At 48.3% G+C, this 121,896-nt stretch overlaps 4 protein-coding genes across 5 annotated transcripts; 2 read left to right on the forward strand and 2 right to left on the reverse strand.

Moving 5' to 3' along the window:
* Positions 1 to 38,565: 38,565 nt before the first annotated feature.
* On the reverse strand, positions 38,566 to 46,353 carry LOC142915846 (gap junction gamma-1 protein-like). Its single transcript, XM_076061483.1, has 4 exons — positions 46,266 to 46,353; positions 41,397 to 41,731; positions 40,783 to 41,244; positions 38,566 to 39,332 (listed from the first exon to the last, which is right to left on the reverse strand). Exons 2-4 carry the CDS (start codon positions 41,696 to 41,698, stop codon positions 38,888 to 38,890), a joined length of 1,209 nt encoding a protein of 402 aa, XP_075917598.1. The 5' UTR covers positions 41,699 to 41,731; positions 46,266 to 46,353; the 3' UTR covers positions 38,566 to 38,887.
* Positions 46,354 to 60,823: 14,470 nt separating this feature from the next.
* On the forward strand, positions 60,824 to 76,323 carry LOC142915874 (neuronal cell adhesion molecule-like). The gene is made up of 14 exons (XM_076061507.1): positions 60,824 to 60,949; positions 61,990 to 62,148; positions 63,820 to 63,925; positions 64,105 to 64,337; positions 64,809 to 64,931; positions 65,658 to 65,825; positions 66,514 to 66,622; positions 67,435 to 67,637; positions 69,308 to 69,442; positions 69,949 to 70,092; positions 71,435 to 71,546; positions 73,757 to 73,923; positions 74,107 to 74,385; positions 74,888 to 76,323. Exons 2-14 carry the CDS (start codon positions 62,052 to 62,054, stop codon positions 75,151 to 75,153), a joined length of 2,142 nt encoding a protein of 713 aa, XP_075917622.1. The 5' UTR covers positions 60,824 to 60,949; positions 61,990 to 62,051; the 3' UTR covers positions 75,154 to 76,323.
* A 16,222-nt stretch (positions 76,324 to 92,545) lies between these two features.
* Positions 92,546 to 101,738, forward strand: LOC142915855 (cell division cycle protein 20 homolog). Its single transcript, XM_076061485.1, has 12 exons — positions 92,546 to 92,689; positions 93,298 to 93,617; positions 93,849 to 93,970; positions 94,400 to 94,496; positions 94,885 to 95,016; positions 96,344 to 96,453; positions 96,951 to 97,040; positions 97,411 to 97,505; positions 97,712 to 97,934; positions 99,126 to 99,284; positions 99,429 to 99,546; positions 100,297 to 101,738. Exons 2-12 carry the CDS (start codon positions 93,299 to 93,301, stop codon positions 100,476 to 100,478), a joined length of 1,647 nt encoding a protein of 548 aa, XP_075917600.1. The 5' UTR covers positions 92,546 to 92,689; position 93,298; the 3' UTR covers positions 100,479 to 101,738.
* Positions 101,739 to 102,119: 381 nt separating this feature from the next.
* LOC142915875 (gap junction beta-1 protein-like) lies at positions 102,120 to 109,881 on the reverse strand. 2 transcript variants are annotated; one of them, XM_076061508.1, is made up of 2 exons: positions 109,447 to 109,881; positions 102,120 to 105,052 (listed from the first exon to the last, which is right to left on the reverse strand). In XM_076061508.1, exon 2 carries the CDS (start codon positions 104,965 to 104,967, stop codon positions 104,278 to 104,280), a length of 690 nt encoding a protein of 229 aa, XP_075917623.1. In that variant the 5' UTR covers positions 104,968 to 105,052; positions 109,447 to 109,881; the 3' UTR covers positions 102,120 to 104,277. The 2 variants fall into 2 exon arrangements, with proteins under 2 accessions (XP_075917623.1, XP_075917624.1); XM_076061509.1 differs by lacking the exon at positions 109,447 to 109,881 and adding an exon at positions 107,820 to 107,884.
* Between the last annotated feature and the right edge of the window lie 12,015 nt (positions 109,882 to 121,896).

Raw genomic sequence — 121,896 nt, forward strand, 5'->3', positions numbered from 1 at the left:
TTTTCAAAATCTTCTCGCTGTGGATTTCACACCTGCTGAGGATTGCTTGTTTGTTTAGCAATCGCAACGTCGTGAGAATTTTATTGTTTTATTATTTTATTATTTCTCTTCTACGTGACTTTACCGAAAGCATCGAGTCAACGGTTTTTAGGAGTTTGTGAATGTTTGGCGGCATTGAGGGTCAACGCAATAGGTGGGCGGTCGGCTCCAAGGGCCTCAAAAAGACTCGCCAGTCGATTGATGAAAGGAGTTTTCCTGACACTATTGAAGGGCAAGGTGATGACGGAACTCTGGTTTGATTCTTTTCATCGAGTACCCCATAAGGGGAGCCCTTCAAGATACCGGCCATGAGGTCGCCACGTGCATCGGGGAGGGGAAGACTGCGGCCTTTTTTTGCGGGCGTCGAAATCTCCAATAACAATTGAGTCGTCGTTTGGTAAAAGTCGATATATATTGAACTCATAGTTGCGAGGGCAAGACCTCGTCGCCGAGATGTAGACGTTGATTACGGTGAGCGGGCCCAGACGGGATTTGATACGGTGATATCAGAATGAGGCATTGGGATTTTAATATCTTCAAATTGAATGCTGTCGTGGATGAGGTAAAGGGAGACCGCCACCGGCTGTTAGTCGGTCTCTCTTATGGAGGAAAGTGACATTTTGTAAGTCGGGGCGCGCGAGAAGTGGATTTTAATTTTGTTTCTTCGATGGCGGCTACGTCAATGGAGTTATCTTGTAGGAAGGTGCCGGAGTTCAAGAGATTTGTCGTTGACGCCGTCGATGTTTTGGTCGAAGGATTTTAAGGTCGTTTTTGTCGTGGATGTTTCGTGTTGTGGTTGTGCAAGGTGGAGTTGTTGGAGTGGACGATTCGCAGAACCGGCCGGAATTTGAGCTGGGGATGCGGGCTAAAGCAGCGCAGCGTTTGCGTTACGAAGCTTTGCAAACTGTCGCGTTGGATGGAATTTGCATTGACGTTCATGCCGCAGCCGCCACAAGGGAAAGACGGGGCCTGGATTAAAATCGACGTCCCCGGCAATAATGAGAAGCCAGCTCCAGCATGCGGGGAGGCCTGGGCTGGCTGGCGAAGTTGCCATGTTTCGATTTAAAGCTTTCGTGACTGCAAGGATTCATCTTCTTTGGTTCTTTCGGTAAAGTCGCGTAGAATGAGAATAAAATAATAAATTGATAAAATAAAATAAAACTTCGTGAGAATTTTATTGTGTAATTTTATTTTACCAAATTTATTATTTTATTCTCATTCTACGTGACTTTACCGCAAGAACCAAGGAAGAAGATGCCATCAGCAAGTGCTTTAGTAGCACTTGGGCCTCTCCACTTGGAACAAGCGACAACACCGCAGCGGTGGTTGTTGTCGAGCAGGTGGGTGGCCTAAACCCCTAAACCTTAACCGTGACGTAAACCCTTAAACCCTCCCCACCTCAACCACCACCCTCACCCCCCACCGCGTCACCTGCAGCAGGGCCCAGTCCTCGTTGACAAGCCACTGCGGCTGGTCGGCGGTGAGATCCGGCGGCGGCGGCCCCACACGGCCCGCGGCCGCCACGTCCTATTGTTATAGGTACATTGTTATTAAAGACAATGCATCCTATTGGTATGGTTACATTGTTATTAAAGACAATGCATCCTATTGTTATGGTTACATTGTTATTAAAGACAATGCATCATATTGTTATAGTTACATTGTTATTGAAGACAATGCATCCTAGTGTTATAGTTACAATGTTATTAAAGACAATGCATCCTATTGTTACAGTTACATTGTTATTAAAGACAATGCATCCTAGTGTTATAGTTACATTGTTATTAAAGACAATGCATTCTATTGTTATAGTTACATTGTTATTAAAGACAATGCATGCTGTTGTTATAGTTACATTGTTATTAAAGACAATGCATCATATTGTTATAGTTACATTGTTATTGAAGACAATGCATACCATTTTTACGGTTACATTGTTATTAAAGACAATGCATCATATCGTTATAGTTACATTGTTATTGAAGACAATGCATCATATTGTTATTATCAGAGCCATGTGTGTTTGCATGTTCACCCATTCACCCACCACTCACCCACGCACTCAGTCACCCCCCCTCGCCCCACTCTCCCCCCACTCTCCCCCCCCCACCCCCCCTCTCACCTTCTTCTCCTTAGCGATTCTCTCCGCCCTGAGCGCTGCCACCTGGACAGGTGACAGCGGCTTCTCGTAGCTGATACCACTGCAACAACGTCAACGACATCAACAACATCAACAACACCATCAATAACATCAACAACATCAAAAACACCATCAACAACATCAACACCATAAACAACACCATAAACAACACCATCAACACCACCATCAACACCATCAACACCATAAACAACACCATCAACACCATCATCATCAACAACACCATCAACACCATCAACACCATCACCATCATCACCATCATCACCATCAGCAGTACGGGGTGCTCACCTCTCCGACAGCACCGACACGTGCTTGGGATTCTTCTGGAAGAGATTTGTCCCCAACCTGAAAAGAGCGCAGCACACACACACACAGTCACACACATGCACAGACACACACGCACGCATGCAGACGCACATACATGCACAGACACACACACGCAGGCACGCAGACACACACATGCACAGACACACACACGCACACACATGCACAGACACACACATGCACGCAGACACACACACGCACACACATGCACACACATGCACAGACACACACACGCACGCACACGCACGCAGACACACACACATGCACAGACACACGCACGCAGACACACACACGCACACACATGCACACACATGCACAGACACACACACGCACGCACGCACGCAGACACACACATGCACAGACACACGCACGCACGCAGACACACACACACACGCAGACACACACACACACGCACGTAGACATACGCACACACGCACGCACGCACACGCGACGTCAGGGTGGGCGGGTGAGTGAGTGGATGAGTGGGTGGGTGAGTTTGTGGGTGAGTGGGCGAGTGAGTGGGTGAGTGAGTGGGTGAGTGGGTGGGTGGGTGAGTGAGTGAGTGGGTGGTTGAGTGGGTGGGTGGGTGAGTGAGTGGGTGAGTGAGTGGGTGAGTGAGTAGGTGAGTGAGTGGGTGGGTGGGTGAGTGAGTGAGTGGGCGGGTGAGTGAGTGGGTGATTGAGTGAGTGAGTGGGTGAGTGAGTGAGTGGGCGGGTGAGTAAGTGGGTGAGTGAGTGAGTGGGTGAGCGAGTGAGTGGGTGGGTGAGCGTGCGGGCACCCACACGGGTTTGAGTGACATCCTGCGCTTGGCAGCGCTGCTCAGCGCCAGCTCAAACTTGGCAGAGAAGAGCTCCGTCTGAGCCGTGTGCTCATCCTGCGCCAAGATCTGGCTGGTGCACAGCGGCTGCCTGCTCTTCGTCTACGGGGGGAGGGGGGGGAGGGAGGGGGAGGGAGGGAAGCAGTCAAATGATCATCATCACCACCACCATGAGACCCACTACAGCCATCATCATCGCCGCCACCACCATCACCACCACCACCATCACCATGAGACCCACTTAGCTCACCTGCTCACCCGCTCACTCGCCTCCTCACCCGCTCACCCGCGGCTCGCTCGCCCGCTCATCTACCCACCTCCTCGCCCGCCTGCCCACTCACCCACCCGCTCACCCCTCTCACCCACCCACCCATTCACCGACCCGCTCACCTGCTAACCAGCGGCTCGCTCACCAGCCACTCACCTTGTAGACGCCTTTGGTCTTCTGCTTCTTCTTGGGGTGGAAGTCGTGGAGGAGCTGGGGGAGACATTGAAGGCACGAAGACGATCAGCAGCTCACCACCACCGTCACCATGGTGATGGTGAGCTCACCACCACCATGGTGACAGTCAGCTCACCACCACCGTCACCATGGTGACAGTCAGCTCACCACCACCATGGTGACAGTCAGCTCACCATCACCGTCAGCTCACCATCACCATGGTGACAGTCAGCTCACCATCACCGTCAGCTCACCATCAGCATGGTGACAGTCAGCTCACCACCACCGTCACCATGGTGACAGTCAGCTCACCACCACCACCGTCACCACCATCACCATCACCATGGTGACAGTCAACTTACCATCACCGTCACCACCACCACCGTCACCATGGTGACAGACAGCTCACCATCACCATGGTGACAGTCACCACCACCGTCACCATGGTGACAGTCAGCTCACCATCACCGTCACCACCACCACCGTCACCATGGTGACAGTCAGCTCACAAACACCGTCACCACCACCACCACCACCACCGCAGTGACGGTGATGACGATGATGACGATGATGACGATGCCGATAATGCTGATGATGATGATTCTGCTGAAGCCGATGATGATGCTGATGATGAAGCTGATGATGATGCTGATGATTCTGATGATGATGCTGATGATTCTGCTGAAGCTGATGGTGTGAGAAACTCATAATCAACATCATTATTGTCACCATCGTCAGCGGCAGCATCACCACCACCCACTCACTCACCCACCCACTCACTCACTCACACACCCACTCACTCACCCACCCACCCACCTACTCACTCCCTCACCCACTCACTCACCCACCCACTCACTCACTCACTCACCCACCCACCCCCCACCCACCCGCTCACCAAACCACCCACCCATCCACGCCTCACTCACTCACCCACGCAGCCACCCACTCACCCACCCACCCACTCACCCATGAGTGGGTGAGTAGGTGGGTGGGTGAGTGGTTTGGTGGGTGAGTGGGTGAGTGAGTGGGTGGGTGGGTGAGTGGGTGAGTGGGTGGGTGAGTAGTTGGGTGGGTGAGTGGGTTTGTGAGTGAGTGGGTGGGTGGGTGAGTGGGTGGGTGAGTGGGTGGGTGAGTAGGTGGGTGGGTTGGTGGGTGAGTGGGTGGGTGAGTTGGTGGGTGAGTGGGTGGGTGGATGAGTGGGTGAGTAGGTGGGTGGGTGAGTGGGTAAGTGGGTGGGTGAGTGGCTGGATGAGTGGCTGGCTGGGTGAGTGGCTGGGTGAGTGGCTGGGTGAGTGGCTGGCTGGGTGAGTGGGTGGGTGAGTGGCTGGGTGAGTGGCAGGGTGAGTGGCTGGGTGAGCGGCTGGGTGAGTGGCTGGCTGAGTGGCTGGTTGAGTGAGTGGCTGGCTGAGTGAGCGGCTGTCACCCTGCAGCTGCAGCTGGTGCCGGGCACCACCACCACCGCTGCCCCCGGCGGTGGAGCAGATGAAATAATGGGCACGTTATTTTAATCCCCCCATCCCTCCACTCCTCTGTGCACACCGGCAATACAAGGGGATTAAGTTAGAAATGTGTGGTTTAAGATGTGGAGCAGAGATCTCAACAAAATCATAATGGTGCATGAATGAACAAATAAAAAAAAAATCGATTTTAATAAAGTATGTAATGATTGCCAGTCAGTAAGACATTCTGATTAAAATTATTAAAATTGTGTTTATTTTTACTTAACAAAGAATGCATTTATAATCACACTTACACTTCAGTCAATGAATTAGATGGACACAAGAGGGTATGTGTGTATGTTGAACGTATTTCGCATTGTACGTAACCAACCGTGCACATTGGAGGTGTGAGGTAGCAGTAGCGTTAAATGGTTTTTAACGCCAAACGGATGGATGGTTAGAAAAATGGGTTGCCATGAATAACAAAAAAAAATTTGAGCAAAAGTTGTGAATGCAACACTTCCAAAAAAGTTTTTTTTTTTTTAAAGATTAACACTTTCATTCTGTACTCTTTGGTTCTATTCGGTAAAGTCACGTAGGTAAAAAATTAAAACAAAAATCACGACGTTTCGGCCACAACACAAGCGGCCTTCATCAGCTGAAGGGACCAGACTGTCACCTGATGAAGGCCGCTTGTGTTGTGGCCTGAAACGTCGTGATTTTTGTTTAAATTTTTTTATCTACGTGACTTTACCGAATAGAACCAAAGAGCGTGGATCCTTGCAGTCACGAAAGCTTCAAATCGAGAACTTTAATTCTACCCTCTTTCGTAACTTTACGAGCACCATCCCCTCCGATGTAACATTATTGTTGTTCACGCTTCTTGACGCGGCGACGACAGTGGCCCACTTCGTGGGGCTGTCATTTGCGGTGGCCGGGGTCGCTTCTAAAACAGTGCTGCACAGCAACACACCGGGGCCTTGCCTGGTCAAATAAAAGGCAGTTTTAGTTTGTTTTAGTAGAACGCGGTGAACCCCGCGGTGAACCCCGCGGTGAACCCCGCGGTGGCCTCGTGTGCACGGTGGGCAGCTGCGGAGGAGGAGTTCACGTCGTCCCTCTTCCACTTCACTCACTCGCTGGTGACGGCCGAGCTGCTGTCCACCCACGCTGCAGGTGAGGCTCACTCACTCACCCACCCGCTCACCCACTCAACTACTCACTCGCCCACCCGCTCACCCACCCGCTCACCCACTCACTCGCCCACCCGCTCACCCACTCAACTACTCACTCACCCACCCGCTCACCCACCCACTCACCCACTTACAGTGAGGGAAAAAAGTATTTGATCCCCTGCTGATTAAGTACGTTTGCCCACTGACAAAAAAATGATCAGTCTATAATTGCAATGGTAGGTTTATTTGAACAGTGAGAGACAGAATAACACCAAAAAATCCAGAAAAACGCATGTCAAAAATGTTATAAATTGATTTGCATTTTAATGAAGGAAATAAGTATTTGACCCCCTCTCAATTAGAAAGATTTCTGGCTCCCAGGTGTCTTTTATACAGGTAACGAGCTGAGATTAGGAGCACACTCTTAAAGGGAGTGCTCCTAATCTCAGCTTGTTACCTGTATAAAAGACACCTGTCCACAGAAGCAATCAATCAATCAGATTCCAAACTCTCCACCATGGCCAAGACCAAAGAGCTCTCCAAGGATGTCAGGGACAAGATTGTAGACCTACACAAGGCTGGAATGGGCTACAAGACCATTTCCAAGCAGCTTGGTGAGAAGGTGACAACAGTTGGTGCGATTATTCGCAAATGGAAAAACACAAAAGAACTGTCAAACTCCCTCGGCCTGGGGCTCCATGGAAGATCTCACCTCGTGGAGTTTCAATGATCATGGGAACGGTGAGGAATCAGCCCAGAACTACACGGGAGGATCTTGTCAATGATCTCAAAGCAGCTGGGATCATAGTCACCAAGAAAACAATTGGTAACACATTACGCCGTGAAGGACTGAAATCCTGCAGCGCCCGCAAGGTCCCCCTGCTCAAGAAAGCACATATACATGCCCGTCTGAAGTTTGCCAATGAACATCTGAATGATTCAGAGGACAACTGGGTGAAAGTGTTGTGGTCAGATGAGACCAAAATGGAGCTCTTTGGCATCAACTCAACTCGCCGTGTTTGGAGGAGGAGGTGTGAGTGAGCCAGTGTGAGTGAGGAGGTGTGAGTGAGGGTGTGAGTGAGGAGGTGTGAGTGAGGGGGTGTGAGTGAGGAGGTGTGAGTGAGGGTGTAAGGAGGTGTGAGTGAGGGTGTGAGTGAGGAGGTGTGAGTGAGGGAGTGTGAGTGAGGGAGTGTGAGTGAGGAGATGTGAGTGAGGAGGTGTGAGTAAGGGAGTGTGAGGGGGTGTGAGTGAGGGAGTGTGAGGGGGTGTGAGTGAGGAGGTGTGAGTGAGGGAGTGTGAGTGAGGGGGTGTGAGTGAGAAGGTGTAAGTGAGGAGGTGTGAGTGAGGGAGTGTGAGGAGGTGTGAGTGAGGGAGTGTGAGTGAGGGAGTGTGAGTGAGGAGGTGTGAGTGAGGAGGTGTGAGTGTGAGTGAGTGAGTGAGGAGGTGTGAGTGAGTGAGTGAGGAGGTGTGAGTGTGAGTGAGGGGGTGTGACCGTGCGAGTTGCGATCGAGGGCCCCTCACCCAGGCCGTGCAGGAAGCTCCGTGAGTCTGCGTGCCTTCTCCGCCACGTCCACGCAGCGCCGCCAGCCACGCCAGCCACTCGGCCGACGCGGCCTTCGGCGCTCGCGAGTCCACGGGGCGGCGGCGTAGGCGGCGGTCGCGTTTGGGGCGCGTGCGGGTCGGCGTAGCGGCGAGCGGCGGCGGTCCAACGCACCGCGTCGACGAGGCCCCCCCCCGTGACCCGGGATCGATTCTCGCTCGCGGCCAACCTCGGTGACGACAGACGCGAACCGGTCCCGGGCCTCCCCTCGGCCGACTCTTAGAACGAGCGCCCCGGTGCGGTGCGTGGTAAACGTTTGCCTCGCGCGCCGTGCCGGTCTTCACGGCGCTCGCCCCAAAGGCCCGTCAACGCCACGGATGGGGTATTTGTCTTTGCGCACGTCACCGTACGTACACACGCGCGGATGTATTTGTAGCCGGGCAGTTGGAGGCGGTCGCCCTTTGACAACAACGGAGGGCGGAGGAGCGACGCTCACAACGACGAGCGGGAACGACGAGCGGAGCGAGAGGGGCGGCTAAAATGCAGCGAGTTTGGGTACGGTAGGCGGCACGCAGCTGGTGGTGCGTCTACCAATCACCTCAGTCAGTCAACCCACGGTACCACCTGGGTCTGTTCCGTGAGCTCCCGTCAGCGAGCCTTCGACACTTCACGCGTCCTCAACGTGCACCCGGCCTGGCGCAGGACGCGGTGGTGACATCGCCGCCGCTTGGTGGCGAACGGCGGCTGCTGTTGTTGTAGTGTTCGTGGCTGCGCAGGTGACCGAGTGTGTGTTTACAGTTGTGCGAATGTAGTCGTGGTTTCCCCCGGCGCATCGTCACCTCTGGCGGGTGCAGCACGTCCATCAGCTGCTTGGTATTCCGCTGAGCCATGAGCACGCGCTCACCCGCCGACGGACACCCTCCGCACGGCAGGCAGTCGCTCACCAGCAGGGCCTGCGTCCGCTCCTCACTCCCACACTCACCCCGGCCCGCTTCCTCTTGGAGCATTCCTGCACACAGCGGAGACGGTGAGCCAAGTCTAATGATATCGGTCTAAAATGTATGTGGCGGCGACGCTGCTGCATTGGCAGTGGTGTCACGAATAAAATTCAACATATTCGTCAAGAGGACTGTCACCTTAAAAAGAAAGGGTATATTTACTGGTGACGTTTCAGGCAATGGCCCTTCTTCACAGCACATAGAGAAAGCAGAGAAGTGGGGTTCCAATAGACGGTAAATTACTATACAGTATTTATTTAACAAGGTAAATCCCACCGAGCTGTAAAGCTCTTTTTCAGAAGCGACCTGGCCACAAATTATAGCTCAACAAAGTAGCTCATTCACGTGGAAATGTATAGCAGCCAAATACTCTAAACGCACGTTGATTATATAAATGTGGAGGGAAAGCCGGAGCCGGAGAAAAATCTACGCGACCACGGGGAGAGAGAGAGACACCGCAAACTCCAAATACACAGCAGGCGTCGTCAGGGACGGGATCGAACCCACGCCTTCCTGTACACCTAGCGAGGTAGTTAACATCTCACCACACAGAGAGAGACACCGCAAACTCCAAATACACAGCAGGCGTCGTCAGGGTCGGGATCTAACCCACGACTTTCTGTACACCTGGCGAGGTAGTTAACATCTCACCTCCGCAGTGCCCCTTCCAACATCACTCACTACCAATATTCGCAGCATTTCTCCCATCACCATTCACATCATCACGGCACTGCTCACAACATCAAGTCTTACACAATCACTCCCGTCACCTACTCCACTATCACTCGAACCATGACTCCCACCATCCCTCGCAACACTTACACCACCACATCATCATTTCCATATCATCGTCATGTACACCATTACACCACAACCATCACATTATCACTCACATCAATCCCCCCATTATCACACTCTCTCACACCCCTTATGCTGCATCACTCTCCCCACCCTCCACACACACGAACAACCCTCAAACTATCACACCCACACATCACAATCACCTCCACACCATCACCCCCCACCCTCCACACACACGAACAACACTCAAACTATCACACCCACACATCACAATCACCTCCACACCATCACCCCTCCACACACACGAACAACACTCAAACTATCACACACACATCACAATCACCTCCACACCATCACCACCTCCACTTCACCGTCACTCACCAACACCAACATCTACACCCGCAGCGCCGTCTTACGCCATCACCACCACGCGTTGTGATCATCTTCCACATCACTCATCATTTTACACGACATCACCAACATCGCCCTCCTCCTCCTCACCGCCTTTGTGCTGTTGGTCACACGTCCTCACGTATCCCCCTCACGTATCCCCTCACGTATCCCCTCGCGTATCCCCTCACATATCCCCCTCACGTATCCCCTCACGTATCCCCTCACGTATCCCCTCGCGTATCCCCTCACGTATCCCCCTCACGTATCCCCTCACGTATCCCCCTCACGTATCCCCTCACGTATCCCCCTCACGTATCCCCTCACGTATCCCCTCACGTATCCCTCACGTATCCCCTCGCGTATCCCCTCACGTATCCCCTCACGTATCCCCTCGCGTATCCCCTCGCATATCCCCTCACGTATCCCCTCACGTATCCCCCTCACGTATCCCCTCACGTATCCCCCCCACGTATCCCCTCACGTATCCCCTCACGTATCCCTCACGTATCCCCTCACGTATCCCCCTCACGTATCCCCTCACGTATCCCCTCACGTATCCCCTCACGTAGCCCCCTCACGTATCCCCTCACGTATCCTTCACGTATCCCCCTCACGTATCCCCTCACGTATCCCCTTCACGTATCCCCCTCACGTATCCCTCACGTATCCCCCTCACGTATCCCCCCCACGTATCCCCCTCACGTATCCCCCCCACGTATCCCCCTCACGTATCCCCTTCATGTATCCCCCCACGTATCCCCTTCATGTATCCCCTCACGTATCCCTCACGTATCCCCCTCACGTATCCCTCACATATCCCCTCACGTATCCCCTCACGTATCCCCCCCACGTATCCCTCTCACGTATCCCCCTCACGTATCCCCTCACGTATCCCTCACGTATCCCCCTCACGTATCCCCTCACGTATCCCCCTCATGTATCCCCTCACGTATCCCTCTCACGTATCCCCTCACGCATCCCCTCACGTATCCCCCTCATGTATCCCCTCACGTATCCCTCTCACGTATCCCCTCACGTATCCCCTCACGTATCCCCCTCGCGTATCCCCCCACGTATCCCCTCACGTATCCCTCACGTATCCCCTCACGTATCCCCTCACGTATCCCTCTCACGTATCCCCTCACGTATCCCCCTCATGTATCCCTCACGTACCCCTCCCTTCAGCCAGGTCACGCTGACCCTGACCCCGTCTCTCTGCTCGAGGTCGTCACCAATATTGAGCAATCCCCACCCCACCACCAGTGAACAACAACAACAAAACAAAATTAAAAAAACCCGAGTTAAGCTAAAATACGATAATCATGAGGTAAATTATGAGGTAAAGTGTTCATTAATTGTGTTAATTAATTACGCTGTACTATGTAGAGAACAATCGTGTCGAGGAGGAGTTTTTGCGCGGGTCGCTTTTGTTACCTCGCCTGCAAAATACAAACAGTAATCGATTCTTCGATTACTGCCATACAAAATTGGGAATCGTAAATTTTAATCTGATGCTATGGCTCGTCTCTGGAATCGTTTCACAGGACCTTTGCTGAGTCGATTACTTTGACTGCTACTGTGAAAACGGCCCTCAAGGCAAAAAATTCCTCCCCCAATAATGGCGGCAAATTACTCACCCAAGATGGCTGAAACTACTCACCCAACATGGCTGCAAACGCTCGTCCAAAACAGCGGAACCTACTTACCCAACATGGCGGCAACAGAGGCCGTAAGACGTCAAGAGTCACGTGCTTGCACGGCGGTGGAAATTCCACATTCATCTGGACGGGGATGAGCGTGGAGCATAGAGGGTGGAGCAGTGGTCGGTGGAACCCGCACCCCTCCCACGTCCACACAGAGAGAGAGAACTTAGAATTTGGTGATTGTGCTTTGGCAGTGACTTTTTATATACAACGAGGACTCCTCGACTTACGAACGAGTTTCATTCCAGAGGTCTCTGTTCGTAACTTTACTCCAAACGTGTTGTACGGCGTGTACACTAAACACGGGGAATGCGCTTTAAAAGTTGTATAATCTCCTGCAGATGTAGATGCCACTGGTTCTTTAAGTTCTGCAGATGTAGATGCCACTGGTTCTTTAAGTTCTGCAGATGTAGATGCCACTGGTTCTTTAAGTTCTGTAGATGTAGATGCCACTGGTTCTTCAAGTTCTGTAGATGTAGATGCCACTGGTTCTTTAAATTCTGCAGATGTAGATGCCACTGGTTCTTCAAGTTCTGTAGATGTAGATGCCACTGGTTCTTTAAATTCTGCAGATGTAGATGCCACTGGTTCTTCATGTTCTGCAGATGTAGATGCCACTGGTTCTTCAAGTTCTGTAGACGTAGATGCCACTGGTTCTTTAAATTCTGCAGATGTAGATGCCACTGGTTCTTCATGTTCTGCAGATGTAGATGCCACTGGTTCTTCAAGTTCTGTAGATGTAGATGCCACTGGTTCTTTAAATTCTGCAGATGTAAATGCCACTGGTTCTTCACGTTCTGCAGATGTAGATGCTACTGGTTCTTCACGTTCTGTAGATGTAGATGCCACTGGTTCTTCACGTTCTGTAGATGTAGATGCCACTGGTTTTTCAAGTTCTGCAGATATAGATGTCACTGGTTCTTCACGTTCTGCAGGTGTAGATGCCACTGGTTCTTCATGTTCTACAGATGTAGATGCCACTGGTTCTTCACGTTTTGCAGCTGTAGATGCCACTGGTTCTTCACGTTCTGTAGATGTAGATGCCACTGGTTCTTCACGTTCTGCAGATGTAGATGCTACTGGTTCTTCACGTTCTGCAGATGTAGATGCCACTAGTTACTTAAGTTTTGTAGATGTAGATGCCACTGGTTCTTCACGTTCTGCAGATGTAGATGCCACTGGTTCTTCACGTTCTACAGATGTAGATGCTACTGGTTCTTCACGTTCTGCAGATGTAGATGCCACTAGTTATTTAAGTTCTGCAGATGTAGATGCTACTGGTTCTTTACGTTCTGTAGATGTAGATGCCACTGGTTCTTCACGTTCTGTAGATGTAGATGCCACTGGTTCTTCACGTTCTGTAGATGTAGATGCCACTGGTTCTTCAAGTTCTGCAGATATAGATGTCACTGGTTCTTCACGTTCTGCAGGTGTAGATGCCACTGGTTCTTCACGTTCTACAGATGTAGATGCCACTGGTTCTTCACGTTCTGCAGCTGTAGATGCCACTGGTTCTTCACGTTCTGTAGATGTAGATGCCACTGGTTCTTCACGTTCTGCAGATGTAGATGCTACTGGTTCTTCACGTTCTGCAGATGTAGATGCCACTAGTTACTTAAGTTTTGTAGATGTAGATGCCACTGGTTCTTCACGTTCTGCAGATGTAGATGCCACTGGTTCTTCACGTTCTACAGATGTAGATGCTACTGGTTCTTCACGTTCTGCAGATGTAGATGCCACTAGTTATTTAAGTTCTGCAGATGTAGATGCCACTGGTTCTTCACGTTCTACAGATGTAGATGCCACTGGTTCTTCACGTTCTGTAGATGTAGATGCCACTGGTTATTTAAGTTTTGCAGATGTAGATGCCACTGGTTCTTCACATTCTGTAGATGTAGATGCCACTAGTTATTTAAGTTCTGCAGATGTAGATGCCACTGGTTCTTCACGTTCTGCAGATGTAGATGCCACTGGTTCTTCACGTTCTGTAGATGTAGATGCCACTGGTTCTTCATGTAGCATCTACATGACATACGGACAGGTTTTTCGCATCTCTGAAAGTCGAACGTTCGTAAGCAGAGGAGTCCCTGTATAAGGCGACGTTTCGGACAATGGCCTTCCTACACTGCACATAGGCCAGAGAGCGATGTATAAGGGTTGGAGACTGCTCATATAATTATATTTTATTTCAGTTCATTTTTGTGAAGGCAAATCGCTGTTGACTTCCAAAACAAAGTGGTACCCAATTTATCGACCCTCCCCCCACCTCCGCTGGAGGCAGAGGATGATGGGTTGAGCCAACCCCCCCAAGTCGGATTAAAAATTCGAAATCCTTCAACTCACTGGCAGCTGTGAACATTCTTGCTTGAGAGAGAACACCTGCGGTGTTGTGCATGGGGTCAATAATATCATCAGCCATGTATTTAGGATTCTTTCGCACCAATCCACTGCTGGATGAAGGCCTCCCTGAGCCACTGCCGGCATCTCAACCCAGCAGCGTCTACCCACGAAGCTATCCCATCGCTCCAGATCTAAATCAGAACACAGCTACCACGACTCCTTCATGGACTGCAAAACCTCGGCTTAACAAGCAGGCTGACGCGACCAATATAATCCATAGTACAGGGTTATTTTTTATGGGTGAGTGGGGGGGGTGGTAGATCGCGTAAATAGAGATGTGAAGTTAATACGGTTTATGTAAAGTTTGTTTACGTGACAAACCTTAGTAATTGGCTGTGTCGGGTGGTCAGTGGGTTTAACGACACATGTATATTTACACGATCTAACCCCCCAAAAACCACTCTGTATTATGCCTTCCTGTAGCGTCGTACACTTATATTGTATTTTATACTTGATCATACTTTATATTTAGCCTTTCGTTTAAAGTAATTATATCACCTTCATCACCACGATTCATGGACACGTGGCCCCGTTAGGTGTCCACTGCACATTCCATCATTTGTCATTTCCACTTTTCTCTCTCTCTGCTTTGTATTACGCTCAAGTAGTGCACCACATCACACTGACACCCAATCTCTTCCGCTGTCGTCAACCCATTCTCTGTTAGGTCCTTCCTCTGCTTAAAGCAATGGTCACAAATCCAAAGTTCGAGATATCGAATGTACGCATATCGAGGTGTTCACTTCAAAGCCTCACTCACGTGTCTCAAGACTCTTCCTGCCAAAGTTGTCCGCGGTAGGGAGAGCGATTTTGCTGTTGCTGCCGCTGCTGCTGCGTGTAATCCCGAATGAGTAATCGTCCGGTACTTTTTTTTAGCCACTGGGATATTTATTAAATCAATTCCAGTTTGCACTTGTGTTTGTGTTTAACTGCGGGAGGAGGAATGATGGAAAATCTAGAGGAAACAGATGCAGAACTGGGGGAGATAATCTACAAACGCCACAATCACTCTGCAGAACAGGAGGTCATACAAACTCCACTCACACTCACTCTGCAGAACAACAGGAGGTCATACAAACTCCACTCACTATCACTCTGCAGAACAGCAGGAGATCATACAAACTCCACTCACTCACTCTCACTCTGCAGAACAGGAGGAGGTCATACAAACTCCACTCACTCTCACTCTGCAGAACAGCAGGAGATCATACAAACTCCACTCACTATCACTCTGCAGAACAGCAGCAGATCATACAAACTCAACTCACTCTCAATCTGCAGAACAGCAGGAGATCATACAAACTCCACTCACTCACTCTCACTCTGCAGAACAGGAGGAGGTCATACAAACTCCACTCACTCTCACTCTGCAGAACAGCAGCAGATCATACAAACTCCACTCACTCTCACTCTGCAGAACAGGAGGAGGTCATACAAACTCCACTCACTCTGCAGAACAGCAGGAGATCATACAAACTCCACTCACTCACTCTCACTCTGCAGAACACGAGGAGGTCATACAAACTCCACTCACTCTCACTCTGCAGAACAGCAGCATATCATACAAACTCCACTCACTCACTCTCACTCTTCAGAGCAGGAGGAGGCCATACAAACTCCACTCACTCTGCAGAACAGCAGGAGATCATACAAACTCCACTCACTCACTCTCACTCTGCAGAACAGGAGGAGGTCATACAAACTCCACTCACTCTCACTCTGCAGAACAGCAGCAGATCATACAAACTCCACTCACTCTCACTCTGCAGAACAGCAGGAGATCATACAAACTCCACTCACTCTCACTCTGCAGAACAGGAGGAGGTCATACAAACTTCACTCACTCACTCTCACTCTGCAGAACAGGAGGAGGTCATACAAACTCCACTCCCTGCAGAACAGCAGGAGATCATACAAACACCACTCACTCACTCTCACTCTGCAGAACACGAGGAGGTCATACAAACTCCACTCACTCTCACTCTGCAGAACAGCAGCAGATCATACAAACTCCACTCACTCTCACTCTGCAGAACAGGAGGAGATCATACAAACTCCACTCACTCACTCTCACTCTGCAGAACAGGAGGAGGTCATACAAACTCCACTCACTCTCACTCTGCAGAACAGCAGCAGATCATACAAACTCCACTCACTCTCACTCTGCAGAACAGCAGCAGATCATACAAACTCCACTCACTCTCACTCTGCAGAACAGGAGGAGGTCATACAAACTCCACTCACTCTGCAGAACAGCAGGAGATCATACAAACTCCACTCACTCACTCTCACTCTGCAGAACACGAGGAGGTCATACATACTCCACTCACTCTCACTCTGCAGAACAGCTGCAGATCATACAAACTCCACTCACTCTCACTCTGCAGAACAGCAGGTCATAGAAACTCCACTCACTCTCACTCTGCAGAACAGCAGGAGATCATACAAACTCCACTCACTCTAACTCTGCAGAACAGGAGGAGATCATACAAACTCCACTCACTCTCACTCTGCAGAACAGGAGGAGGTTATACAAACTCCACTCACTCTCACTCTGCAGAACAGGAGGAGGTCATACAAACTCCACTCACTCTGCAGAACAGCAGGAGATCATACAAACTCCACTCACTCACTCTCACTCTGCAGAACACGAGGAGGTCATACAAACTCCACTCACTCTCACTCTGCAGAACAGGAGGAGGTCATACAAACTTCACTCACTCACTCTCACTCTGCAGAACAGGAGGAGGTCATACAAACTCCACTCCCTGCAGAACAGCAGGAGATCATACAAACACCACTCACTCACTCTCACTCTGCAGAACACGAGGAGGTCATACAAACTCCACTCACTCTCACTCTGCAGAACAGCAGCAGATCATACAAACTCCACTCACTCTCACTCTGCAGAACAGGAGGAGATCATACAAACTCCACTCACTCACTCTCACTCTGCAGAACAGGAGGAGGTCATACAAACTCCACTCACTCTCACTCTGCAGAACAGCAGCAGATCATACAAACTCCACTCACTCTCACTCTGCAGAACAGCAGCAGATCATACAAACTCCACTCACTCTCACTCTGCAGAACAGGAGGAGGTCATACAAACTCCACTCACTCTGCAGAACAGCAGGAGATCATACAAACTCCACTCACTCACTCTCACTCTGCAGAACACGAGGAGGTCATACATACTCCACTCACTCTCACTCTGCAGAACAGCAGCAGATCATACAAACTCCACTCACTCTCGCTCTGCAGAACAGCAGGTCATAGAAACTCCACTCACTCTCACTCTGCAGAACAGCAGGAGATCATACAAACTCCACTCACTCTCACTCTGCAGAACAGGAGGAGATCATACAAACTCCACTCACTCTCACTCTGCAGAACAGGAGGAGGTTATACAAACTCCACTCACTCTCACTCTGCAGAACAGGAGGAGTTCATACAAACTCCTGCTCATTCAGATATTAATTCAAAGCATTGCCACAATGGCTGAATAGAAATTAACAGAATAACTAACTAGATGTCAAAGTTGATCTGTGACATTAATAATGAATGGTTATGATCACTTACGGGGGGAACAGTGCCGTAGTAGTTAGAGTACCGCAGTTCAATTCCTTGCCACAGCTCAAATCAATAGTGAGTGACATCTGATCCGGTCCTGGGCACTTCCTTTCACAAACTTGCTCTGGCCAGCGTGGTGATACACGGCTAAAACCCCCATGACCGACAAGGCATCAGGGAGGAATCAATCCATCCATCCATAAGTAGACTGAGAATGGCCAACATGTTAATTTGATTCGAGCATTCATACGATTAGTCACAAGCCAAGTCTTCATTGGCATAGCTTCAGTGGAAATGCGAGAGAGAGAGAGAACCTATAGTATTTGCAAGTAGAGGGAACAAATCTTGCATAGTGTCCAATCTGTAGAACGGCACACGGTATTCAGGAAGGGATTCCATTTCAAACACTAACGCTCGTGACCCAGTGGCTGATGCCCTGACATGTAACTTGAGTAGCACATCTATTTAATAATCCTTTGATCTATCCGTATGTATACGTATGGTGGTTCAGAGAATATCACCGAAACCGCTCTGCCAATTTCAATACATGGGGAGTCCTAGGCTAGGCCTACGACATGCAGATCCTGCCCGAATGATTTAAATAATTATACAAGAATTACCACAGATTTTATAATTCGACTGATTCGTCGGCTTAATGGCCACGACGGAGGTCATCCGGACCTACCATATGCGATAGTCTGGCCTGTTGGTGTGACCCCCTTTCCGAAATCATACGTCCTCTCCCCATTGCGCTGTCAGCCCCCCCCCCCTCCCTCACAACTTGTAAAACTTGTAAAACGATGGCACCACCAGTGCCAGTTTGCACGGGTAACGACGCTGTGGCTGGCAAGCCTTGGCAAGGTGGCGCATCGCATACGCAACATCTACCCGCGTGCTGTGTTCACGTGCTGTGTGTCACGTGCTGTGTGTCACGTGCTGTGTTCACGTGCTGTGTTCACGTGCTGTGTTCACGCGCTGTGTGTCACGTGCTGTGTTCACGTGCTGTGTGTTCACGTGCTGTGTTCACGTGCTGTGTTCACACGCCGCTTGTGCACTGGATCTTTACAAAAATAGTTCTGGCCGCGCTGACAATTTCGGCAGGCTCCTCGAGAAGTTGCGACTCCCTGGCGAGCGTGCGTAAAAAACTGTCAGAAAATAAATAAGTGGACTTTTATTTCCACCCCCCTCCCCCCCCACCGTACTTTTTGGAAAATCTAACTTAGAATTGGCACGAGTCGTAAGCTGTTGTTTTGGTGTCAAATTTCTCGTGACAGCCGACACGGCAGCAACCAACTCGGGGGGGTGTTCGTGTGCCTGTGCCTCTGTGGCGATGGCTCAGTCAGCGAGCGGACACTTGCCTGCTCGGTTGGACTGGTCAATCATGGGCTGCACTATCCCGACGGCGAGCGTTGATGAACCTGCACAGAAACACAAACGGCAACGGCAAAAAACAACAACAGCAGCAACAACAACAGCAAGGGCGATGACGATGACGTGAGTTGAGACAGAGAAAGATGAATGAAGCAAATATTTTTTATTTGAAGCTTTCGTGACTGCAGTAATTCATATTCTTAGTTCTTTCGGTAAAGTCACGTTGAAGGGAAACAATAAAATAATAAAATATCTATAAAACAATAAAATGAATTCTCACGACGTTTCGACACGCGCAGCGATTTGGCAGTTTATTTAGAAGGACTAGTCCATCTATGTTCTGAAAAGAGGAGGGGGGAGACGGAAAATTTAATGTATGCTGTCTGAAAGCCACTGTAAGCGTGAAGAATCAATTAAGACCTGAAATGGTTTATCAAATAAGGTCTTAATTGATTGTTCACGCTTACAGTGGCTTTCAGACAGCATACATTAATTTTTTCGTCTCCCCCCTCCTCTTTTCAGAACATAGATGGACTAGTCCTTCTAAATAAACTGCCAAATCGCTGCGCGTGGCGCTGACGTTTTTTTTATAAATAAATACAACGTTTAAAAATAAATAAATTAATGCAAACCGACACACCTGATGACGACCGTTTGTGTTATGGCCGAAACGTCGTGATAATTTGTATTGTTTTATATATTTTTTATTATTTTATTGTTTCCCTTCAACGTGACTTTACCGAAAGAACTAAGAATATGAAGCAAATATTATGGTACGCAAAGGGTTGAGACTGGATAGTGTTTTAATGGGTCATCACGGAGCTGAGCATCGGTGTCAGTTCATTACGTTTTTGATCCAGCTGGCGATGATTGGGCAAAAACTTAGCCCCACTGTTGACCCAAGCAACTGAAGGGCGCACAGACCAAGTGCTTCGAACCGAACGTCGTGTGTTGTGGGCTACGTCGAGCCTGTTAGAAGCAGTACGGTACGCTGTTGTACTCTACTCCTATGTCCCCCGCCTCATAATACTCGCACGGATCGGCGTGGTAAAATGACCTCCACAACCCGCACGGCAAGGGGGAAGTCCTCATCCAGAAGTGGCCTGTGACAAGGGCTGTTCACGTTGTACGAAGAATGTTATAAAAATAAAACACGTTACGTTCCGAGATAACGGAAGAACGTTTTTGGTAATGGAATGTTAAATGAATACATAAACCAACAGTTTTCATGCCATTCCTCTATAGCATAACTCTGTACATCGATGCCTTCACCCCACGTTGCAACAGCATAAGTGCATAAACAGTGGGCCTTAAACATTGTCATGACCCATCATCATTTGTACGGCCCTGCAAACCACATTCTTCGCGTTACATTTGATCTTGGCACACCATATCAAAACAGCCATTCTGATGCCTAACATGATGCTTGTCATTGTGTTTATTTTATAGATTCTGGGGGGGGGGGGGGTGGGATGAAAATGCTCTTAAATAAAATTTTCACCGCCCCCCACCCTCCACAAATTTAGCTCAATCGCCTCTTCTTCTGAGTCTCCTTTCATTTTCTAACCGTTTCAAACACCGACAGTGCCGCGCTCACTTCACGTTCACGCGTGCGACGCAGCCGGTATTCGCCCGCACTTATCTCTGTGTCACACGCAGATTACCACGTAGGCCTACGATGCCACACCAGCGGGGCGTTGTTCTCAAGCCTTTTGCCATAATAGAGAGGGACGTTACGGGTCTGAAATAGGTAGGGCGTGAAAGAACAACAGGGAAATAACGTTGGTTGTGTGTCCACCTATTCCCCGTTGTGTCCATACATTCCTGGTTGTGTGTCCACCCGTTCCCCGGTTGTGTGTCCACCCATTCCCCGTTGTGTCCATCCAGTCTTCGTTGTGTGTCTATCCATTCCCAGTTGTGTGTCTATCCATTCCCAGTTGTGTCTATCCATTCCTTGTTGTGTGTCTATCCATTTCCCATTGTGTGTCTATCCATTCCCAGTTGTGTGTCTATCCATTCCCAGTTGTGTGTCTATCCATTCCCAGTTGTGTGTCTATCCATTTCCCGTTGTGTGTCTATCCATTCCCAGTTATGTGTCTATCCATTCCCAGTTGTGTGTCTATCCATTCCCAGTTGTGTGTCTATCCATTCCCAGTTGTGTGTCTATCCATTCCCAGTTGTGTGTCTATCCATTCCCAGTTGTGTGTCTATTCATTCCTCGTTGTGTGTCCATCCATTTCTTGTTGTGTGTCTATCCATTCCCAGTTGTGTGTCTATCCATTCCCAGTTGTGTGTCTATCCATTCCTTGTTGTGTGTCTATCCATTCCTAGTTGTGTGTCTATCCATTCCCAGTTGTGTGTCCATCCATTCCCAGTTGTGTGTCTATCCATTCCCAGTTGTGTGTCCATCCATTCCCCATTATGTGTCCATCCATTCCTGGTTGGGTGTCTATCCATTCCTTGTTGTGTGTCTGTCCATTCCCGGTTGTGTGTCTATCCATTCCCAGTTGTGTGTCCATCCATTCCCCATTATGTGTCCATCCATTCCTGGTTGTGTGTCTATCCATTCCTTGTTGTGTGTCTGTCCATTCCCAGTTGTGTGTCTATCCATTCCCAGTTGTGTGTCTATCCATTCCCAGTTGTGTGTCTATCCATTCCCAGTTGTGTGTCCATCCATTCCCCATTATGTGTCCATCCATTCCTGGTTGTCTGTCTATCCATTCCCGTTTCTCGACCTACTTCACCGCCAAACAACACAACGTGGCAACTGAACTCCCCTCCACACCGCAACCTCTTTCTCTCTCTCTCCCCACCACCACCACGAGCCTCATCCCTCTAATTCCCAGCTCCCCATCACTACATCCCCTCAGCCCCACCTCCCCATCACTACATCTCCCCAGCACCCCCCCCCCCCCCACAACTCACCCCCACAAATAGTACCGCAGCCGCTTTCTCCCATACAGCCAGACCTGCTGCAATGGGAACTCGTGGGGTTACCGCGAGGTCAGGCTGGGTGGCAGAGTAACCTTTCTCAATCCAGAAACGTTTCACTACAAGCTCTATCGGAGGCTGGCTTGGAGAATTTGCGATATTTAAGGCGGGCTTCGTGCCACAATATTTACTGCAAAGACGTCTCGAGGAATCATCTCTGGAATGGTTGTACGCACCAACCAGATTGATATTTTGATTTAAAGCTTTCGTGACTGCAGTAATTCGTATTCTTAGCTCTTTCGGTAAAGTCACGTTGAAGGGAAACAATAAAATAATAAAATATATATAAAACAATAAAAATTCTCACGACGTTTCGACCATAACACAAACGATCGTCACCTGATGACGTTTCGACCATAACACAAACGGTCGTCACCTGATGACGACCGTTTGTGTTATGGTCGAAACGTCGTGAGAATTTTTATTGTTTTATATATATTTTATTATTTATTGTTTCCCTTCAACATGACTTTACCGAAAGAGCTAAGAATACAGATTGCTATCATTCCAATTTATATCACCTCTGGCACACGGAATAGTGCGAAATGATAAAAATGCGTTGTGTATAAATGGTTTTCAAAATAAAATGTCTAATTCCAGAGATTTGACAGGGTGAACGACGGCGCGTTTGTTCTCATATTTGATCCATTTTTAAAGCGCAATATTACATTCTTTGGACAAGCAGTTCCACCGTATAAACCTGGGATAAAGTCAGAGGTAAATAATATCCTCTATCCCACCCCATCATTGTGGACTCTTCCAAGCTACAAGCAGTGCATCCGTCTTAATCATGATGCAGGGGCTTCGGTACACTGTTTATATTGAGGCAAATCAAAAGTACGGGGAGTTCTGAATCTCTGGCAATTGCATTTTCGAACAGTTTAACCCCTGTGTAGTATAATACAGCCAACTTATTCCGTTGGTTTATTATTATTTTTATTTTGCACACCGTTAAGACAACACACGAGAGCAGGATTGGAGTGCTTTTGGAAAACCGACAACGAAAAGCAACCGTAATCGACGCGTGTCCCCGAAGAAGAAACCATTCTATCGGCGAACGTTGCCCACTACAATGAAGGGCCCTGCCTCACGTGCCGGAGTGAGACGCGTTGCGGCGTCATCGCAACGACGACGGCACGGGGAAGAGACCTTCGTCTTCTTTGGTTCTTTCGGTAAAGTCGTGAGAATATTATTGTGTTATTTTATTTTATCAATTTATTATTTTATTCTCATTCTACGTGACTTTACCAAAAGAACCAAAGAAGATGAATCATTGCAGTCACGAAAGCTTTAAATCGAAATTTAAGAGACCTTCAACCCAGCGGTGGATAGACGCCAATGCGTAAACCGCGGCATCGACGGAGCAGGTTGTACGGTCACAGGTTAAATTTCGATTTAAAGCTTTCGTGACTGCAAGGATTCATCTTCTTTGGTTCTTTCGGTAAAGTCACCGCGTAGAATGAGAATAAAATAATAAATTGATAAAATAAAATAACACAGTAATATTCTCACGACGATGAAGGCCGCTTGTGTTGGTTTTATTATTTTATTCTCATTCTATGTGACTTTACCGAAGGTCACAGGTTACTCATCAAGCAGTCTTTTTTGTTTGCACTTTGACTGCTTGTGTTGTGTTTATTGCAGACACGATGCCTTGAATAAAGGTGTCAGTTTTTGTGCCAGTTAAAAGGGTAAAACCTGTTCCTAATGGCAGCGGCCTTTGCAAACAAAAGGGCATTTTGCTACTCTTTGCATGGCAACAAGTTGGGACGCGTCTGGCGGAGTGGGTTAAGTTTTTCTTTAAGCTGCGCCACCGTTCACGCTGCTGCGGGGTCAACTCTCGACCTCTGAACTTCTGAGTCGAAAAGCAGGCCCTTCATAAAACATCGCCATCGCGGCCCGTTCTCGGTTGTAGTTGATGCGGGAAGATCACCGAATCCGTTCAAGAGGCTTCTGACCCATCCTGCCGCATATCGAAGCCACCTATGGAGGCCCGCCACTTCCCCCACAATCCCCCTGGGTCTTTCCACACGGCGTCAGCCACAGAAAAAAACGAGGATTTGCTTCTGCAATTACAAACGGCATGCTCCAAAGTGCTGCCCCCCCCCCTTTTATATTGACTCGTGATGTGCAACTATGGAGCAATGGTTAGTTGGCACACTGTGTTATAAACCTGGCGATCCGAGTTCGATTCATAGCTATATCTGACGTCAGCGGTGGTCGGGTGATATATGAAACCAGTCTTGGACACGGCCCCCACTTCCTTCACCAACCCGCACTGCCCAGCGTGGTGAAGTATGTTCATGAACAACCACCCTCACGACCGAAACAGTCGTGGGCTGACACAGGTAAAAGATGAATTCGGATTAAGGCTCCGCTATTTGATGTGTCCACAAACGAGACAGACTCGATGAGCATTCGGCAATATTCCTCAGTTGGAGGTTGACCAGCAGCGACCGATTGCCGCTGTGATTGACAAAGAATGCGGTACATTTATTTTGGAGACCTTTCTCAACCCGCTGCTGGACGGAGACCTTCCCACTCTCGTGTTCCCTGCTACACTTACGAACGTGCCTCATCAGTGTTGTACCATGTAAATGCCAGAAGCGTAGACATCTCTGGGACACATGCATCCAATCCATCCACCTTCTTAAACCATTTTCACCGCTGAAGTGTACACCCTAACCTCCCCATACATTTCAGCTCCCTTCAAAGTTTTATTCACCAGAACCATAATCGCACAACGCTGCTATCCCAACGATGCAAGACACTGCTATTGCCGCCATATTGCAATTACCCAGACTGTTTTGCGCAGCTGTGATGCCACTCCACCAAGGATTTGCCAAATTTTGGCCACTGCCACTTACACACAAATTTGAAGCAGTGCTCTATCGACCGTTATTTTAAGACTGTCTACGCCCAAAGTGTACGGGTTAACCTTGAAAGAACATTGTTGGTTATGTTACCATTAAAGCTCCCACATTTCTAATTAAGTAAAAAGAGGCATGAAAAGCACATCAAAACATAAAAATTGAGCGTCTAAGAGTCCGTACGGGACCTATCAGCAATGCGGAACATTAATGGGCCCACCACGGAAGTCTTTGATGGAGTGTAAAGATGTTAACCTTTTGCCGAGAAATCTTTTGCGGGTCAACCTTGGCCAACAATCCCCGCAAATGCTGTTGCAAACATGAATTATCCTGGTTATTGGCACACACGCACGTAATCCGCAACGTAAAGTTCTCCTTATTTTAAATACGTTGCAATATTTACTCCCCGAAAAACAATTTGAGAGGATTTTTTTGCTAAGTTGGTTTGGGTTAATGAGTCAACTCCTGCTTGGCGCACTGAGCCGCTTCATGACCTCCACTTCCGCTTTGTAATGAGCGTAAGTACGTGGCTGGAACGCGTAAAAATATATATGATAATAATTACAAAAGAGTAACAAAAAAATGTAATTCAAAAAAATTCCAGGATTTGAAATTTAAACTTTTTCTGACCTTTTAAATATTCGTGCTCGAGCTAATTAGCACTGCCACGAAAAACCAAGATGACCGATTGGTGGGATTATAAGCTGTGTTGTAATAAGAGCGAACTTTTTCTCTACCCCCTCTTCTTCCACTCCACCCTTTTCAAACGAATTCAATGTCACTGCAGAAGCACTCGAAGCCTGTCTGCAAATAGTAATGGTACCGGGTTACTTTTGTACACAATGTTCCCGCTGTCACCTGCAGCGCAAACACACCTAATATAACTCCATGTTAATAGACACACGGTATGTAACTATGTTCGCAGTACGTAACTGCAGTGCGTTTGTATACACATACACAAACAGCGGGGGAAAAAAAACGCATCTGCGTAATCACTTACACGAGTTATTTTATTTTTTTACCATCAGAATTGACCCTGAATGCAGGTCAGCTGTAACAAAAAGGCAACCTGTGACCTGCACGGTTGGCATTATTTATTTACTTTAAAAAATGTTCTCTTTAAACATTCGGTGAGCGTGGAGGGAATGGTTTGGGTGGTGGTGTAAGAAATAGCGGTAGTTATTTCGCTCAGCGATGGAAATCGGCGCGAGCACCTTGGCGTTTCCGTGGCGGCATCAAAACCTCACCACTGTGATTTGTCAAAGTGATCCCGGCAGTCTGACTGCGGTTACCATGAAAATGTGCAAACGTGCGCCTCCGATCTGGGACGCAATGACTGCGATGCCGTGGGGAATTCGTGTTTAAAATTTGCAACATCAAACCCCTACTCTCCTCTCTTCCTAGCCCGCCCACCCCCACCTCCACCACAATTCCTTGACTCGCTATTCCCGTGCAAGCCCCCGCATAGCAAATTCCACCAAGTAGGGCGCTGAATCGCAAAATTGCCACAAATTGAGATGCGCCCCTGCAGGTTACAAAAGCAACAAATATTTATGAATACATGGGAATTATTTACTTGGCCGCTATTTGTCAGTTAAGCGGAGGTTGTTTGAACATACTTCACCACGCTGGTCATTGTGGGTAGGTGAAGAGAAGGGCCTAGCAGCGGTTCAGACATCGAATGCCACCGATTTTAACTGGGTTTTTTTACAATATACTAAATATCAGAGCGCTGCACTGCAAATTCTATTGTTTTATTTAACTTCCATGCTCTCACAGCTATGCTTCCTGATTTCAACAACCTGTACTGACCAGTGTGGTGAAGGATGGTCAAACGACCCCACCCACGGCTGACCGAAACATAAAAAAGGTGTGGATTTATTTTCTCGGCTCCGATGCCACCGCCGCCCGAGCGCCCCGTCTGAATGAGCATCTGTGGACTCGTTCCGGCGTCTTCGCCGATCTTGAGCTGTGTGTAGGCGAGCTCTCGGCTCACTCGTCCGTCCACTGCACAAAGATCCCCCCCCCCCCCCCCGTACAGCCTTAACAGACAGGTGGGACAAGTGCTGTTAGCGAGCAGCACACGCGAGGGGGTGGGTGGCCAGCACCACACCTGGCCGTTTTAGTCTCTTCAGTGCTGATTTATATACAGTGAGGGAAAAAAGTATTTGATCCCCTGCTGATTTTGTACGTTTGCCCACTGACAAGGAAATGATCAGTCTAAAATTTTAATGGTAGGTTTATTTGAACAGTGAGAGACAGAATAACAACAACAAAAATCCAGAAAAACGCATGTCAAAAATGTTATAAATTTATTTGCATTTTAATGAGGGAAATAATTATTTGACCCCTCTGAAAAACATGACTTAGTACTTGGTGGCAAAATCCTTGTTGGCAATCACAGAGGTCAGACGTTTCTTGTAGTTGGCCACCAGGTTTGCACACATCTCAGGAGGGATTTTGTCCCACTCCTCTTTGCAGATCTTCTCCAAGTCATGAAGGTTTCGAGGCTGACGTTTGGCAACTCAAACCTTCAGCTCCCTCCACAGATTTTCTATGGGATTAAGGTCTGGAGACTGGCTAGGCCACTCCAGAACCTTTGATGTGCTTCTTCTTGAGCCACTCCTTTGTTGCCTTGGCCATGTGTTTTGGGTCCTTGTCATGCTGGAATACCCATCCACGACCCATTTTCAATGCCCTGGCTGAGGGAAGGTTCTCACCCAAGATTTGACAGTACATGGCGCCGTCCATCGTCCCTTTGATGCAGTGAAGTTGTTCTGTCCCCTTAGCAGAAAAACACCCCCAAAGCATGTTTCCACCTCCATGTTTGACGGTGGGGATGGTGTTCTTGGGGTCATAGGCAGCATTCTTCCTCCTCCAAACACGGCGAGTTGAGTTGATGCCAAAGAGCTCTATTTTGGTCTCATCTGACCACAACACTTTCACCCAGTTGTCCTCTGAATCATTGAGATGTTCATTGGCAAACTTCAGACGGGCATGTATATGTGCTTTCTTGAGCAGGGGGACCTTGCGGGCGCTGCAGGATTTCAGTCCTTTACGGCGTAGTGTGTTACCAATTGTTCTCTTGGTGACTATGGTCCCAGCTGCCTTGAGATCATTGACAAGATCCTCCTGTGTAGTTCTGGGCTGATTCCTCACCGTTCTCATGATCATTGCAACTCCACGAAGTATGGTCAAACTAGCCACGCGACTGAAAAGAACGAGAAGGCCTCCATCGTAGCAGTGGATTGACAAAGAGCTTCAAATTATAATTATTACCAATACACTTATATTTATATAACTCCATGTTAATAGACATACGGGTGAACTCTGGTTATCCGTCTCTCATTTGGGGAATGTTGAGTTTATCCACTTCTAATTTGGGGAATGTGGCATTGCAACACCAAGCCCTGAACAGAGACGGCTAATTTATTGTCACGCACAGCGATGTTAGTGTACAAATTACCGTGAAAAAACACGGCGACAGTCAGAGGAACAGTGGCAACACAAGCCAACCATCTTGTCAGAACTATAAAATTGTACATTTACACGCGATAACAAGTGCATGTTCAAAACTTTGTGACGTAGGGGTTGGAATTCAAGCATACTTTCATGGTGACACTGCAACACACATGCTAACAGACTATACAATTGTTTAAAATGCAAACGTAATTGCAATACTCAGGCATGTTTTTTTAACAGTTTGAATGTGTCTCAGGGGAAACATTCATACTGAGGCCATTCGATGTCGCAACGAAATCCACGCAAACATTACTGGGATTGAGTAAAATTGCCTTACAATTTCGATTTAAAGCTTTCGTGACTGCAAGGATTCATCTTCTATGGTTCTTTCGGTAAAGTCACGTAGAATGAGAATAAAATAATAAATTAATAAAATATTATTGTGTTATTTTATTTTATCAATTTATTATTTTATTATCATTCTATGTGACTTTACCGAAAGAACTAAAGAAGATGCCTTAGAATTATTACGTAGAGAACACAATCATCTCCACGCTCGTACTCCAATGTGGGAATCACAGCCTTAGGGCAAAGGTATTGCCTCGGGGATTTTACCACGGGGCCTAGGGGATTTTACCACGGGGCCTAGGGGATTTTACCACGGGGCCTCGGGGATTTTACCGCTGGGCCAAGGGGATTTTACCGCTGGGCCTCGGGGATTTTACCGCTGGGCCAAGGGGATTTTACCGCTGGGCCAAGTGGATTTTACCACGGGGCCAAGGGGATTTTACCACGGGGCCAAGTGGATTTTACCACGGGGCCTCGGGGATTTTACCACTGGGCCTTAGGGATTTTACCACGGGGCCTCGGGGATTTTACCACGGGGCCTAGGGGATTTTACCACGGGGCCTAGGGGATTTTTTGCGCGGTTTCTGCTCCGATGGCAGCCAATGGTATGGGCCCCCGCTCAGGGTGATCCTACATCACTCCCTGAGGGGGACCCTTCGCCGTCTCTCTCTGGGTTCCAGCGCCGCCATCGTGCCAACCGCGGAGCCTTCAACCGAGCCCCCCCACCACCACCGCCGCCGCCGCCGCCGACCCGGCGAAGATGAAGCCGTGCCCGGGTGCGGTCAAGGGATGGCTCCCTATTGCTCAACCACGTTATGTATGCTGATGATTTGGTAATAGCTGCTCAGTCAGAGGAGGAGTTGGAGACGCTGCTGCTGAGACTGGAGCGTGCCACTAAGAGGTGGGGCCTTACCATCAGCCCCACCAAAACTAAGCACCTGCCTGGGTATTTTGTACCATCGGACACTCCACCCCCACAACTCCCAATCGGTGATGGGGCAGTTGTGGAGAGAGTGGAGAGTTTCCCATACCTGGGCAGTGTGCTTATGACTGGCTCCAGTTTAACAGCAGAGGTCTCACTCCGAATCAGTCGAGCGGCAATATCTTTTCATCAGTTGCGTAATGCTGTGTGGAAGCTACCTGGTCTGTCGCTCCGCACTAAGCTTCAGGTCTTCTCGGCCACGGTCATTCCCTCCCTTCTCTACGCTTGCGAAACGTGGACCCCCCTAATGGAACATCTTCGCCGGTTAGAAACATTTAGGCTGGCCTGCCTACGATCCATCCTGGGTTTAACCAGACTGGATTGTGTGAGGAGCTCACAAATCCTTGAAAGATCTGGGCAGGGTCCCATCGGTGAGCTCCTCCGGCAGGCAAGGCTGCGATGGCTGGGTCATGTAGCCCGCATGCCCAGCCACCGCATGCCGAAACAGCTTTTGTTTGGCCGGATTGAGGGGGCTAAGCGGGCGCGGCACGGGCTAGAGAAGAGATGGAGTGATGTGGTACAGGAGGACGTGGAGCTGAGTGGACTTGCCGATGACTGGTACCAGCGGTGTCAAGATCGGCCTCTGTGGAGGAGGCTCGTGAAGGATGCTACTGGGCAGTTGGAGGCAGTCGCCCTCCAACAACAACGGAGGGCGGAGGAGCGACGCTCACAACAGCGAGCGGAGCGCCGGGTGGCTAAAGCACAGCAGGTTGGCACAGTAGGGGGCACAGGTGGTGCATCAGCCAGTCATCTCAGTCAGTCGACCCGTGGCACCTGGGTCTGCCCCGTGACCTCCTGCCAGCGGGCGTTCGACACTTCACGTGGCCTCAGGGTGCACATAGCCTGGCACAAGCGTCGTGGTGACGTCACCGCCACTTAGTGGCGAATGCCGGTTGTTGTTGTTGGTTGACTGGGTGAGTGAGTGGGTGATTGTGGGTGTGTGGATAAGTGGGTGGGTGAGTGGATGAGTGGGTGAGTGGTTGAGTGGGTGGTTGACTGGGTGAGTGGGTGGGTGTGTGGATGAGTGGGTGGGTGAGTGAGTGGGTGAGTGGTTGAGTGAGTGGGTGAGTGGTTGAGTGAGTGGGTGAGTGAGTGGTTGACTGGGTGAGTAAGTGGGTGAGTGGGTGAGTGAGTGGGTGAGTGGGTGGGTGAGTGGGTGAGTGAGTGGGTGGTTGACTGGGTGAGTGAGTGGGTGATTGTGGGTGTGTGGATAAGTGGGTGGGTGAGTGGATGAGTGGGTGAGTGGTTGAGTGGGTGGTTGACTGGGTGAGTGGGTGGGTGTGTGGATGAGTGGGTGGGTGAGTGAGTGGGTGAGTGGTTGAGTGAGTGGGTGAGTGGTTGAGTGAGTGGGTGAGTGAGTGGTTGACTGGGTGAGTAAGTGGGTGAGTGAGTGAGTGGGTGAGTGAGTGGGTGGGTGAGTGGTTGAGTGAGTGGGTGAGTGGTTGGGTGAGTGGTTGAGTGGTTGAGTGAGTGAGTGAGTGGTTGACTGGGTGAGTAAGTGGGTGAGAGAGTGAGTGGGTGAGTGGTTGAGTGAGTGGGTGAGTGGTTGAGTGAGTGGGTGAGTGGGTGAGCGGTTGACTGGGTGAGTAAGTGGGTGAGTGGTTGAGTGAGTGGGTGAGTGGGTGGGTGAGTGGGTGAGTGAGTGTGTGAGTGGTTGAGTGAGTGGTTGACTGGGTGAGTAAGTGGGTGAGTGGGTGAGTAAGTGGTTGAGTGGGTGAGTGAGTGGGTGAGTGAGTGGTTGACTGGGTGAGTGAGTGGGTGATTGTGGGTGTGTGGATAAGTGGGTGGGTGAGTGGATGAGTGGGTGAGTGGTTGAGTGGGTGGTTGACTGGGTGAGTGGGTGGGTGTGTGGATGAGTGGGTGGGTGAGTGAGTGGGTGAGTGGTTGAGTGAGTGGGTGAGTGGTTGAGTGAGTGGGTGAGTGAGTGGTTGACTGGGTGAGTAAGTGGGTGAGTGAGTGAGTGGGTGAGTGAGTGGGTGGGTGAGTGGTTGAGTGAGTGGGTGAGTGGTTGGGTGAGTGGTTGAGTGGTTGAGTGAGTGAGTGAGTGGTTGACTGGGTGAGTAAGTGGGTGAGAGAGTGAGTGGGTGAGTGGTTGAGTGAGTGGGTGAGTGGTTGAGTGAGTGGGTGAGTGGGTGAGCGGTTGACTGGGTGAGTAAGTGGGTGAGTGGTTGAGTGAGTGGGTGAGTGGGTGGGTGAGTGGGTGAGTGAGTGGGTGAGTGGTTGAGTGAGTGGTTGACTGGGTGAGTAAGTGGGTGAGTGGGTGAGTAAGTGGTTGAGTGGGTGAGTGAGTGGGTGAGTGAGTGGTTGACTGGGTGAGTGAGTGGTTGACTGGGTGAGTGGGTGAGTGAGTGAGTGGTTGACTGGGTGAGTAAGTGGGTGAGTGGGTGAGTGAGTGGTTGACTGGGTGAGTGGGTGAGTGAACCAGAGAATCAACCCCCTCCTACGGGGGGAGGGCGTTCCGACGGCGTCTGCAGGCCGCCTCTACCGGTGACTCCACCTGCACACTAGAACATCGGATCATGGTGTAAGAATTTGTACTACAATACACACTGCACCATAGACTCAACACTGCACCATAGACTCAACACTGCACCATAGACTCAACACTGCACCATAGACTCAACACTGCACCATAGACTCAACACTGCACCATAGACTCAACATTGCACCGTAGACTCAACATTGCACCATAGACTCAACATTGCACCATAGACTCAACACTACCCATAGACTCAACATTGCACCATAGACTCAACACTGCACCATAGACTCAACATTGCACCATAGACTCAACACTGCCCATAGACTCAACACTACCCATAGACTCAACACTGCACCATAGACTCAACACTTCCCATAGACTCAACACTGCACCATAAACTCAACATTGCACCATAGACTCAACACTGCACCACAGACTCAACACTACACCACAGACTCAACACTGCACCATAGACTCAACACTGCACCATAGACTCAACACTGCCCATAGACTCAACATTGCACCATAGACTCAACACTGCACCATAGACTCAACATTGCACCATAGACTCAGCACTGCACCATAGACTCAACACTGCACCATAGACTCAACACTGCCCATTGACTCAACACTGCACCATAGACTCAACACTGCCCATTGACTCAACACTGCACCATAGACTCAACACTGCACCATAGACTCAACACTGCACCATAGACTCAACACTGCACCATAGACTCAACACTGCACCATAGACTCAACATTGCACCATAGACTCAACACTGCACCACAGACTCAACACTGCCCATAGACCCAACACTGCACCATAGACTCAACACTGCACCATAGACTCAACACTGCACCATAGACTCAACATTGCACCATAGACTCAACACTGCACCACAGACTCAACACTGCCCATAGACCCAACACTGCACCATAGACTCAACACTGCACCATAGACTCAACACTGCACCATAAACTCAACACTGCCCACAGACTCAACACTGCACCACAGACTCAACATTGCACCATAAACTCAACACTGCACCATAGACTCGACACTGCCCACAGACTCAAAACTACCCATATGCTCAACATTGCCCATAGACTCAAGACCTCACCTCCGATTGAGTTTTAGTGGTAGTAGTAGTAATTGATGAGTAGTTATAGTGGTAGTAGTATTTTTCGTAGATATAGTGGCAGTAGTAGCAGTGGTAGTTGTAGTTGTAGTAGTACCGGTGCTAATGGTTGTAGTAGTACTGGTAGTAGCGGTAGTAGTACCAGTAGTAGTACTGGTAGTAGTAGTACTGGTAGTAGTACTGATAGTAGTAGTACTGGTAGTAGCGGTAGTAGTAGTTGTAGTACTGGTAGTAGTACTGGTAGAAGTAGTAGTACTGGTAGTAGTACTGGTAGTAGTAGCAGTGGTAGTAGTAGTACCAGTGCTACTGGTTGTAGTAGTACTGGTAGTAGCGGTAGTAGTACCAGTAGTACTGGTAGTAGTAGTACTGGTAGTAGTAGTACTGGTAGTAGTAGCAGTGGTAGTAGTAGACCCGGTGCTACTGGTTGTAGTAGTACTGGTAGTAGCGGTAGTAGTACCAGTAGTAGTACTGGTAGTAGCGGTAGTAGTACCAGGTGTAGTACTGGTAGTAGTACTGGTAGTAGCGGTAGTAGTACCAGTAGTAGTAGTACTGGTAGTAGTACTGGTAGTAGTAGTTGTAGTACTGGTAGTAGTAGTACTGGTAGTAGTACTGGTAGTAGTAGCAGTGGTAGTAGTAGTACCGGTGCTACTGGTTGTAGTAGTACTGGTAGTAGCGGTAGTAGAACCAGTAGTACCAGTACTGGTAGCAGTAGTACTGGTAGTGGTAATAGTGGTAGTAGTATTAGTAGTACTGGTAGTAGTACTGGTAGTAGTAGTACCGGTGCTACTGGTTGTAGTAGTACTGGTAGTAGCGGTAGTAGTACCAGTAGTAGTACTGGTAGTAGTACTGGTAGTAGTAGCAGTAGTACTGGTAGTAGTAGTACTGGTAGTAGTACTGGTAGTAGTAGCAGTGGTAGTAGTAGTACCGGTGCTACTGGTTGTAGTAGTACTGGTAGTAGCGGTAGTAGTACCAGTAGTACCAGTACTGGTAGTGGTAATAGTGGTAGTAGTATTAGTAGTACTGGTAGTAGTACTGGTAGTAGTAGTACTGGTAGTAGTAGTACCGGTGCTACTGGTTGTAGTAGTACTGGTAGTAGCGGTAGTAGTACCAGTAGTAGTACTGGTAGTAGTACTGGTAGTAGTAGCAGTAGTACTGGTAGTAGTAGTACTGGTAGTAGTACTGGTAGTAGTAGCAGTGGTAGTAGTAGTACCGGTGCTACTGGTTGTAGTAGTACTGGTAGTAGCGGTAGTAGTACCAGTAGTACCAGTACTGGTAGCAGTAGTACTGGTAGTGGTAATAGTGGTAGTAGTATTAGTAGTACTGGTAGTAGTACTGGTAGTAGTAGTACTGGTAGTAGTAGTACCGGTGCTACTGGTTGTAGTAGTACTGGTAGTAGCGGTAGTAGTACCAGTAGTAGTACTGGTAGTAGTACTGGTAGTAGTACTGGTAGTAGTAGCAGTAGTACTGGTAGTAGTAGTACTGGTAGTACTGGTAGTAGTAGCAGTGGTAATAGTAGTACCGGTGCTACTGGTTGTAGTAGTACTGGTAGTAGCGGTAGTAGTACCAGTAGTACCAGTACTGGTAGCAGCAGTACTGGTAGTGGTAATAGTGGTAGTAGTATTAGTAGTACTGGTAGTAGTACTGGTAGTAGTAGTACTGGTAGTAGTAGTACCGGTGCTACTGGTTGTAGTAGTACTGGTAGTAGCGGTAGTAGTACCAGTAGTAGTACTGGTAGTAGTACTGGTAGTACTGGTAGTAGTAGCAGTAGTACTGGTAGTAGTACTGGTAGTAGTACTGGTAGTAGTAGCAGTGGTAGTAGTAGTACCGGTGCTACTGGTTGTAGTAGTACTGGTAGTAGCGGTAGTAGTACCAGTAGTACCAGTACTGGTAGCAGTAGTACTGGTAGTGGTAATAGTGGTAGTAGTAGTTGTAGTACTGGTAGTAGTACTGGTAGTAGTACTGGTAGTAGCGGTAGTAGTAGTTGTAGTACTGGTAGTAATACTGGTAGTGGTAGTACAGTAGTAGTACTAGTTGTCGTAGGCCTTGTAGTAGTACCGCTAGTACTAATACCACAACTAGTAGTATTAGTGGTACTACTACTAGTACTACTAGTAGTAGTACCAGTACTAGTAGTACTGGTACTACTACTACTCGTGGTAGTAGTAGTACCAGTACTAGTAGTACTGGTACTACTACTCGTGGTACTCGTGGTAGTAGTACCGCTAGTACTAATACAACTAGTAGTATTAGTGGTACTACTACTACCAGTACTAGTAGTACTGGTACTAGTAGTACTGGTACTAGTAGCCGCATCTTCACTGCCCTACTGGAGGTGATCAGTCTGCAGCTGGAGACGTCAACGTGGGCACAGGAGCAGCGCCGCCATTGCGGATCGCGAATCGTGGTTTTTATCGTCGATTCCCTCTTGTCGAGTCGATCCGGAATTGCCGCAGGCATTAAACGTCGATTCTTCGGCTGGCGAATCGTTTGGTAAACGATTCCTTCGACAAGCAATTCCTTTGTTTACGTGACACGCACATTCCCTGATTGGCTCACATCGCCTCCCTCCTCAAAGCCCCCTCAGCACGAGACAGCCCCTCCCCCCCACCCATAGCAGAGTGTATAGTAGTGTATAGTGGTGTAGTGTATAGTGTAGTGTATAGTAGTGTATAGTGTAGAGTAGTGTATAGTGGTGTAGTGTATAGTAGTGTATAGTCGTGTAGTGTATAGTAGTGTATATTACTATAGTGTATAGTCATGTATAGTAGTGTATAGTGGTGTAGTGTATAGTAGTGTATAGTGATGTATAGTGGTGTAGTGTATAGTAGTGTATAGTGGTCTAGTGTATAGCAACATATAGTGTAGTGTATAGTAGTGTATATTACTATAGTGTATAGTCATGTATAGTAGTGTATAGTGGTGTAGTGTATAGTAGTGTATAGTGTGTATAGTGGTGTAATGTATTGTAGTGTATAGTGTAGTGTATAGTAGTGTATATTACTATAGTGTATAGTAGTGTAGTGTATAGTGGTGTAGTGTATAGTAGTGTATAGTGGTGTAGTGTATATTACTAAAGTGTATAGTCATGTATAGTAGTGTATATTACTATAGTGTATAGTAGTGTAGTGTATAGTGGTGTAGTGTATAGTAGTGTATAGTGGGGTAGTGTATAGTAGTGTATATTACTAAAGTGTATAGTCATGTATAGTAGTGTATAGTGTAGTGTATAGCGGTGTAGTGTATAGTAGTGTATAGCGGTGTAGTGTATAGTAGTGTATTGTAGTGTATAGTGATGTATAGTGGTGTAGTGTATAGTAGTGTATAGTGTAGTGTATAGTAGTGTATAGTGGTCTAGTGTATAGCAAAATATAGTGTAGTGTATAGTAGTGTATATTACTATAGTGTATAGTGTAGTGTATGGTGGTGTAGTGTATAGTAATGTATAGTGGTGTATAGTGGTGTTGTGTATAGTGTAGTGTATAGTAGTGTATATTACTATAGTGTATAGTGATGTATAGTGGTGTAGTGTATAGTAGTGTGTAGTGTAGTGTGTAGCAGTGTATTTTACTATAGTGTATAGTGATGTATAGTGGTGTAGTGTATAGTAGTGTATAGTGTAGTGTATAGTAGTGTATAGCAGTGTATATTACTATAGTGTATAGTGATGTATAGTGTAGTGTATAGTAGTGTAGTGTATAGTGGTGTATGGTAGTGTAGTATACAGTATTGTGTGTAGTGTATAGTGTAGTGTATTGTAGTGTAGCCTATATTACTGTGTATAGCAGCGTATAGTGTAGTGTATAGCAAGGTATATTCCTATAGTGTATAGTGATGTATAGTAGTGTATAGTGCAGCGTAGTGTATAGTAGTGTATAGTGGTCTAGTATATAGCAGCATATAGTGTAGTGTATAGTAGTGTATATTACTATAGTGTATAGTCATGTATAGTAGTGTATAGTGTAGTGTATAGTGGTGTAGTGTATAGTAGTGTATAGTGTGTATAGTGGTGTTGTGTATAGTAGTGTATAGTGCAGTGTATAGTAGTGTATATTACTATAGTGTATAGTGATGTATAGTGGTGTAGTGTATAGTAGTGTATAGTGTATAGTAGTGTATAGCAGTGTATATTACTATAGTGTATAGTGATGTATAATGGTGTAGTGTATAGTAGTGTAGTGTATAGTGGTGTATGGTAGTGTAGTATACAGTATTGTGTGTAGTGTATAGTAGTGTAGCCTATATTACTGTGTATAGCAGGGTATAGTGTAGTGTATAGCAGTGTATATTACTAGTGTATAGTGATGTATAGTAGTGTATAGTGCAGTGTAGTGTATAGTAGTGTATATTACTAGTGTATAGTGATGTATAGTAGTGTATATTGGTGTATGGTAGTGTAGTGTACAGTATTGTGTGTAGTGTATAGTGTAGTGTATAGTAGTGTAGCCTATATTACTGTGTATAGCAGCGTATAGTGTAGTGTATAGCAAGGTATATTCCTATAGTGTATAGTGATGTATAGTAGTGTATAGTGCAGTGTACAGTGTAGTGTATAGTAGTGTAGCCTATATTACTGTGTATAGCAGCGTATAGTGTAGTGTATAGCAGTGTATATTACTATAGTGTATAGTGATGTATAGTAGTGTATAGTGCAGTGTATAGTAGTGTATAGTGCAGTGTATAGTGTATTGTATAGTAGTGTAGCCTATATTACTGTGGTGTATAGCAGCGTATAGTGTAGTGTATAGTAGTGAATATTACTAAAGTGTATAGTGATGTAGAGTAGTGTATAATAGTGTAGTGCATAGTGGTGTATGGTAGTGTAATGTACAGTATTGTGTGTAGTGTATAGTAGTGTAATGTATAGTAGTGATGTGTATAGTAGTATAGTGTATAGTCGGGTAAAGCATAGTGCCGTGTGTAGTGTATAGTGTAGTGTATAGTAGTGCAGTGTATAGTGTTGGGAGAATAAATCCATGCTCACAATTGTTCTCTCAAACACACTGGTGGGCTGCAGTAGTAACCACCCGGCACGAGGTTTCGTCTACGTGACACAACCTTGCTGGCTGATGCCGGGTGGTGGAGTGCTCAACGACATATCTACAACTCACAAGCGAGATCTGACCCCCCCAAAAGAGAAAACCTTTATTTGTGAATAACTCGGCGTTCAACTCAAAACAGGAAACTTAAATCTCGACTTGAAGCTTTCGCGACTGCAGGGATTCACACTCTTTGGTTCTTTTAGTAAAGTCACCACGTAGAAGGGAAACAATAAAATAAAATAAAAAATATAAAACAATAAGATAATTCTATTGCTTTATATTCTTATTATTTTATAGTTTCCCTTCTACGTGGTGACTTTACCGAAAGAACCAAGAATAAAAAGTAAAATGTTTATTTCTACCGACGTGACTTTACCGAAAGGACCAAAGAGTAAGGAAACTTAAACTGAGATGGTTGGATATTTCTTCGTTCGGACGGCCCTTCCCTTCCTAGAGGCGGCCTTGACCTCTCCTTGTTCTTCTCCGGAATCTCCTACTTCGTCTGCCGCCGCCGCCACTTCGTATTTCTTGCCGAGCTGCACTTGGGGGTTTTTGCTCACGGCCACCGCGGCTGAGCGTAAGGCCGGAGTCTCCCGCCGTCCTCCCTCTCCGCCTCCCCCACCTCTCCCTGCTCCGCTCTCCCCGTATCCCCGCGTTGCCCTGGCCCGTCGGGGTGGTGGAGAAACCGTCAGCTCCAGCCGCCGCTGTATCGCGCGCAGGTAACCTTGCAGCTGCGACGCAGCCGCCGGCGTTATCGCCACCTGCCGGGGGGCGGCCTCCTCCGTCTCGGCCGCGCGACGAGGAGGAGGAGGAGGAGGCGGAGGAGGAGGATCGCCGTTCGCAATCCTGTTCATGGCAACGACAGTAGCAGCGGGAACGGCACGTTTTGAGCGTCAGGGAGGAAGCCCGTACCCTTTCTGGCAATAAAGCACGAGTTGTGTTCAGATGTTGGAACGCCAAATAGAAACCTTTTGCATGGAATCAAGTTCACATTAACCACACGCAGCACTTGTGTGGTGGGTTCCATTTAGGCGCACACTAGAACTGGAGGCAACAGGTAACTCTCAACAGGATGACGACATAGGGCGGTAACCACCGCTCCCAACTTAGCTAATTATATTACCGGACCAGGACAGCTCAACACGCTGCCTGGTCCACTAGCGGAGACCGGAGACCGAGGACCTTAGATGGCGGCTTCATTCCCAGAGTTGACCCAGCAGCCCCGCTCCCACCCGGGACTTGGTTTATAACTGTGTGGCCGGCTCTGCCCTTGGCCACGCCCCCTTCCAGATCCTTCCGGGAGGGGGCGTGGCCGGCTCTGCCCTTGGCCACGCCCCCTTCCAGATCCTTCCGGGATGGACCCTGGGTCCTTATCACGTAACCCTCACGTCCCCCCTTGCCCCCTCGTCCAGTCACGTGCCCTCTCGGGTTCACCCAGGATATCATGTCCTGACCCGACCTCAGCGACACCCGGACCCTGCCCTCTAGTGAGCCATTCCGTGCCGTGCTCACTCTGGTACCATAGAGCGGCACCACGCATACAGCACCACTCTTCACTCGCTACTGTCGCTACAGAGTAGTGACACCATTTATGTCGCTACACTTGTGGTGAACATGCAAACAAACATGCTCTGGTAGTATATGATGCATTGTCTTTGAAACTGATTGGTCCACACCAGGGAGAGCTATCTTTAGAGCCTAGCCTCAAACAGTGTTAGACCAGAGGATGCCAAAAGGCGAACAGCACAGACACAATGCCACTATCAGCATATTGAGAGCTCGTTGTGAGCAGCTACATCATGTGCAGCTACATCATGGGAGGTCCCATGGTGACGTCGAATTTGTTATCGGTGAAAACAAACGGCATCCCACGCGATAGCCGCGGTCAAAAAATAAATAGCGGAAGACATTTCCGCGTTCGATATTTCGAGGCTTACCTCGCGTGATATATTTTTGCTCCTCTCCCCAATGACTTCAAGTAGGAATCTGCCGAAGTGCGGGCACGCAGCGCGCCCTCCCGTCGAACGAGGGCACTGGCTAAGTAATGTCAGCAGCGACGACGCACGTCCAGTTTCAAGTACCGCGTGAAGGAAGCCGAGTGACAGCGGAGGGAGTTAGTGACATGGGTTAGCAGCAGTAGCAGCTGTAGAACATTACCGCTGAAGGCCTACGAGATAAAAGTGTCTAGGGCCTACAAGAACCTTAATCTGGCCCTGACTGAAGGCCTACGAGATAGAAGTGTCTAGGGCCTACAAGAACCTTAATCTGGCCCTGACTGAAGGCCTATAAGAAATACCGTTGCTGGCGCTTGGCTCGGCTGCCTGGCAGCAAGTCCCCGAGGGCGCCCATCCCCAGGTGCCACAACTCGGCCAGCTCGAGAGCCAGGCTGAGGCCGCCCACGGCGTACATCACATACAGGAAGACGGTCTTCTCCGTGGGCCTCGACACGAAGCAGTCGACGCGGTGGCGGCAAGGGTGGCGGCGGGGGCACTCGAAGCGGGGGATCACCTCCAAGCCGTACATCACGTACTGGCCCAGAAGGAAGCCCACTTCGGCCACCGTGCGCAGGACGAGCTGCAGCGTGTACGCCCACATGAGGCCGTCGGACCGGATCGCGCGGCGCCCGTCGTGCCATCTGTGGTCGTTCTTCTTGACCTCGCCGGCCTCGTCGGCAAACTCCCCTCCTTTCTCCGCTTGGACATTCTCCTCGGCTTGCTCGGTCCGTCGGTGCTTTTTGTGGCCGGTCGAGCCTTCTGACCTGCGGATAACGACGCGGGAATGAAAGTTTAAAAATATCCTTCTCACCAAAACAAAGAGTGGAATTAAGGTTTTTTTTTTTGGGGGGGGGGGGGGGCCTTCATCGTCATTATTATCATCACGATTATCGTCGTCGTCGTAACTCTACTAGACCTCTGTATCCTGTGCATGGCGAAGGCGAGGTAGAGAATGCTGGGCGCCGCCACGGTGATAATCTGAAAAATCCAGAAGCGCACGTAGGAGAGGGGAGCGAAGGAGTCGTAGCAGACGTTTGTGCAGCCCGGCTGTTGCGAGTTGCACATGAACGAGCTCTGCTCGTCGTGGTAGATGGATTCGCCCGCCGCGATAGTCAGCATGATGCGCAAGATCAGGAACGTGGTGAGCCAGAGCTTGCCCAGGTACGTCGAGTGCAGAGATATCTCCTCCAACAGACGGGTCAGGAAGCTCCAGCTCATTGCGACCGCCGGCTCACCAAAAGCGTTGCCCGCCTGAGAATTCCAGAAGAGAGACGCGGATTTAGACGGCGCGTTGGCCGGCCGCGCGTCAACCAATGTCGCACGTTGGGCACCGCATTCAGCTCGAGACACCGTCGATCGTCATCGATTATCCGTCACCACACGATTATCATCCGACATTATCCAGCGGTCCTGGGCCGATCTGGCGAAACTGGCAAAGCCGCTCCAAAGGCCGTAGTAAACCAGTCCCGGCGATCGGCACCATTGTGCAGCGTGACCAAAAAAAAGCGTAGCCGCACTTGTGTTAGAGGATGTCTCACCCGTCCTCACACACTCTGGTGTTAAACCGGAGCCGGTCATGAGCACACTGGGCAGATGTGAGAAACTCTGCACTCTCGCCACAACTGAGCACTATTAATTCAGCAGTGCATAGTGACTTTGGTGGTCCGTGCTATTACTACAGCAGTGCATAGTGTGGTGGTACCTGCTTTCCCTGCAGCAGTGCATGCATACTGTGGTGTAAGCTGCTATGATTAGAGCAGGGCAAGCGAAAGTGGTGGTACCTGCTATGATTAGAGTAGTACATGCTGACTCTATAGCAGTATTAATGGACTGTACAGTAGTACATGCTGACTCTATAGCATTAGATATCGACTCTACAGTAGTACATGCTGACTGTATAGCAGTATTAATGGACTGTACAGTAGTACATGCTGACTGTATAGCAGTAGATATCGACTCTACAGTATTAATAGTGACTCTATAGCAGTATTAATAGTGACTCTATAGCAGTATTAATAGTGACTCTATAGCAGTAGATATCGACTCTACAGTATTAATAGTGATTCTATAGCAGTATTAATAGTGACTCTATAGCAGTATTAATAGTGACTCTATAGCAGTATTAATAGTGACTCTATAGCAGTATTAATAGTGACTCCATAACAGTATTAATAGTCACTCTATCGCATTATTAATAGTGACTCTATAACAGTATTAATAGTCACTCTATAGCAGTATTAATAGTCCCTCTATAGCGGTATTTATAGTGACTCTATAACAGTATTAATAGTGACTCTATAGCAGTATCAATAGTCACTCTACAGCAGTATTAATAGTGACTCTATAGCAGTATTAATAGTGACTCTATAGCAGTATTAATAGTCACTCTATAGCAGTATTAATAGTCACTCTATAGCAGTATCAATAGTCACTCTATAGCAGTATTAATAGTGACTCTATAGCAGTATTAATAGTGACTCAATAGCAGTATTAATAGTGACTCTATAGCAGTATTAAGTCACTATATAGCAGTATTAATAGTGACTCTATAGCAGTATTAATAGTGACACTATAGCAGTATTAATAGTGACTCTATTGCAGTATTAATAGTCACTCTATAACAGTATTAATAGTGACTCTATATCAGTATTAATAGTGACTCTATAGCAGTATTAATAGTGACTCTATAGCAGTATTAAAAGTCACTCTATAGCAGTATTAATAGTCACTCTATAGCAGTATCAATAGTCACTCTATAGCAGTATTAATAGTGACTCTATAGAAGTATTAATAGTCACTCTATAGCAGATTTAATAGTCCCTCTATAGCAGTATTAATAGTGACTCTATAGCAGTATTAATAGTGACTCTATATCAGTATCAATAGTCACTCTATAGCAGTATTAAGTCACTCTATAGCAGTATTAATATTGACTCTATAACAGTATTAATAGTGACTCTATAGCAGCATTAATAGCGACTCTATAGCAGTATTAATAGTGACTCTATAGCAGTATTAATAGTGACTCTATAACAATATTAATAGTGACTCTATAGCAGTATTAATAGTGACTCTATAGCAGTATTAATAGTGACTCTATAACAGTATTAATAGTGACTCTATAGCAGTATTAAGTGACTCTATAACAGTATTAATAGTGACTCTATAGCAGTATCAATAGTCACTCTATAGCAGTATTAATAGTGACTCTATAGCAGTATTAAGTCACTCTATAGCAGTATTAATAGTGACTATAACAGTATTAATAGTGACTCTATAACAGTATTAATCGTAACTCTATAACGTATTAATAGTGACTCTATAACAGTATTAATAGTGACTCTATAACAGTATTAATAGTGACTCTATAACAGTATTAATAGTGACTCTATAGCAGTATTAATAGTGACTCTATAGCAGTATTAATAGTGACTCTATAGCAGTATTAATAGTGACTCTATAGCATTATTAATAGTGACTCTATATCAGTATTAATAGTGACTCTATAACAGTATTAATAGTGACTCTATAGCAGTATTAATAGTGACTCTATAGCAGTATTAATAGTGACTCTATAACAGTATTAATAGTGACTCTATAGCAGTATTAATAGTGACTCTATAACAGTATTAATAGTGACTCTATAACAGTATTAATAGTGACTCTATAACAGTATTAATAGTGACTCTATAGCAGTATTAATAGTGACTCTATAACAGTATTAATAGTGACTCTATAACAGTATTAATAGTGACTCTATAACAGTATTAATAGTGACTCTATAGCAGTATTAATAGTGACTCTATAACAGTATTAATAGTGACTCTATAACAGTATTAATAGTGACTCTATAACAGTATTAATAGTGACTCTATAACAGTATTAATAGTGACTCTATAACAGCATTAATAGTGACTCTATAACAGTATTAATAGTGACTCTATAACAGTATTATTAGTGACTATAGCAGTATTAATAGTGACTCTATAGCAGTATTAATAGTGACTCTATAGCAGTATTAAAAGTCACTCTATAGCAGTATTAATAGTCACTCTATAGCAGTATCAATAGTCACTCTATAGCAGTATTAATAGTGACTCTATAGAAGTATTAATAGTCACTCTATAGCAGATTTAATAGTCCCTCTATAGCAGTATTAATAGTGACTCTATAGCAGTATTAATAGTGACTCTATATCAGTATCAATAGTCACTCTATAGCAGTATTAAGTCACTCTATAGCAGTATTAATATTGACTCTATAACAGTATTAATAGTGACTCTATAGCAGCATTAATAGCGACTCTATAGCAGTATTAATAGTGACTCTATAGCAGTATTAATAGTGACTCTATAACAATATTAATAGTGACTCTATAGCAGTATTAATAGTGACTCTATAGCAGTATTAATAGTGACTCTATAACAGTATTAATAGTGACTCTATAGCAGTATTAAGTGACTCTATAACAGTATTAATAGTGACTCTATAGCAGTATCAATAGTCACTCTATAGCAGTATTAATAGTGACTCTATAGCAGTATTAAGTCACTCTATAGCAGTATTAATAGTGACTATAACAGTATTAATAGTGACTCTATAACAGTATTAATCGTGACTCTATAACGTATTAATAGTGACTCTATAACAGTATTAATAGTGACTCTATAGCAGTATTAATAGTGACTCTATAGCAGTATTAATAGTGACTCTATAGCAGTATTAATAGTGACTCTATAGCATTATTAATAGTGACTCTATATCAGTATTAATAGTGACTCTATAACAGTATTAATAGTGACTCTATAGCAGTATTAATAGTGACTCTATAGCAGTATTAATAGTGACTCTATAACAGTATTAATAGTGACTCTATAGCAGTATTAATAGTGACTCTATAACAGTATTAATAGTGACTCTATAACAGTATTAATAGTGACTCTATAACAGTATTAATAGTGACTCTATAGCAGTATTAATAGTGACTCTATAACAGTATTAATAGTGACTCTATAACAGTATTAATAGTGACTCTATAACAGTATTAATAGTGACTCTATAGCAGTATTAATAGTGACTCTATAACAGTATTAATAGTGACTCTATAACAGTATTAATAGTGACTCTATAACAGTATTAATAGTGACTCTATAGCAGTATTAATAGTGACTCTATAACAGTATTAATAGTCACTCTATAACAGTATTATTAGTGACTCTATAACAGTATTAATAGTGACTCTATAACAGTATTAATAGTGACTCTATAGCAGTATTAATAGTGACTCTATAACAGTATTAATAGTGACTCTATAACAGTATTAATAGTGACTCTATAACAGTATTAATAGTGACTCTATAACAGTATTAATAGTGACTCTATAGCAGTATTAATAGTGACTCTATAACAGCATTAATAGTGACTCTATAGCAGTATTAATAGTCACTGTATAACAGTATTAATAGTGACTCTATAACAGTATTAATAGTCACTCTATAGCAGTAATAATAGTAACTCTATAACAGTATTAATAGTGACTATAACAGCATTAATAGTGACTCTATAACAGTATTAATAGTGACTCTATAACAGTATTATTAGTGACTATAGCAGTATTAATAGTGACTCTATAACAGTATTAATAGGGACTCTATATCAGTATTAATAGTGACTCTATAACAGTATTAATAGTGACTCAATAACAGTATTAATAGTGACTCTATAACAGTATATTTAGTGACTCTATAACAGTATATTTAGTGACTCTATAGCACAAAGTACTCACGTGACACAGTGACGCGATGTGGCCGTGAGGTCGACCGAACGCGCATCACGTGGCAGGGTCCGCCCCCTCCCACGTGGCAGGGTCCTCCCCCACGTGGCAGGGTCCTCCCCCACGTGGCAGGGTCCGCCCCCACGTGGCAGGGTCCGCCCCCCACCCCACGTGACAGGGTCCGCCCCCCCACGTGGCAGGGTCCGCCCCCCCACGTGACAGGGTCGTGTGCCCATAGGTGGTAGTGGATGTGAAAGACCCAACGCAGAAGATCTCCGGGTTTGATAATCCGTGGGGTTACTCGCCCCCCACCATAGTAATGTGGAGTTTCCACCACTGGTTCAGGGCTGTAAACAGCCCCCCCCGCCTCGCCCATACCTCCCCCCCCCCCACAAAACCAAGACCCCAATGAACCCCTCCCCCACACTGTCCACTCGCTCCAATTCCCACCTCCCCGTCCTACCAGACCCATCCTCACCACCTCCCTGTGATCCTTCCTAATGACCCCACAATCTTTTCATTAATCAGTCGCGACCCAGTCGCTAAGGTCCACGGTGTCCGCTCGCCACGAGCTACAATTTGCCCGGGGCTTCGATTCTCTCTGCATGCGTCGATGATCCGGCATCATAATTGTTCACCCGGCATAAAACATCCAGCCCGCATCTTTCTATGGCCCTGGTGGCTACTAGTCACGTGCCACCTAATTGGTACCTATTTTATCGACCACTCCCACCGAGGCATGATGATGATGATGGGCTGAGTCAACACCACCCCCTCTCCAGAGCAGGACTTGAACCTGGCCGGGCTTACGATTTTAATGACGCAGCAGAGTGGCGGCAGTCGACCTGGGCACTGAGTCACTTAGCCAGGAGCTGAACTCACCGTATCCGATACAAAGTGGAGGGGGTGCGGCGGTGGGCGGTGGGGGGTGGGGGGGAAGCCGAACTTGGCCGATCCCATCTCTAAATGTAAATTGTGACCACCGAGACCCATTGTCGGGCAGGGCACTGCCAGCCCCCCCCCCCACAACGTCCAGCGGGGTGGTACAGTCCGGGTGGGTCACCAAGCCCCGCCCACGCGCCGCCAGTCGCTCGCTCCGACCGCGCGCGCGGTCGGTAATTGTCGCGGGGCGCTCCACCTGGAGTTGCCACCTGTCCCGGTTTCTCTTCCTGGTAAGTTCGCGTTTGCCGACGTCCGGGGAAGTCTCGAATCCTTTCCCGGGATATTGAAAGTCCAGGGTCAGCTGTATCAGCAACAATAATAATAATCTCGACTTGAAGTTTTCGTGACTGCAGGGATCCACACTCTTAGTTTCTTTCGGTAAAGTTACGTAGTAGGTATAAGATAAAATGTTGTTTTACTTTAAATTATTTTATTACCTACTTGACTTTACCGAGATACCCATAGAGCGGCTCTCTGTTGATTGGTTGATGAACACGATTGTACTGTTCAAAATAAAACCTCAACCAAAATCTTCAAAAATTTTAACTACAGTATTCAACCAACCTTCACTTGATGTACTTGCAGTGTATAATAGTTTAAAACTTACAGGAATTGTAACTATTGATATATTGATAGATTTGAGCCGATTTCATAACTAAACATTAAATGTATCAGAGACCGAATGGTTAAACACTGTGTTTTGATCTTTTTTCCTTTGCATTCATTAACATTAAAAGGCATTAATCTTATAATTTGTTTTATGCAGTGTTTAAATTGGCCATACTATATATACTTCAAAATGTATTTGTACAAAAAAACGCCTTTGCACTGGCTGCTGTGTGCATTTAATCCACGTAAAACCAAATCAGCATTAGCCACTCATAACAGATTTGTAACTCGTACAGCAAGCGTAGTCATTACCTGGACCTTAATGAACCACATTAAACCAATCTATTTCGAGCAATATTAAATCACCGAGGGAGTACTCCCAAAGAAATTAAGATGCCTGGCAATGTCATTATTATTCTTGGTTCTTTCGGTAAAAGTCACGTAGAAGGGAAACACCTGATGATGACTGCTTGTGTTGCAGTCAAAACTTCGTGAGAATTTTATTGTTTTATATTTTTATTATTTTATTGTTTCCCTTCTACGTGCAGGTGACTTTACCGAAAGAACCAAGAATATAAATCCCTGCAGTCACGAAAGCTTTAAATCAAAATGTCATTATTGTTAAGTACTCACCTTTAACCTTTGCGAGTGGCGTGGCATAGCGCTGCCTGCGACGCCACTACTGACGCCTGCAGGCCACGGTAGAAACTTGAGAGGGGGACATCTCGGATAAAAGTCAAAGAGGGAGCCAATCGGGAAGGGCGCTCGCAGGTTCCAGAAGGAGGGCGTGGCCGGGGAGGGGCGTGGCCTCGCTGAGAGTCCAGGAGGGGCCCCTGTGTGGGACCTCGTGGCTGTTGCTGGGAAGTGGGATGATTGCCCGTCGTGCTACTCACGTCCATCGTCGGCACCATCTCGTCGTCGCCTCCGAGAGAGAGACACAGGGATAGAGAAAGGGACAGAGAGAGAGAGAGACACAGGGATAGAGAAAGAGACAGACAGAGAGAGAGACACAGGGATAGAGAAAGGGACAGACAGAGACACAGAGAGACACAGGGATAGAGAAAGAGACAGAGAGAGAGAGAGACACAGAGAGAGACACAGGGATAGAGAAAGAGAGAGAGAGAGAGACAGGGATAGAGAAAGGGACAGACAGAGAGAGAGAGAGAGACACAGGGATAGAGAAAGGGACAGACAGAGAGAGAGACACAGAGAGAGACACAGGGATAGAGAAAAGGACAGACAGAGAGAGACACAGAGAGAGACAGGGATAGAGAAAGAGACAGACAGAGAGACACAGGGATACAGAAAGAGACAGACAGAGAGAGACACAGGGATAGAGAAAGAGACAGACAGAGAGAGACACAGGGATAGAGAAAGAGACAGACAGAGAGAGAGACACAGAGAGAGACACAGGGATAGAGAAAGAGACAGAGAGAGACACAGAGAGAGACACAGGGATAGAGAAAGAGACAGACAGAGAGACACAGAGAGAGAGGCAGACACAGAGAGAGACAGAGAGAGACAGAAACAGAGACTCAGCAGGCCAAGTGTTACTAAGTAGACGTCACGAGCTGGCGTGTGTAGTAGATGTAGTACTGTGTAGTAGTAGTACTGTGTAGTAGTGCTGGGTAGTAGTACTGTGTAGTAATAGTACTGTGTAGTAATACTGTGTAATAACACTGTGTAGTAGTACTGTGTAGTAGTAGTACTGTGTAGTAGTAGTACTTTGTAGTAGTACTGTGTAATAGTACTGTGTAGTAGTACTGTGTAGTAGTAGTACTGTGTAGTAGTACTGTGTAATAGTACTGTGTAGTAGTACTGTGTAGTAGTAGTACTGTGTAGTAGTACTGTGTAGTAATGGTACTGTGTAGTACTAGTACTGTGTAGTAGTAGTACTGTGTAGTAGTACTGTGTAGTAGTACTGTGTAGTAATAGTACTGTGTAATAGTACTGTGTAGTAGTACTGTGTAGTAGTACTGTGTAGTAGTAATACTGTGTAGTAGTACTGTGTAGTAGTAGTACTGTGTAGTAGTACTCTGTAGTAATAGTACTGTGTAGTAGTACTGTGTGGTAGTAGTACTGTGTAGTAATAGTACTGTGTAGTAGTAGTACTGGGTAGTAGCACTGTGTAGTAGTAGTACTGTGTAGTAGTACTGTGTAGTAGTAGTACTGTGTAGTAATAGTACTGTGTAGTAGTAGTACTGTGTAGTAGTAGTACTGTGTAGTAGTACTGTGTAGTAGTACTGTGTAGTAGTGCTGTGTAGTAATAGTACTGTGTAGTAGTAGTACTGTATAGTAGTAGTAGTACTGTTTAATAGTAGTACTGTGTAGTAGTACTGTGTAGTAGTACTGTGTAGTAGTAGTACTGTGTAGTAGTAGTACTGTGTAGTAATAGTACTGTGTAGTAGTACTGTGTGGTAGTAGTACTGTGTAGTAGTAGTACTGTGTAGTAGTGATGTGTAGTAGTACTGTGTAGTAGTAGTACTGTGTAATAGTACTGTGTGGTAGTAGTACTGTGTAATAGTACTGTGTAGTAGTAGTACTGTGTAGTAGTACTGTGTAATAGTACTGTGTAGTAGTAGTACTGTGTAGTAGTACTGTGTAGTAGTAGTACTGTGTCCTACTACCACTATAATGTGTAGTCTCCTGTATGAGTTTAAGGGGAGACGCAGCAAAAGTAGCAGCAGGAGATGTTTCATCTCTCTCTTTCGATGTCCCTCTCTCATCTCTCCCCATCTCACCCCCTCCCTCCCCACGGCTCTCCGTCGCTGAATCAACGCCAAGAAGGCCCCAGCGTGCTCCTCACTCCTCGCTTGGAGCTGTCCCTGGTGCGGACAGTTTATATACACGTAATATACAGTTTATATATACATAATATACAGTTCATATATACATGATATACAGTTTATGTACACACACAAAAAACAGTTTAGATTACGCATAATCATCATACATCGCCTCACGATAATTTTTATTTCACCACGTAAGGCCCCACACCCATGCTCACAAATGCCCACACTCACAGAGACCCATACTTACAAAGACCCACAGAGACCCATACCCACAGAGACGCACACTCATAGAGACCCACTGCTACCCACAGAGACCCATACCCACAGAAACCCACAGTCATAGAGACCCACTGCTACCCACAGACACCCATACCCACAGAAACCCACACTCATAGAGACCCACTGCTACCCACAGAGACCCATGGTCACAAATGCCCACACTCATAGAGACCCACTGCTACCCACAGAGGCCCATACCCACAGAAACCCACACTCATAGAGACCCACTGCTACCCACAGAGACCCATACCCACAGAAACCCACACTCATAGAGACCCACTGCTACCCACAGAGACCCATACCCACAGAAACCCACTCTCATAGAGACCCACTGCTACCCACAGAGACCCATGCTCACAAATGCCCACACTCATAGAGACCCACTGCTACCCACAGAGGCCCATACCCACAGAAACCCACACTCATAGAGACCCACTGCTACCCACAGAGACCCATACCCACAGAAACCCACACTCATAGAGACCCACTGCTACCCACAGAGACCCATACCCACAGAAACCCACACTCATAGAGACCCACTGCTACCCACAGAGACCCATACCCACAGAAACCCACACTCATAGAGACCCACTGCTACCCACAGAGACCCATACCCACAGAGACGCACACTCATAGAGACCCACTGCTACCCACAGAGACCCATACCCACAGAAACCCACACTCATAGAGACCCACTGCTACCCACAGAGACCCATACCCACAGAGACCCACACTCATAGAGACCCACTGCGACCCACAGAGACTCATACCCACAGAAACCCACACTCATAGAGACCCACTGCTACCCACAGAGACCCATACCCACAGAAACCCACACTCATAGAGACCCACTGCTACCCACAGAGACCCATACCCACAGAAACCCACACTCATAGAGACCCACTGCTACCCACAGAGACCCATACCCACAGAAACCCACACTCATAGAGACCCACTGCAACCCGCAGAGACCCATTCCCACAGAAACCCACACTCATAGAGACCCACTGCTACCCACAGAGACTCATACCCACAGAAACCCACACTCATAGAGACCCACTGCTACCCACAGAGACCCATACCCACAGAAACCCACACTCATAGAGACCCACTGCTACCCAGAGACCCATACCCACAGAAACCCACACTCATAGAGACCCACTGCTACCCACAGAGACCCATACCCACAGAAACCCACACTCATAGAGACCCACTGCTACCCACAGAGACTCATACCCACAGAAACCCACACTCATAGAGACCCACTGCTACCCACAGAGACCCATGCTCACAAATGCCCACACTCATAGAGACCCACTGCTACCCACAGAGACCCATATCCACAGAAACCCACACTCATAGAGACCCACTGCTACCCACAGAAACTCATACCCACAGAAACCCACACTCATAGAGACCCACTGCTACCCACAGAGACCCATACCCACAGAAACTCACACTCATAGAGACCCACTGCTACCCACAGAGACCCATGCTCACAAATGCCCACACTCATAGAGACCCACTGCTACCCACAGAGACCCATACCCACAGAAACCCACACTCATAGAGACCCACTGCTACCCACAGAGACCCATTCCCACAGAAACCCACACTCATAGAGACCAGGGACGTGCGGTCAGGGGAGGCAAGGGAGGCAGAGCCTCACCTGTGATACTCCAATGAAAACAGCTGTTACGAAAAGTAAAAATAAAGAATAATCCAATAAAATAAATATTAAGATTTTTCCACTGATGTGTGTTATGAATGTAATTTCTGTATGATTCCAATCATTTTTAGAGTCAAAATCGCCAAATTTGCGGAGCTCCACTGCAAATACAGGAAGAGACGAGAGGTGATGCAGCGACGAGCTCAGCCTCCCCTCTGATTGCGCAACCCCTCAGTAACTGGATGGAGCGTGGGCAAAAAGCGCGTGCCTGTTACTATCTCAGTATGTCACCAATATAATGTTTGTAGACCCCTTCATTTCATGTCCTCGCCTTCCATACTCCAGGTAACTTATTTCACGTGTGTGTATAGAGATATGTAGGCTCGCTGGTCTCGTCGTGAAACTGCAATGAAAAAGCACCAGGGGAGGCAGCTCTCACATCTGCCTCACTGAGGGGGACATGTCTAACACGCCCCCCTCAGTGAGGCCAAGCCCACATCAGTGAGGCCACGCCCACATCAATGAGGCCACGCCCCCCTCAGTGTGTAAATCTGGCTCTGACACCAGCCAGTGCCTCCCCCAGCCATTGACCTCACCGCACGTCACCGCTAGAGACCCACAGAGAGCCACAGAAACCAGCACACTCACAGAGACCTACAGAGACACACACAGAGGTGACGGTGTTGGAGGCGGTGACGGCTGTGATGGTTGCTGTGACGGCACAGGAGGGGCCGAGCAAGAATCCGACCGGTGACAACCGCCGGCCATGGAGAGGGGCCGAGGTCGAGGAGGAGAAGTCAACCGCGGGAGGATCTCCGACATCTCGGACAGGCTCAGGCAGCTGATTGACGCCGACAGGGGGCAGCGGCGGCCGCCGGACAGGGAGGGCCGGGGGCAGGGGGTCAGCGGCGGGGCCGGAGGCGACAGGGAGTCGAGGAGGGACTCACGGGTGAGGCAGAGGGAGGCGGTGGAGCAGGCGAGGGTTGCGATGGAGCGTGAGGTGTTCTTGAGGGAGCAGTTCTCGCGGCATCGGAGTTCTGTCGAGAGGCGACGGGAGCTACAGGAGCTCGCCAGCCGGGGGCGGAACGTCCACTTCAACCCGACGGAGGAGGTGTGGAGACACGCCGGGGGGGGCACGGCGGGGCGCGGGGGGAGAGGTGGGGGGAGCAGAGTTGGGGGAGGGGGGGTGGGTGGAGCGGGGGGAGGGGTGGAGAGAGGGGGAGGAGGAGGGAGGGCGGAGGGAGGGGGTGCAGGGGGGGGTGGGGAGAGGGGTCGGAGGGGGCGTGAGTGGATGGAGCGACTGCGACAGGCGATGACGCTGAGATGGAACCCGTATCATCAGTTCGGGAGGGGGGGGTCAGGAGGGACGAGCAGTGGGTGAGGGAGGGGAGGGGAGAGAGGGGTGGGAGGGAGGGGAGGGGTGGAAGGAGAGGATGGAGGGGGGTGTGTGCGGCCTGCTACAAGCGTCTCAGCATCGCACCGTGCGGGGGTGGTGGGTGGTGTCAAAATGCCTCCAAGTGTCCCCAGGTCTCCACGTGGAACCCTGAGGAGGTTTCCGCCTTTTTGCGTTCGGGCCTCGGACGTGGAGTTGTTGTAGACATGATGGGCTGAGTCGGCCCCCAACCAGGGATTGAACTGGTGTCCTTCCTCGTTCGATGGTTATCGTTTGGTTGTTGACGTTAATTATTTTGACATTAGGTTTAAAGTTACCTTTGCTGAATGCCACAATTGACACTGGGCGTGCGTTCATTAAAAGCGGTTCAAAATGTGTGGAGGATCGAACTAAATTACCTTATACAGGCTGTGTTTATCTATAGTGAGTATTACATCTGGGTGAAAGGATCCACCAGGGAAGCCTCTGAAACGTTCCCGAAGGTTCCAAGAGGGGCGTGGCCAGAGGCGGGGCTTAGCCTCCGCAGAGCGAATATAAGCCGGGGGCACAGCAACGTTAAGGGTCTGTGTTGAAGATCGAGAGGAGCTCCCCATCGCTGCTGCTGCCCCGCCATCTCCACCGGCCACGTGGCGTCGAGACCTCCAGCCGCTCAGCCGCTCCCCAGCGCGCCGTCAGCCGGCGGCGTGTTGGTGAGCGGGTTTATGGCCACATGGCGCTTACCCCACTCACCCCACTCACCAACACGCCACCATCAGCCGGCGGCGTGTTGGTGAGCGGGGTGAGCGCGGGTGGACATCCGCAGAGAGAGAGAGAGGAACAAGTCTGTGCGAATATTTATTAATAAACAAACTTCAAGTCTTTACCGTGTCGGAGCCACTCATTACATGGATATAAAAATTGTGTGCAGTGCAAGGGGCATGTCCCCGCAGCTGTATGAAATACACTACACTACACACTACTACACTATACACTACAATACACACTAGTGCTGTGCTAGTACACTACACTATACACTACACACTAGTGCTGTGCTAGTACACTACACTATACACTAAACTACTCTACACTATATTACACACTACACTACACACTAGTGCTGTGCTAGTACACTACACTATACAATACACTACACACTACACACTAGTGCTGTGCTAGTACAATACACTACACTACACACTAGTGCTGTGCTAGTACACTACACTATACACTAAACTACTCTACACTAAATTTCGATTTAAAGCTTTCGTGACTGCAATGATTCATCTTCTTTGGTTCTTTCGGTAAAGTCACAGCGCTCCAGCGCTGCCCTACCAGACAGTCTCGCCCCTTCACCTGATGAAGGCCGCTTGTGTTGTGGCCGAAACGTCGTGAGAATATTGTTGTGTTATTTTATTTTATCAATTTATTATTTTATTCTCATTCTACGTGACTTTACTCTACACTACACTATACACTACACTAGTGCTGTGCTAGTACACTACACTATACACTAAACTACTCTACACTACACTATACACTACACTAGCACTGTGCTAGTACACTACACTATACACTACACACTAGTGCTGTGCTAGTACACTGCACTATACACTACACTACTCTACACTACACTATACACTATTATACACTACACTATACACTACACTAGCGCTGTGCTAGTACACTACACTATACACTACACACTAGTGCTGTGCTAGTACACTATACTATACACTACTCTACACTACACACATGCTGTGCTAGTACACTATACTCTACACTATACACTACACTATACACTACACTACTCTACACTACAGACTCGTGCTGTGCTAGTACACTACACTATACACTACACACTAGTGCTGTGTTAGTACACTACACTATACACTATTATACACTACACTATACACTACACTACACACTCGTGCTGTGCTAGTACACTATACTATACACTACTCTACACTACACACATGCTGTGCTAGTACACTATACTCTACACTATACACTACACTATACACTACACTACTCTACACTACAGACTCGTGCTGTGCTAGTACACTACACTATACACTACACACTAGTGCTGTGTTAGTACACTACACTATACACTACACTATACATTGCACTATACACTACACTACACACTAGTGCAGTGCTAGTACACTACACTATGCACTACACTATACACTACACTATACACTACACTACACACTAGTGCAGTGCTAGTACACTACACTATACACTACACTACTCTACACTACACTATACACTACACTATACACTACACCATAGTGCTGTGCTAGTACACTACACTATACCCTACACAATACACTACACTACACAATAGTGTTGTGCTAGTACACTACACTATACACTACACTACACACTAGTGCTGTGCTAGTAAACTACACTATACACTACACTACACCCTAGTGCTGTGCTAGTACACTACACTATACCCTACACAATACACTACACTACACAATAGTGTTGTGCTAGTACACTACACTATACACTACACTACACACTAGTGCTGTGCTAGTAAACTACACTATACACTACACTGCACATTAGTGCTGTGCTAGTACAATACACTATACACTAAACTACTCTACACTATGCACTACTATACACTACACTATACACTACACTATACACTACACTACGCACTAGTGCTGTGCTAGTACACTACACTATACACTACACTACACTATACACTACACTATACACTACACACTAGTGCTGTGTTAGTACACTACACTATACACTACACTATACACTACACACTAGTGTTGTGCTAGTACACTACACTATACACTACACTATACACTACACACTAGTGCTGTGCTAGTACCATACACTATACACTACACTACACACTACTATACACTACAATATACACTACACTACACACTACACGCTAGTGCTGTGCTAGTACACTACTATATACACTACACTATACACTACTATATACACTACACTATACACTACTATATACACTACACTATACACTACTATATACACTGCACTATACACTACAATATACACTACACTATACACTACACGCTAATGCTGTGCTAGTACACTACTATATACACTACACTATACACTACTATATACACTACACTATACACTACTATATACACTACACTATACACTACTATATACACTACACTATACACTACTATATACACTACACTATACACTACTATATACACTACACTATACACTACTATATACACTAAACTATACACTACTATATACACTACACTATACACTTGTGCTGTGCTAGTGACGAATTGGCACGTTCTGTTTACGTGACAACCCTTACTAGTTGACTGTGTCGGGTGGTGGCGGGTTTTAACGACACAACATTTATATATTTACGCGATGAAACCCAAAAAACTTCTATTATGGATTCACTACGTTATAAGCAACATATTTGCACTCATAAGTCGCTTGCCTACTCGGTGTTTCGTATCGAATCTCATCTCAAACAATCGAAGGGTGCCCCTAAGTGGCAGCTGCCCCTGTGTGGCACAAGGTGGCCCTACACCGGCCTGCACGTGGCATGAGTCTGTCGGTAAGGGGGCGATCATTGACGCGTCATCTCCCTTGTGGAGATTCTGGATAATGTCTGGAATTAACCACAATTTTGACCGTGACACCAACACGCAATGACCCGTGCGTTTTGAGTGACACAATACTGTTTTACATCCGCTGTTAAGCAGACTGCGCATATTGTGGTGAATGTTACTGGGGTAGCCAGGTGTGCCTGTCGGGTTTGAACCTTAAACCTCTGCAACAAATAGAGAATGCGCTGCCATATTCCTGGTTCTTTCGGTAAAGTCACGTAGATAGAAAACAAAAAATAAACAAAATGAAAGATAAAAATTCTAAATTAACATTTTAATAAAATTAGTAACAAATAAAAATAATAAATTGAAAATAATAAATTTATGAAAAGATGCCATGGGTCGACTGACTGAGATGACTGGCCAATGCACCACCTGTGCCCCCCACTACACACACAGTGTCCACACACACAGTGTACACACACACAGTGTACACACACACAGTGTACACACACAGTGTATACACAGTGTACACACAGAGTGGACACACACAGTGTACACACACACAGTGTACACACACAGTGTACACACACACAGTGTACACACAGAGTGGACACACACACAGTGCACACACACACAGTGTACACACACACAGTGTACACACAGTGTACACACACACAGTGTACACACAGAGTGGACACACACAGTGTACACACACAGTGTACACACGCAGTGTACACACACAGTGTACACACACACAGTGTACACACATACAGTGTACACACAGAGTGGACACACACAGTGTACACACACAGTGTACACACACAGACTGTTGGGGCAAGTGCTGTTAGCGAGCACCTAACACAAATACAAAGATCCCCAGTATAGCCTTAACAGACTGTTGGGGCAAGTGCTGTTAGCACCCAACACAAAGACAAAGATCCCCCGTATAACCTGAGCAGACTGTTAGGGCAAGTGCTGTTAGCGAGCACCTAACACAAAGACAAAGATCCCCCGTATAACCTGAGCAGACTGTTAGGGCAAGTGCTGTTAGTGAGCACCTAACACAAAGACAATGATCCCCCATGTAGCCTGAACAGACTGTTGGGGCAAGTGTTGTTAGCACCCAACACAAAGACAAAGATCCCCCGTGTAGCCTTGAACAGACTGTGAATTAAAAAATATTAAAAATATCACGAAGTCGTGATTTTTGTATACATATCACGACGTCGTTATTTTTTTATTCACTTTATTTCACATATAAGCAAGGACAAAAGATCATGCAACTTCGTCTTGCAGAGGAGAGGGGTGAAGTGTTGCTGGGTGCTGACCGACAGCGTCGCTGAAAGTTTTATTCTACATTTACCCTGATATTTTGAGTTGCTTTCCAGAGTCAAGGATTTCGATGAGCGATAAGAGTTGCGAGAAGCTGAGGGCCGCGGCGCGAATACAATTGGTGAGTTCTGAGAGTGAGTGAGGAGCTGCGAGCAGAATCGTGCGCCGCCCGGAGAGAAAGACAAAGGCGGTCGGGCGTGGTGCTGGCCACCCACCCCCTCGTGTGCCGTGCCGGTCTTCATAGGTGCTGCTCGCTAACAGCACTTGCTCCTACAGTCTGTTAAGGCTATACGGGGGATCTTTGTCTTTTGTGTGTGTGACTGCCGCGCGCCAAAGCACTATCTCGGATGATGCCAAAAACAAACACCCCACTCACCCACCCAACCAGCCCTGTATATATGTGTGTGTGTATATATGTGTGTGTATATGTGTGTGTGTATACAGTGAGGGAAAAAACTATTTGATGCCCTGCTGATTTTGTAGGTTTGCCCACTGACAAAGAAATGATCAGTCTATAATTTTAATGGTAGGTTTATTTGAACAGTGAGAGACAGAATAACAACAACAAAATCCAGAAAAACGCATTTCAAAAATGTTATAAATTGATGTGCATTTTAATGAGGGAATTAAGTATTTGATCCCTCTGCAAAACATGATTTAGTACTTGGTGGCAAAACCCTTGTTGGCAATCACAGAGGTCAGACGTTTCTTGTAGTTGGCCACCAGGTTTGTACACATCTCAGGATCGATTTTGGATTTCAGTCCTTCACGTTGTAGTGTGTTACCAATTGTTTTTTTGGTGACTATGGTCCCAGCTGCCTTGAGATCATTGACAAGTAGTTCTGGGCTGATTCCTCACCGTTCTCATGATCATTGCAACTCCACGAGGTGAGATCTTGCATGGAGCCCCAGGCCGAGGGAGATTGACAGTTCTTTTGTCTTTCTTCCATTTGCGAATAATCGCACCAACTGTTGTCACCTTCTCACCAAGCTGCTTGGCAATGGTCTTGTAGCCCATTCCAGCCTTGTGTAGGTCTACAATCTTGTCCCTGACATCCTTGGAGAGCTCTTTGGTCTTAGCCATGGTGGAGAGTTTGGAATCTGATTGATTGATTGCTTCTGTGGACAGGTGTCTTTTATACATGTAACAAGCTGAGATTAGGAGCACTCCCTTTAAGAGTGTGCTCCTAATCTCAGCTCGTTACCTGTATAAAAGACATCTGGGAGCCAGAAATCTTTCTGATTGAGAGGGGGTCAAATACTTATTTTCCTCATTAAAATGCAAATCAATTTATAACATTTTTGACATGCGTTTTTCCAGATTTTCTTGTTGTTATTCTGTCGCTCACTGTTCAAATAAACCTACCATTAAAATTATAGACTGATCATTTCTTTGTGAGTGGGCAAACGTACAAAATCAGCAGGGATCAAATACTTTCTTCCCTCACTGTATTTGTGTGTGTGTATGTATATGTGTGTGTGGGGAGCGGTAGTGTAGCAGTTAGCGCTACGCTGCACTATGAACCTGGCGACGTGGGTTCGATTCCCGCTCACGGCCAACACCAGTGACGATTATCTGAACCGGTCCCGGGCCTCCCCTAGGTCGACTCAGCCTCAAATGAGTACCTTGTGTGGTGTGTAAACATTGCCACTCGGGAGACAAAGGCGGTCGGGCGTGGTGCTGGCCACCCACCCCCTCGTGTACCGTTCCGGCCTTCATAGGTGCTCGCTAACAGCACTTGACCCTACAGTCTGTTAAGGCTACACGGGGGATCTTTGTCTTTGTGTGTATACGCCGATGTTGACTCTAGACGTGAGTACTGGGCAATGCATCCCAGGAATGTGAAACTTTAATCCACACAACTCGGCGGAAACCATCGCCTATTTGCCAGAGCTTAAGCCACCCCTTGCTAAGGGGCGTGTTGAGTCAACAGGGCTGAGTCAACAACTTCGCCTCCTGAGCCCTGAACAAAGACGCTGGCTGTAGTCAAGTTGCGTGCTGGCTGGCTTTTTACTGGACTGCTGCTGCTGCTGCTCCACCATTGCTGTGGCTGTGTTGCTGCCACTGACACCTCCTCAGCCAAGCCCTCTCATCCTCACCTCCTCCTCCGCCTGTGTGGGTGAGTGAGAGCAAGAATGAAATTGCAGTTCATATAGGTAGGCTAAGAATTTACCCTGGTGTTTACTTTACATTTTACCGAGCAATACAGTATTGTAATTAATCAATACATACAGTGTATAGTTTATACAGTACGCTACTGTAAATTGCTGTGTTTTGCTAAATTATCAGCATTCTTTAAGACTCCTGGGTAGGCTAAGGCCATCTTCGACTTACGATATTTTTTGACCTACGATGGGGTTCGTCGTAACGCATCTCCGTCGTAAGTCGGGGACTACCATGTACATTTAATCGATGTACAGATAATTTATACATTTTTAAAAGTGTATTGTCTTCCTTTTCTTCACGTTGAACGTATCGTGTCTTTGTAGTGATTGTCCTCATGTTCTGACCCCGTGCCCTTCCTCGACGTTTGTGTAAGAGAGCTTCATAGCTCGTCGGGGTGAAAACCTTCATCTGTATTTCTAAAACACCTCCAGGATACTTGCCGACGAGGCAGAAAGCTGAAATTGGCTTCCCAGACAGCTTTTAGTACACAAACAACAGGGAGAAAACCCGAACGCCGCGTGAGATTGTACTCAACACGCTTTTATTGAACTCACTCTGTTGTTGTTGTGTCCTCAAATCTTGTAACTCAATTTTAACCCACTTCCAAATGTGGTATCGACTGCAAAATTGGTATACTTGTGTCATACTGATGACAATACGATATTCAATCATTAAAAATATATTTTTAAACATTCATTTTTATACGTCATGTTTCGGCTTGGGTCTAATTGTCCACGCTCAACTGACGCTGGCTGTAATTGCCCACGGTCCCCTTTACATTGTGGCAAGCTTCGGGGCCACTTCCTGGAGTCGTGGAGTTCTTCCATTACTAGTACGGTACATTTGAATAAAGCGTTTTAAAAGTTTTTTTTCAATATTACTTATTCCATTGTAAGGCCTTCAAATCTCCCTCCCATCCTTCCCCCTCCTGCCTCTCCATCTCCTCCGCCCCTTCCTCCTCCCCTCTTCCTCCCCCCTTTCCTCCTCTCCTAGCCAAGTGAAGGAAGCCCCCACCCCACCCCCCCGGTCCGACCATCCGCCCGGCCCCCACCCCGATGGAGGCTTTCTCCACCACCACCGCCTGCTTCGTGGCGTTGCTGGCATCTCTGCTTGGCGCTCTTTGTGACCACCCCCTCGTCCTGCCCCTTGGCGGTGAGTAGCAAACACCCCCCCTCTCCCAGCTGATACCCCCTCTACAACACTACACCCACCAATCGCCCACCAAAGTCTATCAACTAAACGATGTCTTTATCTTACCAAGGAAGCCCCACTCAGCTGCTCTGTCGCTCTTTTTCAGAAGCCGCCTTTTCCTGTCACAAATGGGACACAACTGGACACAATGGGACACAATGGGACACTGGGACACACTGGGACACAATGGGACACAACAGGGCTCAATGGGACACAACTGGACACAATGGGACACTGGGACACAATGGGACACAACAGGGCTCAATGGGACACAACTGGACACAATGGGACACAACGGGACACAATGGGACACAGCAGGACACAATGGGACACAACAGGGCTCAAATGGGACACAACTGGACACAATGTGACACAACGGGACACAATGGGACACAGCGGGACACAATGGAACACAATGGGACATAGCGGGACACAATGGGACACAACTGGACACAATGGGACACAACTGGACACAATGGGACCCAATGGGACACAATGGGACATTGGGACACAATGGGACATTGGGACACAATGGGACACTGGGACACAATGGGACACAACAGGGCTCAATGGGACACAACTGGACACAATGGGACATTGGGACACAATGGGACACTGGGTCACAATGGGGTCTCTCTGAGTCTATGGATCTCTATAGGGCTCTCTGAACCTGGGTCTACAAGAGTCTCTGGGTCTGAGTCTCCGTGGATCTCTTTGAGTCTCTGTGGGTGCCTATGAGTCTACGTGAGTCTCTATGGGTCTTTGAGTCTCTACAACTTTCTATGGGTCTCCGAGTGTCTGTGAGTCTCTGAGTCTGGATCTGTATGGATATCTATGAGCCATCTCCTTCTTCCCTATGGCTGATGTCAATTCCAGAGCAACAACTACAATTTCACATGCAGGTGGCCAAGCCCAGATAACCACGTCAGGAGCAGTCACAGAGTTGTGTATCATCATCGCTAATGTAACCGCTATGGGCTTGATTGTAACGAACCACACGTATAATTATCTAACGGAGTTAATGATGACCTTAGATTGGACCCATAGACTCACGTGACTGCACAGTAGGCAATGCCCACCAGTGGAGTAATCAATTCAGGGTACAGGGCACCTATTCAGATTCAGATGGACGCTGTATGGGGATTGAGCAGTGAGGTGCTGTGGGACGTTGGGTCGATCGGTGTGCACCTGGTCACCATTGCAGAAGCACAAATGCTCCTCAGAACACTTGGAAATAACGAGTTGCCGTGCAACGACCCTCTGGTGTCCCTCGGTGGTGGAGTCACTCGATCCTCAGGAGGAGGGCAGAACACAACGCGGAGTATCCACTCGTCGCCTCCGATCTCGTCTGTTGTGGTTGTCTGTATTCAACGGCCTGTCCCCTCGTTATGGCCACGGCAGGAGAGGGATATGGCGAGCCGGTGACACTGTGATGTCTCCTACTTCGTATTTGTGGATCGGGCAGTGGGTCGTTGTAGGTTATTACGGTGTCTGGGTGTCTGTTCTGGATGACCGCAGTTGCACCACTGACGGAGAGTTCTTATTATTTTACATTTGCTGCATTGTCAGGTATCCGCTTCTTCTTCTGCTGCTGCTGCTGCCACGGTTTGTTAACCCGTTGATCTCTTGCAGTTACTCAGCCTCCGTCCATCACCCGGCAATCGCGGGTGGATTACATCGTGGACCCACGGGACAACATTGTGGTGGAGTGTGAGGCACACGGCAACCCAACACCCAAGTACGCTCCCCACCTCCCTCCATCCCTCCGTCCCAACCTCCATCCCCTCCCTCCGTCCCTCCCTCCCGACTTAGCCCTCCCTCCCCACCTCCCTCCCCCCCTTCCTACCTCCATCTCTTATTAACTCTCTCCCTCCCTTCTCTCCCCTCCCCCTCCCTCCCTTCCCGTTTGTGCTGCAGGTTCTGGTGGAGCAAAGATGGCCGGAGCTTTGACCCGGACAGCGACCCCCACGTGAGGCGGCATGGGAAAAGTTCGGGCACCTTCACTGTAGACATGGCGGCGGTGGTGGCGGCGTCCGCGGATTACGGCGATGACAGCATCACCGTGGAGGCCTATGAGGGGGTCTACCGCTGCTCGGCGGAGAACCGGGCCGGCACGGCGCTCACCGCAAACATCACCGTGCGGCTGGCGCGTGAGTGAGGGGGGGGGGATGATGCCACGCTTGGACCGTGAACTACCACTCACACACACAGAGTGCTAACCGTTGCACCACCACTCCCCACACACACACACACACAGTGTGCTAACCGCTGCACCACCGCTCCCCACACACACAGTGCGCTAACTGCTACACTACTGCTCCCCACACACAAAGTGCGCTGTCCCTCTGGCTGCACTTAGTCAGGTTTAATTAGACAACAACCAACGACTGTTACTGAACCCGTCCTGGGCCCTCCCCTAGGTCGACTCAGTCTCAAACGAGTATCTAATGCGAAATGTAAAAACATTACCATTGGGGAGACAAAGGCGGCCCGGGTGCAGCGCTGACCACCAACCCTGTCGTGTGCCACGTCGGCCTTCACAGGTGATGCTGCTCGCCGACAGCACTTGCCCCAATGGTCTGTTTGAGGCTACACGGGGAGTCTTTGCCTGTATCCTGCAGGTGCTCCCCTGTGGCCCCGTGAGCTGCTTCAACCCATCATGGCCACCGAGGGCTCCCCGGCCGTGCTGCGCTGCCACCCTCCCCACGGCTTTCCTCCTCCCACCGTCTTCTGGTTGGACGGCTGTGAGTGGCACTGTGGCTATGAGATGTTGACTACCTCGCCTGATACGCAGGAGGGCGTGGGTTCGATCCCGACCCTGATGACGCGTGCTGCATACTTGCAGTTTGCGTGCGACTCTCTCTCCCATCGTGTTGTTTGCATTGTTGGTTGTTGTAACTCGCTGACCCCGTGCCCATACTGGACATCCGTGTTCTTCTGCTTCCGTACGGCTGCTGATGTGGATGCAGAGCAACAGCTACAATGTCACATTCGGGTGGTCATGCCAGACGACCCCGTCGACAGGGAGTAGCGGAGTGGTGAATCATCTCTGTGATGTCTCCATGGTCTATGTGTTTATACGGGTCTCTAGGGGTGTCTCTGGGTCTCCTGAGTCTCTGTGCATCTCTGTGAGTCTGGATATCTATGGGTATCCACGAGTCTGCTTATTTCGTGTGGCTGCTGGTGTCGATGCCAAAAAAGGAGACGTCCGTGACGTCTCCTTCGTATTTGCGGATCGGGCGTTCGCGTCGTCCTACGTTGTTACGGTGTCTGTCGTGGATGACCGCAGTTGCACACCACTACTGGAGAGTTGTTCATCTTCCATCTGCGCATCATCAAGTATCCGCATCCGCTGCTTCCACGGTTTGTGCGGTGGACCCCTAATAAAGATTCAGATCTCCTTAATTCCCCCCCCCCCCCGCCCACCCCCCCGACTGCCCACCGCCCTTACCCCCGGGATGGCGCTGCAGCCATGGAGAAAGTGCCGCTGGATGCGCGAGTGTCGCAGGGCTTGGACGGGGACCTCTACTTCGCCAACGTGCTTCCGAGCGACCGGGGTGACTACGTGTGCTACGCTCGCTACCCGCACACGGGGACCATCCAGTACAAGCAGCCGCTCCGGCTGGTCGTCAAACCCGGTGAGTGGCGACGGCGTGGTGGCGGCGGTGGCGAACGCGGGGAAGTGCGTGTGTGTACGTGTGTGTGTGTGTGTGTACGTGTGTGTGCGTACATGCATGTGTGTAAGTTTGTGTATGTGGGGTGCGGTGGCATAGCGGTTATCGCTACGCTGCGCCATGAACCCGGGCAACACCAGTGACGATTATCTGAAATGAGTACCTGGTCCGGTGCGTAAAAAGATCGCCACTGGGGAGACAAAGGCGGCCGGGCGTGGTGTTGGCCACCCACCCCCTCGTGTGCCATGCCGGCCTTCATAGGTGCTCGCTAACAGCATTTGCCCCTACAGTCTGTGAAGGCTATATGGGGGATCTCTGTCTTTGTGTTAAAGTGGCAGGTTAGTGCCTGCAACAGACTGTCGGGGGCAAGTGCTGTTAGCGAGCACCTATGAAGGTCGGCATGGCAGACAAGAGGGTGGGTGGCCATCACCAGGCCCGACCGCCTTTGTCTCCCCGGTGGCGATGTTTACACATCATACCAGGTACTCATTTGAGGCTGAGTCGACCTAGGGAAGGCCCATGACCGGTTCAGATAATCATCACCGGTGTTGCCCTACAGCGGGAATCAAACTCAGGTCATGGCCAGGTTTGTAGCACAGTGTAGCGCTAACCACCGTGCCACCGCTCCCCACGCATGCGTGGATGCACGCAGAGCGTCCGTCAAAGAGCCGGCCAGTGTTCCTGGAGCCTGTGGGCGAGACGAGCACCAAGATGGTCCTCTCTGGGGAAACGCTGCTGCTGACGTGCATCACACAAGGGCTGTACGTATACACGCATGCACACATACACACACACATGTACACACGTACACGCACACCCACACAAGTGCAACAACAACAACCGCCATTCGCCACTAAGTGGCGGTGACATCACCACGGCGCTTGTGCCAGGCCGTGTGCACGTCGAGGCCACGTGAAGTGTCGAACGCCCGCTAGCAGGAGGTCTCGGGGCAGACCCAGGTGCCATGCGTCGACTGACTGAGATGACTGGCTGATGCACCGCCTGTGGCCCCTACTGTGAGCCCACAGTTGCCTAAATACCAGAGAGGTCCAGGTGGTACCGGTCCAGATCCCAACAGAGGAGTGGCGCTCTCTCCTCCGCATTGAGCGTTTGAACATTCCACGTGTCTCTTTGCTGTTTCTGGAGGAACCCCAAGGGTAAGGATGCAGCCTCGTGGCTCTGCAATTTGTTGTTTAGCCAGGAGACATCATAGACGCCTGTCCCCCTGGGGCCTCCGGCACAATCTTCATTCTATATGTTGCACATGGTTCAGTGGTAGTTGAATTGAAGGTGGAGGGGTTACCAGCTCCTCGCGCTTGTCCAGAGCCTGCATTTGGCCGCTGTTTGGGCTATAAGCGCCGTGAGGGAATAGCCGATTTGCAATTGGCCTTCCCTCCATGGCGTTGCTCACATCCACCGCAGTGTTACCGTCCGGCACCGCTGAAGAGGCAGGGGTTTTTTTTTTTCAAGACTACACTATACACTACATACTACACTTTACACTACTGTACACTACCCTAGTTCCACACACGTGCGCGCGTTGCGTGTGCACTCCCCGTGTGTGTGCACGCAGCCCCACGCCGGAGGTGAGCTGGAGCAAGTGGGGTGGGGCGGTGTCGTCGGAGCAAGCCGCCGCCCTCGCCGCCGCCCTCGCCGCCGTCTCCGGCACAGCGCTGGCCATCCGCAACGCGTCGGAGTCCGATGGCGGCGACTACCGATGCCGCGCCGTCAACAGCGAGGGCGTGGCGCTGCACACCGTCACGGTCACCGTGGAATGTGTGTGCACGTGTGTGCCTGCGTGTGTGCGCATGGCGGAGTGGTGGTTTTGGTGTTAGCGCAACTCCGCTATGAACCCAGCAGCTCGAGTTTCCGATTCGCCTCCTCACTGTCGGCCACTACCGCCAGCGACGATTATCTAAACTGGTCCTGGGCCTCGCCTAGGTCAACTCGGCCTCAAATGAGTACCTGGTGCGGCATGTAAATATCGCCACTGGGGAGACAAAGGCGGCCGGGTACGGTGCTGGCCACCCACCCCCTTGTGTGCCATGTCGGCCTTCAGAGTTGCTCACAAACAGCACTTGCCTCAACAGTTTGTTAAAGTCTATGCAAGGGGGTCTTTGTTATTTGGGTGCCACGATGGCTATGAGATGTTAACTACCTTGCCTGGTATTCAGGAGGTCGTGGGTTAGATCCCAACCCTGACGATGCCTGCTGATGTATATTCAGAGTTTGCGTCTATCATCATCATCATCACAGTGGCTAGGAGATGTTAACTACCTCGACTGGTACACAGGAGGTCGTGGGTTTGATCCCGATCCTGACACCGGCTGCGTATTTGGAGTTTACGGTGTCTCTTTACCCGTGCTCGCTGTGGCGCATTCGGTTCTAGCCTACTTCAAGGCTCACCTTTATTGCTGCCACTGTTATACTTTTTGGTCAGCCAAGTCACGGTCATCTATAGCGTGGGTCGAGTCAAGACCGAGGCGATTTCAGAGGGTCGCTCCGTCTTTAAGTTTTAGAAACGCTTCCCCTGCCTGCTTTCACACCACAGCATCTATCTGCACCACACGATGTGCTCACATTATACCCCAGGACGTCCCCTTTGTCCCAACGCTCACACCTGAGGCTACGGGTTCCCGAACACACGCACAAGCACAGCACCCTTAGGACACGTTTAGCCTCAGCCGGCGTTCACCACCCGATGTCGGGCTGCGTTCACAAGAAAGGCAACTTGGAGGTGCCAACCCCGGCCTGCCACCGCAGTCCGAGGAGAAAGAGAGCCGCCGCCTGCTGGTTCCTCACCACGACAGGGGGGCGACGTCAGAGGCAACCTCTCTGCTGCTCCTCTGTACAGTCTGCCCCCCCCACCGGGTGACCACCGACAAATCACAGGGACCGTTACTTAGGGCCCTGGGTGCATTACCGACATCTGTATTGTTTTTATGTTACCAATAACCCACGGTCCACGCTGAGCTGCTGCTGACAGCTGGGGATGCTTGGAGGTTTTGGGGGGACTGCTCCTGTTCCCGCTGCTGGCTGGAGCCTTGTGAGCAGACACACAGCTGGGGTCTTCCTCCATTCTCCCTCCGATGTCTGGTGCGGGTGGGGTGGTCCCTATTTATAGGAAGCTGGCCACACTAATGGTGATTGGCACCTTGCTTTGTTAATTTTCATCAGACGCCTTTCCCTATTACAGGTGGACCCCCACCCTCTTTCTTGTTCTGCCTTGACACTTATTGGTGCCATGTGACAGTCACGTGGATTTTTTCGTTCAAGAGCCAGGTCGCCTGTGAAAAAGAGCTACATAGCTCAGCGGACCTTACCTGGTAACTACAAATAGTTACAAAAATGTGTCGTCTAGTTTACAAGCATGGGACATTGTCTAATCCCTCCTTCTCCCCCCCCCCTGCCTCCTCCTCCTCCTCGTGCTTTCCCGGCCACTGCAGCCAAGCCGTACTGGACCGCTCCAGTGCCAGAGAACCGTGACTACGCCCTATGGGACACCGTTGAGCTCACGTGCCGTGCAAGTGGAATCCCCACACCGACCATCCGATGGTTCATCAACGGCGTGCCCATCGATGGTGAGACACGAGGGGGCGTGTGAATAGGGGGGGGCGGCCAGCATCACCTGCTCAGCCACTTGCCCCACCTATGCACTTGCTCACCCACTCGAATTTTTCTCGTCCACACACTCACAGCCGATCACATGCTCACTCAACCGCTTGTCCACCGACTTACACATGCACACGCCTCATCCACTCGCATGCTCACGCTCGCAGTCGATTGTCAACCGATCACTCGGTCAACCAATCACAACAATTCACACACTCGGTCAACCAATCACACGCTTACTCACCCGCTCACTCATCCGCTATGTGCACACACTCACCCAGCTAGTCGCGCACTCACTCAGCCAAATCACAGAACTTATCGAATTGAGCCACATAATGCCATATTGTGCTAAATTCATCCTACCAAAAAATGACATATCATGCTAAGACCATTCCAAATCGTGGCAAATCGTGGCAAATCGTGCCAAGACCACGCCAAACTGTGCCGGGTGTCGTACCGCCGTGCGATGGAGCAGAAGCCCCCGAGGTGCTAGGACGGCGGGTGGACGGCGACTCCCTGACGCTGACCTGGCTGGAGGAGGAAGACACTGGTGTGTACCAGTGTGAGGCCTCAAACCGGCACGGCACCATCCTGGCTAATGCATACGTCAACGTGCTGGGTGAGCGGGGGGTTGTGGGTAACGCACCGCCGCATGTAGCCAACTATGATAGTCGGAGATGCGGGGGAAAGACAACTGAGTCTCTGTGCGAGTCTATGGTCTCTGTGTAAGTTTATAGGTTGCTGTGTGAGTCTGTGCGTCTGTGTCAGTCTGTGGGTCTCTGTGAGAGTCTGAGTTTCTGTGTAAGTCTATGGGTCTCTGTGGGAATCTGTGTGGTCTATCGGTCTGTGTGATTCCGTAGGTCTCTGTGAGTCTGTGGGTCTCTGTGTGAGTCTGTAAGTCACTGTGTAAGTCTATCGGTTTCTGTGAAAGTCTATCGGTTTCTGTGTAAGTCTGCGTCTCCATGAGTCAATGAGTTTCTGTGTAAGTCTATGGGTCTCTGTGGGATTCTGTGTGGTCTATCGGTCTGTGTGATTATGTGGGTCTCTGTAAGTCTGTGGGTTTCTGTGTGAGTCTGAGTTTCTGTATAAGTCTATGAGCCTCTGTGAGTCTGTGGGATTCTGTGTGAGTCTATCGGTCTGTGTGATTCTGTGGGTCTCTCTGTGATTCTGTGAGTCTATAGGTATCTGTATGAGTTTGTGGGTCTCTGTGTGAGTCAAGAGCCGAATGGCTCACAGGGCTATACCAAATAAATAAACTGAATGAGTTTCTGTGTGAGTCTATGGGTCTCTGTATGAGTCTATGCGTGTCTGTGTGAGTCTATGGGGCTGTATGATGATATCCTTTCATACCACCATGCTACGTAAGGAGGATGAGGGGGGCTCCTCCCACAAGCGTCGCTCCTCCCCGGCTTCGTCTTCACCCTTCTCGCCATCACCACCATCCTCTCTCTTGCTAAACCCTGCATCTCCTCCTCCATGTCCTCCTTCTCTGCCACCTCTCTAGTCTCGGTTCGACTTTGTAACATCTCGCTCCTCAACTTCGCTCATCTTCGCTTTCCAACTCCGTCTTCTCGGTCCCCATATTTATTCCTCTCGTGTTGGTTCCCCCCCTTCAAACCCTCCCCCTCCCTCCCCCTCCACATTCCACTTCCTGTATTCTGGGCTTCTCCACCCTTCCTCCGCACTCCCATTCAGTGTCTCCCTCTGCTCTTCCTCCCCTCCTTACATTTGCTAATTCGCTCTCCTCATTCTCCAATCTCTCTCTCACTTCCCTCCTGAATCTTCTGTCGTCAACTCCTGCCACCCCCCCCCCCCCAAGATCTCCTCCTCCTTCACCTGTTAGCATCTCTGCTGCGGTTCCATAACATTTCTCTAACTCAGCTACCCCCCTCCCTCCCTCACCTCCCCCCTGCTCCCTATCTCTGCCACCCCCCATCCCGCCCTCCCCACCTCTCCCACAGCCGTGCCCCCACGGATGCTGTCGGAGCCAGACACGCTGTACACGGCGACAGAGGGCCAGGTCATGTACATGGAATGTGCAGTATTTGGGTTACCGCGCCCCAACATCATCTGGTGAGACCGACGCTGGCCTGGCTACTTTACTCTCTCATTAACTAAACAGTCTTTTTTTTATTTTATCAGCTAAGACCCCACTGAGCTACCATTTATCTCTTTTCAGAAGTCATCTGTCTGTCACAAATGATAGCTCGATGAAGTGGCTTATCTTCACGTGGAAACTTATAGCAGCCAAATACTCTAAACCTCCACGTTGATTCTGAATGTGGAGGGATAACCAGAGAACCCGGAGAAAAATCGACATAACTATGGGGAGAACATGCAAACTTCATATATACAGACCGCCCATAAAGACCCAGAGAGACCCATAATACTCTAAATGCATGATGTTGATGTAGAGGGGAAAACACCACATAACCTGGAGACTAATCCACGTAACCACCACGGGGAGAAAGAGAGAAACGCAGACTACACATAGACAACAGGAACCATCAGGGTCGGGATCCAACACACGACCTCCTGTATACCAGGCGAGGCTTTTTCAAGCAATACGACTCATGCCACCGAAATAAACCACTCGGACACTCAGTCCTCTATAACGCTGAGTATTTAATAGATAAGTGACTACAGAAAAATATGCAAGCTCAATGATATAGCCGTGGCCTTAAGAAAATATGGGAACACACTGGCATTAGAACAAAAAGGTTTACTCTCCAAGAACTTAACAGTATGTGGAAAACATCGGCAAAACCAGACGGCCATCTACCAGTCTGGAAAGACAAAGTCGCAGCAGACCAAACAACATATCAATAAACAATAATTCTACCAGTGATACATCAGAACAATTACCAGTGGGTGCTCTTCATGAGGTAGCCCCTGGGAGTCATGCCCCCGCATAGACTGACTTGAGAACTTTGAGTTTAACATCAAATGGCAATTTCCCCTCTTGAAATCACGCCCCTTCTCGTGAATATGAATTACGGTCAATGCAACCAGACCCTGGGTGGATGTAGAACCTAAGCTTTTGGACCAGAATGCCGGATGTTATATCCACGTAAGGTGTTTGCTACTTCTTGCAAGGACCCACATTTTAACTAACTTAGTTCGGACAAAGGGCCTATGTCCCGTGAAGGTCTCACGTGCGATGTCACTTATTTATACATTTATAGGCATGAGAATGATAAGAGGCACATTATAAATAGACCACTCGTTAAATTATTTCCTCGTGCAATAATGGGGTAAAGTGTGCTTTTGTGAAGGTCCTTATGTGCTGTGCAGTACATCAATGCACGTGTACACCAGCATGCGATACTGAGTCGGGCCTGTAGGTGGGTGGCAGGGTTATTGAGTAACCTGACCTCTATACCAGTCACGTGGTTAATGGCGACTCGGTTGAGAATTTCTGTGTGACCCACGTGCTGTTGCATTTTACAGGTAAAGGACCAAAATGTTGTTTTGAATTGGTAGTTTGTGATACATTCAATTGGAGGGGGTTTAGCACTATGCACTGTAAAGGATGACTTACTGTAGTTAATACTGGTAATTATCTAACCCTAATACTGTTTATTCCATAACCATGCCATTGCACCCAGAATATGGCTTCTTGTAATGATATTAAGAATAGAACACCTGTACAGAAGTAAGTTATACAATGGTGACAAGCACAATACATACAGTACAGATAATGGGTGTAAGATATCAATATAAGTGGATGGTTTAGATGGACATACAGCTTAGGATTAAGGTAATATTCGAATAGTGAAATGTAAAGGTTATGAATGAATACAAAGATGGTTTATCAGCAGTGGAATTGGGTTGAAGGGAAACTGTTATTGAGTAACCTGACCTGTACACTAGTCACGTGGTTAATGGTGACTCGGTTGAAATCTGCTGTGTGTGCTACATGTGCTGTTGCATTTCACAGATTACCACAATAAATGTGTTGCCCTCGATTTGGAGCACCTGCCCACATCCTTCATTTCGAATGTGTAAAAGATGCCTCCCTTCCGAGACCCCAACTCTGCTGGAAGGAGTGAAGGCCCTGTCTTAATGAGCTCAACATAAATGTAGTATAATTATGAATCGAATATTAACTATGTATTGATTATCAAAAAGGGGTACACATCCAACAATAGCCAGGTTGCTTCTGAAAAAGAGCTATATAGCTCAGTGACGCCTTACCTGGTAAAATAAACATTGTTTTGTTTAGTTGCTTGGTAGTCAAGACTCCCCCCCCCTCCCTCTCTGCTTACGCCGCGCACCGCCAGGTTTAAGGGTGAGGACAGCGGACCCCTGCTGAGCAAGCGTTACCAAACCTTTGCCAACGGCACGCTGCTCATCTCGAACCTGTTGCATACCGACTCCGATACGTACACGTGCTTTGCGATGAACAAGCTGCACTACGACCAGCTCCAGGCACGCCTCTTCGTCGAAGGTTAGAAAAAGCAATCCAGCAGGGGTCTTCTCGACCACGTTCATGCCCTAACTTCTCTCGCTTGCGAAAACGTGGATCCCCTAAATGGAACATCTTTGCCGGTTATAAACATTTAGGCTGGCTTGCCTATCATTCGCCGCTCTCTTCCCCCCCCCCCCCCCATTGGTAAACTGCCCCCTACAGTCGCCAGCAACAACTCGGAGCCGGGAGCGGTGCCACACGGTGACCTGGCGTGGCCCAGCGCCACGCCACGCATGCCGGACGGCGGTGGCAGCGGCCTCTGGAGCTCCATCACCACCGCCACTGCCACCACCACCGCTGCCACCACCACTGTAACAGTCGCCGCAACCGCTGCTACAACCACCGATAGCACCACCACAACCACTCGGCACCGCTACTACGGCGTGAGCACACCATCACCACGCACGCCAGCCAGCATCGGAAGTGCCAATGCTGATGATGGTGAGTCCCTCTCCTCCCTCTCGCCATAACCGCAGTGATGCCAAAATCTTAACTACCTTGCCTGGTATACAGGAGTTTGTGGATTCAATCCTGACCCTGACGATGCCTGTATGTTTATTGTTTGATTGTCTCTGTCCCTGTGGTTGCGTGTATTTCCTACGCAATTGGAAGAAAATTTGTGGATAAAGTCCACGATGTTTTTCATTTACCGAACAGCTTAAATAGAGCCAGATGGATCGTTGTGCAAAAGATGGTGATGGCTTGTAAAGTCTCCAGGAGGGTTCATTTATCAGGTAGATAGATGGTGGCTGCTGATTATGAAAGACAAAACAATCCCACGGGGTCAGCACTGCACTCTGCCAGGAGGGTTACCAAGGGCAGTAAAATATGTCTGGTCCAGTTTTTTTTTATAGAGATGAAAATTCATAGGTTGTGGCATGGGCAACTATAACGTTCGCTGTTGCTGGACTTTTCTCTGCTCTCGTGACCCCCCCCCCCCCAGTCCGCTCCTCGTCAGAAGAGGAGACAGCCGCCATGACTAAGAGCCCCTTCATCAGTTCCATGATTGGCGTGGTGGCGTTGCTTACGTTGGTGACGTTCGTGGTGTCCGTTGCGTGGTGGGGCAGGAAGCGGCAGCAACAACTGCGCCTGCAAGCCCCCTTGGTGAGCGGAAGTGGCACTGTGACTGTAAATCAAGTCTCATGGCAATATAATACCAGAGATCAGCAACTGAAAAATCCCATACACCCAGACTTGTTTTGTATGTAGGAACATTCATTTATCCTTCACGTCTTTAGGTATCTCGTCTGTTTTAATCTCCCTGCCATGGTCGTCAGCCTCCGAGCCCCTCCGCACCCTAGCCCCGTGGTGACCGTTCTCTCCCCTTATACCTCATCCTCCAATGAATCCAAATCCTCCAACTTCACACACTCCGTGATCCTCTTGCCTTCAGAGAGCATGCCGGCGCTAGTCCTGGATGATTCACTGGTGGAAGCGGGCAAGTGGGACGGGGCTATACGTATGTATACTCGTGTATGTTGAAGTTATTTCGCACTCCTGTACGGTGCCAACGGCGCTAATCGGAGGAGTGGGGGAAGGACAACAAATCTGGCTGTTGCCTGATGAAACTGGTTGTAATTACTGGCGAAACATCATACTCAGATTGTAAATGTTGTGGCTTGGCTCTCCAACAAACCGGTGTGCTGTGTTGAGTTGGCTGTGTCGGGTGGTGACGGGGTTTTAACGACACATTTATATATTTACACGATCTAACCCAAAAAAAAACCCTCTATGAATGACGACAAATTAAACACAAGAAGCAGTTTTAAAGAAATTAGTTTTCCATGCAGATGATTTAAAAGTGCTTTTGTGTTTTGAAATCGTTCATGTTTACAGCAGAGTAGTGATGTTCACAGGTGAGGTCAGGGAGAAGTCACGTCACTGGGCGAGGTCAGGGAGCAATCAAACGCTGGGTGACTGTGAGTGCAGTGAGCCACCAATCACGAATTATATTGACAGCTGCTGAAAATAAACGTGAGACAAAACACAAAATTGCTCATTGTGTTTAGTTTGTTGTCCTTCCCCCTCACCTCTGATTAGCGTGGTTGGCTATGCATGGTACAAAATAAGTTCAACAGAGACCCGTAGACTCACCACACAGACCCGTAGACGCACCACACCTACCCGTACACTCACCAAACAGAGACCCATATACTCACCAATCAGAGACCCATAGACTTACCAAACAAGAGACCCATAGACTCACCAATCAGAGACCCATACACTCATCACACAGAGACCCATAGACTCACCAATCAGAGACCCATAGACCCGCACACAGAGACCCTTAGGCTCACCACACTGACCCATACAGGTGTAATAAGTGGCTCCGACACGATAGGAACTTAAGTCGTTTATTAATAAATCTTCGGTACAGCTTAGATGTCTCTTGTCTCTCTCACTACGGAATGATCGCCACCCAGGCGGCTTCACTGCCCCGTGCCACGTGGCGCTCACCGCTCCCTAGCGTGCCGCTGGCTGACGGCGCGCTAGGGAGCGGTTGAGCGGCTGGAGGTCGAGCCGCCACGTGGCCGATGGAGATGATGGGGCAGCACGACGGGGAGCTCCTCTTGATTCTTCACACCGACCCCGCACCTCGCACTGGCCCCCGCTTATAAACGCTCCCCGGCGACTAAACCCCGCCTCTGGCCACGCCCCTCATGGAACCTTCGGGAACATTCCAGAGGCTTCCCGGGTGGCTCCGCCCCTTCACCTTTGCTCTAGATGTAAACCCTTACCCCAGATAAACCATAACTGCATAGCAAACAACGCCCCACTCTCATTACAGAGGCATGATGTTTTTTTTTACTTAAGTGAACATTTCAATTATATGAAACAAAAACATTCCAACCCAACGGTCACATTACACCATATTAAGGTGATTACTGTGAGAATGAAGGAACGGAAATGTTGCAAAATTCTTAACATAAATGATACGGGACAAACACCATTAAAACGACGGCTAGATGATAACTACCTCGCCTGGTGTGTAGGACATCATCTGCTCGATCCTGACCCCGATAACTGCTGTATATTTGAAGTTTGCATGTCTCCCTGTGATCGCGTGGATTTTTCTTCGGGTCTTCCGATTTTTCTCTCTACAGTTAGAATTAATGTTCATGCTTTTAGAGTATTTGGCTGATATGAATTTCCACATCATGATGATAAACTACTTCGTTGAGCTATCATTTGTGCTCAGGTCACTGGGGGAACCGCTTTCCGCACTCCTGGCACGCGTACCGCTCGTCACCGGGGGTGCTCGCCGTATTCTCATCTCCTGCCAAGGCACGAACGGGCGGGATGGGCGGTGAAAGAGGGAGCGTTGTCTGGGCGCATTGTGCCCGCACGTGGCTTCCCATCAGCGTTGGGCTGAAGGTTAAATTATATAATCGTGGGTTTGTGTTTGGGTTAGATGGCGTGACTATATAAATGTGTTGTTGAACCCGCCGCCACCCGACACAGCCAATCAGTAAGGTTTAGTGTCACGTAAACAGAACGTGCCAGTTCGTTACTGATGCAGCACACCGGTTGTGTGTTGGAGAACGCTGGACTCGTTGAGTTTTCGCAAATTTGCCAGTTGCTGGACGTGTGCCAATTCTCCCGCGTTGCGACCAACCGCCATACCCCAAAACTCCCCAAGTATTTGCGAGGGTCCAACGTGCCCACTGACCACCTGACAATGGGGAGGTGTGGCACAGTGTCGCAGTCATCTCGCCCCGAACCCGCTAGCGTACGTTTATACTTCGTACGTACTCCATAATAGAGGTTAGTTTTTGGATTAGCTCGCATCTTCCTCTTATCTATAAACGTCTACGCACGCGTGCGCCTGCGAGGGATTTGGCTCTCGAACCGTGGGGTTGACATCGAAAAAAATGTGCCAGCCAGCACGCCCTAAGCCCCACGGTGGGAATAGGCAATTCCTTTTTCATGTCCGTCACCTTTCAATTAGTCACATTAGCGATTTCGTGGGATTTCGCTATATTAATTTATTTATTGCGCGACATTGACTGTACCAACTCACGCCAATTGCTTGGGGGGGGGGGGGGGGCGGACCCTGCCAAGTGTTGCGCGTTCAGTGGAGCTCACACCGGACATTTTCTTTGATGTGTTTAACATGCAATAAATATACACATAACGCTGCGGCTATTTCTTCACAGTCTGATGTCCTCTTCGCCCCCCCCCCACAACACGATGCATGCAGTTACTGCTATAAAGTCCTTAGATATTAATTTTATTACAGCGCTTACATAGTATTATTGTGGCTCGGGCGGGGGCATGGTGGGGGGGGGGGGGCGGCCCAGCCCCCAGCCTGGCAATGTGGGGATCATCATAAACCATTGGGTTGTCTATAAATGGATTATCATTCAATTTTACAGGTGTAGTGAGTCGCAGACATTGTTCCTTTTTAGAGGCAACACATTTATTTGTAACACACAACACAAAGAGGTAACTGCCCCTTCACCAGATACAGCCTAGGGTGGTGACCACCCAGCTAACTACTCTATACAGAGGAGTTACTGCTACGAAAGGTCGGGCCTCACTCGGGTCCGCGACCACGTGTTTGCCTCGTAAGACGTAGAGCTTCCAGCTTGAGACGTAGAGCTTCAAGCTGGTGGACGTGGAGCTTCAGCTTGTAGAATGCAGCGACCCCGGTCCCTCTCAGGGACCCGCCTTATATCCCCCCACGGGTCGGGGCCGCTCCGCCCCTGGCCCCGCCCACCTTCTAGCTCCCCCCCCCCGATCCCTCTCGAAAGCTCTCCCCGGACACGTGATCGCCTCCTCGTCCCCCCACCAGGGGGCCTCTCTGTGAACACTCTAGATCGTGTGTCTGCAGGGTCAAGCAGAGTGCCGTGGCCCGAGGCAACCATGTCCTTGGGCTGACACTCTCCTGCTCCCCCTCGTGGGAGACTGCCCTGCGCCCTATGTGTCGTGCCTGCGCTATCCCAGCGCTCACCAAGACCCGCTAGGGCTGGTACGACACCCACCACGGGTGTACTCGATGACAATGCATCGCACGCCACAGCCCTTTCTGGGCCGGAACAATAGTGACATCCCCCGATGTCGCTACACAGGCAGTCTCCACCACTTTACTACGATCCATGTTCACAATGTTTATATAATGCCACCATAGATTGATTTAGGACAAATAAACTTGATTTAGGAGGCATCTTCTGACGTAACTCCGAAAACATTTCAACAGTTAGTCTGGTTTCTGATGTGACTTGACATGGAGTTTTTGTCATTCTCAAGTTTTTTTTGTCGATTTTTACCTATTAAAGCCTTTGAAATATGGGTGATAAAAGGAAACTCACATTGGCAAATTATTTCCTTCTGTTTATAGGAAAATAGGTCCAATTTACGATGATCTGATTTACAATGGGGTTTCCAGGAATGCATTGTGTCGTAAAAGCGGGGAGCTGCCTGAATTGCATTGTGGGCAGCAGAGGGCAGTGCAGCAAAACGAATTGTTGCACTGTGATTTCTAATTTTAGCAAACTCAAGTCCATTTTGTTACTGCAAAGGCCTCTTGCAGTATTAATTGAACTTCTTTTGCACCTTACGTAGCCAACCGTGCTTATCTGAGGTGCAGTAACACAGCTAAGTGAGGTGTCTGTTATAAATGTCGCCCACCAAAGGCATTTGAAAGACATTCGGTCCTCAATAAGGAGAGGTTCCCCACCCCTGGTTTACACACACACACAAAGATTCCCCGTATAGCTTTTTCAGGCTGTTGGAGCATGTGCTCCGAGTGAGAACCGTGCCCGGCCACCTTTCTTTCCCTCGTGTTGGTGTTGCACCCACTGCACCAAGTACTTATTTAAGACCGAGTCAACCTATGGGAGGCCCAGCACCTGTCCGGATATTCGGCACTCTCACCCAGGCGTACACACCTGTAACTTGGAGGTGATCTCATCCTTGGTGATCATCACAAGGTCTACATCCTCGATGGCGGACGCGGGGTAGGAGATGATGGAAAGCAGCCCCGCATCAATTTCTTTGGACGTGGATGCCCGTGGCAGCATGGAGTGCAGGATCGACTGCTCCGTCACAACACCGCCCGCAACGAAGCACACGGATTGTTGAGCCAGCGAAGGGGAGAACTTGCTTCATACACTGACAGAATTCTGTGTATGTGGCCAGATACAAATTGGTCACACACATATCCCATATAAGACACAACCCCGACTTTGAGTAAAGAAGTGTGTCTTATAATCCAGAGAATACAGTATTCAAACAAGCAGGCCAATGCTGCATGAACCTTGTGACTCACAGGGGAGGTTGCCACTGGGTATCCCCTAGGCTAGGCTTCCGTAGGGCAATGGCATGGTTGAGATGAGCTGTGATACAAGGTGCTTTGAGATGCTGAGATAATTAATGGTTCTATAAATGTGGCAGAGTAGATTGGCAGTCAGTGAATTAATTGGGTATCTTGAGATTGATAGCCCCAGATATTTGATGTATAGTCATACCTTGACAAATACTGTTTTACCAAACTTGTGTTTAAGCTATACACGGTTTACTTATTGAGGTACGTTTTCCAAAACACAGAGATAATATCTTGTTGGTTCTTTCGGTAAAGTCACGTAGAATGGAAATAAAATAATAAAAATAAAACATGTTTTATCGAAGAGAAAGTGCGTCCTCATGTAAAATTATAAAATAAAATAATAAAATAAAACATTTTTCTTTTTATTCTTTTATTTCCATTCTACGTGGTGACTTTACCGAAAGAACCAAGAAGATGAATCCCTGCAGTCACGAAAGCTTTAAACAGAGATATTTCGTATATACGAGGTTTGTTTGCATGTATGCACGTATGTTGAACTGTTTTCTCACCATACATAGCCAACCGTGCTAATCGGGGGTACGGTATGTGTTCACTAACAAATTGATATTTGATCAATTTGCAAGTGAACACACACCAGTGTCCAATCAATGGGCTGGAAGAGGCCTGCAGTTGTAAAATATTAGGATTCCCATTCCTCAGAGGTGGCACAGTAGCTCAGAGGTTACAGCGCTGGTCTGGCACCACTCAGGTCCTGGGATTCAAACCAGGCAGCTGCCCGTGATTAATGTGGGTCCCTCAAGTGTGGCGAGCTGATGGTCTCAGTCCAGTCACCGATGTCTGCACTGAATATAAAACATCGAGTCAACCATAATGTGACAAACATTTGTCCTTGTAGCAGGGCAAAAGTGGGGGGAATCTGGCCCTGGCGTGGATATGAGGTAATTTGTTCCATTAAATCTCCCTCAGCAGATTGTTATCTAGCACGGAGAAGATTCACTGATCTGCAATAGTTCCGAATAAATTATTCTCATGCCATGATGCTGTTAGCACATCGGGGATAAAACTGGGCCAAAAGTAAAAAAAGAATATTAAGTAACAGGCCCCTGCTCCTGATAACTGCTTAACATAAGATTCTACAGAATATTGTGAGTTCTGACATGTGACCTGAGGTCACAAGGCCACTTCAGAATGAATTCTGCCATCAAGGCTAGAGTTTGGAGACTCTTGCTCATTGGCGCTAAGGAGGTAAGGAAACAATTTTAATTAAAAATGAGACCATTCGCATGCTCATGTGGACAAAAAAAAACATCTCATGACTGAGTGATTATGAGCACAAAGACATAGGAAAGGCTTCTCCACCCAAACCAGATTTTTTTTTGTAGGAATGACAAGTCAAGATTTTAGCAAAAACATAAAGAAGAAAAGAAGCAGAGTTAGCAGTAGGTTAAAAACGTACGTAACGATTTCTACATATAAAATATTTACCTAAGCTCACATTCCCATGCGTCCAACACAAAGTTGTTGTTTTTAACATCCATTCCCTCCTTGCACCACACCACCTTACCAAACATTCCTGCCTAGTTGGAGGTTGGTTCACCATTGTGTAACCTCACGTGATACAACACTGCGTCCCCCTGGGCAGAGGGACAGAGGCACAGAAAGGAACAAGGCTACGGTGGTTTCTGCGGACACAGCTGAGCGCAGTCTGGCACCATATTGGCATGGGCCAAGGTCCGGCATGCGGTGAACTAGCCATGCAAACCCGGGGGTAGGTTTATGCAATTTTTCCACTGGCTTTGTGAGTGCTATTCTCCCCCATTCCTGTGCCGAGTGGCTGTTAACAATTGCGCACGAAAAAAATACTGGCAAAAAGGTCCCATTTTGTAGCTGCTCACCCCAAGCTATAAATGCTCTGATAGTGCATTGTCTTTTCACTGTTCGCCTTTTGCCGTTCTCTGGTCTGACATTGGTGAGACTACATCCTAAAAGGTTGTCTCCAGTGAAGATCAATCAGTTTAAGAGATAATGCATCTATTATCAGAGCACGTTTGTTTACATGTTCACCACAAGTACTGTGTGTGGTTAATGTCGACATGATTACTTGCAAAAAGGTTTCAATTTGGTGTTTGAACATCTTAACACATGTTTCATTTTCAGAAAGAATAAAACCTATTCTTCTTTTTTCACAACTGTGCACTATTTTTTTTAAATGTTATTATTTTAAATGTTTTGAACATTTTTGTAATTTTGTATTAAAACTAGCATGCCCGGGTGGCGAAGCGCAGCAAGTGCATTTCTGGTGGCCGTAGGAGTAGAAAGCATTGGAAAAACAACTACTGAATGTTGATCCTCATATATTTAGACTTTACAAATGAAAGTCTCATGATGATGGGAAATTCTCATCCCTATTATATAAACAAGACCATTACAAAATTCACTCAAGACTGAAAAGGTTCTACAATTCCAAACCACTTGTTCGAGCATAGGGACAACCTTGTCTTTGCATATTCTACATGCGAAAAAGAACTAAATATAAAAGATTGAAAAGCGCAACCTTAACGCATGATGTGAAAGAAAACTCAGCATATTCATCAATGACACTGCCTTGAAAAGAAAAATGGGAAAAATATATAATAGGTGACATTCCGGAAATGGCCATTCTCAATTTGATATACCAATAGGACCTATAGCTGGTACAGCAATTAACAAAACCCGAGTTTTCAAGGACCTTTTGCAAGGCGGTTTTATAAAAGAACGGTGACACCAAGCACGGGGTTTCAGGAGAAAACAATCTGTCACATCCAACATCACAACTAATTCAAATTGGACAAGCCTGAGACAGAGATGAATTCACTGTACTCGTATCTCCTGACCGCACGCTTGCCGAGTGACGTTACATTTGGTAACGTGCCACACTTTTCTAAGAAGCCACCCTTCCTCCGGCCGACATTTATTTTTGGCGCAAGTTATTCCTGGTGGTGGTATTGACGTGACCCAGACGAATGCCTCGAGGCCCAGGAGCATCGTCATGTACCCTGCCTAATGGACAACCACATTGGCAGCGCACTTCAACTTCTCCTCCTTCCAAGCCAGAAGTCCCAAAACTGCATCGGATCGGCTGCTCAGATTTCTCCTCTGCACGTACTCCTATTCGGCGCTGCCCTCATATCTCATTCCATTGCATCCTTCCAAGTCAAACACTGCCTCCCTCTGTTCCCCCTGTCATATACAGGTGGCATCTCCTTAGGCATCGAATTCCATAATATTTGTGTCTTCTCAAAAGCGGACTTCAACCGCTCTCATATTTTTTGGTCCTTATATATCCCTGTCAAGCTGTATAAGGTCACGTGCTTCTATGCATGTCTTGTGCTCTATGTGCCTAATGGCTAGGCATATTTGTTAATAAAAATCGATTCTTACGTTCACAATACAAGGATAAAATTGTCCTGTCCATAAAAGAATACATTATTTATGACCTTTGTAAATTATATGCATAAGATATGTGAAAACTACATACTGGCCAAAAGTGAACCAAACTGTACAAACCAGATGGTAAAACGAATACAAATGAGGGAGAAAAAGAGACAAAATATAAATTCCTGAATTTAATCACGGTCCTGAATCTGTACAATTCATTGAATACCTACTCAGAATTGTAAACAATAATGAACTTTAATTTACCAATAGAAGCTTCAAGGAGTTGTAAAACTCCTGTCAGAGGCATGTAGCTGCTGTAGGCTCGGAGAGAAGCAGGAGAGGACAATGCAGCTAATCGATTCTTGTGCTGTGTTTATATGCTTTCACAAACCCACAATGACCATCGTGGCGAAGTATAGTAATATTACCCCCGTAACCGACACGGTATGGGGGAGGCCCTCATCCAGCAGTGGATTAAAAAAGAGCTGCACATGAACAATGTTCAGAATCGCTCAGCTCCTTCCCATTCAGGGTCACGATTAGGGGTACATGAAGATATCATTATTTATTTACAGAGAGGCAAATATAGCAATCTCCAGTGGTTTTAGAGGTCACAAGGTATATGAATACAAAATCATTCAACCTTACACATGCAATGTGATGCATGTAAAATGTGAGCTTCATCATTAAAATAAATTGATTAATAGATATATGACAACACATCTATTATTTTACATTCATGCAATATTTAAAAAGCTTCTTCTTTGGTTCTTTCGGTAAAGTCACGTAGAATGAGAATAAAATAATAAATTGATAAAATAAAATAACACAATAATATTCTAATATGATGATGTACTTAGCTTAATGCTAAGGTTGTAAAAAATGACCAAGCAGCTGCAGTAGTAATATAACTGAACTCCGAGTTAGATACCTTTAGCAGTTATTCCACTCATCAAAAGCTAATATAAGCAGAACCCCGTTTTGTGCCTCCACTATTTGAGATCCAAATAGGCTGTCCCATAAGCAGTCAGGCTCATGAAGCAAATGCTGATGGATTACATATGTATGTTGAACTTATTTTGCACCGTACGTAGCCAACCATGTTAACTGGAGGTGAAGGATAAAGGCAACAAACTAAACACAAAAAGCAGTTCTAAAGGATTAGTAGTTATTGGCCAACGACCACTCCATATAAAATATGGGACAACGTTCAAAGTGTGTAGAGACACAGAAGCGAACTGATCAAAAGGTCACTCGCTCATCAGCTTTCTCACACAGCCATCTGGCACTTTACAAGTTCTGGACACGAAAGCGTTGACAGACGCGAAGGAAAATCATTCCGCTTGTTTAGGGCCTTTACCTGGCAGTGCTGGACTTCTTCAGGAAGCACATGGATGATGGACTTGGGGTCCCCATGTGCTCCAATCAGATCCAACTCGTCAATGGCCTCCAGCGCAGCCTGCGAAAACATTTGTTTGCATCGTCGTGGTCATAAATCTTAAAGAACAATATAGTACAGTAATAGGTTTTACCCTTTTAACTGGCACAAAAACCGATACCTTTATTCAAGGCATCATGTTTGCAATAACCACAACACAAGCAGTCAAAATGCAAACAAAAGAGACAACTCTGACAATAATATGCACTGTCCTTGAATTTGATTGGTCCACACCCAAGACGGCTTTTCTTAGAGCCTAGTCTCCACTGGTGTTGGACCAGATGACGCCAAAAGGTGTCAGTTTTTGTGCCAGTTAAAAGGGTAAAACCTATTACTATAGGTTGCTACATGTTTCCTTTTTGAGCTGTGTTTTTATGACTGCCAGTCTGTGATGTGGCTTGCTGCCTGCTGATTAATTAACGCCAGTGCACTGCCACTATTATATACACTGCTAATTTTGCTTTTGCCCATTATGAGTGTATGCCAGTCTATAAACTGTTGCCTGCTTCTTTACCTCACTCAGTGTACTGCCAGTCTTTCATGTCGACTGTATCCTGCTTTTTCAGCTGCTGCCCGTATTGCGAGCTTTTTATGTCGACTGTAGCAATGCTTATGTCAATCAGAATCAGAAAGGGGTTTTTTTCGCCATGAAAGTTCACACCAACACGGAATTTACTTTGGCAGGATGATGCATACATTCAACATATAGGAATCTAAAATCTTAAATAAGTTTTAAACAAGTCTTACTATAATAATAAGGGTTAAAAGTCTAATTAACACCAAGGGGCTGAAGTATATCAAATTGAATAAATATCGAATATAAAATAGCTTTAAGATATAATTTAAAAATAAAAATACAAATAGGTTAACATAGTTAATATAGGCAAGGTGTCATTATGTAGATAAAATGTTAAAATCAGTGTAAGCCCTTGGCCTTGTTTAACAGGCCAGCAGCAGATGGGAAGAAGCTGTTTTTATGGCGTGAGGTTTTGGTCCTGATGGACCGAAGCCTTCTGCCGGAGGGGAGTAGCTGAAACAGAGAGTGTCCAGGGTGGGAGGAATCGGCCATAATCTTCCTCGCTCGCCTCATGGTCCTTGTCGTGTGCAGGTCCTCGAGGGTTGGTAGATTGCAGGCAATTACCTTCTCAGCAGTGTGGATGATACGCTGCAGTCTGCTCTTGTCCTTGGCAGTGGCAGAAGCGTACCAGACGGTTATGGAGGAGGTGAGGATGGATTCAATGATCGCTGTATAGAATTGCACCATCATTGTCTTTTGCAGGTTGAATTTCTTCAGCTGCCGTAGAAAGTACATCCTCTGTTGAGCTCTCTTGGTGAGGGAGCTGATGTTCAGTTCCCACTTGAGGTCCCGGGAGAGAATAGTGCCCAGGAAGCGGAAGGACTCTACAATTTTGACTGGGGAGTCTAACAGGGTGATGGGGGTGAGTGGGGCTGTATTCTTCCTGAAGTCCACAACCATCTCAACTGTCTTTAGAGCATTTAGCTCTAAGTTGTTCTGGCTACACCAGGTCACCAGGTTGTCAGCTTCCCACCTATAGTCAGACTCATCTCCACCAGAGATCAGTCCAATGAGGGTGGTGTCGTCCGCAAACTTCAAGAGTTTGACGGACAGATGATTGGAGGTGCAGCTGTTGGTATACAGGGAGAAGAGCAGTGGGGAAAGGACGCAGCCCTGAGGAGTTCCGGTGTAAGTCAATGTGCATTTGTGTGTCTATGTGTGTCAGTCGATGTGTGTGTGTACGTCCATGTGTATGTGTGTGTCAGTGCATATGTCTCTATGTTAGTCCACATGTGTGTGTGTAAGTCCATACATGTGTGTGAGTTGATATGTGTGTGTAACTCCATGTGTGTGTATCTAAAGTAGATCTCTGTGTGTCAGAGTCCATATGTGTGTAGGGCAATGTGTGTGTCATTCTATTTACGTGTGTGCGAGTCTATGTGTGTGTGTAAGTCGATGTGCGTGCGTCGGTCCATGTGTGTGTATATACGTCCATGTGTGTGTGTGTCTTACTCGATATGTGTGTGTGTAATGACATGTGTTTTTACGTCAATGTGTGTATGAGTTCACCTTTGTCTGTGTGTGAGTCGATGTGTGTGTGTGTGTGAGTCGCTGTATGTGTGTATGTCGATATGTGTGTGTAACTCCATGTGTGTGTATCTAAAGTGGATGTCTATGTGTGTGTAAGTTCATATGTGTGTGTGTGTAAGTCGATGTCTGTCTGTGTGAGTCCATATGTGTATGTGTGTGCGCGTGTAAGTCGAAGTGTTTCTATGTGTGTGGGTCGATGTCTGTGTGTAAGTTGATGTGTGTCTATCTTTTTCGCCCGGGCAACGCCGGGTACTTACCGCTAGTATTGCTATAAAAATAATTGCTTTGCTATGTAAGTAAAAACAACAATTTGCTAAACGCTGGCCACAATATCTGGACTTGTCTTCATATAAATCAATGCATAGATTTCTGTTTATATAATTGTGGTTATGGTTGTACTTTATTAATCCCTAATCTCTGCCATTACATACAATGAAACAAGAAAAGGTTATGAAGAAAAAACAGAGCAATGTAATTTAATACACTTTTAGACATTATTGTAAGAAAGAAATAAAAAGCCATCCCATGTGTTACTGAATTTTTTTATATTTTAGGCAGGAAATTAGTTTTAAAATGTAGATATTTTTCTGGGTTGGGACCCCCAGACACCCTGGAAGATTTGGTCCCCCCCAATGTTGATTCCATGGCTACTACGGCCTTGTAATAGGTGGACACCTACTACGGGCTTTCTTCCCATGGATCGCAATGACGACGAGGAAGTAAACACAGTTCATAGCCCGCTGTCTGCTGGAGTAACCAACCTCCCATACTCGTGAACCACCACGGCACGCATTCTAATTTCCTGTTTACAAATCTTCTCCGTTCAAACACAATGAATTCCTTAAACGCTAAATACGCCTGATGATAGGTAAACATGTCCAACGAGACGCAGTGAAGGCTAACTCAGTCAGAGCGTCCTCTGTGCGACACGCGTGCACACTCTCTCTCACACACACGCTCTCTGACACACACACACACTCTCTCTCACACACACGCACTCTCTCACTCACACACACTCTCTCACACACACACACACACTCTATCATACACACACACACACTCTCACACACTATCACACACAACAATAACCGCCATTCGCTACTAAGTGGCGGTGACGTCACCACGACGCTTGTGCCAGGCCATGTGCACCTTGAGGCCACGTGAAGTGTCGAACGCCCGCTGGCAGGAGGTCACGGGGCAGACCCAGGTGCCACGGGTCGACTGACTGAGATGACTGGCTGATGCACCACCTGTGCCCCCTACTGTGGCAACCTGCTGTGCTTTAGCCACCCGGCGCTCCGCTCATTGTTGTGAGCGTCGCTCCTCCGCCCTCCGTTGTTGTTGGAGGGCGACTGCCTCCAACTGCCCAGTAGCATCCTTCACGAGCCTCCTCCACAGAGGCCAATCTTGACACCACTGGTACCAGTCATCGGCAAGTCCACTCAGCTCCACGTCCTCCTGTACCACATCATCATGAAGGTCCTTAATGATCGTGAGCAGAGGGTCAGGGACTCCGAAAGCACGAATAACAACCCAGAGCCCAGGCCTACTGATGGTATTATAGGCCTTTACCAGGTCAATAAAGCAGAGATGTAGGTCTTGTTGGAATTCCCTATACCTTTGCTGTAGCAGACGGACAGAAAATATGGCATCTGTGCAGGACTGCCTTTTCCTGAAACCACATTGGGGCTCCGCAAACCTCTCCTCAGCGTGCCTGGCAAGGCGATGTTGAATAATCCTTGCAAGGACCTTTCCCGGCACACTGAGGAGTGAGATGCCCCTGTAGTTGTTACAGTCTGTGTGGTCCCCCTTCTTAAAGAGAGGGACCACCAGGGCATCCTTCCAGTCCTGCCAAACCCGTCCAGTGGTCCAGACTGTTGTTATGATGTCATGTAGGGAAATCTGTGCACAAATGCCACCCTCTCTCAGCATTTCGCTTGGGAGATCATCTCTGCCCAGTGCCTTTCCTGGTCTCAGACTCTGGATCACCTTAAGTACTTCCTCAACGGATGTCACCTCAGCCAGCCACTCATCCCCACTTTGTCCCATGATGTTTTCCAGTCTGAGGGATTCCCCCTCCCCCAGGACCTCACAGAAATGCTCAGCAAATCTGCAAACCTGTTCCTGGGTGTCGGAGATTGGATCACCGTTCTTTCCCCTAATTATGGTAATAGGTGTGGCGCTGCAGGTTATTTTTTTGATGGAGTTAAATAGGGATTTGTGATCGCAGGCCATTGAGGCAGACTCCATCTCCTCAGCAACCTGCGACCACCACCCATCCTTGCAGCGCCGCACAGCTCTCCGAACCTACACACACTCTTTCACACACACACACTCTTTCTGACATACACATGCACTCTCTCTCACACACACACTCACACACACTCTCACACACACACTCTCTTACACACACACACTCTCACACAAGAGGCCGACCAAAACTGAATTTCTGGTTTCGGCCGAAACCGAAACCAGACCGAAAGTGAAAAATTTACTTTCGGCCGAAACCGAAACTGAAAGTTTAACTTAACTTTCGACCGATATCGAAACGGAAAGGTATATAACCGAAGTAACCAAACACAAGATTTATGAAATATGTCATAAAGCAATACTACTTTAATAAAAATAATAATAATCTAGAACTAATCATTCAAAACCTACAGTAAGAGTCGCTAAATATCAAATCTTTAGCTGTTACTTACTTAGTAATTATATCCAAACAAACGAATGTTGTAGCTAAGAAACTACAACCGGTCGTATATACATTAGCAGACCATGGTTGCGGCTGTAACCTCGCTCCCAAGCTGCTGCTGACGTGTGTGTGTGTGTTTGCAGCCTATCGCATAGGATTGCCTAGCGCCGACTGACCGGCCGATAGGCAGAGTAATAGACTTAGCACGCGCATTATATTCTAAAAATAGATATTCGGTTGACGCATGATGACCAAAAGTCAATATCAGTTTCGGCCAAAACCGAAACCAGACCGAAAATTAAAAATTTACTTTAGGTCAAAACCAAAAGTAAACCGAAAGTCAGTATGCACTGCTGTAGTCATTGCAGGATACCACCACAGTCAGTGTGCACTGCTGTAGTCATTGCAGGATACCACCACAGTCAGTGTGCACTGTTGTAGTCATTGCAGGATACCACCACAGTCAGTATGCACTGCTGTAGTCATTGCAGAATACCACCACAGTGAGTGTGCACTCCTGTAGTCATTGCAGGATACCACCACAGTCAGTATGCACTGCTGTAGTCATTGCAGGATACCACCACAGTCAGTGTGCACTGCTGTAGTCATTGCAGGATACCACCACAGTCAGTGTGCACTGCTGTAGTCATTGCAGGATACCACCACAGTCAGTATGCACTGCGGTAGTCATTGCAGGATACCACCACAGTGAGTATGCACTGCTGTGCATACTCACTACAGGAGTGCACACTCACTGTGGTGGTATCCTGCAATGACTACAGCAGTGCATACTGACTGTGGTGGTATCCTGCAATGACTACAGCAGTGCACACTGACTGTGGTGGTATCCTGCAATGACTACAACAGTGCACACTGACTGTGGTGGTATCCTGCAATGACTACAGCAGTGCATACTGACTGTGGTGGTATCCTGCAATGACTACAGCAGTGCACACTGACTGTGGTGGTATCCTGCAATGACTACAACAGTGCACACTGACTGCGGTGGTATCCTGCAATGACTACAGCAGTGCACAGCGTGGATGTGTTCATGGCGGTGGGGGTGGTTCACTTCAGTCTCATTCTTCACGTGGAAGGAAGGAAAGTCGGCGACTGGGAGAGAGACAAAGGCGGAAAGATTTGCATTACGGTACATGAGCTAAATTTCACTGTTAACAAAACTATACATCAACACCGAAGCCCCCCCCCCCCACGCGTGTAGCCTTAACAGACTGTTTAACGTGACAAACCTTACAAATTGCCTGTGTCGGGTGATTGTGGGTTTAACGACACTTTATATATTTATTCTTAGCTCTTTCGGTAAAGTCACGTTGAAGGGAAACAATAAAATAATAAAATATATATAAAACAATTAAAATATATAATGCAAACCGACACACCTGATGACGACCGTTTGTGTTATGGTCGAAACGTCGTGTGGATTCTTTTTAATGTTTTATATATATTTTATTGTTTTATTGTTTCCCTTCAACGTGACTTTACTGAAAGAGCTAAGAATATGAATTACTGCAGTCACGAAAGCTTTAAATCAAAAAGACACTTTATATATTTACGCGATATAACCCGATCCCCCCCCCCCCGCCAGTAAACCTCTATTATCGATTATATTGGACGCGACAGCCCTCCTCCGTGTTGAACTGAACCCTAAGAAACCGTGACGCCGGCAGTTGCCGTGGCGACCGCTGCTCGCGTCAGGCGTTCTCCGTGGCCACCTAAACCAAGGGCGGGGCGGGGCGGGGCGGGGTCCTCGGAGTCCTTGACCAATCGAGAGCCGCCGTTTTCGCAAAATGCACGGCCAATCAGCGCGAAGCGACCGTTAACGTTGAACACGTAGAGAGGCATCGCAGTGCAGATTGACAGTGGCAGAGAGAGACACAGAGTGAGACAGAGAGACAGAGAGAGTGAGACAGAGAGAGTGAGACAGAGAGAGACACACAGAGTGAGACAGAGAGACAGAGAGAGACACACAGAGAGAGACACAGAGTGAGACAGAGACAGAGTGAGACAGAGAGACAGAGAGATAGAGAGAGACACACAGAGTGAGACAGAGAGACAGAGAGAGTGAGACAGAGAGACAGAGAGAGACACAGAGTGAGACAGAGTGAAACAGAGAGAGACACAGAGTGAGAAAGAGAGACAGAGTGCAGAGAGACAGAGTGAGACAGATAGAGACGAAGAGAGACAGAGTGAGACAGAGACAGACAGTGAGACAGAGAGACAGACAGAGAGACAGTGAGACAGAGAGAGACAGTGAGACAGAGACAGACAGTGAGGCAGAGAGACAGAGTGAGACAGACAGAGAGAGACATAGTGAGAGACAGAGAGAGACAGGGTGAGAGAGAGACAGACAGAGTGAGACAGAGAGAGACAGAGAGTGACAGAGTGAGACAGACAGAGAGAGACAGAGTGAGACAGACAGTGAGAAAGAGAGACAGACAGAGTGAGACAGAGAGAGACAGAGACAGAAAGAGTGAGACAGAGAGACAGACAGAGAGACAGAGTGAGACAGAGAGAGACAGAGACAGACAGTGAGACAGAGTGAGACAGAGAGAGAGACATAGTGTGAGACAGAGAGTGACAGGGTGAGACAGAGTACAGAGACAGACAGAGAGAGACAGAGACAGACAGAGTGACAGAGAGAGACATAGTGTGAGACAGAGAGTGACAGGGTGAGACAGAGTACAGAGACCGAGTGAGACAGAGAGACAGACAGAGTGAGACAGAGAGAGACAGAGAGAGAGACAGAACGCGGCGTGTCAACAGCGTCCGTCTCTTGAGAAGGTGAGGAGGATTGTCTGATGGTGGTTGCAGTGGTTGCCACCGTGAGGTTGTGTTGTGGTTGATCTGATTGTGTGGTGGTGTTTTTTGCGTGCTGTGGTTATCACAGTGGGTTTGCTTGTAGTATTATCGTGGTCGGTGTCATTGCGTGGTGGTTGTGATCGTGGGTTTGTGTTTGCCATGGCTGTGGGCCGCTGCCTGGTTGTGTGAAAGCTACGAAGCCGTCGACCCCGTTTCGAATCGGGATCTTCTATTGAACATTGCAGGAGTCGAATTCACGGGCAGCACCAGTGGTGGTAATTATCCGAAACGCTCCCGAGGTCGACTCTGCCACGTGAGTTACCCGGTAGGCAGTGCGGTGCCATGCCGGCCTTTGTTTGAGATTTCTTACGTCTCCGTGTTTGTCTGTCCGTCCGAAGACGTAAAACTTTTTTTTTGTCATCTCAGAGATAAGTAATTGCCCGCGTGTCCTTGTGCGTCTCCCGTCTAGCTGAGGATGTCCCAGGAGTGCCCTTTGAGAGAAAGATCCATGTCCTGCTGAAATCTTGAGAGCTGATCTGTACATCGCCCCTCGTGTCCAACGTCTCGCTGCATGACCGCGCGTGTCTCAGGATGTCGCAGTTTGAGAGTGGCGTGAGGAGTCACTCGCTGAAGCTGGATGCCCCCATTCCCTGGAGCCCCCAGCCGCGTCGGCAGCGCAAGGCGGCGTCCGCGATCACGAGCACGGTGGGAAGAAGCTTGGGCATGCCAGCCACCCCTGACGCCCGCAACAGCAGCTTCAACAACAACAGCAGCAGCATCAACAACAGCAGCGTAATGGCAGTGTCACCAATGAAAGGGACTCGCCGCACCAATAGCAGCAGCAGCCGCACGCCAGGACGCACGTCCAAGTGCCAGAAAATGCCCAGGGCCAAGGGCAAGAGCCCGCCCGGTGAGTGTGATGTGGCTACGTACGGTGCAAAAGAAGTCCAATATACATATATAGTCTGCGGTTTTGTGCACACGGTGTGTGATGATTGTGGTGTTTGAATGTGTGCAATGTGCGGCGTGTGGTCTGTATGCACGCTTGTGTACGCATCACCATATATATGTATTCTCTCTGTATATACTTTGCTGTGTACACATTTGCCATGAATGCCCGCTGTGTGTGCCAAAACTTCAGGTCGTGTCCGCCGCATTCCCCATGGCGAGTTCTGTGACCGATTCATCCCCGTGCGCAACAGCAAAGCTATGGAGGTGGCGAGCTACCTCGTAACTCGAGAAGAAACAGCATCTCCACTGAAGGCACGGTGACACACGGTGACACACTGAGATTCGCTAGGTATACAGAGCATAGACACATGGAGGTAACAAGCTACTTTGTGTCTCAAAGAGACGGACACGGGATCACGCTCTGTAAGTGAGGTGGCAGGCTACTTCCCACGCGTCTCAAAGAGACACGTGGGAAGCACGGAGTCATCATGGCTCATATAAACACGTGGATCTGTCAAGCTACCTAGTCTCAAGATGCGACTGTGGTGTCTCCACCCCGTTGACGGTCACGGGACACACGAGGATGCTCGGAGGTGGCAGGCAATCGGCCTCGTGTATTTGACGAGTCTGCTTCATTCCTCCACACCCTGGGGACACGTAAGGGAGAACAGGAGACACGCGTACAGCAACGGAGGGTGGGGACAAGGGAACACTGCTCTGTGTTTATTTTTCCGTGTGTAGGAGAAGCAGGCGGCGATGATGCATCTGCTGAGCGGCGTGGATGTGGAGAAAGCACGAATCTTACGCTACCAGGGACCGGCGCCACCTGTACCCGAGGGTAAGACAGGCTACACGGAGAGAGAGTGGAAGACACGGGGATCTGCAGTTGAGTAGTGGCTTTGATGCGTTGGTGGGGACACAGGGGCGTAGTGGGAAAGAGAACTTGAAGGATAGACAAGACATGGGGACGGTAAAGGTGTTGGGGCAAGGCAGAGACATGAAAATGGAGGGAAGGACGTGGGGGAGACTGGGGTACAGGGGGATACAGATAGACGTTGACACGTGGTGGGGGAGAAGGGAACTGTGTATGTGGCTGTGAGTGGTTCCCCCTGGGACATCGACGCAGGCAAGTTGCCGTACTCCCTCCAGGGCTGCGTCCGCAGCATTCGTGGTGAATGTGGTCACGGCATTTGCCGTGGTTAATGTTGTTGCGGCTGTCCCCTAAGGCTACGGCGACACGCAGAAGGTGCTGCACTCCCAGCAGGGCTACGCACACCTCTCCCTGCTCAAGAGGAAGCGACGCATACTCACGTGGCCCGAGCGTGTGCTCGACACGCCGGCGGTTCGCAATGACTTCTGTGAGATACGCACACGCACGCACACACACACACGCACACACACGCACACACACACACGCAAACACGCGCACACACACACATGCACATACACACGCGCGCACGCACACACGCACACACGCGCACACACGCGCGCACACGCACGCACACACCCACACACACGTACGCACACGCGCGCACACACGCACACACACGCACACACCCGCACACGCGTGCACGCACGCACACACACACACGTGCATACACATATACGCAGGCACATGTGAATAACTCATCATCGTTAACATAGATACCATGGTTCCTTCCGGTCAGAATAAACCCCTCGGCCAGAGCTCTGCTCAGCTCAGCCTTGGCTAAAGTGAGCAGCGTGCTTAACTTGAGCCAGCTCTGAGCATGGTCCCAGCATGCTCAGGATTTCGACGAGACGAGGCTGAGCCGTTGGTCCACGTTTGAAAGAAACATCAGCGCCTCAAGCCAGAGCTGATCCGTGACTAAGAATATGGCCCATAATTTTACGTCTCAACATCAGAATCTAAATATGTATTCATCCTGGAGGAATCCAATGAGCTATGCAGCTGTTTTTTTTTAAAGATGTCCAGTAGGGATTGGTCAGAATGTTACAACAATCAATATAAAAACACGAAAGGAGTGCAATGTATAGATAAGGTAAACAAATCACTATATATATAACACGAGTAAAGGTTACCAGGTCTTAAAGCCCGCTGAGCTATTAACTTATTCTTTCAGCAGCAACCTGGCCACACAAATGATAGCTCAACAAAGTGGCTCATCACATAGAAATTTATAGCAGCAAATGAATATTTTTAGATACGAGTGCCTCCCCCACAATCAAGACCGCTGGTCACCCCACGCGCCCACCCTGACCAATGACTAAGGCCACAATACTGAGATGACGTCCACGCACCTCGTCAATGCAGTGTGAGTTTGGCATTTTGCTTCACGTTGTGGTTTAGTGTTTTTGTCGCCACAATGTGGCACCGATGTTCTCCTCATGCATTCTACAGTTATCCGGCACAGTATCCACTCTGCTGCAGCCTGCGACACCACCGCCCTCCCCGCCACAACTAAGGCCTTGATCTCCCGTCGGGGGCATGACCCATGGGTTGAGAGCCGCTGGACTCGGCAGTTATTAACCAGTTATTAAATCTAGACCTTTCCTGAATCGCAAAACCGGCATCGTATGAAATCCATATTTACCCGTGTATACGTGTAATATAGATGCATATATACGCACAACACAAATTTCGTCCTGAACTAAAAGTTTTAACCCTTATCCTGACCTGTGACCCCGTACCCCCCGTGCGCGCAGACCTCAACCCGCTGGACTGGAGTGTGGACAACGTCGTGTGTGTGGCGCTGGGCCACGCTGGGACGTATCTGTGGGACGCAGAAACGGGGAATGTGACCCAGCACATGAAGGCATGCGGAGAGATACTGGGACAAAAATACAAAGATCTCCCCATATAGCCTTGGCACACAAGGGGGTGGGTGACGAGTACCAGACTTGGCCGCCTTTGTCTCCCCATGGGTGATAAGCACTCATTTGATGTTGAGTCTGCTTAGGAGAGGCGCGTGATTGGTTCGGAGAATTGTCACTTGTGTTAACGGTGAGCGGAAATTGGACTTGGGTCCCCGGGTTTATAACGCAGCCCGCTAATCACTACACGACCGCTCCTCATACTGGAATACATGCAGGGATCCACACAGACATGCAGACACGCTGGAATGCAAACACGCACAGACGAATGGAAAACAGGCTCATTCATAGATGCATGGGGATACGGGGTCAGTGTTGTGTTCTTGTGAAAAGCAGACAGGGTGCCTTGAGGCAGCAAAATGCACACCGGGAACTTGAGCGTGAGAAAGGTGTTAAGGCCGTGCCGTGTTTGTGCGCTGTGTCTTTGCCCGCGTATCAGATGGAGGGGCGGTATTACCCCTCGTCCCTCTCATGGGTACCAACTAGAGGCAACATCCTCGCCATAGGAACAAGTTTCAACACCGTGCAGGTAATGAGCATAGCATTCTGGTAAGGGGCCTGGAGCAGAGGATTCTGGGTTATTTCAAGGAGCAGGGCATTCTGGAAGGGGAGTGTGGAGCAAGTGGCCGGTGGGGGAGAAGGGGTTAATGGGGAAAATGCCACAAATGTGAGACTTCTGGGGTAAGGGGTGGAGAGCAGAGGATTATGGGAAGTGAGCAGGTGGGCTTTTTATTGGTGCCGTGACTTGTATGTCCTTGTACGTGTCTATGTCGCTGTGCGTGTGTGCCTGTGTCTCCCCATTGTATATTTCCGCGTGTGCGTCTGTGTCCCCGTGCGTGTGCGGGGCGCGTGCCTATCCTCGTGTGGGTCTCCGTGTGTGTGTGTGTTTGCACGTGTAGATCTGGGACGTGGAGCGCAACAAGTGTTTAAGGAGTATGCAGGGCCACATGGGGCGTGTGAGCTCCCTGTCCTGGAACGGGCACCTCCTGTCAAGGCAAGTGCTTAAGCGCACACACACACTTGTTGTGGTGGTTAACACTGTGGTTGTGGTGGTTGACACTGGTGTTGTAGTGACGGGTTGTGGCTCTCAACTTGGGTAAGATCCAGCACCTCGGACACACTTCGTCGCCGTTCCTTGTTGCGGCCGTGGCGGTTGTGGTTTTTTTGTAAACTCTGCGGTCATGGCGGTGGTTGTTGTAGTGGTTCCCGCTCGGGTCAGATCCACCACGATGACGTGCGGATGATGCAGCATCACGTCGCCACACTGAGTGGCCACTCCCAGGAGGTGTGCGGCTTGGCGTGGTCCCCTTGCGGACGCCTGCTGGCCAGCGGAAGCAACGACAGAAAACTCCTCCTGTGGGCCAACGGCATCACATCCTCGGCACCCCTCCGCGCCCTCCGGCAGCACACGGCCGCCGTCAAGGCAGGGACACGCACGCAGTGACGTGCTGGCACAACAGACACGTTGACACACGCGCTCGCCGACGTGTGCCGAGCCTATTACTGTAACGGCCGCTAAGCAGCGGAAACGTCACCGCAGTGTTCGTCTGAAAAAACCCCCCATCAAAACAGAAAAATAGTGCAGAAACATATAAAAAGCACAGATGGCCTTTGTGCATTTTGCAGGTCATGTGAAGTGTTGAAGGCTTGCTGGCAAGAGATCTTGGCACAGGTCCGAGGTGTTATGGGTTAACTTAGAACTGGAAGACGGAGCACCTGCCCTCCCGACTCCACCGCATGAGCCACAGTGTGCAACGTGTGCACGCCGAGTGCATGACGTTCACTGACGCGCTATCCCTGTGCTTCTGTTTGAGCAGTCATGCATTGCAAAGCGCACTGCGCTCCAAACCCGGCATCCCGAGTTCGATTCCCGGCCACAGCTAACATCGGTTGCAAGTGATATCTGAATTGGTCCTGAGCTCCTCGTAGTCAACTTAGCCCTTCCATGCCTACCTGGTGCGGTGTCTGAACATCAGCAATGGGGAGACAAAGGCGGCTGGCGTGATGTGCCATGCTAGACCTAATAGGTGTGCGATGTTGGGACTGGCCTCAACAATCTGAGAGGGTAAATGAAGAATATTCGCCTGTTTTGTTTGTCTCTTCGTGTCTGTCTCTGTGTCTTTTTGTAGACAGGTGTAGGGGTGTTGCGGGAAGGGAACACACGGTTACACAGTGGTGGCTACAACCACGTCCGCTACAGCCCCGCCCCTCAGTGGTGTATGGGTATAAAGGGCGGGGAGCCAGAGGGCTCGGGGCAGAGTGTTGGGGCCAAGAGTGAAGAACCAGTGAAGAAGGAAGGCCGGCTAGATAGACCCTGGGACTACCCTGACCGCTTCCCTTTTCAGGGCCGGCAGGGCAAGGCAATGGTGCGGCCACAGAGCCTCAGAGCCGGAGCCATTTTAAGGGTCGGTCTGTCTGGTGGGGTGCTGTGACCTGTGCCATGACCAGGGCCAGGTCAGATAGCCTCCTCTAGCGCCTGTAGCGGAGGAACGGGGAGCATAGTGGTTAGGCTGATAGCCTAGGAGGTGTCCCAGCGTGTATACGGGTGAAGGGGCCATTACCCCTTCTCAGTATAACTCTGCCAAGCTTGAATAAATAGTGCTGCCTCTACTCCACTGTCTCGGTGTCCCGTGAACCCACTACACAGGCACTCGCGTGGTGTCCGTGGCAAGCGAGTTTGCTGGCGAGTGGGGGTGGAGCAAACGACCACCACATTCGCCTGTGGAATGTCAACACGGGAATCTGCTCCAAGGCAGTGGACGCTGTGTCTCAGGCATGGACACACAGACACGAGTGAGATGCTCTGCGAGAATGGGGGACACGAGACACGGTTAGCAATGTCTCAGTGCCGTGGACATTGCGTGTCTCGGGCACGAAGACACGCGGACGCGTGTTCACGACTCTTTCCCCCGCCCAGGTGTGCTCCGTCTTGTGGTCGAGCGAGCACAAGGAGCTGCTCTCCGCCCATGGCTACCCCAGGAACCAACTCGCACTGTGGGCCTACCCAGAGATGGTGCCCATCGCCGAGCTCTTAGGTATGGGGGCACACAAACACACAGGCACAAGGACAAATGTGGAGATGGCAACATGGATGGAGGGACAATGTAAATGTGCCTGTTCATGATTTCTGTATAACTGCTTTTTTGTTTAGAACTGCTTTTTGTGTTTAGTTTGTCCTTCCCCGCACCTCTGATTAGCACGGTTGGCTACATATGGTATGAAAGAAGTCCATCATACATACATGCCCATTCGTGAGATGAGCATTGGAATAACCTCAGACAAATGGGGCTACACAGGGACATGGGGGTACATGGTGCTGAAGAGTTTACCCATCAATGATGTCCAGCATCGAGCTAAAGAGTAAGTGACACACGAGGCAAAATAGGGGCATACGAAGATGGGACGCACAGGAGCATAGGGGGATACACACTGGTTGTGCATCCGGCCACTGGCATTCACCGCAGAACTACTGAGTATAGGGACACGGGGACACTGGTCATGGGGGGACACAACTACATATCCCAGGTCGTCCTTGAAAGAAAGCTAGTGATGTTTCACGTGACTCCGTGGGTTCATCTCATCTGGTTTATTAAAGGATACAAACAACCACACCGCCAAATTGTCTTTCTCCCTCGCGTATGTCTCTCCCTGGTCCCCATCCCTTCCCCATGATCCACGTCTAACCCCCGTGTCCCTGTCTCTTCCACCTTGTGTGACTATACCGTGTCTCTCCCTCCCCCATGTGTCTTCCCCCCCCCCCCGCCATGTCTCTCCATACCCCGCAGGCCATACAGGCCGCGTGCTGCAGGTTGCAGCGAGCCCCGACGGATCCTCCGTGATGTCACTTGGTGCTGATGAGAGCCTGCGCCTGTGGCGCTGCTTCCAGGGGGACAAGTCGCGGAAGAAGAAGCAGCAGCAGCTGGAAGGCGCCAATACGGGGAGGCTCTCGCAGAACTGCTTGCGCTAGCCCCCCTTACCAACATCCCACTGGCAACAACTCTTATCAACATTCACCCTCGCCTGTTCGATCATAGAGAGGACGCTAAAGTCATATTGCCAGAATTAGCCCCGCTCTTAATCCCCCCCCCCCTGCTCACCACAGTGTGTAGATCTGCAATGATCACTATTCACCATTCAGATACAAATCGTGTCCTTGTAAACGTGCTTAACGATTTAAAAATGTCCATTACAAATCGCCAGTGGAGCGTTTTTTTTCAATCGGTGTGCTCGTTCACGTCTATTGTTCATCAGTCATCAGGTATGTGCAGTGTTATTTGAATTGTTACGTCAACGAATAATAACGAAATGTTAAAGTGCTTTTGTGGCTGGCAAGTGTCATTTGCTAAACTGCCTTAGCCTAACCACCGAGCCTAATCCGTCCTCCGGGCATCACCACAGCCTTGCATCCAGGGGCGGAGCCAGGATTTCAGGCCGGGGTGACATTCAACAAATTTTAATTTCAAGAATGATTAGAGAGTCAGGCTGTTGAACTAGACGCCATCGGTTGGCGACACACTCTGACAACGCAGTTGCACGGAGCCCGCCAGACCGAGTGTCGTACACTTACACGCAGGATGTCACCCCTGTCACCGCCCCCTGGCTCCGCCCCTGGGGTTGTTGAATTTGGAAGTGCAACTGTCATCCGGAGCGAAGCCTCGTGAACTCTTCTTTGGTTCTTTCGGTAAAGTCACGTAGAATGAGAATAAAATAATAAATTGATAAAATAAAATAACACAATAATATTCTCACGACGTTTCGGCCACAACACAAGCGGCCTTCATCAGGTGAAGGGAGCGAGACTGTCTGGTAGGACAGCGCTGGAGTGAGAGAGCCACGTTCAGATCACGGCTTTTAAGCTGTGTGAGAGGAACAAAGAGCCTTGACGAAGGAATTAGCATAAAATTTAGCATTGAAAAGGCTGAATGATTAGCTTGTGACTGGTCACAGAAATAGCTATGTTAAAAGTTAAAGCATACACATCCGCAGAGGCACCCATTGTTAAAAGGAATTAGCATAGAATTTAGCATTGAAATAGCTAAATTAAGGCATTCGCTTGTAACTGCTACAGAAATAGTTACGTTGAAGTCAGAGCATACACATTCACCGAGGCACTTAGTACAAATCAAAACAGGAGAATTTAGCATTGAAATAACTAGGCGAATTTAGCATTGAAATAACTGGGTGATTTGCTAGTGACTGGTCACAGAAATGACTACACATCTGAGCTATTCACAGTACTATATAGTGAACCAATAAAAACTAAAATATAAATTACCTTCATTTTGCATCGGCATTTCGGATTTTAACCGCCGGGTTATCGGTAGCAAGGGCCCACCCGGGAGGGCCACTGAGCCTCCATAACACCTTTCTGCACGAAGAACCGTGGCCCGTGCCAGAATCTTCACTATCGACGCCGACGAGGTCACGCGGCCAGAGACGGAGAGAGCTGCTGGAGACGCGACCCATTAGTCCCATTGCAGCATCACCACTCATGCGGCAAAAACTACTCCAGTGACCGACAGTGTGGGGAGGGGCCTTCAGCCAGCAATGGGACTGGCAAACGGTTGAACAAGTACTCTCTTATGAACGCCTATTTTTCTCTTAAGGGGCAGTCCATAAATGACGTTACGCACCTAGGGAGAGGGGGGGTCAGACATTTGTGACGATGTGTGACGATGGTGGGGGGGGTTGAGAAATGTGACGTCACATCAAATTGCGCAACTTTAAATATTTTCTCCTACTACATCAGAGTGCAGCGCCACATTAAAATACGCACTACAATGACAAGAATTTAAAGCGATTTGAAGCATGTTTTATTTTTTTGGGGGGGGGCAGAGCTTTGTGAGGTCATATTTGAGGGGGGGGGGGGTCTGACTTTTTGTGACGCCATGTGATGGAGGGTCAAAAATCGTCCAAAATCGCTTGACGTCATTTATGGACGGCCCCTAACTCATTTGAAGGACAATGTAGACAAATTATTATCGAGGCTTCACCCCCCCACCCCCCGCGTTTCCTATGCGTACATTGTCAGTAGACCCCCCATACGCAAGCGTACACATTTGGGTTAATCCCCCCTCCATGCGTACGTACTAAATGGATGGCCCCTTATAACCCTAACTACAAAGGCAGAACCCTCACGTCACATGATCTCCGTAACGATGTTGAGACAAAGTAAAAAGGACGTCATGATGAACAAGGGATTATAACTTTTAAATGAAATTGGTCTGTGTCACTGCAGCCTTACTGATTGAACGCAAATTGACGCAATGAATATATCACGTCTGCTTTTCGCTTGCAAGTTTCAAACTTATTGCAATACACCCGTCCCTTGGATCGGCAAAAGGAGAGTCTATTGTAAAACCCACAGTGTGGTTTGCTTTGCGGTGATAAGGGGAGTTTTAACAAACGCATTGTGTCCCGTGTGTGCGTAGACCTATCCGAAATCTCAATTTGCATTGGTTTGGTGATTTGTGACAAAAGACACAAAATTCTGTTAAAAAATATCTCTCTTTCTCAAGTGTGACAGAGCATAAACCCACGTGTGTTTTGCATGTATTACACGGCGCAGTGTGATTGTAAATGTTTTTCTGGACTAACTTATAAAACATACCCTGAGCGTTAACCAAGTAAAGCTCCCACTGCCTTTAACATAAATCTGTGAACATGTGTTTTTACATGTTTTTTTAAGATATGCATAAAATACAGTTCTGTATATTAGAGTATTTGTTGATGAAGGTTCTTGCTCTGTGATGTCCAATCTTGTTTTGAATTTATTTTTTATTGCTATCGTTTGGCTTTCAAGAGCGCCCAACGAGCAATACTGAACTCACTCTGTATCCAGTCGAGACTTGACACCTTTGTTAGTTCGGCTTTAATTACAATGGCTGTAAACAATGTAAGAACCTGGCAGTCACCACCCCTCTCCACTTAAGATCAAATTATTGTTCTTGGTGACTTTTTTATTGAGATAGCAGTTATTGCCATCGTTATTGTTGCGTATTATTTTAAACAATCGTTTAGAAATAAAGTTAATAAAGTCCCACGCCGTGTGGCGCTGTGAACGAAGCCGCCCGGGTCGAGAATCTGCGGAGTTCAAATCCCCGTCAGTGTGGGCGTCCACTCGGTCCATCATCCTTCCCGTGGTCGGTGAAATCGGGCACGGCTTTGTGGGAAGTCAACAGCAGTCATCTTCTAGAGAGAGCGGTCCCCCGTCACGGTCGCGTGAGATTTCCACCGCGGGCTCGGGGAAGCCGCTTGGCTCGCGAATGGACAGTGGCAACGCTCGGTGTAAGCAAACCATGCAAAGGTGTGCGTGCCCAGTGGCTCGACGGGCCCTGGAGGAATGACACCATTAATGTGGTGCACCAAACAAAACACCTCGAATTCAGATTCTTACATATATAAAACGTAATTCTAATAACAATGTGAACATAATGTTAATAGTGAAATTAGTCCATTGCCTTCATTCCATCGCAAAAAACTGCGCACGACATAATTACGTTACATCGCTTGCTCACGTATACACCGTGTGGAGTCGGGCGAGGCACCCACAAAGGATGTCTGCTCAGGCCTCCTCCCAGCTGGGCGGGCACCACCGCCACCGCCGTTGCCCGGCCCTGCGGTCACCACCGCCGCCACTGCCCGGCTCCGGCGTCCTCGACCGACTGCGTCCCCTCTCGCCGTCGCCCTTCCGCTGGCCCGGGGGGCACCCCGACGCCCCCCTCGCTCGTCGACGCGCCCCCCTCCCGCCTCTTCCACCGGCCGCGCTAGCCGCTCCCTCCGCCTGAGCGGCGCTCTGAGCCGCGCCGGCAAACGTGGCTGCAGTAGCGTGCCAGCAGGTGGAGCAGCTCGGCCAGGTTGAGCAACAGACAGACGGCCGACGCGGCCAGCATGAAGATGGTGAAGATGGTCTTCTCGGTGGGGCGCGAAACGAAGCAGTCCACGGTGTTGGGGCAGGGCGATGCGTCGCACTTGAGGAGCCGCGGCATCGTGACGCCGCTGTAGATGAAGTGGAACGCGTAGAGGAAAGAGCACTCGAAGACGACGCGAAAGAGCACGCTCACCACGTACGTGCACAGCAGCACGCCGTCGGTTGGCGGCTTCAATATGGTGACGTCGCAGGGCCGCCCGCACCGCCGCGTCTTCCGCTTGGCCCTGCGGTGGCGGTGAGCGATGTGCATGGCCACGAGCAGCGCCGGCGTCGACACGAAGATGAGCTGCAGGGCCCAGAGGCGCACTTTCGAGATGGGGAAGTAGTGGTCGTAGCACACGTTCTGGCAGCCCGGCTGCAGCGTGTTGCACACAAAACCGGACTTCTCATCGCCCCACACTCTCTCGGCCGCCACCACCAGCACCATGATGCGGAAGATGAAGAGCACGGAGAGCCACACGTGGCCGATGGACGTGGAGTAGCGATTGGCGCCGCTCAGCACCGCGTAGAGGCCGGCCCAGTTCATGGCGCCAGCCGGCCTCGTCTTGCTGCCAGGTGCTGAGCGAAGGGGCTTGGGTTGATGAATTTACTCGGTTCCACTCTCCCGTTCCCTGTTCAAAGACAGAAATGGAGATAAACGAGTTAAGGAGTTTTTAATCTATCGTGCGCAGGGATACGTCGAGTCATCGATTACCATAGATTTTTACGCGTTCCGGACACGTGCATCGAACAATGGGTGTGATAAACGACTGTTTAAAACTTTAATGATGTGCGAAGTCATCATCGTGTGTCACCTCCAATCCAGGAATTGACAGTCGTGCATTTCCCATCTCGTCCTGCCCCATTTTTGTGTAACATGCCGCACTTCGTCTGTCCTTGTGAACCAAACCACTTCAATACCTCTAGAGCAGTGGTTCTTAACCTGTGATGGACGCACCCCTTGGGCGTGCGAGATGCCCTTTATCTGGTGGTGCGAGAAATGGCTCGATGTTTTTAGAAGGTAAATCATCCGAACACAAATTAAGCACGGGCACGTACGCACAACCTACTTTGTTTCATAAAACCCTCCATGTATTTATTAACATTGCACATTTTGTTAAATAACTGAGAGCCAAAGGGGTGCAAGGCTGCAGTAAAGGTGAAGAATCACTGATGTAGACTAACGGAGCAAGCGACACTGCAATAGCGAGACACGCACATTTGAGAAACAATACAAACGAGACCAAAAGGACAGATGACTGAATGAGATTGTGAACTTGAATTCTAACAATATGATCCCTCGTTACCTGACCAGTTGGCCGGTGGTGGCTATACTGCACATGGCCTCTAGTCCAGAACCGTGGAGGCAGCGTGGGTTGGTGGATCACACAAATGTTGTGAAACTTCCTTGCCGTGTGCTTCGGGGAGGTTGCCGTACTCTGGCTCATCAGGAGAAAGCGGTGCAGCAAACGTGGACTCCATCTATTTTTACGTTTCATACCTTCATACTTAGATACTGGCAAAAAAGGTCCCATGATATGTGGATTCCATCTATTCCATCTGCATGGGATAGAGCGTTGCCCCCTTCACACGCGTGGGTTCTCTAGGTGCTCCAGTTTCAACTTTGCAGAGTTGCGCCACTCACATTGCTTGGATCGGCAAGCACCAAGCCCAAGGCAGTTCAGCAAACTGCATTGTCGTACTCTACTTCTATGCTCCCACGTCGAGGATCCCCATTTCCACGTCATCGATCAAAGTGGTGAAACGCGGTCAAATATCCCCAACGGCATACGTGGCCTGGGTTCACCTTCATCCAACAGTGGAGTGAAAGAAGGGCTGTAAATAATCACTCGCCTTTCGCCCGTCCAGTGACGGGTGCATTGCGGTAAATGTGAAACTTGCAAGCGAAAAGCTGACCGCGACGTCTCACTCGTTACATCAATGCGTGTGCAATTTGTAAGGGCGCGGTGACACAGACCTATTTCGTGTAAAGGTTATAATTCCTTGTTCATCGTGACGTCCTTCTTACTTTGATGTCTCAACAACAGCGTTACGGAGATCGCGTGACGTGAGGGTTCCGCCTTTGTCGTGAGGGTTGTAAATTGACGCTGAGGCACCTCGCCCCCCCCCCCCCATGTGGAGTGACGTCAGCCGCTAATTATTATGAATGGGGGGGGGGGGGTGTCCATTTGGAGGACGTCACCTTATAATTATTATTAATGAGTGGGGCTGTTCCATGTGGAGTGACGTCACCTGCTCATGATTATTAACGAGGGGGGAGGGTGCTCCATGTGGAGTGACGTCACCTGCTCATGATTATTAACGAGGGGAGCTGGTCGATGTGGAGGACGTCACTTGCGCGTGATTATATCACTATGTAACACGATTTCTGTTACCGGGTAGTAAAGTGTTATTTTATAATTGCCTTTGCCTCAAAAGTATAGAAATGGCTATTATTCCCCACAAACTTTGCTTTTGTGCCCAGGACAGTGATATTGAGAAATTTACCAATTTTTCAATGAGAAACCGTGGTGTGCATTTGTGTCATTAATTAAGCCACATAAGCAATTTGAACAAATGTATACAACTGGGAGTGTCCAATGCAACATTCTTGAGTTGAATATCATGGACAGTGCTAAAGAGGAAGGCCATAATCCCCAACGTCTTTGAGACGGCACTTGTCACGTGGAAAGAGAAACTACTCCAATGCTGTGTGGAAGTGGACTGTAATATTCCAACACAAGTGTCTACTACAGCTGACACAGAATGTGTCCGTGTGGCATTAGTGAAACTGTCACACACCTTAAACATGGCTGCGCCATTTTAGCATCACCAAATTCTAACTACAGCACGAGATGTATTTTATTATTACACGCTTTTATTTAACTCACTCTTGTCTGTCGTATCCTCAACTATGTTGTATCCTCAAATCTTGTAACTCAATTTTAACCCACTTCCCAATGTCGTATCGACTGCAATACGATATTCTATCATAAAAAATAGATATTTTGAAGCAATCTTTTATATATCTTACGTTTAGGCTAGGGTCTAATTGTCCACTGCTCAACTGACGTTGGCTGTAAATCACCACGGGCCCCTTACGTTGTGGCAAGCTTCGGGGCCACTTCCTGGAGTCGTGGAGTTCTGCCATTACTCGTACGGTACATTTCAACGAAGCGTGTTTAAAAAAAAAACGTATTTTTAAATGTTACTTATTTTAAATATATACAGTTGGAGCCATTTTGTTAATCTATTGCTGGACGAGGGACTCCCCACGCCGCCCCGGGTCGCGATTTGACCATACTTCACCAGGCTAGTCCGTGTGGCTTGGTGGAGGAGGGTAGCGCAAACGTGGGAGCATAGTAACATTGTACTCTACAATGGATGTCTGCCACTCACCAACGTTGCACAGTCCCGCAGCTGCCTACAACAACAACGTCCCATCACAAGGGAAAAACACACAAATAGACAATCACTACGAGTACACTCACCACCACGTAGCTGTCAACCCCATATCAGTGCCCTACCTTATTACAGATCAATTCAGACCATATTGGCCACCACGTGTCTTTATAAATAACAGGTCCCTGCAGGGTGGGCTGGTAGGTCAAGTCTCTGCGCTGTCTATTGAAGGGGGATGGACGGACGGTCACATTAATCTATTGCAGGCTGGTACACTCAGTTTACAACTTCGTTCCTACCAGTATCAACGTTCATCCTACGGAGTCCCATCACAATGTAGAAACACAAACAAATAGACAAAATTATGTTACCAAAGCATGTTTTTTTGCCCGTATTGAAACGGCTGTACCCCGAATGGCCGTGAAAACTCAATGTCTCTGTACAAGAATACGGGGTAAACCGTACGGGTTGACAGCTGTGATGCATCAAAAGATAACTTAACCCGTCGTTGTGTTACCTCGTTTAACCAAAGGCTTCAAACTCGCGTGGAACAGCCCGAAACCCAAAGCATGAGGACAAACACAAAGACGGGTATATCACGAGAGAAAAACCCCTACATATTTACCAATAACACTGTACTTAAAAATACTGTAGTGCATAATCGGGCAATGGCCCTTTTTCATAACACCTCTGTTACTGACGATTGTCTTTCGGCCTTTTTTCTTACGACTGCTGCCTGTGTATCTTACTTTGAAAACAGTTCCACAAAGCATGTCTAATTCTTTTTCTTTGTGACAGACTAGGCCCGAGATGCCAGGGAGGGCCTGAATGGCCTGGATTGCCTACCGAGGAGACGCCTTCCCCGGCGGGGAGCAACCACAGCCTGCGGTGTCACCACCGCACGGGGTCACACAACACCGGATTTTTTTTTGGTCAAAATTTTAAACCAAAACACCCACTTACCGGTTCGCGTGAGTTCAATCCTGCTCAGAGTTTTATGGGGCGAGATAAATTGTTCGTGCAAGTTTAGGGGGGGGGGGGGGAGTCGTTATGTTCTGAACAGTTTTGAAGCGTCCTGGGAGCCGGGCTTGAGACGTCAGCCATTTGCACTTGGGAGCTACCACTCCCAGCGAACGGTTGATGCTCAAACTATCAATCTTATACTTTCACTTCCATCACATAATTGGAATCATTTTTACTCGAACAATATATGCTGAATGATCTACTATGAAATATATATTACATATTCACGGTCGCTTTGTCATTGTATTGCTGTTGGAGATGTATATATTTATATATTAAAAATATATCGCGTCTGTGACCCCCCCAATTTAAAGCGGTAAGTTGGTTCGTTCCAAATGATGACGTTCACACAATGCAAACGCTTACAAAGTTCGGAACGCTCTTCCAGAATTGTACAATATTTTTAAAGTTATTAACTCCGAAAGTTATCTCGATATGGCGATACTACGATATTCTGTAATAATATCCACCATAATCGTATCGTACATTTTTTCCACACGCACACACACACGCACGTGCACACACACACAACAACAACAACCGCCATTCGCCACTAAGTGGCAGTGACGTCACCACGACGCTTGTGCCAGACCATGTGCACCTTGAGGCCACGTGAAGTGTCGAACGCCCGCGGGCAGGAGGTCACGGGGCAGATCCAGGTGCCACGGGTCGGCTGACTGAGATGACTGAGATGACTGGCTGATGCACCACCTGTGTCCCCTACTGTGCCAATCTGCTGTGCTTTAGCCACCCGGCGCTCCGCTCGTTGTTGTGAGCGTCGCTCCTCCGCCCTCCGTTGTTGTTGGAGGGCGACTGCCTCCAACTGCCCAGTAGCAGCGTCCTTCACGAGCCTCCTCCACAGAGTCCGATCTTGACACCGCTGGTACCAGTCATCGGCAAGTCCACTCAGCTCCACGTCCTCCTGTACCACATCACTCCATCTCTTCTCTAGCACGTGCCACGCCCGATTAGCCCCCTCGATCCGTTTAAACAAAAGCTGTTTCGGCATGCGGTGGCTGGGCATGCAGGCTACATGACCCAGCCAATGCAGCCTTGTCTGCCGGAGGAGCTCACCGATGGGACCTTGCCCGGATCTTTCAAGGATATGTGAGCTCCTCACACAATCCAGCCTGGTTAAACCCAAGATGGATCGTAGGCAGGCTAGCCTAAATGTTTCTAACCGGCGAAGATGTTCCATTAGGGGGGTCCACGTTTCGCAAGCATAGAGAAGGGAGGGAATGACCGAAGCCGAGAAGACCTGAAGCTTAGTGCGGAGAGATAGACCAGGTAGCTTCCACACAGCGTTACGCAACCGATGAAAAGATATTGCCGCTCGACTGATTCGGAGTGAGACCTCTGCTGTTAAACTGGAGCCGGTCATAAGCACACTGCCCAGGTATGGGAAACTCTCCACTCTCTCCACAACTGCCCCATCACCAATTGGGAGTTGTGGGGGTGGAGTGTCCGATGGTACAAAATACCCAGGCAGGTGCTTAGTTTTGGTGAGGCTGATGGTAAGGCCCCATCTGTTAGTGGCATGCTCTAGTCTCAGCAGCAGCATCTCCAACTCTTCCTCTGAATGAGCAGCTATTACCAAATCATCTGCATACATAACGCCATCCCTTGACCGCACCCGGGCATCGATCAGCCTCCCATTATATCTGTACCAAATGGAGATTCCCCTGGTACAGCTATTGAAGGCTTCATGAACTACGTGGTCAAAATAGATGTTAAATAATGTGGGAGCCAGAGGACATCCTGTCGCACCCCAAGGCGTATAGGGAATGGCTCTGACTCCCGGCCACGGAGTTTTACCCGGGCCCGCTCACCATCATGAAGGTCCTTAATGATCGTGAGCAGAGGGTCAGGTACTCCAAAAGCACGAAGAACAACCCAGAGCCCAGGCCTACTGATGGTATCATAGGCCTTGACCAGGTCAATAAAGCAGAGATGTAGGTCTTGTTGGAATTCCCTACACCTCTGCTGTAGCAGACGGACAGAAAATATGGCATCTGTGCAGGACCGCCCTTTCCTGAAACCGCATTGGGGCTCCGCAAGCCTCTCCTCAGCGTGCCTGGCAAGGTGATGTTGAATAATCCTTGCCAGGACCTTTCCCGGAACACTGAGGAGTGAGATGCCCCTGTAGTTGTTACAGTCTGTGCGGTCCCCCTTCTTAAAGAGGGAGACCACCAGGGCATCCTTCCAATCCTGCGGAACTCATCCAGTGGTCCAGACTGTTGTTATGATGTCATATAGGGCAGTCTGTGCACAAACGCCACCCTCCCTCAGCATTTCGCTTGGGAGATCATCTCTACCCGGTGCCTTTACTGGTCTCAAGACTCCGGATCGCCTTCTGTACTTCCTCAACAGATGGCACCTCAGCCAGCCACTCACAGGGGGTGACTTCCAATATTTGAGGCACTGCAGCCTCACCAGGGTCATCCCCACTTTGTGCCACGATGTTTTCTTGGCTGAGGGATTTCCCCTCCCCCAGGACCTCACAGAAATGCTCAGCAAATCTGCAAACCTGTTCCTGGGGGTCGGAAATTGGATCACCGTTTTTTCCCCTAATGATCGTAATAGGTGTGGCGCTGCAGGTTACTTTTTTGATGGAGTTAAATAGAGATTTGTGATCACGGGCCACGGAGGCAGACTCCATCTCCTCAGCAACCCGCGACCACCACCCATCCTTGCAGCGCCTCACGGCTCTCTGAACCTCCGAGCGAAGGCTGCGGTAAGCCTCCTCATTCTCTGACGTAGGATTTTGTAGCCGATGACAGTGGGCCTGTCGCTTTGCTCAACCATCCTGAACACCTCCTCTGTCAGCCAGGGTCTCTGGGGAGGTCTGGACCGCGTACCCAAAGCAGCCATTGCAGCTGCATGAGTCACAGTCCTTAACCTCGCCCATTTACCCTCGACATCAGGAGGAGTGGGGGACGATGCCAACCCCAGCCGCAAGCGATGATGAAATTCTCGCTTGCAACTTTCATCAGATAACTGAGACCAGGCCACTTTAGGTTGGAATGGGGTCCTGGGTGTACACCCACCACCGGAGTGGAAGAATGGCAGGCGCATCTTACAGATGACTAGTCGATGGTCAGAGGGCAGATCAGCTCCACGGGAGGTCCTGGTGTCATAGACATGGGCTCGCATCCGCTGGTCTGTCACTATGTAGTCCTGCTTGGACCCGGCATGCATCCATGATATTGTGTGGATGCGCCGATGCCGGAAGAGCGTGTTGGTAATTAAAAGCCCATGGGCTGCACACAAATCTAGCAGCCTCCTACCGTTGTTATTGAGCTGATCTGGCCCATGCCTTCCAATCACTCCAGACCAGGTGTCAGCATCATGACCAACTCGGGCATTGAAGTCACCCAACAAGATGACTCTATCCCGAGGGGCCACTTTAGCCAGCACCTGTGACAGGTCATAGAAGGCATCTGACTCATCTGCTTTGCCTGCATGCCTCCATGAATGTTCGTCTTCGGTAGGGGCATAAGTAACCACGACCACCACTCCTCACCTCCGGTTGATGGGAAGGCGAGCCCAAAGTAGCCTGGGGCTTACCGCTTCCCACACCTCACCGCCATGCTCCCACGCCCCCTTCATTCTTTTGTTCAAAAGAAGAGCGACACCCTGATGTTTGGCAGTCTGCTGCCCTGAGGAGAGGACTGTCCACCCCTTATGGTGGCAGGAGCCAGAACTGGTCCACCGGACCTCCTGAATGCCACAGAGATCCAGGTGGTACCGGTCCAGCTCCCGACAGAGGAGTGGCAGCCCCTCCTCCGCAGTGAGTGTTCGATCATTCCACGTGGCCACACGAAGTGACTTTTTGTTGTTTCTGAAGGTGTCCCGAGGGTAGAGATTCAATCTCCTGGCTCCGCCAATTGGGGTTTGGCCAGGAGACGTCATAGACGCCTGTCCCCCCAGGGCCTCCGGCACAAGCTTATTAGTCACATATTTCAGTCGTGGTTTAGTGGTACATTTTTGAAGGTGGAGGGGTTACCAGCCCCTCGCACCCGTCCAGAGCCCCAATTTAACCCCTGTGGTGGTCACAGACGCCATGAGTGGAGGAGCCAATCGGAATTGGCCCTACCCCCACAGCACTGTCCACGACAGAGTTGCCCGTCCGGCACCGGGAGGAGGTAGGGGGTTGTTTTGCCGGACTAAACAGACACACACACAGACACACACAGATAGATTAACACACTCACTGATGCTGCTGGTATAGCTGGGTCTGCTGTGACTCTGTACACACACACATACACAGAGACACACACAGACACAAACAGACAGATTAACACACTCACTGATGCTGCTGGTATAGCTGGGTCTGCTGTGACTCTGTACACACACACATACACAGAGACACACACAGACACAAACAGGCAGATTAACACACTCACTGATGCTGCTGGTATAGCTGGGTCTGCTGTGACTCTGTACACACACATACACAGAGACACACACAGACACAAACAGGCAGATTAACACACTCACTGATGCTGCTGGTATAGCTGGGTCTGCTGTGACTCTGTACACACACACATACACAGAGACACACACAGACACAAAGAGACAGATTAACACACTCACTGATGCTGCTGGTATAGCTGGGTCTGCTGTGACTCTGTACACACACACATACACAGAGACACAGACAGACACAAACAGATAGATTAACACACTCACTGATGCTGCTGGTATAGCTGGGTCTGCTGTGACTCTGTACACACACACATACACAGAGACACACACAGACACAAACAGGCAGATTAACACACTCACTGATGCTGCTGGTATAGCTGGGTCTGCTGTGACTCTGTACACACACACATACACAGAGACACACACAGACACAAACAGGCAGATTAACACACTCACTGATGCTGCTGGTATAGCTGGGTCTGCTGTGACTCTGTACACACACACATACGCAGAGACACACACAGACACAAACAGGCAGATTAACACACTCACTGATGCTGCTGGCATAGCTGGGTCTGCTGTGACTCTGTACACACACACATACACAGAGACACACACAGACACAGACAGATTAACACACTCACTGATGCTGCTGGTATAGCTGGGTCTGCTGTGACTGTACACACACACAGAGACACACACAGACACAAACAGACAGATTAACACACTCACTGATGCTGCTGGTATAGCTGGGTCTGCTGTGACTCTGTACACACACATACACAGAGACACACACAGACACAAACAAACAGATTAACACACTCACTGATGCTGCTGGTATAGCTGGGTCTGCTGTGACTCTGTACACACACACATACACAGAGACACACACAGACACAAACAAACAGATTAACACACTCACTGATGCTGCTGGTATAGCTGGGTCTGCTGTGACTCTGTACACACACACATACACAGAGACACACACAGACACAAACAGACAGATTAACACACTCACTGATGCTGCTGGCATAGCTGGGTCTGCTGTGACTCTGTACACACACACATACACAGAGACACACACAGACACAAACAGGCAGATTAACACACTCACTGATGCTGCTGGTATAGCTGGGTCTGCTGTGACTCTGTACACACACACACATACACAGAGACACACACAGACACAAACAGGCAGATTAACACACTCACTGATGCTGCTGGTATAGCTGGGTCTGCTGTGACTCTGTACACACACATACACAGAGACACACACAGACACAAACAGACAGATTAACACACTCACTGATGCTGCTGGTATAGCTGGGTCTGCTGTGACTCTGTACACACACACACATACACAGAGACACACACAAACACAAACAGACAGATTAACACACTCACTGATGCTGCTGGTATAGCTGGGTCTGCTGTGACTCTGTACACACACACATACACAGAGACACACACAGACACAAACAGACAGATTAACACACTCACTGATGCTGCTGGTATAGCTGGGTCTGCTGTGACTGTACACACACACAGAGACACACACAGACACAAACAGACAGATTAACACACTCACTGATGCTGCTGGTATAGCTGGGTCTGCTGTGACTCTGTACACACATACATACACAGAGACACACACAGACACAAACAAACAGATTAACACACTCACTGATGCTGCTGGTATAGCTGGGTCTGCTGTGACTCTGTACACACACACATACACAGAGACACACACAGACACAAACAAACAGATTAACACACTCACTGATGCTGCTGGTATAGCTGGGTCTGCTGTGACTCTGTACACACACACATACACAGAGACACACACAGACACAAACAGACAGATTAACACACTCACTGATGCTGCTGGTATAGCTGGGTCTGCTGTGACTCTGTACACACACACATACACAGAGACACACACAGACACAAACAGGCAGATTAACACACTCACTGATGCTGCTGGTATAGCTGGGTCTGCTGTGACTCTGTACACACACACACATACACAGAGACACACACAGACACAAACAGGCAGATTAACACACTCACTGATGCTGCTGGTATAGCTGGGTCTGCTGTGACTCTGTACACACACATACACAGAGACAAACACAGACACAAACAGACAGATTAACACACTCACTGATGCTGCTGGTATAGCCTGGTCTGCTGTGACTCTGTACACACACACATACACAGAGACACACACAAACACAAACAGACAGATTAACACACTCACTGATGCTGCTGGTATAGCTGGGTCTGCTGTGACTCTGTACACACACACATACACAGAGACACACACAGACACAAACAGGCAGATTAACACACTCACTGATGCTGCTGGTATAGCTGGGTCTGCTGTGACTGTACACACACACAGAGACACACACAGACACAAACAGACAGATTAACACACTCACTGATGCTGCTGGTATAGCTGGGTCTGCTGTGACTCTGTACACACACATACACAGAGACACACACAGACACAAACAAACAGATTAACACACTCACTGATGCTGCTGGTATAGCTGGGTCTGCTGTGACTCTGTACACACACACATACACAGAGACACACACAGACACAAACAAACAGATTAACACACTCACTGATGCTGCTGGTATAGCTGGGTCTGCTGTGACTCTGTACACACACACATACACAGAGACACACACAGACACAAACAGACAGATTAACACACTCACTGATGCTGCTGGTATAGCTGGGTCTGCTGTGACTCTGTACACACACACATACACAGAGACACAAACAGACACAAACAGGCAGATTAACACACTCACTGATGCTGCTGGTATAGCTGGGTCTGCTGTGACTCTGTACACACACACACATACACAGAGACACACACAGACACAAACAGGCAGATTAACACACTCACTGATGCTGCTGGTATAGCTGGGTCTGCTGTGACTCTGTACACACACACATACACAGAGACACACACAGACACAAACAGACAGATTAACACACTCACTGATGCTGCTGGTATAGCTGGGTCTGCTGTGACTCTGTACACACACACACATACACAGAGACACACACAAACACAAACAGACAGATTAACACACTCACTGATGCTGCTGGTATAGCTGGGTCTGCTGTGACTCTGTACACACACACATACACAGAGACACACACAAACACAAACAGACAGATTAACACACTCACTGATGCTGCTGGTATAGCTGGGTCTGCTGTGACTCTGTACACACACACATACACAGAGACACACACAGACACAAACAGGCAGATTAACACACTCACTGATGCTGCTGGTATAGCTGGGTCTGCTGTGACTCTGTACACACACACAGAGACACACACAGACACAAAGAGACATATTAACACACTCACTGATGCTGCTGGTATAGCTGGGTCTGCTGTGACTGTACACACACACATACACAGAGACACACACAGACGCAAACAGACAGATTAACACACGCACTGATGCTGCTGGTATAGCTGGGTCTGCTGTGACTCTGTACACACACACATACACAGAGACACACACAGACACAAACAGACAGATTAACACACTCACTGATGCTGCTGGTATAGCTGGGTCTGCTTTGACTCTGTACTCACACACATACAGAGACACACACAGACACAAAGAGACAGATTAACACACTCACTGATGCTGCTGGTATAGCTGGGTCTGCTGTGACTCTGTACACACACACATACACAGAGACACACACAGACACAAACAGGCAGATTAACACACTCACTGATGCTGCTGGTATAGCTGGGTCTGCTGTGACTCTGTACACACACACATAGACACAGACAGACACAAACAGATAGATTAACACACTCACTGATGCTGCTGGTATAGCTGGGTCTGCTGTGACTCTGTACACACACACATACACAGAGACACACACAGACACAAACAGGCAAATTAACACACTCACTGATGCTGCTGGTATAGCTGGGTCTGCTGTGACTCTGTACACACACACATACACAGAGACACACACAGACACAAACAGGCAGATTAACACACTCACTGATGCTGCTGGTATAGCTGGGTCTGCTGTGACTCTGTACACACACACATACGCAGAGACACACACAGACACAAACAGGCAGATTAACACACTCACTGATGCTGCTGGCATAGCTGGGTCTGCTGTGACTCTGTACACACGCACACATACACAGAGACACACACAGACACAGACAGATTAACACACTCACTGATGCTGCTGGTATAGCTGGGTCTGCTGTGACTCTGTACACACACACATACACAGAGACACACACAGACACAAACAGACAGATTAACACACTCACTGATGCTGCTGGTATAGCTGGGTCTGCTGTGACTGTACACGCACACAGAGACACACACAGACACAAACAGACAGATTAACACACTCACTGATGCTGCTGGTATAGCTGGGTCTGCTGTGACTCTGTACACACACACATACACAGAGACACACACAGACACAAACAAACAGATTAACACACTCACTGATGCTGCTGGTATAGCTGGGTCTGCTGTGACTCTGTACACACACACATACACAGAGACACACACAGACACAAACAAACAGATTAACACACTCACTGATGCTGCTGGTATAGCTGGGTCTGCTGTGACTCTGTACACACACACATACACAGAGACACACACAGACACAAACAGACAGATTGACACACTCACTGATGCTGCTGGTATAGCTGGGTCTGCTGTGACTCTGTACACACACACATACACAGAGACACACACAGACACAAACAGGCAGATTAACACACTCACTGATGCTGCTGGTATAGCTGGGTCTGCTGTGACTCTGTACACACACACACATACACAGAGACACACACAGACACAAACAGGCAGATTAACACACTCACTGATGCTGCTGGTATAGCTGGGTCTGCTGTGACTCTGTACACACACATACACAGAGACACACACAGACACAAACAGACAGATTAACACACTCACTGATGCTGCTGGTATAGCTGGGTCTGCTGTGACTCTGTACACACACACATACACAGAGACACACACAAACACAAACAGACAGATTAACACACTCACTGATGCTGCTGGTATAGCTGGGTCTGCTGTGACTCTGTACACACACACATACACAGAGACACACACAGACACAAACAGACAGATTAACACACTCACTGATGCTGCTGGTATAGCTGGGTCTGCTGTGACTCTGTACACACACACATACACAGAGACACACACAGACACAAACAAACAGATTAACACACTCACTGATGCTGCTGGTATAGCTGGGTCTGCTGTGACTCTGTACACACACACATACACAGAGACACACACAGACACAAACAGACAGATTAACACACTCACTGATGCTGCTGGTATAGCTGGGTCTGCTGTGACTCTGTACACACACACATACACAGAGACACACACAGACACAAACAGGCAGATTAACACACTCACTGATGCTGCTGGTATAGCTGGGTCTGCTGTGACTCTGTACACACACACATACACAGAGACACACACAGACACAAACAGGCAGATTAACACACTCACTGATGCTGCTGGTATAGCTGGGTCTGCTGTGACTCTGTACACACACACATACGCAGAGACACACACAGACACAAACAGGCAGATTAACACACTCACTGATGCTGCTGGTATAGCTGGGTCTGCTGTGACTGTACACGCACACAGAGACACACACAGACACAAACAGACAGATTAACACACTCACTGATGCTGCTGGTATAGCTGGGTCTGATGTGACTCTGTACACACACACATACACAGAGACACACACAGACACAAACAGACAGATTAACACACTCACTGATGCTGCTGGTATAGCTGGGTCTGCTGTGACTGTACACGCACACAGAGACACACACAGACACAAACAGACAGATTAACACACTCACTGATGCTGCTGGTATAGCTGGGTCTGCTGTGACTCTGTACACACACACATACACAGAGACACACACAGACACAAACAAACAGATTAACACACTCACTGATGCTGCTGGTATAGCTGGGTCTGCTGTGACTCTGTACACACACACATACACAGAGACACACACAGACACAAACAAACAGATTAACACACTCACTGATGCTGCTGGTATAGCTGGGTCTGCTGTGACTCTGTACACACACACATACACAGAGACACACACAGACACAAACAGACAGATTGACACACTCACTGATGCTGCTGGTATAGCTGGGTCTGCTGTGACTCTGTACACACACACATACACAGAGACACACACAGACACAAACAGGCAGATTAACACACTCACTGATGCTGCTGGTATAGCTGGGTCTGCTGTGACTCTGTACACACACACACATACACAGAGACACACACAGACACAAACAGGCAGATTAACACACTCACTGATGCTGCTGGTATAGCTGGGTCTGCTGTGACTCTGTACACACACATAGACAGAGACACACACAGACACAAACAGACAGATTAACACACTCACTGATGCTGCTGGTATAGCTGGGTCTGCTGTGACTCTGTACACACACACATACACAGAGACACACACAAACACAAACAGACAGATTAACACACTCACTGATGCTGCTGGTATAGCTGGGTCTGCTGTGACTCTGTACACACACACATACACAGAGACACACACAGACACAAACAGACAGATTAACACACTCACTGATGCTGCTGGTATAGCTGGGTCTGCTGTGACTGTACACACACACAGAGACACACACAGACACAAACAGACAGATTAACACACTCACTGATGCTGCTGGTATAGCTGGGTCTGCTGTGACTCTGTACACACATACATACACAGAGACACACACAGACACAAACAAACAGATTAACACACTCACTGATGCTGCTGGTATAGCTGGGTCTGCTGTGACTCTGTACACACACACATACACAGAGACACACACAGACACAAACAAACAGATTAACACACTCACTGATGCTGCTGGTATAGCTGGGTCTGCTGTGACTCTGTACACACACACATACACAGAGACACACACAGACACAAACAAACAGATTAACACACTCACTGATGCTGCTGGTATAGCTGGGTCTGCTGTGACTCTGTACACACACACATACACAGAGACACACACAGACACAAACAGGCAGATTAACACACTCACTGATGCTGCTGGTATAGCTGGGTCTGCTGTGACTCTGTACACACACACATACACAGAGACACACACAGACACAAACAGGCAGATTAACACACTCACTGATGCTGCTGGTATAGCTGGGTCTGCTGTGACTCTGTACACACACACATACGCAGAGACACACGCAGACACAAACAGGCAGATTAACACACTCACTGATGCTGCTGGCATAGCTGGGTCTGCTGTGACTCTGTACACACACACACATACACAGAGACACACACAGACACAGACAGATTAACACACTCACTGATGCTGCTGGTATAGCTGGGTCTGCTGTGACTCTGTACACACACACATACACAGAGACACACACAGACACAAACAGACAGATTAACACACTCACTGATGCTGCTGGTACAGCTGGGTCTGCTGTAACTGTACACACACACAGAGACACACACAGACACAAACAGACAGATTAACACACTCACTGATGCTGCTGGTATAGCTGGGTCTGCTGTGACTCTGTACACACACACATACACAGAGACACACACAGACACAAACAAACAGATTAACACACTCACTGATATTCTTAGTTTTTTCGGTAAAGTCACGTTCATGAGGCTATCCACATATACAAACACAGAGACAATTTCAACCGAGAAGATGGATTCTATCTTAGCAATCATTGGAAAGATTTGATAAATCATTTCGGTTCTTGATTGATTGTTCGCGCTTGCAGTGCCTTTCAGACAGCATACATAAAAACAAATTTCGTCTCCCACCCTCCTCTTTTCAAAAAATAGATGGACTAGTCCTGGCAAACTGCCATCGTTGCGCGTGACGCAAACGTTATTTTTATATAAATAAATAAATATGCCGTTTTCAAAATAAATTTATGCAAACCGACACACCTGATGATGACCGTTTGAGTTATGGTCGAAACGTCGTGAGAATTTTTTATTGTTTTATATATATTTTGTTATTTTGTTGTTTCTCTTCAACGTGACTTTACCGAAAAAACTAAGAATATGAATTACTGCAGTCACGAAAGCTTTAAATCAAAACACTCACTGATGCTGCTGGTATAGCTGGGTCTGCTGTGACTCTGTACACACACACATACACAGAGACACACACAGACACAAACAGGCAGATTAACACACTCACTGATGCTGCTGGCATAGCTGGGTCTGCTGTGACTCTGTACACACACACACATACACAGAGACACACACAGACACAGACAGATTAACACACTCACTGATGCTGCTGGCATAGCTGGGTCTGATGTGACTCTGTACACACACACATACACAGAGACACACACAGACACAAACAGACAGATTAACACACTCACTGATGCTGCTGGTATAGCTGGGTCTGCTGTGACTGTACACGCACACAGAGACACACACAGACACAAACAGACAGATTAACACACT

This window comes from Petromyzon marinus, unplaced genomic scaffold, assembly GCF_048934315.1.
Source record: "Petromyzon marinus isolate PM22_M1 ecotype Great Lakes invasive population unplaced genomic scaffold, UKy_Petmar_22M1.pri1.0 PM_G_Scaffold_36, whole genome shotgun sequence".
Classification (NCBI taxonomy): Eukaryota; Metazoa; Chordata; class Hyperoartia; order Petromyzontiformes; family Petromyzontidae; genus Petromyzon; species Petromyzon marinus.

What these genes read in the sequence shown, in the direction of transcription:
- LOC142915846 (XM_076061483.1), bottom strand. Translation starts at nt 41,698, where the DNA reads ATGAGCTGGAGCTTCCTGACCCGTCTGTTGGAGGAGATATCTCTGCAC. An exon ending in GCCATGCACAGGATACAGAG is followed by an intron (nt 41,245 to 41,396) that starts GTCTAGTAGAGT and finishes CGTTATCCGCAG; the next exon opens with GTCAGAAGGCTCGACCGGCC. An exon ending in CGAGCCAAGCGCCAGCAACG is followed by an intron (nt 39,333 to 40,782) that starts GTATTTCTTATA and finishes TGCCATGAACAG; the next exon opens with GATTGCGAACGGCGATCCTC.
- LOC142915874 (XM_076061507.1), top strand. Translation starts at nt 62,052, where the DNA reads ATGGAGGCTTTCTCCACCACCACCGCCTGCTTCGTGGCGTTGCTGGCA. An exon ending in CGTCTTCTGGTTGGACGGCT is followed by an intron (nt 64,932 to 65,657) that starts GTGAGTGGCACT and finishes ATGGCGCTGCAG; the next exon opens with CCATGGAGAAAGTGCCGCTG. An exon ending in CAACGGCGTGCCCATCGATG is followed by an intron (nt 69,443 to 69,948) that starts GTGAGACACGAG and finishes GCGATGGAGCAG; the next exon opens with AAGCCCCCGAGGTGCTAGGA.
- LOC142915855 (XM_076061485.1), top strand. Translation starts at nt 93,299, where the DNA reads ATGTCGCAGTTTGAGAGTGGCGTGAGGAGTCACTCGCTGAAGCTGGAT. An exon ending in AAACAGCATCTCCACTGAAG is followed by an intron (nt 93,971 to 94,399) that starts GCACGGTGACAC and finishes TTCCGTGTGTAG; the next exon opens with GAGAAGCAGGCGGCGATGAT. An exon ending in CAAGTTTCAACACCGTGCAG is followed by an intron (nt 97,041 to 97,410) that starts GTAATGAGCATA and finishes TTGCACGTGTAG; the next exon opens with ATCTGGGACGTGGAGCGCAA.
- LOC142915875 (XM_076061508.1), bottom strand. Translation starts at nt 104,967, where the DNA reads ATGAACTGGGCCGGCCTCTACGCGGTGCTGAGCGGCGCCAATCGCTAC.